This window comes from Salmo trutta, chromosome 6, assembly GCF_901001165.1.
Source record: "Salmo trutta chromosome 6, fSalTru1.1, whole genome shotgun sequence".
Classification (NCBI taxonomy): domain Eukaryota; kingdom Metazoa; phylum Chordata; class Actinopteri; order Salmoniformes; family Salmonidae; genus Salmo; species Salmo trutta.
This window is the reverse complement of record NC_042962.1, coordinates 17,446-157,402: the sequence shown is the minus strand read 5'-3', so window position 1 is coordinate 157,402 and position 139,957 is coordinate 17,446. Positions and strand designations below refer to the sequence as shown.

Here is a 139,957-nt window from a genome sequence, read left to right as displayed (position 1 = left end):
TTGTCCACCGTGATGGCGAGATCATGGAAAGGGCAGTCCTTCCCCGGGAGGAAGAGCAGCTCCGTCTTGCCGAGGTTCAGCTTGAGGTGGTGATCCGTCATCCACACTGATATGTCTGCCAGACATGCAGAGATGCGATTCGCCACCTGGTTATCAGAAGGGGGAAAGACTACACCTAACCCTATCATCTACAGACATCTATACCAGACTACACCTAACCCTAACCCTATCATCTACAGACATCTATACCAGACTACACTTAACCCTATCATCTACAGACATCTATACCAGACTACACCTAACCCTATCAGCTACAGACATCTATACCAGACTACACCTAACCCTATCATCTACAGACATCTATACCAGACTACACCTAACCCTATCATCTACAGACATCTATACCAGACTACACCTAACCCTATTATCTACAGACATCTATACCAGACTACATCTAACCCTAACCCTATCTACAGACATCTATACCAGACTACACCTAACCCTATCATCTACATACATCTATACCAGACTACACCTAACCCTATCATCTACAGACATCTATACCAGACTACACCTAACCCTAACCCTAGCATCTACAGACAACTATACCAGACTACACCTAACCCTAACCCTATCATCTACAGACAACTATACCAGACTACACCTAACCCTGTCATCTACAGACATCTATACCAGATTACACCTAACCCTAACCCTAACCCTATCATCTACAGACATCTATACCAGACTACACCTAACCCTATCATCTAAAGACATCTATACCAGACTACACCTAACCCTATCATCTACATACATCTATACCAGACTACACCTAACCCTATCATCTACAGACATCTATACCAGACTACACCTAACCCGATCATCTACAGACATCTATACCAGACTACACCTAACCCTATCAGCTACAGACATCTATACCAGACTACACCTAACCCTAACCCTATCATCTTCAGACAACTATACCAGACTACACCTAACCCTATCATCTACAGACATCTATACCAGACTACACCTACACCTAACCCTATCAGCTACAGACATCTATACCAGACTACACCTAACCCTATCATCTACAGACAACTATACCAGACTACACCTAACCCTGTCATCTACAGACATCTATACCAGATTACACCTAACCCTAACCATAACCCTATCATCTACAGACATCTATACCAGACTACACCTAACCGTAACCCTATCAGCTACAGACATCTATACCAAACTACACCTAATCCTATCATCTACAGACAACTATACCAGACTACACCTAACCCTAACCCTATCATCTACAGACAACTATACCAGACTACACCTAACCCTAACCCTATCAGCTACAGACATCTATACCAGACTACACCTAACCCTATCATCTACAGACAACTATACCAGACTACACCTAACCCTATCATCTACAGACATCTATACCAGACTAACCCTAACCCTATCATCTACAGACAACTGTACCAGACTACACCTAACCCTATCATCTACAGACATCTATACCAGACTACACCTAACCCTAACCCTATCATCTACAGACAACTATACCAGACTACACCTAACCCTAACCCTATCAGCTACAGACATCTATACCAGACTACACCTAACCCATTCATCTACAGAAATCTATACCAGACTACACCTAACCCTAACCCTATCATCTACAGACATCTATACCAGACTACACCTAACCCTATCATCTACAGAAATCTATACCTGACTACACCTAACTCTAACCCTATCAGCTACAGACAACTATACCAGACTACACCTAACCCTAACCCTATCATCTACAGACATCTAAACCAGACTACACCTAACCCTAACCTTATCATCTACAGACAACTATACCAGACTACACCTAACCCTGTCATCTACAGACATCTATACCAGATTACACCTAACCCTAACCCTATCATCTACAGACAACTATACCAGACTACACCTAACCCTATCATCTACAGACATCTATACCAGACTAACCCTAACCCTATCATCAACAGACATCTATACCAGACTACACCTAACCCTAACCCTATCAGCTACAGACATCTATACCAGACTACACCTAACCCTATCATCTACAGACATCTATACCAGACTACACCTAACCCTATCATCTACATACATCTATACCAGACTACACCTAACCCTATCATCTACATACATCTATACCAGACTACACCTAACCCTATCATCTACAGACATCTATACCAGACTACACCTAACCCTAACCCTATCAGCTACAGACATATATACCAGACTACACCTAACCCTATCATCTACAGACATCTATACCAGACTACACCTAACCCTAACCCTATCATCTACAGACATCTATACCAGACTACACCTAACCCTAACCCTATCAGCTACAGACAACTATACCAGACTACACCTAACCCTAACCCTATCATCTACAGACATCTATACCAGACTACACCTAACCCTATCATCTACAGACATCTATACCAGACTACACCTAACCCTAACCCTATCATCTACAGACAACTATACCAGACTACACCTAACCCTATCAGCTACAGACATCTATACCAGACTACACCTAACCCTATCATCTACAGACAACTGTACCAGACTACACCTAACCCTATCATCTACAGACATCTATACCAGACTACACCTAACCCTAACCCTATCATCTACAGACATCTATACCAGACTACACCTAACCCTATCATCTACAGATATCTATACCAGACTACACCTAATCCTAACCCTATCATCTACAGACTACTATACCAGACTACACCTAACCCTAACCCTATCATCTACAGACAACTATACCAGACTACACCTAACCCTATCATCTACAGACAACTATACCAGACTACACCTAACCCTAACCCTATCATCTACAGACAACTATACCAGACTACACCTAACCCTAACCCTATCATCTACAGACAACTATAACAGACTACACCTAACCCTATCATCTACAGACAACTATACCAGACTACACCTAACCCTAACCCTATCAGCTACAGACAACTATAACAGACTACACCTAACCCTATCAGCTACAGACAACTATACCAGACTACACCTAACCCTAACCCTATCATCTACAGACAACTATACCAGACTACACCTAACCCTAACCCTATCATCTACAGACATCTATACCAGACTACACCTAACCCTATCATCTACAGACATCTATACCAGACTACACCTAACCCTAACCCTATCATCTACAGACAACTATACCAGACTACACCTAACCCTATCATCTACAGACAACTATACCAGACTACACCTAACCCTTACCCTATCATCTACAGACAACTATAACAGACTACACCTAACCCTATCATCTAAAGACATCTATACCAGACTACACCTACACCTAACCCTATCAGCTACAGACATCTATACCAGACTACACCTAACCCTAACCCTATCAGCTACAGACATCTATACCAGACTACACCTAACCCTATCATCTACAGACAACTATACCAGACTACACCTAACCCTATCATCTACAGACATCTATACCAGACTAACCCTAACCCTATCATCTACAGACATCTATACCAGACTACACCTAACCCTAACAGCTACAGACATCTATACCAGACTACACTTAACCCTATCATCTACAGACATCTATACCAGACTACACCTAACCCTATCATCTACAGACATCTATACCAGACTACACCTAACCCTAACCCTATCATCTACAGACATCTACACCAGACTACACCTAACCCTATCATCTACAGACATCTATACCAGACTACACCTAACCCTAACCCTATCATCTACAGACAACTATACCAGACTACACCTAACCCTATCATCTACAGACAACTATACCAGACTACACCTAACCCTAACCCTATCATCTACAGACAACTATAACAGACTACACCTAACCCTATCATCTACAGACATCTATACCAGACTACACCTACACCTAACCCTATCAGCTACAGACATCTATACCAGACTACACCTAACCCTAACCCTATCAGCTATAGACATCTATACCAGACTACACCTAACCCTATCATCTACAGACAACTATACCAGACTACACCTAACCCTATCATCTACAGACATCTATACCAGACTAACCCTAACCCTATCATCTACAGACATCTATACCAGACTACACCTAACCCTAACAGCTACAGACATCTATACCAGACTACACCTAACCCTATCATCTACAGACATCTATACCAGACTACACCTAACCCTATCATCTACAGACATCTATACCAGACTACACCTAACCCTAACCCTATCATCTACAGACATCTATACCAGACTACACCTAACCCTAACCCTATCAGCTACAGACAACTATACCAGACTACACCTAACCCTAACCCTATCAGCTACAGACATCTATACCAGACTACACCTAACCCTATCATCTACAGACAACTATACCAGACTACACCTAACCCTATCATCTACAGACATCTATACCAGACTAACCCTAACCCTATCATCTACAGACATCTATACCAGACTACACCTAACCCTAACAGCTACAGACATCTATACCAGACTACACTTAACCCTATCATCTACAGACATCTATACCAGACTACACCTAACCCTATCATCTACAGACATCTATACCAGACTACACCTAACCCTAACCCTATCATCTACAGACATCTACACCAGACTACACCTAACCCTATCATCTACAGACATCTATACCAGACTACACCTAACCCTAACCCTATCATCTACAGACAACTATACCAGACTACACCTAACCCTAACCCTATCATCTACAAACAACTATAACAGACTACACCTAACCCTATCATCTACAGACATCTATACCAGACTACACCTACACCTAACCCTATCAGCTACAGACATCTATACCAGACTACACCTAACCCTAACCCTATCAGCTACAGACATCTATACCAGACTACACCTAACCCTATCATCTACAGACAACTATACCAGACTACACCTAACCCTATCATCTACAGACATCTATACCAGACTAACCCTAACCCTATCATCTACAGACATCTATACCAGACTACACCTAACCCTATCATCTACAGACATCTATACCAGACTACACCTAACCCTAACCCTATCATCTACAGACATCTATACCAGACTACACCTAACCCTAACCCTATCAGCTACAGACAACTATACCAGACTACACCTAACCCTAACCCTATCATCTACAGACAGCTATACCAGACTACACCTAACCCTATCATCTACAGACATCTATACCAGACTACACCTAACCCTATCAGATACAGACATCTATACCAGACTACACCTAACCCTATCATCTACAGACATCTATACCAGACTACACCTAACACTAACCCTATCAGCTACAGACATCTATACCAGACTACACCTACCCCTATCATCTACAGAAATCTATACCAGACTACACCTAACCCTAACCCTATCATCTACAGACATCTATACCAGACTACACCTAACCCTATCATCTACAGAAATCTATACCAGACTACACCTAACCCTAACCATATCATCTACAGACAACTATACCAGACTACACCTAACCCTGTCATCTACAGACATCTATACCAGATTACACCTAACCCTAACCCTATCATCTACAGACAACTATACCAGACTACACCTAACCCTATCATCTACAGACATCTATACCAGACTAACCCTAACCCTATCATCAACAGACATCTATACCAGACTACACCTAACCCTAACCCTATCAGCTACAGACATCTATACCAGACTACACCTAACCCTATCATCTACAGACATCTATACCAGACTACACCTAACCCTATCATCTACATACATCTATACCAGACTACACCTAACCCTATCATCTACATACATCTATACCAGACTACACCTAACCCTATCATCTACAGACATCTATACCAGACTACACCTAACCCTAACCCTATCAGCTACAGACATATATACCAGACTACACCTAACCCTATCATCTACAGACATCCATACCAGACTACACCTAACCCTAACCCTATCATCTACAGACATCTATACCAGACTACACCTAACCCTATCATCTACAGACATCTATACCAGACTACACCTAACCCTAACCCTATCATCTACAGACAACTATACCAGACTACACCTAACCCTATCAGCTACAGACATCTATACCAGACTACACCTAACCCTATCATCTACAGACAACTGTACCAGACTACACCTAACCCTATCATCTACAGACATCTATACCAGACTACACCTAACCCTAACCCTATCATCTACAGACATCTATACCAGACTACACCTAACCCTATCATCTACAGATATCTATACCAGACTACACCTAATCCTAACCCTATCATCTACAGACTACTATACCAGACTACACCTAACCCTAACCCTATCATCTACAGACAACTATACCAGACTACACCTAACCCTATCATCTACAGACAACTATACCAGACTACACCTAACCCTAACCCTATCATCTACAGACAACTATACCAGACTACACCTAACCCTAACCCTATCATCTACAGACAACTATACCAGACTACACCTAACCCTATCATCTACAGACATCTATACCAGACTACACCTAACCCTAACCCTATCATCTACAGACATCTATACCAGACTACACCTAACCCTAACCCTATCAGCTACAGACAACTATACCAGACTACACCTAACCCTAACCCTATCAGCTACAGACATCTATACCAGACTACACATAACCCTATCATCTACAGACAACTATACCAGACTACACCTAACCCTATCATCTACAGACATCTATACCAGACTAACCCTAACCCTATCATCTACAGACATCTATACCAGACTACACCTAACCCTAACAGCTACAGACATCTATACCAGACTACACTTAACCCTATCATCTACAGACATCTATACCAGACTACACCTAACCCTATCATCTACAGACATCTATACCAGACTACACCTAACCCTAACCCTATCATCTACAGACATCTACACCAGACTACACCTAACCCTATCATCTACAGACATCTATACCAGACTACACCTAACCCTAACCCTATCATCTACAGACAACTATACCAGACTACACCTAACCCTAACCCTATCATCTACAAACAACTATAACAGACTACACCTAACCCTATCATCTACAGACATCTATACCAGACTACACCTACACCTAACCCTATCAGCTACAGACATCTATACCAGACTACACCTAACCCTAACCCTATCAGCTACAGACATCTATACCAGACTACACCTAACCCTATCATCTACAGACAACTATACCAGACTACACCTAACCCTATCATCTACAGACATCTATACCAGACTAACCCTAACCCTATCATCTACAGACATCTATACCAGACTACACCTAACCCTATCATCTACAGACATCTATACCAGACTACACCTAACCCTAACCCTATCATCTACAGACATCTATACCAGACTACACCTAACCCTAACCCTATCAGCTACAGACAACTATACCAGACTACACCTAACCCTAACCCTATCATCTACAGACAGCTATACCAGACTACACCTAACCCTATCATCTACAGACATCTATACCAGACTACACCTAACCCTATCAGATACAGACATCTATACCAGACTACACCTAACCCTATCATCTACAGACATCTATACCAGACTACACCTAACACTAACCCTATCAGCTACAGACATCTATACCAGACTACACCTAACCCTATCATCTACAGAAATCTATACCAGACTACACCTAACCCTAACCCTATCATCTACAGACATCTATACCAGACTACACCTAACCCTATCATCTACAGAAATCTATACCAGACTACACCTAACCCTAACCATATCATCTACAGACAACTATACCAGACTACAGCTAACCCTGTCATCTACAGACATCTATACCAGATTACACCTAACCCTAACCCTATCATCTACAGACAACTATACCAGACTACACCTAACCCTATCATCTACAGACATCTATACCAGACTAACCCTAACCCTATCATCAACAGACATCTATACCAGACTACACCTAACCCTAACCCTATCAGCTACAGACATCTATACCAGACTACACCTAACCCTATCATCTACAGACATCTATACCAGACTACACCTAACCCTATCATCTACATACATCTATACCAGACTACACCTAACCCTATCATCTACATACATCTATACCAGACTACACCTAACCCTATCATCTACAGACATCTATACCAGACTACACCTAACCCTAACCCTATGAGCTACAGACATATATACCAGACTACACCTAACCCTATCATCTACAGACATCTATACCAGACTACACCTAACCCTAACCCTATCATCTACAGACATCTATACCAGACTACACCTAACCCTAACCCTATCAGCTACAGACAACTATACCAGACTACACCTAACCCTAACCCTATCATCTACAGACATCTATACCAGACTACACCTAACCCTATCATCTACAGACATCTATACCAGACTACACCTAACCCTAACCCTATCATCTACAGACAACTATACCAGACTACACCTAACCCTATCAGCTACAGACATCTATACCAGACTACACCTAACCCTATCATCTACAGACAACTGTACCAGACTACACCTAACCCTATCATCTACAGACATCTATACCAGACTACACCTAACCCTAACCCTATCATCTACAGACATCTATAACAGACTACACCTAACCCTATCATCTACAGATATCTATACCAGACTACACCTAATCCTAACCCTATCATCTACAGACTACTATACCAGACTACACCTAACCCTAACCCTATCATCTACAGACAACTATACCAGACTACACCTAACCCTATCATCTACAGACAACTATACCAGACTACACCTAACCCTAACCCTATCATCTACAGACAACTATACCAGACTACACCTAACCCTAACCCTATCATCTACAGACAACTATAACAGACTACACCTAACCCTATCATCTACAGACAACTATACCAGACTACACCTAACCCTAACCCTATCAGCTACAGACAACTATAACAGACTACACCTAACCCTATCAGCTACAGACAACTATACCAGACTACACCTAACCCTAACCCTATCATCTACAGACAACTATACCAGACTACACCTAACCCTAACCCTATCATCTACAGACATCTATACCAGACTACACCTAACCCTATCATCTACAGACATCTATACCAGACTACACCTAACCCTAACCCTATCATCTACAGACAACTATACCAGACTACACCTAACCCTATCATCTACAGACAACTATACCAGACTACACCTAACCCTTACCCTATCATCTACAGACAACTATAACAGACTACACCTAACCCTATCATCTAAAGACATCTATACCAGACTACACCTACACCTAACCCTATCAGCTACAGACATCTATACCAGACTACACCTAACCCTAACCCTATCAGCTACAGACATCTATACCAGACTACACCTAACCCTATCATCTACAGACAACTATACCAGACTACACCTAACCCTATCATCTACAGACATCTATACCAGACTAACCCTAACCCTATCATCTACAGACATCTATACCAGACTACACCTAACCCTAACAGCTACAGACATCTATACCAGACTACACTTAACCCTATCATCTACAGACATCTATACCAGACTACACCTAACCCTATCATCTACAGACATCTATACCAGACTACACCTAACCCTAACCCTATCATCTACAGACATCTACACCAGACTACACCTAACCCTATCATCTACAGACATCTATACCAGACTACACCTAACCCTAACCCTATCATCTACAGACAACTATACCAGACTACACCTAACCCTATCATCTACAGACAACTATACCAGACTACACCTAACCCTAACCCTATCATCTACAGACAACTATAACAGACTACACCTAACCCTATCATCTACATACATCTATACCAGACTACACCTAACCCTAACCCTATCAGCTACAGACAACTATACCAGACTACACCTAACCCTAACCCTATCAGCTACAGACATCTATACCAGACTACACCTAACCCTATCATCTACAGACAACTATACCAGACTACACCTAACCCTATCATCTACAGACATCTATACCAGACTAACCCTAACCCTATCATCTACAGACATCTATACCAGACTACACCTAACCCTAACAGCTACAGACATCTATACCAGACTACACTTAACCCTATCATCTACAGACATCTATACCAGACTACACCTAACCCTATCATCTACAGACATCTATACCAGACTACACCTAACCCTAACCCTATCATCTACAGACATCTACACCAGACTACACCTAACCCTATCATCTACAGACATCTATACCAGACTACACCTAACCCTAACCCTATCATCTACAGACAACTATACCAGACTACACCTAACCCTAACCCTATCATCTACAAACAACTATAACAGACTACACCTAACCCTATCATCTACAGACATCTATACCAGACTACACCTACACCTAACCCTATCAGCTACAGACATCTATACCAGACTACACCTAACCCTAACCCTATCAGCTACAGACATCTATACCAGACTACACCTAACCCTATCATCTACAGACAACTATACCAGACTACACCTAACCCTATCATCTACAGACATCTATACCAGACTAACCCTAACCCTATCATCTACAGACATCTATACCAGACTACACCTAACCCTATCATCTACAGACATCTATACCAGACTACACCTAACCCTAACCCTATCATCTACAGACATCTATACCAGACTACACCTAACCCTAACCCTATCAGCTACAGACAACTATACCAGACTACACCTAACCCTAACCCTATCATCTACAGACAGCTATACCAGACTACACCTAACCCTATCATCTACAGACATCTATACCAGACTACACCTAACCCTATCAGATACAGACATCTATACCAGACTACACCTAACCCTATCATCTACAGACATCTATACCAGACTACACCTAACACTAACCCTATCAGCTACAGACATCTATACCAGACTACACCTAACCCTATCATCTACAGAAATCTATACCAGACTACACCTAACCCTAACCCTATCATCTACAGACATCTATACCAGACTACACCTAACCCTATCATCTACAGAAATCTATACCAGACTACACCTAACCCTAACCATATCATCTACAGACAACTATACCAGACTACACCTAACCCTGTCTTCTACAGACATCTATACCAGATTACACCTAACCCTAACCCTATCATCTACAGACAACTATACCAGACTACACCTAACCCTATCATCTACAGACATCTATACCAGACTAACCCTAACCCTATCATCAACAGACATCTATACCAGACTACACCTAACCCTAACCCTATCAGCTACAGACATCTATACCAGACTACACCTAACCCTATCATCTACAGACATCTATACCAGACTACACCTAACCCTATCATCTACATACATCTATACCAGACTACACCTAACCCTATCATCTACAGAAATCTATACCAGACTACACCTAACCCTAACCCTATCATCTACAGACATCTATACCAGACTACACCTAACCCTATCATCTACAGAAATCTATACCAGACTACACCTAACCCTAACCATATCATCTACAGACAACTATACCAGACTACACCTAACCCTGTCTTCTACAGACATCTATACCAGATTACACCTAACCCTAACCCTATCATCTACAGACAACTATACCAGACTACACCTAACCCTATCATCTACAGACATCTATACCAGACTAACCCTAACCCTATCATCAACAGACATCTATACCAGACTACACCTAACCCTAACCCTATCAGCTACAGACATCTATACCAGACTACACCTAACCCTATCATCTACAGACATCTATACCAGACTACACCTAACCCTATCATCTACATACATCTATACCAGACTACACCTAACCCTATCATCTACAGACATCTATACCAGACTACACCTAACCCTATCATCTACAGACATCTATACCAGACTACACCTAACCCTATCATCTACAGACATCTATACCAGACTACACCTAACCCTATCATCTACAGACATCTATACCAGACTACACCTAACACTAACCCTATCAGCGACAGACATCTATACCAGACTACACCTAACCCTATCATCTACAGAAATCTATACCAGACTACACCTAACCCTAACCCTATCATCTACAGACATCTATACCAGACTACACCTAACCCTATCATCTACAGAAATCTATACCAGACTACACCTAACCCTAACCATATCAGCTACAGACAACTATACCAGACTACACCTAACCCTAACCCTATCATCTACAGACATCTAAACCAGACTACACCTAACCCTAACCTTATCATCTACAGACAACTATACCAGACTACACCTAACCCTGTCATCTACAGACATCTATACCAGATTACACCTAACCCTAACCCTATCATCTACAGACAACTATACCAGACTACACCTAACCCTATCATCTACAGACATCTATACCAGACTAACCCTAACCCTATCATCAACAGACATCTATACCAGACTACACCTAACCCTAACCCTATCAGCTACAGACATCTATACCAGACTACACCTAACCCTATCATCTACAGACATCTATACCAGACTACACCTAACCCTATCATCTACATACATCTATACCAGACTACACCTAACCCTATCATCTACAGACATCTATACCAGACTACACCTAACCCTAACCCTATCAGCTACAGACATCTATACCAGACTACACCTAACCCTATCATCTACAGACATCTATACCAGACTACACCTAACCCTAACCCTATCATCTACAGACATCTATACCAGACTACACCTAACCCTAACCCTATCAGCTACAGACAACTATACCAGACTACACCTAACCCTATCATCTACAGACATCTATACCAGACTACACCTAACCCTATCATCTACAGACATCTATACCAGACTACACCAAACCCTAACCCTATCATCTACAGACAACTATACCAGACTACACCTAACCCTATCAGCTACAGACATCTATACCAGACTACACCTAACCCTATCATCTACAGACAACTGTACCAGACTACACCTAACCCTATCATCTACAGACATCTATACCAGACTACACCTAACCCTAACACTATCATCTACAGACATCTATACCAGACTACACCTAACCCTATCATCTACAGATATCTATACCAGACTACACCTAATCCTAACCCTATCATCTACAGACATCTATACCAGACTACACCTAACCCTATCATCTACAGACTACTATACCAGACTACACCTAACCCTAACCCTATCATCTACAGACAACTATACCAGACTACACCTAACCCTATCATCTACAGACAACTATACCAGACTACACCTAACCCTAACCCTATCATCTACAGACAACTATACCAGACTACACCTAACCCTAACCCTATCATCTACAGACAACTATAACAGACTACACCTAACCATATCATCTACAGACAACTATACCAGACTACACCTAACCCTAACCCTATCAGCTACAGACAACTATAACAGACTACACCTAACCCTATCAGCTACAGACAACTATACCAGACTACACCTAACCCTAACCCTATCATCTACAGACAACTATACCAGACTACACCTAACCCTAACCCTATCATCTACAGACATCTATACCAGACTACACCTAACCCTATCATCTACAGACATCTATACCAGACTACACCTAACCCTAACCCTATCATCTACAGACAACTATACCAGACTACACCTAACCCTATCATCTACAGACAACTATACCAGACTACACCTAACCCTAACCCTATCATCTACAGACAACTATAACAGACTACACCTAACCCTATCATCTACAGACATCTATACCAGACTACACCTAACCCTAACCCTATCATCTACAGACATCTATACCAGACTACACCTAACCCTAACCCTATCAGCTACAGACAACTATACCAGACTACACCTAACCCTAACCCTATCATCTACAGACAGCTATACCAGACTACACCTAACCCTATCATCTACAGACATCTATACCAGACTACACCTAACCCTATCAGATACAGACATCTATACCAGACTACACCTAACCCTATCATCTACAGACATCTATACCAGACTACACCTAACCCTATCATCTACAGACATCTATACCAGACTACACCTAACCCTATCATCTACAGACATCTATACCAGACTACACCTAACCCTATCATCTACAGACATCTATACCAGACTACACCTAACACTAACCCTATCAGCTACAGACATCTATACCAGACTACACCTAACCCTATCATCTACAGAAATCTATACCAGACTACACCTAACCCTAACCCTATCATCTACAGACATCTATACCAGACTACACCTAACCCTATCATCTACAGAAATCTATACCAGACTACACCTAACCCTAACCCTATCAGCTACAGACAACTATACCAGACTACACCTAACCCTAACCCTATCATCTACAGACATCTATACCAGATTACACCTAACCCTAACCCTATCATCTACAGACAACTATACCAGACTACACCTAACCCTATCATCTACAGACATCTATACCAGACTAACCCTAACCCTATCATCAACAGACATCTATACCAGACTACACCTAACCCTAACCCTATCAGCTACAGACATCTATACCAGACTACACCTAACCCTATCATCTACAGACATCTATACCAGACTACACCTAACCCTATCATCTACATACATCTATACCAGACTACACCTAACCCTATCATCTACAGACATCTATACCAGACTACACCTAACCCTAACCCTATCAGCTACAGACATCTATACCAGACTACACCTAACCCTATCATCTACAGACATCTATACCAGACTACACCTAACCCTAACCCTATCATCTACAGACATCTATACCAGACTACACCTAACCCTAACCCTATCAGCTACAGACAACTATACCAGACTACACCTAACCCTAACCCTATCATCTACAGACATCTATACCAGACTACACCTAACCCTATCATCTACAGACATCTATACCAGACTACACCTAACCCTAACCCTATCATCTACAGACAACTATACCAGACTACACCTAACCCTATCAGCTACAGACATCTATACCAGACTACACCTAACCCTATCATCTACAGACAACTGTACCAGACTACACCTAACCCTATCATCTACAGACATCTATACCAGACTACACCTAACCCTAACCCTATCATCTACAGACATCTATACCAGACTACACCTAACCCTATCATCTACAGATATCTATACCAGACTACACCTAATCCTAACCCTATCATCTACAGACATCTATACCAGACTACACCTAACCCTATCATCTACAGACTACTATACCAGACTACACCTAACCCTAACCCTATCATCTACAGACAACTATACCAGACTACACCTAACCCTATCATCTACAGACAACTATACCAGACTACACCTAACCCTAACCCAATCATCTACAGACAACTATAACAGACTACACCTAACCCTATCATCTACAGACATCTATACCAGACTACACCTACACCTAACCCTATCAGCTACAGACATCTATACCAGACTACACCTAACCCTAACCCTATCAGCTACAGACATCTATACCAGACTACACCTAACCCTATCATCTACAGACAACTATACCAGACTACACCTAACCCTATCATCTACAGACATCTATACCAGACTAACCCTAACCCTATCATCTACAGACATCTATACCAGACTACACCTAACCCTAACAGCTACAGACATCTATACCAGACTACACCTAACCCTATCATCTACAGACATCTATACCAGACTACACCTAACCCTATCATCTACAGACATCTATACCAGACTACACCTAACCCTAACCCTATCATCTACAGACATCTACACCAGACTACACCTAACCCTATCATCTACAGACATCTATACCAGATTACACCTAACCCTAACCCTATCATCTACAGACAACTATACCAGACTACACCTAACCCTATCATCTACAGACAACTATACCAGACTACACCTAACCCTAACCCTATCATCTACAGACAACTATAACAGACTACACCTAACCCTATCATCTACAGACATCTATACCAGACTACACCTACACCTAACCCTATCAGCTACAGACATCTATACCAGACTACACCTAACCCTAACCCTATCAGCTACAGACATCTATACCAGACTACACCTAACCCTATCATCTACAGACAACTATACCAGACTACACCTAACCCTATCATCTACAGACATCTATACCAGACTAACCCTAACCCTATCATCTACAGACATCTATACCAGACTACACCTAACCCTAACAGCTACAGACATCTATACCAGACTACACCTAACCCTATCATCTACAGACATCTATACCAGACTACACCTAACCCTATCATCTACAGACATCTATACCAGACTACACCTAACCCTAACCCTATCATCTACAGACATCTATACCAGACTACACCTAACCCTAACCCTATCAGCTACAGACAACTATACCAGACTACACCTAACCCTAACCCTATCATCTACAGACAGCTATACCAGACTACACCTAACCCTATCATCTACAGACATCTATACCAGACTACACCTAACCCTATCAGATACAGACATCTATACCAGACTACACCTAACCCTATCATCTACAGACATCTATACCAGACTACACCTAACCCTATCATCTACAGACATCTATACCAGACTACACCTAACCCTAACCCTATCATCTACAGACATCTATACCAGACTACACCTAACCCTATCAGATACAGACATCTATACCAGACTACACCTAACCCTATCATCTACAGACATCTATACCAGACTAAACCTAACCCTATCAGCTACAGACAACTATACCAGACTTCACCTAACCCTAACCTAACCCTAACCTTAACCTCAACCATTCATTAGCCCTAACATTATCCTAAACCCCAACCTTAACCCTTTCCTTCCACCAACTAACGAATGGATCGGCCCACTCTCAAGAGGACTCTACCTAAAACCTGCTCAAGGAACCACTCAGGCAGCAATGGGTGGAACAACCGCTATTTACAAGGAATCCAATCACCACAATTACTCATAAAAAAAACTTGGCATTTTGTGCATGCACCCCCCGATGCTCATGTCCTGCAAGCATTGTGCCCTACCTGGTCTCCATTCTGCCACATGTTCTAGTAACGTTTTGATCGACCCTGTGGATTAAGAAAGCAAAACCTAACCCTAAACCTAACCCTAAACCTAACCCTAAACCTAACCCTAAACCTAACCCTAAACCTAACCCTATTCCGCAACACTCGACCTGCTTGACCCTCACCATCACGCCGTTATTGCACCGAACCACCTCTATCAATCTAGGCCTGTCCGTCGCTCACTGGGCTCACCCTACAGCATTGAAGGTAGTATCCAGCTGCCTGTGGGACACAAATGGATGCTCTCCCCCTCTCTCCCCATCTTTGGGACCGTGGAACGCGAGCCTGCCCCTCGCTGTCTGTAGGAGCTAGAGGCAGAGTGCACCTCTGAATGATGCCCAGGATAAGACTCCTTTAAAAAGGAGATGGTGCCCTACGCAATCAGATTTTTTTTTTTTACAGACTCTCTCACCTCAGCGTGTTGCAGCCTGGCCAACGACACACCTTCACTCCCAGCAAGCCTCCTCACAACTGTCTGCCTGCCCCTTAGTCAAGAATAGCCACTGCGGGTTTAGCCAAGAATGACTTGGAGGAACCTGGTGGCTACAATGGAGTGTTGGTGAAATGGGCTTGTGGTGGTTCGGTGTGGCGGCTCACAGCTAGGGTTAGGGTTAGGGTTAGGGTCAGACCGTGGGACAGCCCTGCGTGTGGGTGGGCAGCCACATGGGCCCGACACGCCCAAACTTATGGGGTTCGCGCCCTTGGCCCTGTTCCATTCACGCTGGGCTCCCCTAAATTCACTTGGCAGGATTGACTCTGCTATAGGGAGCCTCGGACCAGAACCTTGGAAGCCATTACACATACCCAAGATGGAACGACAGTACCAAACAGGAGTCGCCCCCTCTTGAGGATTGCCTCTTCCGGTAATTCTGGTCTAACCTTAACCCCAAACCCTAACTTCATTAAAATGGTACCCGCAAAACACCAGTCTCAACATCAACAGTGAAGAGGCGACTCCGGGATGCTGGCCTTCTAGGCAGATTTGCAAAGAAAAAAACATATCTCAGACTGGCCAATAAAAAGAAAAGATTAAGATGGGCAAAAGAACACAAACACTGGACAGAGGAACTCTGCCTAGAAGGCCAGCCTCTTCACTGTTGACGTTGAGACTGTTTTTTTGTGGGTACTATTTAATAAATCTGCCATTTCAGAACTTGTGAGGCGTCTGTTTCTCAAACTAGACACTCTAATGTACTTCTCCTCTTGCTCCGTTGTGCACCGGGGCCTCCCACTCCTCTTTCTATTCTGGTTAGAGCCAGTTTGCACTGTTCTGTGAAGGGAGTAGTACACAGCGTTTTATGAGATCTTCAGTTTCTTTGCAATTTCTCGCATGGAATAGCCTTCATTTCTCAGAACAAGAATAGACTGATGAGTTTCAGAAGAAAGTCCTTTGTTTCTGGACATTTTGATCCTGTAATCAAACCCACAAATGCTGACGCTCCAGATACTCAACTAGTCTATAGAAGGCCAGTTTTATTGCTTCTTTAATCAGGACAACAGTTTTCAGCTGTGCTAACATAATTGCAAAAGGGCTTTCTCCTAATGATCAACTAGTCTTTTAAAATGACAAACTTGGATTAGCTAACACAACGTGCCATTGGAACACAGGAGTGATGGTTGCTGATAATGGGCCTCGGTACGCCTATGTAGATATTCCATAAAAAATCTGCCGTTTCCAGCTACAATAGTCATTTACAACGTTAACAATGTCTACACTGTATTTCTGATCAATTTGATGTTATTTTAATGGACAAAAAAAATACTTTTATTTCAAAAACAAGGAAAATTCTAAGTGACTCCAAACTTTGAACTGTAGTGTATACAGTGCCTTGTAAAAGTATTCACCCCCTTGGTGTTTTTCCTATTTTGTTGCATTACAACCTGTAATTTAAATAGATTTTTATTTGGATGTCATGTAATGGACATACACAAAATATTCCAAATTGCTGAAGTGAAAAGAAAGAAAGAACTTGTTTAAAAAAATTCTAAACAGTAAAAAAACGGAAAAGTGGTGCGTATGTATTCACCCCTTTGCTATGAAGCCCCTAAATAAGATCTGACACAACCAATTACCTTCAGAAGTCACATAATTAATTAAATAAAGTCCACCTGTGTGCAATCTAAGTGTCACATGATCTGTCACACGATCTTAGTATATATACACCTGTCTGAAAGGCCCCAGAGTCTGCAACACCACTAAGCAAGGGGCACCACCAAGCAAGCGGCACTATGAAGTTCAATGAGCTCTCCAAACAGGTCAGGGACAAAGTTGTGGAGAAGTACAGATCAGGGTTGAGTTATAAAAAATATATCAGAAACATTGAACATCCCAAGGAGCACCATTAAATCCATTATTAAAAAATGGAAAGAATATGGCACCACAACAAACCTGCCAAAAGAGGGCCGCCCACCACAACTCATGGAAAGAGGGCATTAATCAGAGAGGCAACAAAGAGACCAAAGATAACCCTGAAGGAGCTGCAAAACTCCACAGCAGAGATTGGATTATCTGTCCATAGGACCACTATAAGTCGTATACTCCACAGAGCTGGGCTTTATGGAAGAGTGTCCAGAAAAAAATAAGCAAACATGTTTGGTGTTCGCCAAAAGGCATGTGAGAGACTCCCCAAACATATGGAAGAAGGTACACTGGTCAGATGAGGCTAAAATTGAGCTTTTTGGCCATCAAGGAAAACTCTATGTCTGGTGCAAACCCAACACCTCTCATAGGCAGGGACTGGGAAACTGGTCAGAATTGAAGGAATGATGGATGGCACTAAATACAAGGAAATTATTGAGGGAAACCTGTTTCAGTCTTCCAGAGATTTGAGACTAGGACAGAAACTCACCTTCCAGCAGGACAATGACCCTAAACATACTGCTAAAGCAACACTTGATTGGTGTTAAGGCTCGACCATAGAGTGCCCTTGGTTCTCTATGGTGTTTAGGTCAGAGCATGACTAGGGGTGTGTTCTAGTCACTGTATGTCTATGTTGGTGTTTTGTGTGGTTCCCAATTAGAGGCAGCTGGTAGCCTCTAATTGGGGATCATATTTAGGTAGCCTTTTTCCCACCTGTGTTTTGTGGGATATTGTTTGTGTTAGTGTGTTTGAGCACTACGTCGTCACGGTCATTGTAAGTTTTGTTATTTTGTTTCTAGTTTCACTTTATAATTAAAGTTGTGGAACTCAATTCACGCTGCGCCTTGGTCTGCTCATTTCCAAGATCGTGACAGAATATCCCACCAAAAGAGGACCAAGCAGCGTGTGTGCGAGGTATATGAGTTTTGGACATGGGAGGAAGTCATGGGAAGACACGAGACCCTTCCTTGGCAGGAGTCGCAAAGGAGCATGGAAGGACAGCAACGACGCCGGGGAGCGCGGCCACAGAAACCCCAAGATTGTTTTGGGGGGGCACATGGAGCTGGCGGCTGAGCAGAGGGAAGAGCCAGAGACCGTCAGGGAGGCGATAGAGAAGTGGTTGGTCGACCCAAGGAGAGAGCCAGAGCCCGCCTGGGAGTCGATGGAGCAGTGTACAGAGGGATATCGGAGAATGATGTTGGCGAAGAGTAGGCTGCAGCGCAGGCGGGCTGAAGATCGGGTCATCAGCACGGTGCCATCTGTGCCGGCTCCACGCACCAGATCTCCAGTGCGCCTCTCCAGCCCGGTATGTCCTGTGCCGGTTCCCTGCATTCGCCCTAAAGACCCAGAGACCGTCAGGGAGGCAATGAAGAAGTTGGGAGAGAGAGATGAGAGAGATGTTGTGTAAGTCTGTTCTGCTCAACATTCGACCAGAAGATCCGGTTAGCAGTCTGGTGAAACTTGTGCCGGCTCCACACATCTGGACTCCAGTGTGCCTCCCCAGTCCGTAACGTCCTGTGCCTCCTCCCCGCACTCGCCCTGAGGTGCGTGTCACCAGTCCGGTGCCACCTGTACCGGCTCCACGCACTAGGCCTCCAGTGCACATTCACAGTCCAGAGCTTCCGGCGACGGTTCATAGTCCAGAGCTTCCGGCGATGTTTCCCAGTCCAGAGCTTCCGGCGATGGTTCCCAGTCCAGAGCTTCCGGCGACGGTTCCCAGTCCAGAGCTTCCGGCGACGGTTCCCAGTCCGGAGCTTCCGGCGACGGTTCCCAGTCCGGAGCTTCCGGCGACGGTCCACAGTCCGGAACCTCCCGTGACCGTCCACAGTCCGTCCGAACCTCCAACAACAGTCCACAGTCCGGAACCTCCCGTGACCGTCCACAGTCCGTCCGGAACCTCCAGCGACGGTCCACGGTCTGGAACCTCCTTTAACGGTCAACGTTGCGGAACCTCCAGCGATGGTCAATGGTCTGGAGCTTCCAGGCAAGGCGTCCAGTCCTGCTCCAAGGCCAGAGCCTTCCTCTGCGCCGGTGCCCAGTCCAGGCACGGTGTCCAGTCCCGCTCCAAGGCCGTAGTCTTCTTCTGCGCCGATGTCCAGTCTAAGCACGGCGTTCAGCCTGGCACCATGGCCGGATCTGGGGTCTGGGCGGGGGCTATGACCCGCACCAGAGCCGCCACCGACACTAGGCACCCCATTTGTTTTCAGGTTTTGCAGCCGGAGTCCTCACCTTTGGCGGGGGTACTGTCACGCCCTGACCATGGAGAGCCCTTGGTTCTCTATGGTGTGTAGGTCAGAGCGTGACTAGGGGGGTGTTCTAGTCATTGTATGTCTATGTTGGTGTTTTGTGTGGTTCCCAATTAGAGGCAGCTGGTAATCGTTGCCTCTAATTGGGGATCATATTTAGGTTGCCTTTTTCCCACCTGTGTTTTGTGGGATATTGTTTGTGTTAGTGTGTTTGAGCACTACGTCGTCACAGTCTTTAAGTTTTGTTATTTTGTTTCTAGTTTCACTTTGTAATTAAAGATGTGGAACTCAATTCACGCTGCGCCTTGGTCTGCTCATTTCCAAGATCGTTACAGTTGGTTTATGGGGAAACATTTAAATGTCTTGGAATGGCCTAGTCAAAACCCAGACCTCAATCCAATTGAGAATCTGTGGTATGACTTAAAGATTGCCGTACACCAGCGGAACCCATCCAACTTGAAGGAGCAGGAGCAGTTTTGCCTTGAAGAATGGGCAAAAATCCCAGTGGCTAGATGTGCCAAGCTTATATAGACATACCCCAAGAGACTTGCAGCTGTAATTGCTGCAAAAGGTGGCTCTACGAAGTATTGACTTCGGGGGGGTGAATAGTTATGCATGCTCAAATGTTCTGTTTTTTAAACTGTTGCTTTAACTGTGAATGTACTTTATTGCACACAATCCTCAAATAAAATGGAGCATACATACAATAAACAATGTATTTATACTCGGTCTAATGTGTGTGTGTGTGAGGGAGGCATGTTTTTCAACTCAGAAAAAAGCACACAGCATTCTCAAACTGTACACATGTAACGGCTGTCTGAAGAGAGAGTAGACCAAGGTGCAGCGGAGTTAGTGTTCATCTTCAGGAATTTATTAATGATGAAAGAACACTATACAAAAAGACAAGAAAACCGACAGCCAAACAGTACTGTCAGGTGCAACCACGAACGAGACAGAAAACAATCCCCCACAAAACCCAAAGGAAAAACAGGCTCCTTATGTGTGACTCCCAATCAGCAACAACAAACTACAGCTGTGCCTGATTGGGAGCCACACACGGCCCAAAACAAAGAAATACAAAAACATAGAAAAATTTACATAGAACGCCCACCCAATGTAACACCCTGGCCTAACCAGAATAAAGAACAAAAACCCCTCTCTATGGCCAGGGCGTTACAACACATTAAGCAATATTCTTCTACAATATTATCAATCACACTTTGATTTGATAGATAGTTAGAGTAATTACGTAGATATAGATAATGGATATGAAGGAGCAGATATCTCTAATCCTAAAATAAAATGGAGCATACATGAAATAAACAAGTAATTACAATGTATTTACATTGGTGATAATGTGTGTGTGACAGAGAGAGTGTGTGTGCATGATGTGTTTTATTTTTCCTTGTCAGCCACTCATCTCTGCTTTGTCAGTCTTGATAGGCCCAATCAGTAAGTAGCTGCTCTTAATCATTGTCATGAAGCCACACCCGTACTACTCTGGTCAGGATGCTCTCGATGGTGCAGCTGTACACATAGCTAGAAGTATCAGAACACTTAGAAAGGTAGTTCTAACCTTAAATATGACTGGGAGAAGTGTCAAGAATAAGAAAACAATATATTCCATAGTGCACTAGAACACAGGCAAACATGAACAACAACAGTCTAAACATAGCTGATGGCAATAGAGCAAAATGTCCACTAGATGACAGCAAATGGACCTACCACAACCCTACAGGAAGGGTGAGAAATCCATATCTTAATTTAAACCAGGGTTCTTAGTGGCCTGTAGTTTGTAAATCCATATCTTCATTTAACCTCTATGGGCTAGGTGGCACCAAATCGTCCCACCTACGTAACAGCCAGTGTAATCCTGTGGCGCGATTTTCAAAACCTTTGAAATGCTATTACTTCAATTTCTCAAACATATGACTATTTTACAGCTATTTAAAGACAAGACTCTCGTTAATCTAACCACACTGTCCGATTTCAAAAAGGCTTTACAACGAAAGCAAAACATTAGATTATGTCAGCAGAGTACCCAGCCAGAAATAATCAGACACCCATTTTTCAAGCTAGCATATAATGTCACAAAAACCCAAATCACAGCTAAATGCAGCACTAACCTTTGATGATCTTCATCAGATGACACACCTAGGACATTATGTTATACAATACATGCATGTCTGTTCAATCAAGTTCATATTTATATAAAAAAACTGCTTTTTTACATTAACATGTGACGTTCAGAAAAAGCATACCCCCGCAAACTTCCGGGGAATTTACTAACAATTTACTAAATTACTCACGATAAACGTTCACAAAAAGCATAACAATTATTTTAAGAATTATAGATACAGAACTCCTCTATGCACTCGATATGTCCGATTTTAAAATAGCTTTTCGGATGAAGCACATTTTGCAATATTCTAAGTACATAGCCCAGCCATCACGGGCTAGCTATTTAGACACCCGGCAAGTTTAGCCTTCACCAAAATCATATTTCCTGTAAGAAAAATGGTCTTACCTTTGCTGTTCTTCGTCAGAATGCACTCCCAGGACTTCTACTTCAATAACAAATGTAGGTTTGGTCCCAAATAATCCATCGTTATGTTCCATCAGCGACGTTTTGTTCGTGAGTTCTAGAAACTATCAGAATGGTAAATCACGGTCGTTCGCATGGCGCACAACGTGACAAAAATCTTCTAAATATTCCATTACCGTACTTCGAAGCATGTCAACTGCTGTTTAAAATCAATTTTTATGCAATTTATCTCGTAGAAAAGCGATAATATTCCGACTGGGATTTTGCCTGTCTGTAAATAGAGGGAACAACAGAAAGGCGGGGGCGGGCAGTGCACGCGCCTAAGCCTTTTGTGTGCTGATAGACCACTTAGCAAAAGCGCTCCTGTGTTTCAGCCAGGGCTTTGAATTACGTCATTCAGGTTTTTCCCGGGCTCTGAGAGCCCATTGGAGACGTGGGAAGTGTCACGTAACAGCAGAGATCCTCAGTTTTTGGAAGAGATGTCAAAGAAAGCAAATAAATGCTCAGACAGGCCATCTCTCAGGTTTTTGCCTGCCAAATGAGTTATGTTATACTCACAGACACCATTCAAACAGTTTTATAAACTTTAGGGTGTTTTCTATCCATATATAATAAGTATATGCATATTCTAGTTACTGGGTAGGATTAGTAACCAGATTAAATCGGGTACGTTTTTTATCCGGCCGTGTAAATACTGCCCCCTAGCCCCAACAGGTTAAACCAGGGTACTTAGTGGCCTGTAGTTTGTAAATCCATATCTTCATTTAAACCAGGGTACTTAGTGGCCTATAGTTTGTAAATCCATATCTTTATTTAAACCAGGGTACTAAGTGGCCTGTAGTTTGTGAATCCATATCTTAATTTAAACCACGGTTCTTAGTGGCCTGTAGTTTGTAAATCCATATCTTCATTTAAACCAGGGTACTTAGTGGCCTGTAGTTTGTAAATCCAAAAACTTTCTGATTCTTCTAGCTTGGAGTTGTATTTTTATGATAACATAGCGACAGTATTTCACTTTTTAATGTGTATAGTATTGCTTACTAGGTGTGTTGTGGTGGCTAATTTCTGCATTACCAAATGAGGAGAGTTACAAACTTCACACACCAGTCAGAGTTATACGTAAACTTCATCTTTAATAATTACGATGCTTTTGCAAAAGCACTTGACCTTCAATGATGCGCTATCTCTAATGAACCATTGAAAAAGTGATTACACAAAAGTACAAAGATCTTTTATACCCAAGATCCACCCCTCTCAACGTACATGACGAACAACAGATCTTAGAAACTGTTCACAAAGGGACCTTATACTTTAGAAAGGAGTATCCCTTAGCCAGATAACATTCGCTATAAATGATCGTTCAGTTTGGTCGCTAATGACGAGGTTCTAATCTCGTTCCTGGTACTTCATAGTACAAAAACACCATCTCATCCAATCGCATATATCAATTGACAACTCTAGATATTCCCATCTCAAGTAAACCCCTCTTGATCCCACTCCTGGACAAGCTCACTGAGGGGAGTGACTTGCGCACAGACATTGTGGAGACAAATAATTGGTTTAATTGATTTGCAAGGGCTGCGGCTTTTGTGGGGCGATGGGTAACGATGCTTCATGGGTGTCAGTTGTTGATGTGTGCAGAAGGTCCCTGGTTTGAGCCCAGGTAGGGGCGAGGAGAAGGACGGAAGCTACACTGTTACATATATAGCCATATTATTTTCTACTTCCTGTATATAACTGTTGTCTTCCACTCCATATATATAGCAATGTTATTTTCTACTACCTGTATATAGCCATGTTATTTTCTACTCCCTATAAATATCCATGTTATTTTCTACTCCCTATATATAGCCATGCTATTTTCTACTCCCTGTATAAAGCCATGTTATTTTCTACTCCCTGTATATAGCCATGTTATTTTCTATTCCCTCTATATAGTCCTGTTAGTTTCTACTTCCTGTATATATCAATGTTATTTTCCACTCCCTGTATATAGCCATGTTATTTTCTGCTTCCTGTATTTAGCCATATTATTTTCTACTCCCTGTATATTGCCATGTTATTTTCTGCTTCCTGTATTTAGCCATATTATTTTCTACTCCCTGTATATACAGTGGTTCTTCCTTAAATATGCCGTGACTGTTAGTGGTAGTTGGTGGCATTCTGTCATTGTACCACACTGTCACAAGGGGGAGTTAGAACGCTGATCTATTAGTAGTCTAAACTGTGGCAATTAATGGAGGCATTTTCAGTCTGAGAGTCTCTTCTCTGGCACTAGAGTCCTGCATCAGGCAACAACAACAAAAACTTTTGGTGGTTATGGAGTTATTAACGAAAAATGCTTTGACTGTTTTGACCAAGTTAATCTGCTCATGTTGTGTGTGTTACATTTTTTGTGACATTGTGGTTAAAATAAAGAATGTAAACAAGTATTATGTGATTTTTTTTAAGATGCTGTGTTTTTATTTACAGTGGTGATGGACAGCTGGAGGCATTTTGAAAAAATGTTTACAAACACTTGTTTTTCACAAGCTTACTGTAGCAGGTGTAGCCCATCATGCAAACAATGTTTCCATGATGGGCTATTAGCAGTACAATAGATTCCTCATACATCAATTTATTTACAAAATCAATTTAAGGCAAATCTGGTCTGTGAGAATATCTAAGGGGCTTTTATATAATTAGAATGCAGGGTTAATTATAATAATAATAATAATCATTAGATAACAGATCAGCTCTCAGAACTCATTAAGACAATTTAATTAAGGGTTTCAGTTAGGAAAATATGCCGCTGTACAAAATAATCCTAACATTTCCAAATAAAAATCAGATTGATTTGCTCTGTCATTCAGTAATAATAGTAATATTAATAATCGTTGGATAACATATCGGCTCTCGGAACTCATTAAGAGGCGGCATCTAGACCACCCCTGGCCTACTAACTGCTAGCTTATTAGCATCGGCCTGCTAACTGTCTGAATCGTCGTGTCCCCAGTTAGCCCAACCAATCACTGGACCCATATGTTCACTTGGCTACGCATGCCTTTCTCTAATATCAATATGCCTCATCCATTACTGTCCTGGTTAGTGATTACTGTCTTATTTCACTGTAGAGCCTCTAGCCCTGCTCAATATGCCTTAACCAACCATGTTATTCCACCTCCTACATATGCGATGAAATCACCTGGTTTAAGTCTCTAGAGACTATATCTCTCTCATCATTACTCAATGCCTAGGTTTACCTCCAATGTACTCACATCCTACCTTACCTTTGTCTGTACACTATGCCTTGAATCTATGCTATCATGCCCAGAAACCTGCTCCTTTTACTCTCTGTTCCAAACGTGCTAGACGGCCAGTTCGTATAGCCTTTAGCTGTACCATTATCCTACTTCTATCCTACTTGCCAAGATAGAACTGCCAAAGGGGGCGGTGTTGCAATCTACTGCAAAGATAGCCTGCAGAGTTCTGTATTACTATCCAAGTCTGTACCCAAACAATTGGAGCCTCTACTTCTAAAAATTCACCTTTCCAGAAACAAGTCTCTCACTGTTGCCGCTTGCTATAGACCTCCCTCTGCCCCCAGCTGTGCCCTCGATACCATATGTGAATTGATTGCCCCCCATCTATCTTCTGAGCTCGTGCTACTAGGTGACCTAAACTGGGACATGCTTAACACCCCGGTCATCCTACAATCTAAGCTTGATGCCCTCAATCTCACACAAATTGTCAATGAACCTACTAGGTACAACCCCAAATCCGTAAACACGGGCACCCTCATAGATGTCATCCTAACTAACTCGCCCTCCAAATACACCTCTGCTGTTTTCAATCAAGATCTCAGTGATCACTGCCTCATTGCCTGCATCCGTAATGGGTCTGCAACCAAACAACCACCCCTCGTCACTGTCAAACGCTCCCCAAAACACTTCTGCGAGCAGGCCTTTCTAATCGACCTGGCTGGGGTATCCTGGAATGACATTGACCTCAACCCGTTAGTAGATGATGCCTGGCTATTCTTTAAAAGTGCCTTCCTCGCCATCTTAAATAAGCATGCCCCACTCAAAAAATGTAGAACTAGGAATAGATATAGTCCTTGGTTCACTCCGGACCTGTCTGCCCTTGACCAGCACAAAAACATCCTGTGGCGTTCTGCATTAGCATCGAATAGCCCCCGTGATATGCAACTTTTCAGGGAAGTTAGGAACAAATATACACAGGCAGTTCAAAAAGCTAAGGCTAGCTTTTTCAAACAGAAATTTGCATCCTGTAGAACTAACTCAAAAATGTTCTGGGAGACTGTAAAGTCCATTGAGAATAAGAGCACCTCCTCCCAGCTGCCCACTGCTCTGAGGCTAGGAAACACTGTTACCACCGATAAATCCATAAATAATTGAGAATTTCAATAAGCATTTCTCTACAGCTGGCCATGCTTTCCACCTGGCTACCCCTACCCCGGTCAACTGCCCGGCACCCTCCACAGCAACCCGCCAAAGCCCCCACCATTTCTCCTTCACCCAAATCCAGCTGATGTTCTGAAAGAGCTGCAAAATCTGGATCCATACAAGTCAGCCTGGCTAGACAATCTGGACCCTCTCTTTCTAAAATTATCTGCCAAAATTGTTGCAACCCCTATTACTAGCCTGGTCAACCTCTCTTTTGTATCGTCTGAGATTCCCAAAGATTGGAAAGCTGCCGCGGTCATCCCCCTCTTCAAAGGGGGAGACACTCTAGACCCAAACTGCTACAGACCTAAATCTATCTGCTGGTGATTCTCTGATCCACCTCAACGCAGACGACACCATTCTGTATACTTCTGGCCCCTCTTTGGACACTGTGTTAACTAACCTCCAGACGAGCTTCAATGCCATACAACTCTCCTTCCGTGGCCTCCAACTGCTCTTAACCTCTCTCGGGTATGTGGGACGATTTCGTCCCACCTACGTAACAGCTACTGAAATTCCAGTGGCGCGATTTTTGAATCGTTAGAAATACTATTACTTCAATTTCTCAAACATATGACTATTTTACAGCTATTTAAAGACAAGAATCTCGTTAATCTAACCCCACTGTCCGATTTCAAAAAGGCTTTACAACGAAAGCAAAACATTAGATTATGTCAGCAGAGTGCCCAGCCAGAAAAAATCAGACAGCCATTTTTCAAGCTAGCATATAATGTCACAAAAACCCAAACCACAGCTAAATGCAGCACTAACCTTTGATGATCTTCATCAGATGACACACCTAGGACATTGTGTTATACAATACATGCATGTCTGTTCAATCAAGTTCATATTTATATCAAAAAACAGCTTTTTGCATTAGCATGTGACGTTCAGAAAACGCATAACCCCTGGCAAACTTCCGTTGAATTTACTAACAGTTTGCTAAATTACTCACGATAAACGTTCACAAAAAGCATAACAATTATTTTAAGAATTATAGATACATTACTCCTCTATGCACTCGATATGTCCGATTTGAAGCACATTTTGCAATAATCTAAGTACATAGCCCGGCATTACAGGGCTAGCTATTTAGATACCCACCCAGGTCAGCATCCACCAAAATCACATTTCCTATAAGAAAAATGTTCTTACCTTGCTTGTTCTTCATCAGAATACACTGCCAGGACTTCTACTTCAATAACAAATGTTGGTTTGGTCCCAAATAATCCATCGTTATATCCAAACAGCGACGTTTTGTTCGTGAGTTCTAGAATGCTTCTTCACGGTCTCGCGCATGGCGCATTGGCTTGTCAAAAATGTCTAAATATTCCATTACCGTACTTCGAAGCATGTCAACCGCTGTTTAAAACCAATTTTTATGCCATTTATGTCGTAGAGAAGTGATAATATTCCGACCGGGAGTATGCATTGAGCCTAAACAGCCGAATAAAATTTCTCCTCGGGAGCGACTCATGCACGCGCATCATTCAAAGGTCCTCTGAGCATCCACTTACAAAAGGCGATAATCTGTTTCAACCTGAGGCTCCCTCGTAAACCTTCAGGTTTTTCGCGGGCTCTGAGAGCCTATTGGAGCCCTGGGAATTGTCACGTTACAGCTAAGATCCTTACTTTTCAATAAAAAGATGCAAGACGCACGACTCCTTGTCAGACAGGGTACTTCCTGCTTGAAACCTTGTCAGGTTTTTGCCTGCCATAGGAGTTCTGTTATACTCACAGACACCATTCAAACAGTTTTAGAAAATTCAGAGTGTTTTCTATCCAAACCTGAACAATAATTTGCATATTCTAGCTTCTGAGTTGGTGTAGGAGGCAGTTAAAAATGGGAACATATTTTTTCCAAAATTCTCAATACTGCCCCCTACCCCAAACAGGTTAAACGCAGGTAAAACAAAATGCATGCTATTCAATCGATCACTGCCCGCACCTGCACGCCCGTCCAGCATCGCTACTCTGGACGGCTCTGACTTAGAATACGTGGACAACTACAAATACCTGGGTGTCTGGTTAGACTGTAAACTCTCCTTCCAGACTCACATTAAGCATCTCCAATCCAAAATTAAATCTAGAATCGGCTTCCTATATCGCAACAAAGCATCCTTCACTCATGCTGCCAAACACACCCTCGTAAAACTGACCATTCTACCGATCCTCGACTTCGGTGATGTCATCTATAAAATAGCCTCCAACACTCTACTCAACAAACTGGATGCAGTCTATCACAGTGCCATCCGTTTTGTCACCAAAGCCCCATACACTACCCACCATTGCGACCTGTACGCTCTCGTTGGTTGGCCCTCGCTTCATACTCGTCGCCAAACCCACTGGCTACAGGTTATCTACAAGACTCTGCTAGGTAAAGCCCCGCCTTATCTCAGCTCACTGGTCACCATAGCAGCACCCACTACTATTATGCGCTCCAGCAGGTACTGTATATCTCACTGGTCAGCCCCAAAGCCAATTCTTCCTTTGGTCGCCTTTCCTTCCAGTTCTCTGCTGCCAATGACTGGAATGAACTGCAAAAACCTCTGAAGCTGGAGACTCATATCTCCCTCACTAGCTTTAAGCACCAGCTGTCAGAGCAGCTCACAGATCACTGCACCTGTACATAGCCCATCTGTAAACAACCCATCTATCTACCTACCTCATCCCCATACTGTATTTATTTATTTATCTTGCTCCTTTGCACCCCAGTATCTCTACTTGCACATTCATCTTCTGCACATCTACCATTCCAGTGCTTAATTGCTATATTGTAATTTCTTCAACACCATGGCCTATTTATTGCCTTAACTTACCTCATTTGCACTCACTGTATATAGACTTTTTGTTTTCTTTTGTTCTACTGTATTATTGACTGTATGTTTTGTTTATTCCATGTGTAACTCAGTGTTGTTGTATGTGTCGAATTGCTACGCTTTATCCTGGCCAGGTCGCAGTTGCAAATGAGAACTTGTTCTCAACTAGCCTACCTGGTTAAATAAAGGTGAAATAAAATAAATAAATACATTATCTTCAATATAATCATTAATTCAGAAGGTTAAATACATAGATTTTAGGCTTGCAGTAGGTTAAAAACAAACAGACAATTGCGTGTCAATTTTGCAATCTATATGGCACAGCTGTCAATTTTTTGGTCCTTAAATGAAACTGGTATATATTTTTATTCATCACAATTTTATTTAACCAATTTTGGTCTTTAATGCAGGGCCGACAGACAAGTTCCTTACTTTTCCCCCTTCCACTTGATAAAGGTTCCAATCAAGTTTTTTAATCAATTAGTATATTTGAATTTAACCACAATATTTGTCATATTATTTGTTCTGTCTTTTCTGTTAGATTAAACTGAAATTGCAACCAACTTTCTATGGCTTGTTTAAAAAATAACGATGTTTTGGAGATGATTTCGTTTTCAAATAACCGAAAGGGAGCGGTTGTAATCTGAATAAAGGGGAAAAAGCCAGGTGAGACATTCTAACTAATTTGTAAATAAAGCCAGTTTGTTATTTAGAATAATTTATTTCTGTTTTTAGAGGGAGAGAAACCAAAAGCCTATTTTTCAAAAATCGCCAGTCCACATGTCAAGTGAAATTCCCGCATTTGTATTTACCCAAGTTCTCTCTTAATAGCCTGGCTACTGTAGGTGTGAAAATCCTCCCAACTTGCAATGTATTCTGTCACGCCCTGATCTGTTTCACCTGTCTTTGTGATTGTCTCCACCCACCTCCAGGTGTCACCCGTTTTACCCATTAATCCTAGTGTATTTATTCCTGTGTTCCCTGTTTCTCTGTTGCCAGTTCGTCTTGTCTTGTAAAGTCAACCAGCGTGTTTTCTGTGCTCCTGCATTTTCTTATCTCTTTTTTGCTATTCCTCCCGGTTTTGACCCTTGCTTGCCTTGACTCTGAACCTGCCTGCCTGACCATACTGCCTGCCCTGACCTCGAGCCAGCCTGCCACTCTGTACCTCCTAGACTGTGACCTTGTTTATGATCTTTTGCCTGTCCACAACCATGCTCTTGCCTGCTCCTTGGATTATAATAAATATCAGTGACTCAAACCATCTGCCTCCCGTGTCTGCATCTGGGTATCGCCCTGTGCCCTTATAGTATGAACTGGCCATGACAGACCCAGCAGACTTGGGCCAGCTCCACCACGCTGTCTCCCTGCAGGGAGCCACTATTGGGACGCATGAGGAGCTAATGCTGGACCTTTTGGAAGGGCTTCGTTCCCTGATGGAATGCCACTACCTAGGGTTCAAGGCTTTGATGGAGCAAATCAGGGAGTTAGCTCATAGGCAGCCCGCCACAACTGAGACCCCCCAACCACCCAAAACCTTTTTGCTATTAGTGGTGGGTTTGTACTGCCTACCCCGGCTCCCCGAGAACCCAGCAAATCAGGGAGTTAGCTCATAGGCAGCCCGCCACAACTGAGACCCCCCAACCACCCAAAACCTTTTTGCTATTAGTGGTGGGTTTGTACTGCCTACCCCGGCTCCCCGAGAACCCAGCTTACCTCTTCCGGAGCAATATTCTGGGGATCCTGGAACCTGCCGGGGTTTTCTTTGTCAGTGCCGCCCTCATTTTTGAACTGCAACCATCTTCGTTCCGCTCAGACCGGTCGAAGATAGCGTACATTATTACAGCAATGTCGGGAAGGGTGCTCTCCTGTGCTACGGAAGTTTGGGAGAAACAATCCGCTATTTCTCATGATCTAGAAGACTTCATGGCAGAGTTGAGGAAGGTTTTCGATTCTCCGGTATCCGGGAGAGAGGCGGCCCGAAAACTACTTGAATTACGTCAAGACTCCTGTAGTGTGGCAGCCTACGCTGTAGACTTTTGCATGTTGACCGCCGAGAGTGCCAGGAACCGGAGTCCCTATTCAATACCTTCATGGATTATCAGAGTTGATAAAAGATGAGCTAGCTGCTCGGGAGTTACCTGTGGACCTTGATTCCCTCATCGCTCTCACCATTAGGATTGATGGACGTCTACGGGAAAGCAGGAGTGAGAAGAGGTCTGGCCTAGGTCACACTCGTCCATCCGCTATGGCTCGTTCACCTCCGAAGGAATCCGGAAGTCCCTCAACGACGGGTAAGTCGGATACACCGGAACCTATGCAACTGGGAAGAGCTAGATTATCACCTAGGGAATGTTCATGCAGGCTAAGCTCCAATAGTTGTCTGTATTGTGGTGCTGTAGGGCATTACATAGCCACCTGCCCAGTGAAGAGACCTGAATCATTAGCAGGTACAAATAAACTGGTGAGCCTGACTGGGAAACCTCTAATTCCCATTACCCAAACTCTTTTTTTATGTGATCTTGCTGTGGGGAGACCAGTCTAAGTCTCTCCTGGTGCTCATTGACTCTTGGGCAGGTGAGAGTTTCATGGACGCTACCCTGGTATCGGAACTAAGTATCCTTACTCAACTCCTCTCCATTCCCATGGATGCCAGGGCACTGGACGTACGCTCCATTGGAAGAGTCATGCACAGCACAGTTTCCATTGATATGCGGGTATCTGGAAACCACATTGAGTCAAATACAGCTACTCCTTAATGAGTCTCCCCACATCCCTATTGTTTTGGGATTTTTTTAGCTCCAGAAGCATAACCCTGATATTGACTGGACCACGGGTCCAATCCTGGGTTGGAACCCGTTCTGCCATTCACGTTGCCTGAAGGCGGCGCAGCCTTCCCCGGAATGTCTGCCTCCAGGGTTGAGTATGGCCTTGGCTCTCTCTGCCATTCCCGCAGAGTACCATGACCTCCTGGAGGTTTTTAGCAAAGCTCATGCTACCTCCCTTCCTCCACATTGTCCTTACAATAGTGCTTTTGACCTCCTCCCGGGCACCACACCGCCTTGAGGCCGGCTATATTCCCTGTCTGGTCCTGAGACCAAGGCCATGGTGGAGTACATCGGACTCTCTGGCTGTTGGGAGCGTTCGTCCTTCTGCCTCTCCTACTGGCACAGGATTCTTCTTTGTGGGGAAGAAGGACAAGACCCTGTGTCCATGCATTGATTACCGGGGCCTCAATGACATTACAATCAAAAATCGGCCAGTCTGTCCTCCGGGTTTCAACCCCAATCCAACGGCCAGTCGGAGCGAGCCAATCAAGACATGGAGATGACACGTCGGTGTCTCGTTGCTAGTAACCCCACCACCTGGAGCCAGCAACTGGTCTGGGTGGAATATGCTAGGAACACTCTTCCCTGCTCGGCTACTGGACTCTCCATCTTCGAATGCTCCATGGGGTATCAGCCTCCGCTCTTCCAAGAGCAAGAAGTTGAGGTCAGCATACCCTCAGCCCAGATGTTCGTCCACCGCTATTGGCGTACCTGGAAAAGTGCTCTTCTCAAGACCACCTCCAGGTATCGTCGACAAGCGGACCGCCACCGGACTCTTGCTCCCTGCAATTGGGTCGGGCAGAGGGTACGGCTGTCCACACAGGACCTGCCCTTCTGGGTGTAATCCCGCATACTTTCCCCATGTTTCAGTGGTCCTTTCCCCATTTCTAGAGTCCTTAATCCCACTGCTGTTCGCCTGCTGTTACCCCGCACCCTCCGTGTTCACCCTACTTTTCATGTGTTCAAGATTAAGCCCTTGTCTGAGTCCTTTATCTTCTGTTTCTAGGCCCATCACTCCCCCCCGTGTCAGCGATGGTCAGCCAGCATACATGGTAAGACGCCTCCTGAGGGATCGATCACAGGGCAGGGGTTTCCAGTACCTGGTTGACTGGGAGGGTTATGGCCCGGAGGAGAGGTGCTGGGTTCCCACTAAAGACATCCTGGACCCCGCCTTCATCACCGACTTTCACCGCCGGCACCCCGGTCCGCCAGGTATGCGCCCAGGTAGGATGCCAGGTGGTGCCCCTAGAGGGGGGGGTGCTGTCACGCCCCGATCTGTTTCACCTGTCTTTGTGATTGTCTCCACACACCTCCAGGTGTCACCCGTTTACCCCATTAGTCCCTGGGTATTTATTCCAGTGTTCCCTGTTTGTCTGTTGCCAGTTCGTCTTGTCAACCAGCGTGTTTTCCATGCTCCTGCTTTTTCTTATCTCTCTTTTGCTAGTCCTCCTGGTTTTGACCCTTGCCTGCATTGACTGAACCCACCTGCCTGACCATACTGCCTGCCCTGACCTCGAGCCTGCCTGCCACTCTGTACCTCCTGGACTGTGACCTTGTTTATGGCCATTCTCTTGCCTGCCCCTTGGATTATAATAAATATCAGAGACTCTAACCATCTGCCTCCCATGTCTGCATCTGGGTCTCGCCCTGTGCCCTTATAGTATTCAATGTTTACTTCAACTACATTTTAGTTGCACTTCCCCCATCTCCACAACCACATGTAAAAATCGATGTAACACAGGCATCTGATGATAGTGTTTGCAAATAGCACCGTACGTGACCATAATCCCCAAGTTTAACAGTTTTTGTGAAATGTCTCCAGTAGATGTTCCGTTTCTCCTGAAAGCCCTAATCTGCTCACTTAAATGAGTAGAGATCCTGGTCATGGTGCTACAGTATGTTGTTACAGCATAATCAAAGTGAGGACAATTGGTGATCTGCTGTATACTTATTATACCTATTGTAACCTGAAAATCACACTTTTCCGGTACTCCTCACCTCGCCCCAAACATTACCCTTAATTTATCTAAACAAATTACATTGAGACCAAAGAGAACATACAAAATAAACAGTTTATCAAGCCAGCTTCTTTCTATGGTGCTACCCATTCCAGGGTTAGGACTGTAACCACCAGAGGACTTGAAAATGAGCCAGAGTTGAGAGGATCACCAAAACTTAATGTATTTTGGTTTCAGTGCATTTTCGTTTAAAAAATGTATATAGCCTATCAATATGTAGGCATACTGTGTAATAAAATCAATAATTGTGTACTAAAAACACACATGTGTTTTTGCAGAGCATACAACCATGCGGACATCCATCCGTGGAGATCAGTGGACAACGGGCTGGACAACGGGCTGGACAACGGGCTGGACAACGGGCTGGACAACGGGCTGGACAACGGGCTGGACAACGGGCTGGACAACGGGCTGGACAACGGGCTGGACAACGGGCTGGACAACGGGCTGGACAACGGGCTGGACAAAGGGTTACACCGAAAAAAAAGCATTGTTCCGAAGAAAGCGGATAGTTTTGATAGATTCTTAAAATGTGTTTCTGTATGGAGCATTTGCGTGTTGGAGTCACTTTTAATTCTTAATTCATCTACCGTTTCTATCATTTGAAGCAACTATTTCAGCATTTCAGCCACTGTAATCGATGGGGGCTCAGGACGGTACCATTCTGGTCATTTGATGAAGGTGCACATGCATCAGATTCAAACTTTGAAGACCGAGATCGAGTCATTGAAGGCAGACCAGCAGAAAGATGAACATTATCTGAGTGCAAGAGATACAGGCGACCGCTTTTGCATTGGTCCAGAGCCAGGCGGCATTGGCGGAGAGTCACTCAACATTGGCGGAAAGTCAGGCGGAGAATGACACGTTGAAGAGGGCGAGGAACGGGATGGAGTCACAATACATGCCAGGCACACCTGTGAGCTCTGGAACTCCACCTCCGACAGGTAGAGTCAATGTACGTGGCGGGTTCGTCAGGTCGTCGGTTCACCCTGACATTTCCATTCCTCTTCTGACAACAGAACTTGACGAACTGTTCACCAGGCACAGCAAGGACCGTTCGAACCGTTATGCTGTTCTGCTATTCCAAGGATGTGTAACCGATGAGAGATACCATGAGTGGACACAGAATATCAACTGGGATGGATCCTGAGGCAAATGTGGCTTACCAGTGAACCTCCGGGTGTTTATCATTAATAATGTGTCTCAGAAGATTCTGTCCATGACTGATGCAACCCGAAAAAGCATTTAAGACAGAGTTTATGAGTACTTGAGGTCACCGAGAAAGTCTGGACATGGCCTGCTCTCCCTTAAGTAAGGAATTAGGCATATTACCATGTTTACTATGTACTGTAGGCTATGTTTACTTGTCAGACTGCACAGTAACCTCAAACATATTCATTTTAAAATAGTAAAAAATATATATTGAATTCAATAACATATTTCTACCACGGAGTGTTTTTAGTTGATGGCCAATATTAAAAACAGTCAAATGCATTTGTGAATTCAATCGCTTTATTGTTTAATTATTAAAGGCTTTTTTCTTTTCTCTGTGTTGAGTTCTTTAAGAATAAAGTAGGCTAATGAAGGCAACAAATTGTTGCTTACTGAAACTGATAGGATTTGAAGCAACTATTTCAGCACCATTTCACGCTGTTCTGAGACAAGCAAGATTACTTAACTTCTTACATATAGGCGTTCCGCTAGCGGAAACCCTAGCCAACAGCCAATGGGATCGCATGGCGCAAAATACAAAAACAACTAAAATACCACAATTGAATTTTCTCAAACATACGTCTATTTTACACCATTTGAAAGATAAACCTCTCCTGAATCCAACCTCGTTGTCCGATTCCAAAAAGGCTTTACAGCGAAAGCAAATCATTATATTATGTTAGGATACAACCACAGCAAAAAACAACAACACAGCCATTTTCTTAGCAAGGACGGCCACTTTCAAAGCAAGGTTAGCCGTCCAAAAGCAAAAAAACTGCTAAAATTATGCACTAACCTTTGACGATCTTCATCAGATGACACTCCTAGGACATTATGTTAGACAATACATGCATTTTTTGTTCCCATCAAGTTCATATTTATATAAAAAAAAATGATTTTACATTGGCGCGTGACGTTCAGAAAATGTATTCACCCCAAAATTGCCGGTGAATTTACAAAGATACTCATCATAAACGTTGACAAAACACATAACAATTATTTTAAGAATTATAGATACAGTACTCTTGTATGCACCCCCTGTGTCAGATTTCAAAATAACTTTACGTAGAAAGCACATTGTTCAATATTCTGAGTACTGAGCACCATGCTATTCAGTTAGCCGTCCAGCCACGGCATCCCCAAAATGCTGAAATATGTTAAAAATATTATCTTACCTTTGCTGATCTTCGGCTGAATGCACTCGGAAGGTCTCCCACTTCCACAAGAAATGTTCATTTGTTCGATAAAGTCCATCATTTATGTTGAAATAAATCCGTTTTGATGGCGCGTCCAGATCCCCATTCCAAAATGCATCTTTCCACCGTCGACGAAAAGTTATAAAGTTCCCTCAGCGTTTGTAGTAACATGTCAAACCATGTTCACAATCAATCTTTAGGGTGTTATAATTGTAGAATTGCGATAATATTCCAACCGGACAATAGCAGATTCATTACAAAAGAAAAAGAAAAATGGCTAATCCTTCGTGAGCGCGCGCAAGGTAAGTCAATGACCCCAGCCCGACCACATACTGTTCCGGGTATTATTCAATCAAATTGTATTCTAGAAGCCTCAAATGAGATTCTAATAACTGTTGACATCTAGTGGAAGCCTTAGGAAGTGCAATATGACATCACAGACACTGTAGTTTAGATAGAACTTCATTTGAAATGACTACAACCATCTGAGGTCAAACTTCCTGTTCGGATTTTTCTCAGGTTTTTGCCTGCCATATGAGTTCTGTTATACTCACAGACATTATTCAAACAGTTTTAGAAACTTCAGAGTGTTTTCTATCCAAATCTACTAATAATATACATCTTCTAGTTCCTGGGGCCCGAGTAGTAGGCCGTTTAATATGGGTACGTTTTTCATCCGGCTGTGAAAATACTGCCCCCTATAGTGAAGAGGTTTAAACGTAAACATTTTAAACGTTTTTTTTCAATCAGAGTTGAGTCCTATTGTAAAGAGTAGCCTAAAGGACAAAATGGGCAAACTTGCAATTTATGCAATGCTTAAATACTCTAAAACCAGATTTGCCCTAACAACAAAAAATGCATCAACCCCTACAAGTATATTAATGTATTATTAACCCTGCATTATAAGTGTATAAAAGCCCCTTAGATATTAATTTATAATCCTCTAAATTTAATTAGATCTACTACTGTACAAGGATATTTTATTGATCTGCCAGTATTTTCATTTAGGGATTCCGGTAAACTCTTTGATGTTTCCTTTTATGTGTCCTATCAATTGTCATTGGATTATTCACCATGGCAATCAACAAAATGTATTTTTTAGTTAGGTTGGCTTGTTTGCAGAATTCACAGCCTGCAACGCTTGTGAAAAACAAAATGCGTCCAGTTGTCCATCACTACTGTAAATAAAAACCCAGAATATCTAAGGTGCTTTTATATAATTATAATGTAGGGTTACTAATAATAATAATAATAATCATCGTTGGATAACAGATCTGCTCTCAGAACTCATTAAGCAGAAATATTGAAATAAAGATCAAACAGAACAGTACTGATGGATGCCTTTGTAGGATTTGTGCAATGAAGAGTATTATAACGGTCAGCCCTTCCAATTATAATAAATGCAGTAAAGATCAATGGAACGCAGACCGTGGGGATTGGCGCACATTGAACAAATCTGATATAACAAAGTGGATGGTTGTCAAACAAACATTGCAGAATAAAATATCTCCACCAATAAATAAGCACACAAACTGTAGCAAATGTAACAAAACACAAATGTAGGGGAAGTTAGAACGCTGATCTATCGGACTGACGTTTTCTAAAATTAGGCACAGTGGGCTTTTGGATTCTCACCCTCTAAAAACAGAAATAAATCATTCTAAACGGCTTTATTTACCACAGTGTGAAAGAGTGATACTGTAGCTGTAACGGCCATCGTAGGAAGTGAACCAAGGCGCAGCGGGTTGAGTGCTCATTTTCAACATTTATTGAACACTTAAACAAGAAAACGAACAGACGACAAACAGTAATGGATGCTGACACACAGCAATGCAAAATCAACCTCCCACAATACCCATAACAAACACACCCCTAAATATAGGACCTTCAATCAGAGGCAACGAGAAACAGCTGCCTCCAATTGAAGGCCAAATCCCAATTAACTAAACATAGAACTAAACACCCTAGATCAGACATAGAAATACACTAACATAGAACATAGACCAAAACCCCGGAAACTCTAAACAAACACCCCTCTACATAAACACACACCCCAAACCACATAAAACAAATACCCCCCTGCCACGTCCTGACCAAACTACAATAACAAATTACCCCTTTACTGGTCAGAATGTGACAGTAGCCCCTCTATATAAAGTGAGTTTCTGAAACATAGAGTCCTTCTTCGCTGATGTGAAGAAGAAACGGAATGAAAGAGTCCAGCGATGATTTGTCTGCATTATTTGTGACATTGTGGCATTTAAAGCATATTGAAGATACAAACCACCTCTTAATGAGTTCTGAGGGCCGATCTGTTATCCAACGATTATTCATATTATTAACCCTGCATTGTAATTATTTAAAAGCCCCTTAGATATTCTCACAGACCAGATTTGCCCTAACAAAAAACACCCTTTAGATATTCATTTAGAATTAATTGATCTGCAAGTATTTTCATATAGAAGCTGCCTCTTAATGAGTTCCGAGAGCCATGCAATACCAATTATTATTGGATTATTCACTCGCAAATGGTTTTGGATCAAAACAAATAAGTACCAACATTCTTTCTGACAGTCTTTAATAAATAAATATTTTGACCAAGTTCATCTGCTCATGTTGGGTGTGTTCCATTATTTGTGACATTTAAAGCACATTGAAGAAAGAAGCCGCCTTGTCACGGCTGTCGTAGGAAGGAGGAGCGGACCAAAGTGCAGTGTGTGTGTCATTCCACATTTTATTTACACTGTGAAACTATGCAAAACATAAACTAAAGAACAAAAACAACAAACCTTGACGCAGAGGTGAAACATACACTACTCAAAAACAATCTCCCACAAACCCAGGTGGAAAATACCCCTACTTAAGTATGATCTCCAATTAGAGACAACGAGGACCAGCTGCCTCTAATTGGAGATCATCCCAAACAAAACCCAACATAGAAATACAAAACTAGAACCTGACAACATAGAAATAGAAAACATAGAATAGAACAAAGAACTACAAATCTCGAATGCCCACCCAAATCACACCTTGACCTAACCAAAATAGAAAAACAAAACGTCTCTCTCAGGTCAGGGCGTGACACGCCTCTTAATGAGTTCCGAGAGCCGATCTGTTATCCAACGATTAGTTTAATAGCCCGGCTACTGTAGGTGTGAAAATCCACCCAACTTGCAATGTATTCGATGCTTAAGTACTCTAAAGTTTTACACAGTATATGTTCATCAACATCTTTATGCTTTCGTTAATAAAATAATGATAAAAAAGACTTTCAAAATGCAGATGTTTATTTCCACTACTGTACAGTACATCTCAGCTACATTTTAGTTGCACTTCCCCCCCAGATCCACGACCACTGGCAAAACCTTGCTGAGATGATCAATGTATTTGTTGCATTGTTGTATCATCAGTTTCTCGAGCCAAAACGTCTTGATGGCCTTCACCAGTTCATCTTTGCTTATAGGCTTGGCAGAGTTACAGATGAATTTTTCAGAATAAAGTAGTCTAATGAAGGCAACAAATAGTTCCTTACTGGAACACCCAAAGTCATCCAATTGTTATGATAGGATTTGAAGCAATAGCCTACCCGCGTGTGGTCAACTATTTCAACAGCGTTTCGTGCTGCTCTGAGCATGGGGACTGGTCTTGGTAAATCAATGAGATTTTAATTTTCACTGAATCTCTGTTTGGGTATTGGTTGGCCTACAATTAGGGTGTGGAAATGTTAGGATTATTTTCCTCTTCACTTGCAGTCACTTAGTACAGTGCCATATTTTTCTAATGGAAACCCTGAGGGCGTAATTTTTCATTTTTCTTGGAATAGAAACACCATAATATTAATCAAATGAATTAAGCTAAATCAATCACATATACCATGTTCTTACAAAAAAAACATTTTTTTTAGTCCAGCCAATATTAATACAGTCAAATGCTTCTCAAAGATTCCCTCTGGTGGTCAAACTAGTACTAACTAGCATTAATGGCAACAATGGCTGACAATTAAATAACGTGCAATAATATTCTGCAGCAGCCCTCAAGCTGTGCTGCAGTACAACGCAACTTTTAAAGGAAGAACCACTGTAGCCATGTTATTTTCTACTCCCTATAAATAGCCATGTTATTTTCTACTTCCTGTCTATAGCCATGTTATTTACTACTCCCTGTATATATCCATGTTATTTTCTACTCCCTGTATATAGCCATGTTATTTTCTACTCCCTGTATATAGCCATGTTATTTTATACTCCCTGTATATAGGCATGTTATTTTTCTACTCCCTATAAATAGCCATATTATTTACTACTTGTATATAGCCATGTTATTTACTACTCCCTGTATATAGCCATGTTATTTTCTACTCCCTGTATATAGCCATGTTATTTTCTACTCCCTGTATATAGCCATGTTATTTTCTACTCCCTGTATATATCCATGTTGTTTACTACTCCCTATATATAGCCATGTTATTTTCTACTCCCTGTATATTGTGTTCCAGTCAGAGGAGTGTTAGTCTAACAGAGCCATCACAACACATTGTGTTCCAGTCAGAGGACTGTGTAGCTGACAGATCTCGGCCCAACTGTCTCTCTCTGTGTCATATTCTAGAACACTTGCTACGCTCACTTCCTGTCCATCCCGCCATTTCCTGCCTCCGAACAGCAGCAGCCTCCCATTTGCTGTTGTCACCAGTCCGTAGTCGAACGAGCCAATGAGTACTGGGCGTAGGCGTGTCCACTGGTCAGCGAGTGAGTCATATCGCTCAATATCGCAGTAGTGCTCGTACATTCCTAGTAACGCGTAGACACATCCGGCAACAGTTGCCATGCGGTGACCGAAACGGCCAATGGACATCGGTGCTCGCTTCTCCCAAACTCCACCCCTAGCAACCATATCTAGGAAGAGGACCTCACAGTTGCCCTGATTACCCTCGTGGCTACTGACCTGTGTACGGTCTTGGTTGCCATGGCTACCACCAGACATTAGGATTCCAGTTCCCAGGGTGACCGAGGCGTGGCCATAAAGGGGGCGGGGCAGAGAAATTCCTCTCCTCCAATGACCTGCTGACATGTCATAGAACTCCACTGAGGCCAGGCAGGAGTGTGTGTCTGAGTGTGTGTGTGTTCCCCCTATAGTGTAGATGACATGGTCTACAACACAGCAGCTGAACTGGGATCTCCTCTCCAGCATGGGGTCCGCTTCCTCCCAGCATGCAAAGCGAGGATCGTACCGCCACACACAATTAGTTGTCGTCATAGTAACAGACTTCCCTTCACCCCCCTCTGCTCCGCCCTTCACCTCTTCTCCTCCAATCACAAACAGGAACCCCCCGACGCAGCACACACAGTGGTTCTTCAGTCGTCGTGGGAGACCAGCGTTCAATGATGACCACTTCCTGTCTCTAAGGTCGAAGGTGAGCACCTGCTGCTGCGGCCAATCAGTGCTGAGCCCGCCCCCCACCAGGAGCACGTGGTTGGCTGCTGCTCTGAGGGAGGAGTGTCGGCTCTGTCTTATTGGTCTAGCTGAGCCCAGCCAATGATACTCCAGCGCCTGCGTCACCTTACTCCTCATCAGGGGCGTGTTCATGTTGGTGTGGGCAGGGCTTAGTGTTGTGATGTCAGAGGGAGTAACCAATCCAAAACGGAGTCGGCTGAGCAGCAGGTTACAGCGGACCAATGGGAGAGGCTGGTTAGCATCCAGCCAATCCAGCACAAGTTTCAGTAGCTCCACCTCCTTGACACCGGGTAGTTCCTCCCTGTCCAGCACATCCGTTAGTGATTGGACGTTCAGCCCCAGAAGCCCCTCCCTGTCCTCCTGTAGCAAAGTGGCCATCTCCATGGCGATGATTTGATTGGCAGCTGCCAGCGCGTCAGGCAGGAAGTGGTGCTCAGCCAGGTTGGCATAGAAACATGAGGTCCTCAGCGACAGCCCGTCACTAAGGAAACGCTCGCATAGCGACACAGCTGTGTCCACCTGAAGGTACCTGGCGGTCTCCAGAACGACAGGCAGTGAGGCAGCTGATAGGCTGAGCCATCCAGAGTACAGGAAGTCCAGAACTGTCTCTAGTCCTGCAGGAGTTAGCGCCGGGAGTCTAATGCTAGCAGCTATCCTCTCCTCCGTCTTCTCACCAAACAAACACCAGAAATACTGGCTGGAACTGGCCAATAGGACGCGGTGACACGGGAAGGACACGCCTCCCGTCTCCAAGACAACATCACACAACCTCCTGTCAGAGCGCAGCTTCCTGAAGCCAGAGAAAAGCACAGAACTCTGGTAAGAACTGTGGAGGAGAGAATAACTCTCCATAAAGAAAGTAGAGAGAGAGAGATAGAGAGATTGAGTGCGAGATTGAGAGAGAAGAGTGTGAGAGAGAGGAGAAAGAGATTGAGAGAGAGTTGAGAGAAAACAGAGAGAGAAGATTGCGAGAGAGAGAGATTGAGAGAGAAGTGAAAGAGAGATTGAGAGAGAGAGTTGAGAGAAAAGAGAGAGAAAAGAGCGAGAGAGAGAGAAGACAAGAGAGAGGTGAGAGAGAGAGGACAAGAGAGAGGTGAGAGAGAGAAGACAAGAGAAAGGTGAGAGAGAGAAGACAAGAGAGAGGTGAGAGAGAGAGGACAAGAGAGATGAGTGTCTGTCGTTGGTTTCTCCGTGTTTCTCTGTCTGCACCCGCTGGCATTTGACACGTTATCACGATGATAGGAGTTTTAACCACCACCCCTAAACTCACACACACCCACACACAGCCACCAATATGACACCCAGTATGTGGGTGTCAGCATGTGTGTGTATGTGTGTGTGGGTGTCAGTGTGTGTGTTTGTATGTATGTGTGTGCCAGTGTGTGTGTTTGCATGTGTGTGTGTTTGTATGTGTGCATCAGTGTGTGTGTTTGTATGTGTGTGTGTGCGTCAGTGTGTGTTAGCATGTGTGTGTGTGTGTGTGTGTGTGTGTGGGTCAGTGTGTGTGTTTGCATGTGTGTGTGTGTGCGTCAGTGTGTGTTTATGCATCAGTGTGCGTCAGTGTGTGTTTGTATGTGTGTGTGTGTGTGTGTGGGTCAGTGTGTGTGTTTGCATGTGTGTGTGGGTCAGTGTGTGTGTTTGTATGTATGTGTGTGTCAGTGTGTGTGTTTGCATGTGTGTGTGTGTGCGTCAGTGTGTGTTTATGCATCAGTGTGCGTCAGTGTGTGTTTGTATGTGTGTGTGTGTGTGTGTGTGTGTGTGTGGGTCAATGTGTGTGTTTGTATGTATGTGTGTGTGGGTCAGTGTGTGTGTTTGTATGTGTGTGTGTGTGCGTGTTCACGCACGCTGCCCTTTCCTCTATATTCAAGATAGGGTCAAAATCTGCACAAACACACACATATATACACACACACACTTATACACACACACACACATATACGCTAGATGACCTCAGAGGTAAATAGAGCTATTAGTCAGCACTGAAGAGTCCAAAGTGTCCACAGGAGCTATCTACCAACATCACCGTGACTACAGCATTGCTACAGGAATAGAAACATGACTTGGATGTTCCATTTCTACAAATTAATTAACTCTATATGAACTGGACCCCATTGGAACTGGACCCCATCTGAACTGGAACCCATCTGAACTGGACAGTAACCGAACTGGACCCCATCTGAACTGGACCCCATCTAAACTGGACCCCATCTGAACTGGACAGTAACCAAACTGGACCCCATCTGAACTGGACAGTAACCAAACTGGACCCTATCTGAACTGGACCCCATCTGAACTGGATCCTTTCTGAACTGGACCCCATCTGAACTGGACCCTATCTGAACTGGACAGTAACCAAACTGGACCCCATCTGAACTGGACCCCATCTGAACTGGACCCTATTTGAACTGGATAGTAACCGACCTGGACTCCATCTGAACTGGACAGTATCTGAAATGGACCCCATCTGAACTGGACCCCATCTGAACTGGACCCCATCTGAACTGGACCCATGATATATCCCATGTCAACTGGACCCTAACCGAACTGGACCCCATCTGAACCGGACAGTAACCGAACTGGACCCCATCTGAACTGGACAGTAATCGAACTGGACCCCATCTGAACTGGACCCCATCTGAACTGGACCCCATCTGAACTGGACCCATGATATATCCCATGTCAACTGGACCCTAACCGAACTGGACCCCATCTGAACCGGACAGTAACCGAACTGGACTCCATCTGAACTGGACAGTAACCAAACTGGACCCCATCTGAACTGGACCCCATCTGAACTGGATCCTTTCTGAACTGGACCCCATCTGAACTGGACCCCATCTGGACTGGGGAGTAACCCAACTGGACCCCATCTGAACTGGACCCCATCTGAACTGGACCCCATCTGAACTGGACCCTATCTGAACTGGACCGCATCTGAACTGGACAATATCTGAACTGGACAATATCTGAACTGGACAGTAACCGAACTGGACCCCATCTGAACTGGACCCCATCTGGACTGGGGAGTAACCCAACTGGACCCCATCTGAACTGGACCCCATCTGAACTGGACAGTAACCAAACTGGACCCCATCTGAACTGGACAGTAACCAAACTGGACCCCATCTGAACTGGACCCCATCTGAACTGGACAGTAACCAATCTGGACCCCATCTGAACTGGATCCTTTCTGAACTGGACCCCATATGAACTGAACCCCATCTGAACTGGACCCTACCTGAACTGGACCCCATCTGAACTGGATCCTTTCTCAACTGGACCCCATCTGAACAAGACCCTACCTGAACTGGGTTAGGGGTAAGAGTTAGTGGTTAGGGTTAGGTTTTGAATAGGATTGTGTTTTAGGTCAGCAGGTTTGCTTTAGGGTTACGTTAGGGTTAAGGGTTAAGATATTTTAAGGAATCCACAAGGTCGATCTGATGCCTTCAAGATAATGCAGAGACTGGGGGGGAGGGTTGCACTGAATGGGGGAGTGGGGGAGTCGAGGGGTCCGGGCACAGATCCGCTCAGGTTGTAGAGCCCTGTAGTTGCCCACTAGAGTAGAGTTGGTTTCGGGGTGCATTGGTTTCAGGTGTCTACATCCTTTTTTTTAGTCCAGGTAGGGGATAGGGTTAGGGTGGAGGTTAGGGTTAGGATAAGAGTGAGGTTAGGGTTAGGGTTAGGTTAAGGGTGGGGTTAGGGTTAGTATTATGGTGGGGTTAGGATAGGGATAAGGTTAGGGTTAGGTTTAGGGGAGTCCTTCTATTGGTCAAGGTGTCAACGGTTGTGAAAAAGGGCCACCAGAGAGGAAATCACACATGGAACTGTCCTTCACTGCTGGTTGGCCAAGTGTCACTCAGTCATTTGGTCCTGGATGTTTTTCTTCATCAATACATTGAAGAGTAATTCCCTTCCAGGATGCTTGGTGTAGGATCAGGCAACGCGGTTGAGTTGCGTACCCTGTGTGAGTCCGGGGTCTCAGTTGCTTGCCATGTGTCCATACCAATACGGTCTGTCATTGAGTTCTTGTGGTTTGAGCAGACAAAAACCCAGAAGGTGAACCTTCTCTACAGTTGTCATGCATCCACCCTTTGAGCTTCGTCCATCATCCTTGTAGATACATACTTGATTTAGGGTCAGGCAAAAACCATAGAGGGCTGCTCCCTTCCAGGAACCCAGCTTCTCAGTCGGTTGCCATGTGTCCATCCCAAGCATGTCAGTCAGTCAGCCTTGAGAGTTTGAGCAGACAAAAACCCAGGAAGTATAACCTCCTCTACGGTTGTCATGCATCCACACCAAGTGTCAGTCCTTCGCACTCAGTGGTTTAGATGGCAAGAACTAGTGAGGCCCCTCCCTTCCAGGATCGTGGGTCGGGTGTCTGCAGACTGTCCGAAGCTGGTTTTTATATCAACCCTGTCAAACTGCACCTGGTCTCCCTTCCAGGTTCCGAGGCCCCAACCAGGTTCCGGCGCGCCGAGCGATCCCAAGCCTATTTCACCAACACTCCATCGGAGACATCGAGGGCCACCAGCCGGTCAATGGCTGAACTTCCCGACTCATTCTGTCAAGGTACTGATTCAGCAGGCCAGTGGCTTACAGGTAGCTCTGCCAGGAGCGAAGGCATTTCGTTGGCCACTAGTCAAGGCCTGTATACTCTTCAGTGAGTGTCTGGCATTTATTTTTAAAGAGATATGGAACAGATATGCATAAGGCAGCATGGCTTTGTTAGAGCGTTAACGGCTGAATCAAGATAGGTAAAATTAACATTTTCCTCTAATAGGATAAGCAACACTCAGACAGTACACCGGCACATGCTCTCTAATTACCTAGCTCCTCAGGATACATCTTTATGAAGCTAGGGTCAGGGTTAGGGTTAAGGATAAGGTTAGGGTCAGGTTAGAATGGTTAAGGTTAGGGTTAAGGTTAGGATGGTTAAGGTTAGTGTTAAGGTCAGGGTTAGAGTTAGAATGGTTAAGGTTCTCTAATACTATTAATTCAGGCCTGTAGGATCACTAGTACCCAATTTTTTAATCCAAAGGGTTAGGATTAGGGTTAGGGTAAGGGTTAGGATAGGGGTTAAATTTAGGGTTAAGGTTAGGGTTAGGATTAGGATTAGGGTTATTATTAGGGCTAGGGTTAGGATGGTTAAGGTTAGTGTTAAGGTCAGGGTTAGAATTACAATGGTTAACCTGTTAGGGTATAGGGGGCAGTATTTTCACGGCTGGATAAAAAAATGTACCCGATTTAATCTGGTTACTAATCCTACCCAGTAACTAGAATATGCATATACTTATTATATATGGATAGAAAACACCCTAAAGTTTCTAAAACTGTTTGAATGGTGTCTGTGAGTATAACAGAACTCATTTGGCAGGCAAAACCCTGAGACAGATTCTGACAGGAAGTGGATACCTGATGTGTTGAATTGAATTTAAGCCTATGCCATTGAAAAACAAAGGGGCTGAGGAATATTTTGGCACTTCCTATGGCTTCCACTAGATGTCAACAGCCTTTACAAAGTGTTTTGAGTCTTATACTGTGAGATCTGACCGAATAAGAGACTTGGAACGGTGATGGCCGATTAGACCCCTGGCGCGCGAGTTGATGGTGGGTACTCTCGTTCCGAAACGTTTTAAAAGAGATCCCAATGGTCCGCCTTGAATTTTATTCATGTTCTGGTTAAAAAAGGCACTAATGATTTAAGCTATACAACGTTTGACATGTTTGAACGAACGTAAATATATTTTTTCCGTTCGTGAAGTGAAGTGAAGTCCGGCTGGCTTAGATCATGTGCTAACAACATGGAGCTTTTTGGACATAAATGATGAGCTTTTTTGAACAAAACTACATTCGTTATGGACCTGGGATTCCTTGGAAGTGTCGTGTCTTTGGCTATGCCGGATTAAGTGATACGACATGCTAACTTATAAAATTATTTCTCTGTAATTAATATTACCTGATTAAGCTAATCATGTAAATGTAATTAACTAGAAAGTCGGGGCACCACAGAAGAACGTTTATAGAGCTGTTATCTTCTGAATAAACTCTTACAATACTTGGTAATATTTTACATCGATAGCAGTCAATCTTATCTTATTTTCAGTCTCATCATGAAAGTTGTAAATTCTTGGTTATCTTCACGAACCCTGGCTAACAAGTTGAATCAGCAATACAAAATTGGGTTTAATTATTTATTTACTAAATACCTAACTAATCACACAGAATTACAAATACACAGAATACACTTGATGTCATACAGAAAACGTCCTGGTGGACTGAGCCTGTATCATGGCTGGTTACACAAAGAAAAAGGGGGTTGGGCTTGAATGAAAGAGCGGGAAGGTTTAGGAACAAAGAAACAGCAGCTATGCTATCGTAAATACATTATCTTATGCATTCTAAATTACCGCCCATTTGGAAAAGGAAAATGCAATAAATATTTACTCTGAGCTGCGCTTCGGTAGATTGGTCGTAGATGCTGGCCGTGGTTGGCCAACAGATTTTCCTGTAGTGGTAATGGAAGAATGTCAATGGTGGAGGTATCTTCGTCTGGTTGTTAGACTGGATCCGTCGTCCGTCCTTTCCTAGCCCACGTTAGCAGCGCTAACTCAACGGCTAGGAAGTATCACTTCGGTAGTGAATAAGCTCAAAGTTCATACCAGTTCATACCATAGCTCACGCCGAGGTTGGCTTAGTTCTGTTCTTGATATATGTCTGTCCTTATAACGTAGAGGCTGCAGTCCTCACGTACTGGAACACGTGAATGTCTTTTCGTCAAAGACTTATATAGTGGAGAGGGGGAAAGGAGGGGTTTCATCGTTTATAACCCCATGTCTCTTCACAGGGTTGGCCACTGATCGGCAGGGCACTTTCCCTATGAAAACCCAATTCTCTCATTTGGAAGCTAAAATTACATTTAATCTCCTAACAAACAATTTCAATATCAAACATTTCAATTGCATAACAATTCCATGTGACTCTGATAACTAGAGGGTGTATACTTTCTCCGGTACAGTTTATGTCGTCCTGCCATCAATCATAATGTCTCAGATAACAATGAACTGACATACATACTCATTACGTTATCAAGCATATTTCCAACTGGTTTTATTAACAAAAGATGGTTCCTTTCCCTATTTGTTTGATGTTCCCAGACTCTATATTTAACACAGGCTATTCCAGTCCTTCAGTAGGGTCAGAGAGAGAGGGGAAGGGAGAAGGTATTTATGGGGGGGTCATAAACCTTACCCACAGGCCAACGTCATGACAGTCCCCCCATGTTGGGTTCAATCTTGCGATTAACCTGCATGTTGTAAACCAACATAAAAATGAACGTGGGTTGTCCTGGTTGTGGATCATCGTTGTGGTCCCCATCTGGCGGTCGACCCGGGTAGGGTGTCTGCAAATGAAGAAGTCCGCTCCAAGGCTGGGCAGCAGATGTCCAGTTGATGGTTGCTATTGCAGTCCCCCCTCTGGTGGTCGACCCGGGTAGGGTCTCTGCAAATGAAGATGTCCGTTCCATGACTCGGCAGCGGATGTCCGGATTGGGATCGCCGTTCCGGGCCCGTCGTCTGGTCGTCCAGACTGGAATATCTGGGCAGTAACTTAGGCAGAGGTTAACAACGCACACACACTCATGAAATATATCATTACATTTCCTCCCAAATGAGCGGCGTTGTGGCACTAACTGATGGTTGTATGGGGGAGTTGTTTATGGCTCTATCACTTTCTATGTGCCAAAGAAAATGAAACAAAATTAATGAAAGCATAAACAAAACAAAATAGTTATGCCACCTTAATCATCTAATTGGACTGTATTCTATCTACGTCCATGGTCTTGGCAAAATGACCCTATCATGGCATTGTCTAATGTCATATCTAGGGCTTTCCTAATTTGCGGGGTGGCGCTTAGGGTACTATCCTAAGTTGACAACTATATGATAAGTCTACAGCTGTGAGGCACTAGTTTTGGGCAGTCTACAGGATGACCTATGGACTTCTGGTTAGAAAACTGGTGAGTGCTGTAGAGTCAAAGGCCTAGAAGTAAATGTTCAACTTTACTAAGGCTGGTATTTTGTTTGGACCCTTAAGTGATCCTAGCATAAATCCTAATTGGATGTTCCGTTGTGCATGTGCGTTTATGCTTACACAATCGCGCATGTCAAGGGAAGATAACCAAGTATCCTGGCAGATTACAACTTGTTCAGAATGAGTCTGACGTAGTCAGGTAATTTTCAGGTCAATGCCTGGAGGTCAGTCAGAATTGGTGTCAAGGGAGTCTGTAGTAGTTTTCTACAAGTCACGGTGTCTTCCACTATTGTAGTGGCGGTAGGTATGAAGTCTATTTCATAGCTATGTTATCCACGGAGGAGCTAACCTCACGACGGAAGTACTCTAAGTATTGGACCAGTCGTACGTGGTGTGATCATGGTTCATGACTTCTAATAACTTTTCTCCTGAACGGAGGGTTCTATTTATTAGTGGCATGTGTTAACCATTGGAGGAGTGCAATGGAGATTCCCTTCCCCGTGTTGCACTCTGAGTGACTCCTATGTCGCTATTATCAATAGCAATTTAACTTGTGAGGTTACTAATCCTCTTACTGAGTGTTGCTGGACTGACTGTGGTATTGGTACTGGTATTCAAGGGGTCCAGTTGTCCTACCGATTTATTCTGAAATATTATCTACCGGAACACATGATTGGAGCATATTACTAGTTGTATTGTAGTTGAACCTACACATGGCAAGGAATGATTATTGTTGCCATTTGTTTTGGAGGTGGACAAGTCCACTGGACTTCCTTTACGACCAGTGTGGTACACCTCAGTACTATCTTAGATGTGTTCTAAGATAATCCCCGTCTAGGGGCCTGTCTGCTCCTCACTGTTCTCATAGGGGAGTTTACAACTAGATTTGATTTATGCTCTGGCGGCCTCGTACGGTGTTGTCCGTAGTCTCGACCCCCCCACCGGCCTCGATGAGGCTCATCATGGGTCTGGGCTACTATTCCCCCCTTTGTGTCTCGGGAACCCCCCACCAGCGGGTGGTGTTGGTGTCCGAGGCGCAAACGAGAAGGTCGGACCCTATGTACGAGTTGTCAGTGGCCGCGTTATTATGAGAATGACTGTAACCTTTCAACCAAATCTCCTGGTGTTTGTGCTTCAACACCCTCAGTGGCTGTCGAGGTCTGTCAGTCACCACCGCTTCCGCGTGTGGCAACCTCTTCAGTACCTGCAAACTGAGACGAGGATATCGGTCTGTGATATCGCAAAGTGTTTCACCAGTGGGAGTCATCGGGTCAGTTGCTGGACTGACGCCATTAGTGTCATTGTAAGGGGTGACAGTCCCCAACAAAGCAGAAGGTGTATCATCGGAAGCAGAGTGTACTCTGCACATCAATGTTTTTCTTGCTGAGACGGCCGCAGTGCTTGCGGAAGTGTCCGAAGGGCCAGAGAAGTTCATCTCAACTACCGTATTGCACGACTGCAAGAAGGAGGGAAGTTGCTCATTCACAGAGACAGCTGGCTCGAAATCATGAAAAGAATGGTCAATCAGATTGGCTGATGGAATGTGTCGAGATATCGTAATATCTCCTTGGATCGGATTCTACACCAAGAGGTTTCTACACGTCTTTTTCCCAAGGGGTGCTTTTGACAGATACCCCTCGTGAAGGACTGCGTTGCAGCTAGCGTTAGGGGAAGACAGTGTGGTCAGTGGAGAAGGCACTGTGGCCTGTGACCATACCTGGTTGGTTTTCCAATCCATCAATGGGAGTAACCGATCCATCAAGTCTGCTCCAAGTAGCAGGGTTACAGTTTCGAGGCTGGTAACATACACAGGATGAACGAGCGATACGTCCTGGAAGTGTAGTTTCAGCATGACTCTCAATGTGAGAGGCGAGGTAGTCTGAGTGACCCCTCGAAGTGTAGTGTCGCATCGTTCCACTTTTAACCTCTTTGGCATAGGGGGCAGTATTGAGAATTTTTGGAAAAAATATGTTCCCATTTTTAACTGCCTCCTACACCAACTCAGAAGCTAGAATATGCATATTATTGTTCAGGTTTGGATAGAAAACACTCTGAATTTTCTAAAACTGTTTGAATGGTGTCTGTGAGTATAACAGAACTCCTATGGCAGGCAAAAACCTGACAAGGCTTCAAGCAGGAAGTACCCTGTCTGACAAGGAGTCGTGCGTCTTACCTCTTTTTATTGAAAAGTAAGGATCTTAGCTGTAACGTGACAATTCCCAGGGCTCCAATAGGCTCTCAGAGCCCGCGAAATAACTGAAGGTTTACGAGGGAACCTCAGGTTGAAATATATTATCGCCTTTTGTAAGTGGATGCTCGGAGGACCTTTCAATGATGCGCGTGCATGAGTCGCTTCTGAGGAGAAATTTTATTCGGCTGTTTAGGCTCAATGCATACTCCCGGTCGGAATATTAACACTTCTCTATGACATAAATGGCATAAAAATTGGTTTTAAACAGCGGTTGACATGCTTCGAAGTACGGTAATGGAATATTTAGACATTTTTGACACGCCAATGCGCCATGCGCGACACCGCGAAGAAGCATTCTAGAACTCACGAACAAAACGTCGCTGTTGGAACATAACGATGGATTATTTGGGACCAAACCAACATTTGTTATTGAAGTAGAAGACCTGGCAGTGTATTCTGATGAAGAACAAGCAAGGTAAGAACATTTTTCTTATAGGAAATGTGATTTTGGTGGATGCTGACCTGGGTGGGTATCTAAATAGCTAGCCCTGTAATGCCGGGCTATGTACTTAGATTATTGCAAAATGTGCTTCATCCGAAAAGCTATTTTAAAATCGGACATATCGAGTGCATAGAGGAGTAATGTATCTATAATTCTTAAAATAATTGTTATGCTTTTTGTGAACGTTTATCGTGAGTAATTTAGCAAACTGTTAGTAAATTCAACGGAAGTTTGCGGGGGTTATGCGTTTTCTGAACGTCACATGCTAATGCAAAAAGCTGTTTTTTGATATAAATATGAACTTGATTGAACAGACATGCATGTATTGTATAACACAATGTCCTAGGTGTGTCATCTGATGAAGATCATCAAAGGTTAGTGCTGCATTTAGATATGGTTTGGGTTTATGTGACATGATATGCTAGCTTGAAAAATGGCTGTGTGATTATTTCTGGCTGGGTACTCTGCTGACATAATCTAATGTTTTGCTTTTGTTGTAAAGCCTTTTTGAAATCGGACAGTGGGGTTAGATTAACGAGATTCTTGTCTTTAAATAGCTGTGAAATAGTCATATGTTTGAGAAATTGAAGTTATAGCATTTCTAACGATTCAAAAATCGCGCCACTGGATTGAAGTGGCTGTTACGTAGGTGGGACGAAATCGTCCCACATAGCCCAGAGAGGTTAACCAACGTTTAGTTGGCTTCAAAGCCTTTTTGAGATCATCAAACAATGTTTGAGAGATGAGTGATATTGTCGCACGCGAATCAATTAGCGCATGACAAGCTAAGCAGTCCTCCAGGACTGTTTCCAGGTATGGCCGTTTAGATTCGTGGTTAGTGGACATATTCCCGACAAAGTGGAGTGGTCGTTCGCAACGACGTGATGTGCCATGTCTGTTCAAGATGGAAGCAGATTGACTTTTCCGATTTTGAGTGGGCTTGGCTTTAACTAAGCGTTTGACCTTTACCTTCGCAACTTTTGTATCGGAGTCTATAGACCGAGCCCGGGGGCTTGTTTCTTGATCAAGCGGGCCCTGGATAGGGTCTTGAATGAGAGCGGGAGAAATTTGAACTTTAACGTCCTTGCTATGGGTGTTAATTCCTGCGGACCTGGTGTCCGGTAATTCCCCGTCTAGTCCTTGTGACTTATCTTTTACCCTTTTCTCAAATTGTTCTCGCTTAACCTCTCTCGGGTATGTGGGACGATTTCGTCCCACCTACGTAACAGCTACTGAAATTCCAGTGGAGCGATTTTTGAATCTTTAGAAATACTATTACTTCAATTTCTCAAACATATGACTATTTTACAGCTATTTAAAGACAAGAATCTCGTTAATCTAACCCCACTGTCCGATTTCAAAAAGGCTTTACAACGAAAGCAAAACATTAGATTATGTCAGCAGAGTGCCCAGCCAGAAAAAATCAGACAGCCATTTTTCAAGCTAGCATATAATGTCACAAAAACCCAAACCACAGCTAAATGCAGCACTAACCTTTGATGATCTTCATCAGATGACACACCTAGGACATTGTGTTATACAATACATGCATGTCTGTTCAATCAAGTTCATATTTATATCAAAAAACAGCTTTTTGCATTAGCATGTGACGTTCAGAAAACGCATAACCCCCGGCAAACTTCCGTTGAATTTACTAACAGTTTGCTAAATTACTCACGATAAACGTTCACAAAAAGCATAACAATTATTTTAAGAATTATAGATACATTACTCCTCTATGCACTCGATATGTCCGATTTTAAAATAGCTTTTCGGATGAAGCACATTTTGCAATAATCTAAGTACATAGCCCGGCATTACAGGGCTAGCTATTTAGATACCCACCCAGGTCAGCATCCACCAAAATCACATTTCCTATAAGAAAAATGTTCTTACCTTGCTTGTTCTTCATCAGAATACACTGCCAGGACTTCTACTTCAATAACAACTGTTGGTTTGGTCCCAAATAATCCATCGTTATATCCAAACAGCGACGTTTTGTTCGTGAGTTCTAGAATGCTTCTTCACGGTCTCGCGCATGGCGCATTGGCGTGTCAAAAATGTCTAAATATTCCATTACCGTACTTCGAAGCATGTCAACCGCTGTTTAAAACCAATTTTTATGCCATTCAACTCGTAGATTAGTGATAATATTCCGACCGGGAGTATGCATTGAGCCTAAACAGCCGAATAAAATTTCTCCTCAGAAGCGACTCATGCACGCGCATCATTCAAAGGTCCTCGGAGCAGCCACTTACAAAAGGTGATAATGTGTTTCAGCCTGAGGCTCCCTCGTAAACCTTCAGTTATTTCGCGGGCTCTGAGAGCCTATTGGAGCCCTGGGAATTGTCACGTTACAGCTAAGATCCTTACTTTTCAATAAAAAGATGCAAGACGCACGACTCCTTGTCAGACAGGGTACTTCCTGCTTGAAACCTTGTCAGGTTTTTGCCTGCCATAGGAGTTCTGTTATACTCACAGACACCATTCAAACAGTTTTAGAAAATTCAGAGTGTTTTCTATCCAAACCTGAACAATAATATGCATATTCTAGCTTCTGAGTTGGTGTAGGAGGCAGTTAAAAATGGGAACATATTTTTTCCAAAATTCTCAATACTGCCCCCTACCCCAAACAGGTTAAGTTCTTCCCGTAGTTGGACTTCTGGAGAACATTGGTCTACGTTTTGATCGTCCTTCAACCCTTTGTTACCCTTGTGCTCTGACACTTTTTGTGGGTTGGGTGCAGGAACGTAGCGAACGGGTCGATTGTAGCGGTAGTCATGTTGATGGCTACGTACTTTACAGTTATTTCGACCGCAGAGGTTATTGGAATCATGGTTTCGTGGTAGAAACTGTTGTTGTGCGTCATCTCTCGACGCTCCAATACCTGATAATGCACCCTCTAACTGGAGTGAGTGCTCCTGGTTAAGCTTCAAAACCGAGTGGTCAGGGCTCTTAGCGTTGTGAACTTTTGATGCCTCAAAAGCTGTGCTTGCAAGCTCTCTGAGTTGTAAGATAGGCAAGCCAACGTGGGCTGCAGGGCCCAAGTAGGTAATGAAGGTGGGATACATGTTCGACAGGAACATTTGTTTGAATGGTAACAGCTCTTCCATTCCTGTTTCCGTGAGTAGGCCAAAGTAAGCTGAACGAAGCCTATGATAGAAAGCTTGTGGGTGTTCGTTTCGAGCTTGTTTGACCGTGTTAGCCAGTGAGCTATCGTGTTTGCGAGTCGCAGAACCACTGAATTCTAATTTCAAAGCTGTGGCAAGTTTAGCGTAGTCATTTAGCACGTGTTGCTGTTGTAGGCGAATGAACCTCGTCACGTGTCTATTCGACGTTCGCTTCAACAGGTAAACCCTGTCAGAACCCGTAGCGTTCGGGTAGCCACCCAACGCGTCCTCTATGTCAGCTAGGAACGTCTCAGTATCGTTTGGCTGACCTGGAACGGGGTCAAAGGTGGGGAAATTCTTGACGAGTTTGTCAAGGTATTCCGCGCCAAGCGGGCGGAGAGGATTGGCTTCATCCTGTGGAGAAATTGGGGCCGAAAGGCCAAGAGGAGAAGCCAAGCTTTGGCTTTGTTGGCCAAGAGGCTCCATATTACTCAGTGCCGAATGGCCAAGAGGAGAAGACTGAGGGACACATGATGGATGCAATGTCTGAAACCTATCGTCTTCACTCCTTTGAGTACCGGACTCCGGTTGCTTGGATGGGTAGTCATGATGTAGAGCGTGACCATTCTGCATTTCCTCCAGATGGTACCTAAGGGTGGTCTTCTGCTGCATTGCAGAGTCCACTTGAGCGCTTAGAGTACCAATTTTGGACACGTGAGTGTCACACCTGCACCTTTCGGTCTCAAACTTATCTGTCATGGTTTGCAGATAGAGGTCTCGAGTACGGAGCGAGAGATTCAGTGATGAGATTTCCTCTGCTTGCTTAGAAATCAATATTTCCATCCTCATCACCTGAGTTCTCTCATCATTCAATTGGTCAGCAACTTCAATAAGTTCTGCTGATTTATCATCCAACTTTGTCACTGTGTTCATTAACTGATCGTCTTTGGTCTGCAGCGCTTTGAGGAGCACCGTGTTATTTTGAGTAACATTCAACAAAACAGCATGCATGTTGTCAAGTTGAGCGCTCCTGTTTGTAGATAACTCTTCAGATTTATCTAGTTTGGCGTGGACATCATCGTATTTAGTTTTAGCTAAATCGAGTTGTTCCTGTAGCATATGATTTTGTTCCTGTAGCCTATGATTTTGTTGAAGAGCTTGTGCTTGTTCGTCGTCATAAGTATTTGCAATTACTTTTAATTGTTCCGATTTCAAATGCAGTTCCTCGACTAGCAGAATGTTTTCATTTCCTGCTTTTGTCAATAGTTGCTCAGTTCTCTCCACCTGTGCCCTCATGTTAGCCATGTCTTGCACGTGCTTCAGCTGTGCACTGTGGTATTGGATCGATGCCAACCTTTGATGGCGATACATAAGTGCTAAAGTGGAGAGAACCGTCACAAAGCCTGTGTTTGATGGTTGATTTTGGACAGCGTTCGCAATTTCGGCTGATTTTTCACTAATGGCATAATTAGGGTTGGTATCGCTGCTTAGGTCAGAGATCAATCCTTTTATGGGTGGAGGTTCACTAATTAGTGGAGGAGTGGTAACCACCTCCTTTGGTAGCTTGCACATTATTAGAAAAATTTAGAGGAAAGATTTTCCTATTTTTTTTTCAATGTTTGGGTTTGGAATTCATTGGAAGCTGCAAAGACAAGTTTAATCTATTTATAGATGTTGACGAACCATCAGTACTGTACCAGTAATGTGGAAGTTGGATGTGAATGAATTTGCAAAAGCAAATTGAATGAATTAATCAATGCCAATGATTACTCATACCTGGGTAGGCTATCTGGGTATTAAACTTGAATTAACCTGAGATTGCTTCATCCAGGTTAACTTCTTGGGGCTATGTGTGACGTTAGCGTGCCACCCGTGGCGCACCCTATCAACAGCAGGTGCATTTCAAGAGCGGCAAATTTGAAACCAAATAAATGTCAAAATTCAAATTTCTCAAACATACAACTAACTTACAGCCTTTGAAAGATAAACATCTCCTTAATCTAACCACGTTTTCCGATTTCAAAAAGGTTTTACGGGGAAAGCATAAAGTTAGGTTATGTTAGGAGAGTACATTGACAATAGCTGTGTGTAGTGTATTGTCGATTCAAAGACAGGCGTCACCAAAACCATAAAATCAGCTAAAATTATGCACTAACCTTTTACAATCTCCATCAGATGACACTCCTAGGACATTATGTTAGACAATGCATGCATTTTTAGTTCTATCAAGTTCATATTTATATCTAAAAACAGCGTTTTACTATGGCGTTGATGTTCAGGAAATCGTTTCCCTCCAATACCGGCAGTCAAGTCATGACAACAAAATAATTAATTAATATTAGAAAACATTGGTCAAATATTATATTGTCATTCAAAGAATTATAGATTTACATCTCTTGAACGCAATGGACTTGCCAGATTTAAAATTAACCTTACTGGGAAATCACACTTTGCAATAATCTGAGCACTGCGCCAGAAAAATACGCATTGCGATACAGACTAACCGCCATGTTGGAGAGATCTAAAATCGAAAATACTATGTAAATAATCCATTACCTTTGATTCTCTTCATCAGATGTCACTTCCAAAGAATCCCAGGTCCATAACGAATGTAGTTTTGTTCAAAAAAGCTCATAATTTATGTCCAAAAACCTCCGTGTTGTAGAACATGATCTAAGCCAGCCGGACTTCACTTCACTTCAAGAACGGAAAAAATATATTTACGTTCGTTCAAACATGTCAAACGTTGTATCGCATAAATCATTAGGGCCTTTTTTAACCAGAACATGAATAAAATTCAAGGCGGACCATTGGGTTCTCTTTTAAAACGTTTCGGAATGAGAGTACCCACCATCAACTCGCGCGCCAGGTGTCTAATGGGCCATCACGTTCCAAGGCTCTTCTTCACTCAGATCTCACTGTAGAAGACTCAAAACACTTTGTAAAGGCTGGGGACATCTTGTGGAAGCAATAGGAAGTGCCAAAATATTCCTCAGCCCCTTTGTTTTTCAATGGTATAGGCTTAAAGTCAATTCAACACATCAGGTATCCACTTCCTGTCAGAATCTGTCTCAGGGTTTTGCCTGCCAAATGAGTTCTGTTATACTCACAGACACCATTCAAACAGTTTTTGAAACTTTAGGGTGTTTTCTATCCATATATAATAAGTATATGCATATTGTAGTTACTGGGTAGGATTAGTAACCAGATTAAATCGGGTACATTTTTTTATCCAGCCGTGAAAATACTGCCCCCTATACCCTAACAGTTTAATATGGGAAGTTTAAAAGTGTCTCATTTGATTGCAAGAACATTAAGGTATGTTAAACAATTTAATTTATTAAATTGAATGAGATGATAATCCATACAATCTCCAGTGATTGGATATCATAAGTGTAAACAGTAGATCAAATGTTGGGAACACTCCCCCCTATGGTACACCTTGGGCCGAAGCCACATGGGATTCCCGCTGGGGCGGGACTTCTGTCAGTACTGGGTTACTGAATGGGTTTTGCAAAAACCAAATTTTACTGTTTGATCAATTTTAATGATAAATCAAACCTGTATAGGCTATTTGGGATTTAAACTTTAATTAACCTGAGAGGTTTATTCATCTAGGTTAATGTGGAAAAAAGATTACAATGTCTCATTTAGAAAACTCATCAATTTGGATAATTTTTTTTTTTTTTTAAAGATCCACTTGAGAATGTAAATCTGGCAATTTCACTTATTAGTTCAATTGAATAAGACATCGATATCCATCTGGATATCACGAGTAACGACTTGAGTGTCACCTGACTAATTATTTGAAGAAAAGTACTGGTGACTCTCATAGGGGAGTCTGCTGGCACACGTTGTAATCAACGGAAGTACCCAGGGCAGGACTTTCGTTCCGCAAGTCGGATGAATTACAATGTGGCACAAACAAAATGGCTGTTTTCCCTTTTGTTAGCTTAGCATCTCGAGCAAGCTAATGCTACTTGATGCCTGAAAAATGCTCACATAGGATTCCCTTGGCAAGGGAAAGGTTTTACTTATAACGTATTATGTTCAAACCCTTTTCGGCGATATTTGACGATGTTTTAACCGGAACTCGCGGTAAACAACAAAATGCACCGTGGTCTCCTCGCATCGAAACGCGAGAGACAGACAAAGAGATACTTATAAACTGGTCAAGCTAATCTCTCCTAAATTTCAATCGGCTGGGTCTTTGTCCTCGCTCGAGAAATTAATAATGACCTAGCCAACACGCGTCTGAAACGCGCGAGGCAGAAATAGCCCTGCGTTTGGCCAAACGCGCTATTTATCAGATAGCTTTATCAGTCCTCATACAGAACTGTATAGGGTATGCTACCCACTGACTACCTCAGAGCACAACACTGAGGCGATTCTCCAGAACACACACGCACCAATAATTCCGATCTACAATTCCCATAATGTATATAATCAACTTGGTATATTATGTAATCTGCTTTTCAATTTTATATAGGCTGAATCAAAATGAAAGCTTCATCCTATTTTAGATTCCTCGCACGGGGGCTCCATTATGTCGTGTCTTTGGCTATGCCGGATTAAGTGATATGACATGCTAACTTATAAAATTATTTCTCTGTAATTAATATTACCTGATTAAGCTAATCATGTAAATGTAATTAACTAGAAAGTCGGGGCACCACAGAAGAACGTTTATAGAGCTGTTATCTTCTGAATAAACTCTTAAAATACTTAGTAATATTTTACATCGATAGCAGTCAATCTTATCTTATTTTCAGTCTCATCATGAAAGTTGTAAATTCTTGGTTATCTTCACGAACCCTGGCTAACAAGTTGAATCAGCAATACAAAATTGGGTTTAATTATTTATTTACTAAATACCTAACTAATCACACAGAATTACAAATACACAGAATACACTTGATGTCATACAGAAAACGTCCTGGTGGACTGAGCCTGTATCATGGCTGGTTACACAAAGAAAAAGGGGGTTGGGCTTGAATGAAAGAGCGGGAAGGTTTAGGAACAAAGAAACAGCAGCTATGCTATCGTAAATACATTATCTTATGCATTCTAAATTACCGCCCATTTGGAAAAGGAAAATGCAATAAATATTTACTCTGAGCTGCGCTTCGGTAGATTGGTCGTAGATGCTGGCCGTGGTTGGCCAACAGATCTTCCTGTAGTGGTAATGGAAGAATGTCAATGGTGGTGGTATCTTCGTCTGGTTGTTAGACTGGATCCGTCGTCCGTCCTTTCCTAGCCCACGTTAACAGCTCTAACTCAACGGCTAGGAAGTATCACTTCGGTAGTGAATAAGCTCAAAGTTCATACCAGTTCATACTATAGCTCACGCCGAGGTTGGCTTAGTTCTGTTCTTGATATGTGTCTGTCCTTATAACGTAGAGGCTGCAGTCCTCACGTACTGGAACACGTGAATGTCTTTTCGTCAAAGACTTATATAGTGGCGAGGGGGAAAGGAGGGGTTTCATCGTTTATAACCCCATGTCTCTTCACAGGGTTGGCCACTGATCGGCAGGGCACTTTCCCTATGAAAACCCAATTCTCTCATTTGGAAGCTAAAATTACATTTAATCTCCTAACAAACAATTTCAATATCAAACATTTCAATTGCATAACAATTCCATGTGACTCTGATAACTAGAGGGTGTATACTTTCTCCGGTACAGTTTATGTCGTCCGGCCATCAATCATAATGTCTCAGATAACAATGAACTGACATACATACTCATTACGTTATCAAGCATATTTCCAACTGGTTTTATTAACAAAAGATGGTTCCTTTCCCTATTTGTTTGATGTTCCCAGACTCTATATTTATCACAGGCTATTCCAGTCCTTCAGTAGGGTCAGAGAGAGAGGGGAAGGGAGAAGGTATTTATGGGGGGGTCATAAACCTTACCCACAGGCCAACGTCATGACAGAAGTGACATCTGATGAAGAGAATCAAAGGTAATGGATTATTTACATAGTATTGCAGTGCTCAGATTATTGCAAAGTGTGATTTCCCAGTAAGGTTAATTTTAAATCTGGCAAGTCGATTGCGTTCAAGAGATGTAAATCTATAATTCTTTGAATGACAATATAATATTTGACCAATGTTTTCTAATATTAATTAATTATTTTGTTGTCATGACTTGACTGCCGGTTATTGGAGGGAAACGATTTCCTGAACATCAACGCCATAGTAAAACGCTGTTTTTAGATATAAATATGAACTTGATAGAACTAAAAATGCATGCATTGTCTAACATAATGTCCTAGGAGTGTCATCTGATGGAGATTGTAAAAGGTTAGTGCATAATTTTAGCTGATTTTATGGTTTTGGTGACGCCTGTCTTTGAATCGACAATACATTACACACAGCTATTGTCAATGTACTCTCCTAACATAACCTAACTTTATGCTTTCGCCGTAAAACCTTTTTGAAATCGGACAATGTGGTTAGATTAAGGAGATGTTTATCTTTCAAAGGGTGTAAGTTAGTTGTATGTTTGAGAAATTTGAATTTAACAACCACCCTTGGTTAGATTCCAACCCTGCTATTCTTAATTGAACTACTGGATGAGATCTAAAGTGGGTGTATAGTGTGGTTTTAACCGACTCTTTACTTATATGATATAGATGTTGTTTGAGTCTGGCTTCCAAGGAGTTCCTGGTTTCTCCAATATACAGTTTTCTACATTGTAGACATTCAATGCCATATACAATGTTGGTGGTCTTCATTGTAAGGGAATACCCCCCTGATTTGGACAAAATAACATGGGAACATATTGGCACAGCACGAATCATACACACGATTGCAAAAACCACCCAAAGCGGCCCATCTCCGGGCCAATCATATGGCAATTTTCCGATGGCAATTGCCAATTGTAACACCCCAAATTTCCTTTAGATGGCGAGCGCGCTCCACCTTGGATTTTCATACAGCAAATGATACCCAATTCTTACCCAAGTCTAAGATTTTGATAAAATTAAACATTTTTTGAAAACTTATCACCTTATAAAAAAGTGGTTTCTGGACCGTTTTTCGATTTTTTTTCGATTGTTATGTCAATTACACATGTATAAGAGCTGTATGAACATGCTTCTGACGTTTTTTATTGACGTCGTTTTTTGGGTTGCTTTTGCTTGTGCACAAGGCATATGTTTTGTGCATTTTGAATATGATTTCATAGGAAAAAAGTGACTTTTTTTTTTCTTTTTTTGCAAAATGACATATCCAATGCTTTTTTTTGTCAATTGTGAAAGTATTGCATGTGCCAAATCACAGCAAATATCCAATAGATGGCTAGAGCTCTCCGCAGTGAATTTTCATATTGCAAATGTAACACAATTCAAGTCCCAAGAGTCAAATTTTGAAAAAATTACATATTTTTTGAAAACTTTTCTACCCCTTAAAAAGTGGTTTCTGGACTGTTTTTCGAAAATGTTTCGATTTTTATGTCAATTAAACATGTATAAGAGCTGTATGGACATACTGTTGACATATTTTATTGACATAATTTTTTGGGTTGTTTTTGCTTGTGCATAAGGCATATGTTTTGTGCATTTGGAATATGATTTCATAGGAAAAAAGTGACATTTTTTTTTCTTTTTTTGCAAAATGACATGTCCAATGCTTTTTTTTGTCAATTGTGAAAGTATTGCATGTGCGAAATCACAGCAAATATCCAATAGATAGCTAGAGCTCTCCGCAGTGAATTTTCATATTGCAAATGTAACACAATTCAAGTCCCAAGAGTCAAATTTAGAAAAAATGACTTATTTTTAGAAAAATTTTCAACCCTTAAAAAGTGGTTTCTGGACCGTTTTTTGAATTTTTTTCGATTTTTATGTCAATTACACATGTATAAGAGCTGTATGGACATACTTTTGACATATTTTATTGACATAATTTTTTGGGTTGTTTTTGCTTGTGCATAAGGCATATGTTTTGTGCATTTGGAATATGATTTCATAGGAAGTCAAAAGTGACATATTTATATTTTTTGCCAAATGCCATTAGAAATGTGCAAATGAAATGTCCAATTCTTTTTTTTGTCAATTATACATGTATGAAAGTATTGAATGTGCCAAATCAGTATGTTTGTCCGTTTGCCATGTACGATCATAGGAAGTCGGTTTCCAAACCCAAAAGTCAGTGAACCATGGTCCAAATGGCATTTATACTGCCCAAATGATATATAGCCCTATGTTAAGCCATGAATCAACGCAGATGGTCTACTTGTCATGTATGATGAGGGAGAAGTGGGACTCTGTTGCTTTTAACATTTTTAACGAATTTGACATGCTCAGAATGCATAATTGACTGGCCCGATGATCTCGGGATGGCCGTGCAGTGACTGTGGTTCCTCTCCATCGCTCGTTGTGTTGATTTCATCATGTCAACTTGTGATATTTTTTGCTGTTGAATCATATTGCAAATGCGCGTTACATTTGCAATATTGCGCGTTACGTTTGCAATATGATTCAATGGGCATTTAGGCATGCTCAAAAATACTGCAGAAATGCATTATTGACTGGCTCAATGAACTCGGGATGGCCGGGCAGTGACTGTGGTTCCTCTCCATTGCTCGTCACCCAGCAGTCAGCGTCCATCAGTCAATTAGATATCATTTTGACACCAAACTGATACCATCTGACACCAAATCCACTTTTTCCAACTCGTATAGAAGCCAACTATCACATATGTCAGAGAAGGCCCATAATTCACAGTGCTTTCAATTTTAACCATATAAAAACATAAAACACATAGTTACGTTATAGCTGCGGGTCCAGCTCTGACATTACGTGTAGGCCTATGTGAGGCGACCCTGAATCCCAAGTTTCGGCTTGATAGGTCATTCGGTGCCCGAGCAATGGCCTTAATTGGTGCTGAAAATCCACTTTTTCAGGGCGTTACTACGGCGTCCCTGAATGAGCTATCGGACAGAAACATTGGGGTCCGTCTCTATGGGCCGAGCCGGTTTCAATGCACCTAGTCTTGTGACTCTGGGACATTTCTACATGTCGCCATGTCCGTGATATTCAAAATGAATTGAAAATATTGCAAATGCACGAGGCGGTTTCTCGGTCTGAGAACCTTCTAGAGCCCCATAAATACCCGTGCACTATCGACTTGAGCTCTAGAACAGGTTTCAAAAATTTCAGAGCTCTAGGTCTGACGGTTCTTGAATCGTTTGAACGAAATTAACTATGGAAGGCGGTATAAGCCTCTAAGCCCCACACTATGTCCCTATGGCCAAATTGTGTGTGTGTGTTTTAGTTTTTTTTGCAAAAAGAATAGACACACGTTGTCTTTGGGGTAGGCATATACAGAATCCTGAATATGAAGTCTCTACCTTAAGAATTGACTGAATGACACATGGTTGAGTTGCGTGATTTTCACTATCTGCAGGTGACAACATGACAATAGCTCTTGGCTGTTTTTAACCACTTCCGGTTGTCACAGGAAGCTCTTGCTCCACACACGTTGTCCTTGGGTTAGACATAAACAGAATCCTGAATATGAAGTCTCTACCTTAAGAATTGACTGAATAACAGATGGTTGAGTTGCGTGATTTTCACTATATGCAGGTTGACCATATGACAATAGCTCTTGGCTGTTTTTAACAACTTCCGGTTGTCACAGGAAGCTCTTGCTTCACACACGTTTTCTTTGGGTTAGACAAACAGAATCCTGAATATGAAGTCTCTACCTTAAGAATTGACTGAATAACAGATGGTTGAGTAGCGTGATTTTCACAATCTGCATGTTGCTTATATGACAATAGCTCTAGGGTGATTTTAACATTTTCCGGTTGCTCCAGGAACCTTAGAATCGACACAGGTAGACCTCACAGTAGCCTGATGGATTGTTATAGAAGACAGGTTCATAAGGCATTCATAACCCACATAGACTTCAGGTTGAATTTAGGAGAATTGTCAATGTATTCCTATGGGGAGAGAAGTCATTGCACACAGTTTGATCTAAACACCTTCTTTTCACTGTGAAGGGTTAATGCCACAGGGTCAAGGTTAGGCTTGCACAGATCGGGAGGACCTCAGGAACGCTCCTGAGGTTGAATTGTGCTTCTAACCCTAATGGTTGTCTCACTGTCACCCATAAGCACTTGACATATTGGTGCAGGCATCATTTTGGGCCTAGTTTTCTCACGGTCACTGCGCTCATACCGAGCAAGCTACGGTCAAGCGGGGCATCTCATTGAACTCGTCTCAGCCTAGAGATAATGGTAATGCCATTGCAGGCTCTTTGTGTCTTTAAGCACCGCACTGTGTCACTCCGTCCTTGCTGTGTGTGTGTTTGAGAGAGCTTTTCTTTGACATCTGATGGGATAAATGACTGATTTACAGTTCATGAGGGTTGCCTAGTCACACATATGAAGTTGTGGAAAGATCTGACCTTTTTAACCCTTCAAAACAGCCCCTATGACACCATTTTAAGGCATTTCTGGTTGACACAGGAATCTGAACGTTAGGCTCTTATAGAATATTGAGTTTTAAGTGTTTCTGTTAAGAACTGACTTATTTACAGAGGGTTGAACAAGTGTGTGTTGTTTCAGAAAATCACAGAAAATCACAGAAATCTCGCAGAGCTCCGAAACCTGCCTTAAAGGACTCATCTGAACACGCTGCAACTGGATATGTAACTTTTTTGGGAAAAAAAACTCTTGTTGTTGAATATCACCAATGTGTCATTGCACAATTTCTCTGAAATGAACATTGGTAAATGCATGGTTCCTTTTCTCCTGACATCGTAGGCTCATGTAGTTTGATGTGAAGCGGTCAAATCAGCACTCTATTTTCCGGTTTTACTTTCAATCCCAGAAAAATAGCCTTAACTCGAAAAGCGTCGAGGCCTCGACTCCATCCTGTTCGGGGCCCACTGCCCATTATGCCAAACCCACGCAGACCGAGTTTCGTCTTCGAATTATTTTCCGTTTAGGAGAAAAAGCCGTGTCGTGATTGGTGATATATGTTACATTTGCAATATGATTCCATTCGCCCTCTCGTGGAATAATCCGGGACTGCAAGGAAATTACCAACATTTGAAAATTTTATTAAACGGAAATGGAAGGTCCGAGAGACTCCGTTCGATGACTTCCTGGAAGATCCGGCCCCTGTGAGCGGCCCGACGCCGTCCGCGGATTTATCGGACGTAGTCGGACGTCTAGTAAGGGAGCGTACATTTGCAATATGGACTTTCTCATTAACCATACGGATGGCGCACGTGACGTCCCTTCATGTATGAAAAACCTCCCATACTGGAGCCCCTAGACCCGACCATTTATTCTGAATGTATTTTACTTATCTAAAATGTGATCCACTCCGCCCCGGCTTCTCCCTGAAACCAGAGTGTACCAGCACATCTTTCAAATGTTTATTTCACCGATATGCTGATATTACTATGAATTGTTTGAGAACCTCCACATCCTCCCTTGTCTGCTGGAAATTATCCTTCACTACAGAATTAAACTTCATAGAAAACTGTGAATATGTGGTGACAAATGGGATAACACTTCCATCGTTACTAGTCCACCCATATATAGGTTCAGTTCAAACAGTGTTCACCTCTGATCTTATAGTGCGGAGGAAACGTTTAGAATAACCTCTGGGCCTAAGAGCCTTAAAAATAATTCCTATAGCCTCCATCACATGTTTTCTCTGAGTACAATTCCTGTGAAATCTGATAAACTGAGACTTTATCGGTCCTCTGTAGGTGTGTTTTGGATGAAAACGAGATTTGTGTAAGAGGGAATGAGTGTCCGTAGGTTTGAAATAAACCTTTGTTGCTAATTGCTTCATGTTACACTACCCTCTACAAAAAATACCTCAGTGTCCATAAATTCTATTTCTTCCTTCTGAACATTATGTTTAATCGTGATTGACGGATGAGGTGTATTCAAAATCTGCACAAATATCCTAAATTCTGAGAGGGAATGTGTCCATAACCCAAATATGTCATCTAAATACCGTAGATTCAAGATTGGAAGCTTTACGCATTTGGGGAAGACTGATTGTTCCCATTCAGCCATATAAATATTGGCATATGACGGGGCAAACTTCTTCCCCATAGCTGTACCATGGATTTGAAGAAAACGATTAGATTTGTATTCAAAGTCATTTCTTGTTAGGCTGAGTTCTAGTAATTGTAATAATGCCTAATTAGGTCTATCTATGTCCGGATATCTATGGAAAATGTCTTACATTTCTCTAAGACACAAGTTGGTGTCAATGTTGGTATACAAAGAGTCAATATCAATACGTGTCTTTAACCTGTTGGGGATAAGGGGCAGTATTTACACGGCCGGATAAAAAACGTACCCGATTTAATCTGGTTACTACTCCTGCCCAGTAACTAGAATATGCATATAATTATTGGTTTTGGATAGAAAACACCCTAAAGTTTCTAAAACTGTTTGAATGGTGTCTGTGAGTTTAACAGAACTCATATGGCAGGCAAAAACCTGAGAAGATTCCATACAGGAAGTGACCTGTCTGACAAGTTCTTGTTCATCTTGGCTCTTTTTATTGAAGACTGAGGATCTTTGCTGTAACGTGACACTTCCTACGGCTCCCATAGGCTCTCAGAACCCGGGAAAAAGCTGAATGATATCGAAGCAGCCTCTGGCTGAAATACATTATCGCCTTTGGTAAGTGGCCGATCAGAGGACAATGGGCTTAGGCGCGTGCACGAGTTGACCCTATGCTTTATTTTCTTTCGTCTTTTTACCTAAACGCAGATTCCCGGTCGGAATATTATCACTTTTTTTACGAGAAAAATGGCATAAAAACTGATTTTAAACAGCGGTTGACATGCTTCGAAGTACGGTAATGAAATATTTAGAAATCTTTTGTCACGAAATGCGCCATGCTCGTAACCCTTATTTACCATTCGGATAGTGTCTTGAACGCACGAACAAAACGCCGCTGTTTGAACATAACTATGGATTATTTGGGACCAAACCAACATTTGTTATTGAAGTAGAAGTCCTGGGAGTGCATTCTGACGAAGAACACCAAAGGTAATCAAACTTTTCTAATAGTAAATCGGAGTTTGGTGAAGGCTAAACTTGCTGGGTGTCTAAATAGCTAGCCCTGTGATGCCGGGCTATCTACTTAGAATATTGCAAAATGTGCTTTCACCAAAAAGCTATTTTAAAATCGGATATATCGAGTGCATAGAGGAGTTCTGTATCTATAATTCTTAAAATAATTGTTATGCTTTTTGTGAACGTTTATCGTTAGTAATTTAGTAAATTGTTAGTAAATTCGCCGGAAGTTTGCGGGGGGTATGCTAGTTCTGAACGTCACATGCTAATGTAAAAAGCTGGTTTTTGATATAAATATGAACTTGATTGAACAAAACATGCATGTATTGTATAACATAATGTCCTAGGTGTGTCATCTGATGAAGATCATCAAAGGTTAGTGCTGCATTTAGCTGTCTTCTGGGTTTTTGTGACATTATATGCTAGCTTGAAAAATGGGTGTCTGATTATTTCTGGCTGGGTACTCTGCTGACATAATCTAATGTTTTGCTTTCGTTGTAAAGCCTTTTTGAAATCGGACAGTGTGGTTAGATTAACGAGAGTCTTGTCTTTAAAATGCTGTAAAATAGTCATATGTTTGAGAAATTGAAGTAACATCATTTCAAAGGTATTTGAATAACGCGCCACAGGATTCCACTGGCTGTTACGTAGGTGGGACAATTTGGTGCCACCTACCCTAGAGAGGTTAAAAGGTTTTATTAAACTCTCAGCAAAAAACGTAAGCATAACAAAACAAACCATCACCATAATCACAAATACTCAAAATAAATGAAAACCCAAAATTATAACTGAGGGGAGCACCGTCCCTCCCATGGGGCAGAACCTTCCTTAAGCGGCCCACTAGGACACGGGCTACCACCTTGTAGTCTGCGCGCAATAGCGTAATGGGCCTGTAGTTCCCCAGGTTATCCCTTTCCCCTTTCTTGAAAAGCAGCGTCGACACCCCCTCCCTCATTGAAGACCCCAGAAGCCCTGACTCATACACTGCTTTAATTACCAAAAGGTAACATAAAACTCTCAAGGATGCCCATCGTAACCTGGCACCTTGTTGGTTGGTAAAACCCACAAAGCAGCCTCAACCTCCACAAGCTCGAAAGGGTGGTCAAGATCAGAGGGTGCCTCCGGGGGAACCTTTTCCCTCAAAACCCCCAAGAAGACACGTTCTTTCGAACCAGCTACGTCCTTCTCCCTAAAAGATTCTTGGTAGGAGGACGCTGCTTCCACCATCCCCTTTGGGTCAGAAACCATTCCCCCCCATCTGTTTGCAGCTGAGCAATAACTGCGTTGGCACGGTCAGCTTTAACCTGTTTAAAAAAAATGAGCTGCTAGCCTCCCCAAACTCGAACTTGTCTCTTTGACACCTAAAGAGAAAGTCCCTGGCCTTCCCCTGAAAATACAGCCCCAACTAACTTTTTAAAACCTCCATCCTCTCCACATCCCTCCCCTCACCCTTGTTCTCAGCTGACACCAAGTCAGTCAGCGCCCCCCCCCCTGAAGCCGCTGAAAAACCTCCCTATCTGCACGGGCCTTTGCGACAGTGTGAAATGGCCAGGGTGCGCACATTGCGCTTTACGCACTCCCACCATTCGACTAGGGAACCAAAAAAGGGCTTGAGGTCACCCCACATCTCATAATGGGATTTAAAAGCCTCCCTAAAAGAAAGATCCGACAAAATTTAGTTTAATTTCCAAAAACCGATAACACTACCTGGGCTGGAGAAACAGTGACTCGCGAGACTGACACAGATACAGGTAAAAAAAAAGAAATCTATACGACTATGGGAACCCCTTGAGTTTTCCCATGTCATACCCTCCCCATTGGGGTCGCTGACTCTGAAAGAGTCCCTAAAATAAAAACATTTAACCACAGAAACCAAATAGGGTAGGCTAAAGTCCCCAGTGCCTTCGAAGGAGACATTGAAATCCCCTCCCACAGTTCATTTAGTAACGCAAACATCTGGTAGGGACAAAAATATATACATTTTCTACCTCGAGGTTCAGCAGGTGCATAAATGTTAAAACCAAACTTCACCCCCCCCTCCAGTCTGCATCAACCACTAAAACCCTCCCCTGTATGACAGAAGAAACGGCATGAAAGCATAAAACACAGCATTTGAAAATGACATTTAAATTTGTTAAAAATCACATGTTGTTAAAACCAATAAAAACAACCATGAATAAAAATACTATTCATTGTAAAAAACGTCAAATCTGTAGAAGCCATTTAAAATGTGTATAAATGATTCAACAAATTAAAACATTTTTAAGACAAGAAAAACATGTTAAAAAGTCACTTTGTTAACCTCCCTGGGCAAGGTGGGACGCTTGCCCAGAGAGGTTAACAAATCGCGTGGCGCGAAATAAAAATACGTCATAAATGCTATAACTTCAATTTCTCAAACATATAACTATTTTACACCATTTTAAAGACAAGACTCTCGTTAATCTAAACACACTGTCCGATTTCAAAAAGGCTTTACAGCGAAAGTAAAACATTAGATTATGTCAGGAGAGTACCCTGCCAAAAATAATCACAGTCATTTTCAAAGCATGCATATATGTCACAAAACCTAAACCACAGCTAAATGCAGCACTAACCTTTGATGATCTTCATCAGATGGCACTCCTAGGACATTATGTTATACAATACATGCATACTTTGTTCAATCAAGTTCATATTTATATCAAAAACTAGCTTTTTACATTAGCATGTGATGTTCAGAACTAGCATTCCCACCGAACACTTCCGGTGAATTTACTAAATTACTCACGATAAGCGTTCACAAAAAACATAATTATTTTAAGAATTATAGATACAGAACTCCTTTATGCAATCGCGGTGTCCGATTTTAAAATAGCTTTTCGGTGAAAGCACATTTTGCAATATTCTGAGTAGATAGCTCGCCATCACGGGCTAGCTAATTTGACACCCACCAAGTTTGGTACTCACCAAACTCAGATTACCTATAAGAAAAATTGGATTACCTTTGCTGTTCTTCATCAGAATGCACTCCCAGGACTTCTACTTCAACAACAAATGTTGGTTTGGTTCCAAATAATCCATAGTTATATCCAAATAGCGGCGTTTTGTTCGTGCGTTCAAGACACTATCCGAAGGGTAACGAAGGGTGACGCGCGGACGCGTATCGTGACAAAACATTTCAAAATATTCCATTACCGTACTTCGAAGCATGTCAAACGCTGTTAAAAATCTATTTTTATGCGATTTTTCTCGTAAAAGAGCAATAATTTTCCGACCGGGAGTTGTTGTTTTCGTTCAAAGACTGAAAAAGTAAAATGGACTCTTCATGCGCATGCGCGCGCCCGTCTCATTGTTCTCAGATCGACCACTTACCAAATGCGCTACTGTTTTTCAGCCAGTAACTGCAGAGTCATCATTCAACGTTCTGGTTCCTTCTGAGAGCCTATGGGAGCCTTAGAAAGTGTCACGTTACAGCAGAGATCTTCTGTTTTGGATAGAGATGACAAAGAAGGCCAAGAAATGGTCAGACAGGGTACTTCCTGTACAGAATCTTCTCAGGTTTTGGCCTGCCATTTGAGTTCTGTTATACTCACAGACACCATTCAAACAGTTTTAGAAACGTTGGAGTGTTCTATCCAAAGCTACTAATTATATGCATATTGTAGTTTCTGGGCAGGAGTAATAACCAGATTAAATCGAGTACGTTTTTTATCCGGCCGTGAAAATACTGCCCCCTATCCATAACAAGTTAATCCTGTTGTGCAAGCTCAAGAATTGTCCAAACCTTTTAGTACTGATTATTCGCCGTTTGTCACAGAGGGTTATGTTTCACTATTGGGAAGTGATGTGCCAGTAAAGATTCTGTGAGACACTGGTGCCTCTGAATTGTTTGTTTTGGTGTCTGTTCTTCCTTTTTCTTTGTAGACAGATACAGGAACCAGTGTCCTGATTCAAGGGATAGGTTTGAATACATTGTCTGTACCATTGCACAAAGTCAAACTTATATTTGATCTAGTGCAAGGTGAAGTTTCCCTTGGTGTGTGTCCCTTTCTGCCCATTAATGGTGTTCATGTGATTTTGGTAACAACTTTGCCTGTAGTGATGTACCTCTGGTGGTTTCTCATACCCCATCCCATGTAGGGATTATCGATGAAAACGTACAGCGAATCCTGGAGGTATTCTCTACATGCGGTGCTGACACTACGGTCAAAACGGAATTTACACAACACATAACCGAACAGTTAGGCAAAGGTTAATAATTTTATGGACTATCTATGTCCTGTAGTGATCTTGTGATGGAGCTGATCCTACCTTAAGGTTTATTTGATCAAGTACTTCCAGTTGAGGTAAGGAGTGCTGCTCAGGGTTACAACGTTCAAGATCAGTTGTTGATGAGGAAATGGACGCCTCACAGCAAAAGTTGTGGGTGATGCTATTGTTCAGATCGCGGTTCCATCTAAGCTTTGATCTAGTTTTGAAAACATCTCATGACGTTTCTGATCACTTAGGGGTTAGTAAAACCTATGATCGAATTTTACATCATTTTTATTGGCTTCGTTTAAAGACATTTCCGCTTACATCAAAACATGCCATGTTTGTCAGCTGACTGGGAAGCCTAATCAGATGTTAAGGCCCGTCCCACTCCAACCTATTACTGTTACAGGCCAGTCATTTTAGCATTTGCTGATTGATTGTGTTGGACCCCTACCCCATTCTAAAGCTGGTAGCACCTACATGTTAACTGTGATGTGTCAGGCTATGAGATTCTGCAGCCTATCCACTTCGCAACATTACCACTAAATCGGTTGTAAAGGCTTTGTCACCGTTCATCTACATTTTTGGAATACCTCAGTTGATTCAGAGCCATCAGGGTTCCAACTTCACTTAGCACATATTTTTACAAGTCTTGTGACAATTGTTTTTAAAACATAATCTGGCCAGTCCTTATCCTGTGCAGAGTCAAGGGGCCCTTGAGCGTTTATCAGACTTTGAAGTCACTGTTACGTGTGTACTGCACTGAATTAAAACGTGACTGGGAAGAGGGGTTACGCTGGTTGCTACTCGCTGTTAAAGAAGTATCACGAGAGCACTGGTTCCAGTCCTAATGACCTTGTTTTTGGTCATACTATGCATGGCCCTGTTGCTGTATTAAAGAAGGATTGGAAGGTGGTTGAGGCTCCCCAAAATTTGTTGTCATATGTTAGTATTTCTGACACCAGTTGTATGTAGCTTGTGAAATGGCCAAAGAAAAACTAGCTTCCTCTCAGGTGAGGATGAAAAGGTTTTGACCGGCGAGCTGAGCCGCGACAATTTAGTCCAGTTAGTCCAGGGGACCAGGTTCTGGCTCTGCTGCCCATTGTTGGTTCTCCTTTTCAGGCCAAATTCAGCGGCCCATACACTGTGGTTCGCCAATTGTCCGATCTGATTGCTACCCCTGAGCGCAGAAAGGCGTATCAGCTCTGCTATGTCAATTTGTTGAAGCCCTATAATGCTCATTTGTCTTCTGAATTGACTAAAGCAGAACTATGTGCTAAAACTGATGTGGTTAGTCCTGTTCTTTTGGTGGAATCCGTTGATCTGAGGTCAGCCACTTCACCTTCACATGCAGTGTGATGAACAGGGGGTGCCGGGCCCTGGTGGTGGTATTTTGAATTCAGAGTCCCTTGCAAACTTGGAGAGTTTGTTGGGTCACCCGTCTGATTGTCAAGCAGAGTTAACTAATTTTCAGTATTGTTTTGCTGACACATAGAATGGTAGGAGAAAATCCAAAGAAAAACCAACCTGAATATTTTTTTTGTTGAGAACCCATGCTCTTACAATGGAAAACATAGGGGCATATCCAATTCCAGCTCCCGTATGGCTTCCGCTAGGTGTCAACAGTCTTTGTTCAAGGCTTCAGGCTTGTAACTTGAATAACGAGTAATAAATACGAGTTTTAGTACCACTACACTAGTTTGGAAATCCTTGTTTACACGTGCTTTGAAGAGCACCCGAACATACTTCTTTCCGTATGAAAAATTATAGTTTAGTTACATTTTATGGTACCTGAGAAATAAATGTATACGTGTTGAACGAGTGGATTAGTCAAATCGATGGCGCCAACTAAATCGACTTTTTGTGATATGAAGAAGGATTTTATCTAACAGAATGACAGTACATGTTATAGCTGGGATCCTTTGGATGTCAAATCAGAGGAAGATTTTCAAAAAGTGAATATTTAAATCGCTATTTGTGATTTTATGAAACCTGTTATGGTGGAAAAATGTTGTGGGTGTTGTCCTCAAACAATCGCATGGCATGCTTTCGCTGTGAAGCCTACTGTAAATCAGACAGTGCAGTTAGATTAACAATAATTTAAGCTTTCAACCAATATAAGACACTTGTATGTACCTAAATGTTTAATATCCATAATTTAAGATTATTTGAATTGTGAGCCCTTCAGTTTCAGCGGATGTTGTCCCGCTAGCAGGACGCCAAGCTTGAAGTTTTAAGTACATGCTGGTTAATGATATCGGTGTACCATCATTCTCCAGTTGGGCCTCCCCATGTCTCTTGGTGAGCAAGCCAGATGGTTCTCTTAGATTTTGCACTGACAACCGAAGGTTAGTGTGACACAACCGGACTGTTATCCACTCCCACGGATGGAAGATTGTGTTTACCAGGTTGGCTTCCCGGTTTTTCAGCAAGTTTGATTTGCTGAAGGGTTACTGGCAGGTGCCTTTGTCATCAAGAGCTCGTGAAATATCTGCTTTTATTATTCCTTCAGGTCTTTTCTCCTATACGGTCAGGAGTGTAGGCCTACGCAACGCTCCTGCTACGTTTCAGCGTCTTATGAATAGGGTGATCTCTGGCCTTGAAGGCTGTGCTGTTTATCTAGATGATGTGGTTGTTTTATGGTGACACTTGGGAGTGTGATCTGGTGCAGATACGGACTCTGTTTGAACGTTTGACTGAGGCCTGTCTCACTATGAACTTAGCCAAATGTGAGTTTGCCCAGGCAACAGTGACCTACCACGGCAGAGTGATCGGGCAGGGTCGTGTTCTCCCAGGTGGGGCTAAAGTGGCCGCTATCGATCTGTTTCCACCACCCACCACCAAGAAGGAGCTGCAACGCTTCCTAGGTATAGTTGGGTATTATCGGGGGTTTTGCTTCAACTTCTCCTCAGTTGTAGCACCTCTGATTGATCTGTTGAAGAAGAGGGATGATTTAATCTGGTCTTCCTGCTGTCAGAGTGCTTTTGAAAATGTGAAACTGCTTCTTAGCTCTGACCCTGTGTTGGCTGCCCCATGATTGGAACTGCCTTCAGCCTATATGTGGATGCCAGTAACTTAGGGGCAGGTGTAGTGTTGCTTCAAGCAGATGGGGGTGTTGAACATCCTGTTAGTCATTTCTCTCGAAAGTTTAACAGCTATCAGTTGAATTATTCAGTGGGGGAGAAGGAGGCCCTTGCTTTAATCTGGGCGTTGCAGCATATGTGTGGTCCCTATTGTGGTTTACACTGACCACAACCCTCTTACTTTCCTGCACACCATGCTTTGCCCAAATCGCAGGATTATGCGCTGGTGTTTGTTCCTGCAGGCATTTCATTTGGATGTACGTCGTAAAAAGTGTGGATAATGTGGTGGCTGATGCGCTTTCCCGTGCACCGATTTAGTCGCTCTTCGGACGCCTTCGCTGTTTGTTTTCATTTTTAGTTGGTGGTCTGTAGAGGGTTTATTTTGTCCTTCCTGTTGCTCTGGCTTCTGCTCTCCTGTCACTTGGTCTCCATTTCTTTCTCTTCAATTGTTTTAAATTGCTTCCAGGTACCGTGGTTGCTGAGGATGAATGGGGTCAGGTGATTTGGTTGGGTTGGTACCATGGGCATCCGGTGGGCCTCTTACCTTTATGGTTTGTATAGTATTTTTTGTCTGAACCTTTATAAGTTATGGTTTTTGACCAGTTGTATTGGCGTATGTGTGGTTGTGGGTTTTGTTTTCAGGGCTTTGTTAGTTCCTGATTTTCATAGGATGGGGTTTTACATCCCCTCGGTTTCCCTGCCTCCTCTGTGTTTATATTTGCAGATTGGGGACAGGTGGAGCTGATTGGGTCGTTAAGGTGACAAGTTGCACCTGGGTTTGGGATCAACTAGGTGATAAAAGGTCCTGATGCCCAGTCCTGCCCCTCTCTCTCTCTCGCTCCACAAGCACCATTTTGTTTTGTGTTCTGGTTGATTGTTTTTGATTAGGTGCACCTTTAACACTTACACACATTGTACCTTCATCCATGTTTTCCATTACATCCCTCACGTGCCTACTTTCACAAGTTAGTTTTCTTGTTCAAATCTAGGCCAAGAACTATGCCTCCCTCAACAGTCATATGTCGAACAACATCCCTTATTGTACAAGTAATATCCCTCCCAGAAACACTGCTCATCTGACTCAGATATGATAATCCCCATCGCTTTATTAACCTGTTACATCTAGGGGGCAGTAATTTCACGGCTGGATAAAAAACGTACCCGATTTAATCTGATTATTAGTCCTGCCCAGAAACTGGAATATGCATATAATTATTAGCTTTGGAGAGAAAACACTCCAAAGTTTCTGAAACTGTTTGAATGGTGTCTGTGAGTATAACAGAACTCCTATGGCAGGCAAAAACCTGAGATGCTTCTGTTCAGGAAGTACCCTGTCTGAACATTTCTTGCCCTTCTTTATTATCTCTGTCGTTTACAAAGGATCTCTGCTCTTACGTGACACTTCTCACGTCAACAATGGAGTCTCACAGCCCGGGAAAAACAGGAATGATGTCATTCAAAGCCCTGGCTGAAGCACACGAGAGCAAATGCTGAGTGGTCAGTCAATGGACTAAGCCTTAGGCGCGTGACACGCCCCGCCCCCGGCTTTTGTTTTTTTCCTCAGTTTACAGACAGGCAGATTCCCGGTCGGAATATTATCGCTTCTCTACGAGATAAATTGCATAAATATTGGTTTTAAACAGCGGTTGACATGCTTCGAAGTACGGTAATGGAATATTTCGAAATTTTTTGTCATATTTTGCGTCATGCTCGTGGCCGAGATTTAGCGTTGGGATAGTGTCTAGAACGCACGAACAAAACGTCGCTGTTTGGATATAACGATGGATTATTTGGGACCAAACCTACATTTGTTATTGAAGTAGAAGTCCTGGCAGTGTATTCTGATGAAGAACAAGCAAGGTAAGAACATTTTTCTTATAGGAAATGTGATTTTGGTGAAGGCTACACTGGGTGGGTGTCTAAATAGCTAGCCCTGTAACGCCGGGCTATGTACTTACATTATTGCAAAATGTGCTTCATCCGAAAAGCTATTTTAAAATCGGACATATCGAGTGCATAGAGGAGTTCTGTATCTATAATTCTTAAAATAATTGTTATGCTTTTTGTGAACGTTTATCGTGAGTAATTTAGTAAAATCACCGGAAGTGTTCGGTGGGAATGCTAGTTCTGAACGTCACATGCTAATGTAAAAAGCTGGTTTTTGATATAAATATGAACTTGATTGAACAGACATGCATGTATTGTATAACACAATGTCCTAGGTGTGTCATCTGATGAAGATCATCAAAGGTTAGTGCTGCATTTAGATATGGTTTGGGTTTATGTGACATGATATGCTAGCTTGAAAAATGGCTGTGTGATTATTCCTGGCTGGGTACTCTGCTGACATAATCTAATGTTTTGCTTTCGCTGTAAAGCCTTTTTGAAATCGGACAGTTTGGTTAGATAAAGGAGAGTCTTGTCTTTAAATAGCTGTAACATAGTCATATGTTTGAAAAGTGTAAGTTTTCGGATTTAGAGGAGTTTGAATTTCGCGCCCCGCCCATCATTGGATATTGGAGCAGACGTTCCGCTAGCGGAACGTGTAGATGTAAGAAGTTAACACGGTTAGTGAAAACCCTTGCCAAAATCTTATCAGTATTCAGTAAACTTAACGGCCTAAAATTTTCCAGCTTCTCCATTTATTTTATAATATTTAACAATCTTGTGGACAATGATTCTGGAACTACCTGTGCCTGTTCCATGTACACATACACGTCCAACAATACAGATGATAAAACTCACTTTTCAGCCCATCTGATCCAACTTTTTTCCCCTATTACTGGCCAAGACAGCCTCCTGTATCTCCTTCACTATTATCTTTGTCATACATTTTTCGTTCAGCATCAGATAATTTAGCATCAATAAAACCTAAAACCTCCTCACTACAGCCTTGATCGCCACCCCCCCTCCCCCATTGCCCCCATACATGGGGATGAAGCACATTTTACAATATTCTAAGGCCAAGAAATGGTCAGAGAGGGCACTTCCTGTATTTAATCTTCTCAGGTTTTGACCTGCCATATGAGTTCTGTTATACTCAGACACCATTCAAACAGTTTTAGAAACTTTAGGGTATTTTCTATCCAAATCAAACAATTATATGCATATTCTAGTTTCTGGGCAGGAGTAATAACCAGATTAAATCGTGTATGTTTTTTATCCGGCCGTGAAAATACTGCCCCTTATCCTAAACAGGTTAAGCCTAGTGCGACTATTTGTTCAAAGCCCGGCAAATATGCCAGTCGTCGTCGGGCTTGAACTCAATTGCCCGAGCGACTACTTTGAGTGGAAAAATACGCCGGTCAGCCATCTTCAAGTCAAACAACTGAGCAAAAAGTCTTGGTGTCATCTCTGTTAATTTCTCTTGAAACAAGATACCGGGCTCTGCCAGAAGCAAAGCCCTTCCAAAAACACGTTGAACTCGTAAGTGTTCCTCTCCACGAAAGGCTTGCACGTAATGAAGACAAACCAGAGTCGGGGTTGGGGCCCGGAACACACACTGTGCACTATAGACCGGGTTCCCGCGGGTGGTCTCCGAACCCACTCTTCCAAGTCACAGACAGACAGACAGACAGACAATCCTGGTGAAGTGATTGTATTTTTTGGGGGGTCAAAAACACAGAGACACACACACAATCCTGGCCAATGTTTTTTATTATTTTTTTTAAAGTAAAATGGAGGGAAAACAGGGGACCCCATGAAGGGCGCTTCGCACATCTTTCAGTTTGGATGTTTCTTCTTTTTTCTTTCCTTCTCTTCTTCTTCTAGCTGTTTACATACCTTTGTGTATTTTTTTCCCTTGACAATGGGAGAAAAGTGTTGCACCGTTCCCGGAGGTACTGTAATACCGGGTCGATGCGTGGAGGACGGAGCAAGCCCCATTTCCGACTCCCTGTTCGAAAAATCCATTTAATATTTAGTCCCCCGATGGGGGACGTATCAGATATTAAACTGATAAGAACAGATGATGATTCAAAGCTTTTATTCTAACTTTTCAAACATTTACACAGTGAACAATTCACATGTCTTTTAACCTTTTAGATGCCCATATCCAAACAAAACTTGTAACAAAAAACAACCCATCGATTTTTCAAAAACCCTGAAACCCTTTATCTCTGGGAAGAGATGGGCAACCAACACCCTCCCCCAATCTTTTCCAGGGGGCTGCAGCAAAAAAATTAATTAAAATAAAATATAAACACAAGCCATAAATAAACATATGCAATCCAAAAACCTGCCAACCTACATTCTAAACCTTAACTACCTGACCAGCCCCAACCCCCCTTTCCACCGCTCTAAGGCAGCATGGTGACCCCACTTCCTCTCCTGCCTTCTTATCCTCCCCCTCAAATCTCCCTCCACTCTCCTCACTATTCCCTCCACCCCCCCCCCCCCAGTCTGCCCCCGACTTAACCAGCCCCTGCCTGGCGTCCCACAGCCCTTTCTTAAAAAGACTGATAAGCAGCCACAACAGAAAACGATCCCAACCTACCCCCCTGCTCTCCCTACCCCTCTCTCCACCCTCGCCCATGTTAACCTCTTATGGCTAGGGGGCAGTATTTTCACGGCTGGATAAAAAACGTACCCGATTTAATCTGATTATTAGTCCTGCCCAGAAACTAGAATATGCATATACTTATTAGCTTTGGATAGAAAACACTCCAAAGTTTCTAAAACTGTTTGAATGGTGTCTGTGAGTATAACAGAACTCATTTGGCAGGCCAAAACGTGAGAAGATTCTGTACAGGAAGTAACCTGTCTGACCATTTCTTGCCCTTCTTTGTCATCTCTATTCATTACAAAGGATTTCTGCTGTTACGTGACACTTCCTACGGCTCCAATGGGCTCTCAGAGCCCGGGAAAAACCTGAATGACGTAATTCAAAGCCCTGGCTGAAACACACGAGCGCTTTTGCTAAGTGGTCTATCAGAGGACAAAGGGCTTAGGCGCGGGCACTGGCCGCCCCCGCCTTTCTGTTTTTCCCTCTATTTACAGACAGGCAGATTCCCGGTCGGAATATTATCGCTTTTCTACGAGATAAATTGCATAAAAATTGATTTTAAACAGCGGTTGACATGCTTCGAAGTACGGTAATGGAATATTTAGAATTTTTTTGTCACGTTATGCGCCATGCGCACGACCGTGATTTACCATTCTGATAGTGTCTAGAACTCACGAACAAAACGTCGCTGATGGAACATAACTATGGATTATTTGGGACCAAACCTACATTTGTTATTGAAGTAGAAGTCCTGGGAGTGCATTCTGATGAAGAACAGGAAAGGTAAGACCATTTTTCTTATAGTAAATCTGATTTTGGTGAAGGCTAAACTTGCCGGGTGTCTAAATAGCTAGCCCGTGATGGCTGGGCTATGTACTTAGAATATTGCAAAATGTGCTTCATCCGAAAAGCTATTTTAAAATCGGACATATCGAGTGCATAGAGGAGTTCTGCCACAAGTTGATCTCGGGCACTGGGGGGACCGTGCCAAGCTATGCCGGTACATGATGGATCTTACCGGCAAGCACTTGTGGAGGCTTAACCAATTTAGATCCTTAAGACGATTGTCTAGGCCCCGCGCCTGTATGGGGTACCCACCACAGGGGGTGCACAAATGGTCCGTCTGACCTCCTCGTACAGGCGTCTGTGGTCCAAACCTACTCGGGCAACTTCGACCTCGGGATGCGCACGTAGCCACTTCGCCGCAAGGCTGAAGTGCCACGGCAGCTGTTCAGCCCGAGGACCCGTGTTGGACCACACCATCATGCTTCTTGCCTGGTACGAGAAAAACACCCGCAGGAAATAACCGGAGGGATGAATCACTAGATTAGCGAGCTCATTCAACAAAAACAAAACAAAAATCGAGTCCAGCTTGAGTGGGAAGTGTGGAACTCCCCTCCCTCCCTCCCCGATGGTTGAGAGCATGCGAGCCCTGGCGACATACTCATATCTGCCCCCCCCACATGAACTGAAACACGAGCCTTACTAGCCCCCTCCTCATGCTCGCTGGCAAAGGATAGATGTATGCCAAGTACAGAAGGGAAGGCAGTACATCCACCTTCAGGACCAGGACATTGCCCAAGAAAGACAAGGATCTGGCCTTCCACATTGCCAGCTTCCTCTGTACCACAGCAACTCTCGTGTTCCAGTTCAGTGTCGCGGAGCCGGAGGTCTCAAAATGGACCCCAGGAATCCTCAGGGCCCCATTACAGAGTCCCCCGGGCACGTCCGTCCTGCCCCGCCATCTGCCAAAATACTTATCCTCGCCAAGTCGTCTGTTAAGGACCGCTCCCGACGCGCGGGTAAATTCTCCAATTATGGCCAGAGACCTTAGCAGGCACGAGTCCTTGCACAAAAGCAAGGTGGTGTCATCGGCATACTGTGTCACCTTAACACGCAAACCGCCGCTCCCAGGGACCAGCAAGCCCTCCACCCCTGCGTCAGCCCTAATGGCAGACTTCAGGGGCTCAATACAGAGCATGAAAAGGAGTGCCGAGAGCGGGAATCCTGCCTGACCCCTGAGGAGAGGCCAAACACGTCACCCAGATGGCTGTTTATGCTCACCCGGCACCCCGCTCCCACATGCAAAATCTTGATCCACTTTATAAAGCGATCACTAAACTCTAACACTCTGAAAAGAAAAGCCCTACTGACGAGATCAAAAGCCCTGGCCTGATCAAGCGCCGCTACCATCAGAGGTAGCCTTCTATCCTCAACCCAGGCGATGGAGTCCCTGATCAGTTGGAGGTTCCACCTAATGGAACAGCCTTCCACCCCACACATTTGATCCTCATGGACAATGTAGGGAAGGGCTGTGCGCAAACGGTCTGCCATGACCTTAGCTAGTATCTTATAATCTACGCACAGCATGGTCAACGGCCGCCAGTTTCTAAGGTCGGCGGCGTCCCCTTTCTTGTAGAGGAGGGACAGCATGCCTACAGACATCGACCTGCCCGGGACTCCAGTCTCGAGAACTGCCGTCAGGACTTGAAGACCACCGGTCCAAGCATACCCCAAAACCTGAGGTAAAACTCAGCCGGCAGCCCATCATACATGAAGGGACATCACGTGCGCAAGCAGTATGGTTAGTGAGAAAGTCCATATTGCAAATGTACGCTCCCTTACTAGACGTCCGACTACGTCCGATAAATCCGCGGATGGCGTCGGGCCGCTCACAGGGGCCGGATATTCCAGGAAGTCATCGAACGGAGTCTCTCGGACCTTCCGTTTCCGTTTAATAACATTTTAAATTTTGGTCATTTCTTTGCAGTCCCGGATTATTCCACGAGAGGGCGAATGGAATCATATTGCAAATGTAACATATATCACCAATCACGACACGGCTTTTTCTCCTAAACGGAAAATAATTCGAAGACAACTCGGTCTGCATGGGTTTGGCATAATGGGCAGTTGGCCCCGAACAGGATGGAGTCGAGGCCTCAACGCTTTTCGAGTTAAGGCTATTTTTCTGGGATTGAAAGTCAAACTGGAAAATAGAGTGCTGATTTGACCGCTTCACATCAAACTACATGAGCCTACGGTGTCAGGAGAAAAGGAACCATGCATTTACCAATGTTCATTTCAGAGAAATTGTACAATGACACATTGGTGATGTTCAACAACAGGAGGGTTTTTTTTCAAAAAAGTTACATATCCAGTTGCAGCGTGTTCAGATGAGTCCTTTAACCTCTATGGGACCGGCGGGACGAATTCGTCCCACCTACGTAACAGCCAGTGTAATAATGTGGCGCGATTTTCAAAACGTTTGAAATGCTATTACTTCAATTTCTCAAACATATGACTATTTTACAGCTATTTAAAGACAAGACTCTCGTTAATCTAACCACACTGTCCGATTTCAAAAAGGCTTTACAACGAAAGCAAAACATTAGATTATGTCAGCAGAGTACCCAGCCAGAAATAATCAGACACCCATTTTTCAAGCTAGCATATATTGTTACAAAAACCCAGAAGACAGCTAAATGCAGCACTAACCTTTGATGATCTTCATCAGATGACACACCTAGGACATTATGTTATACAATACATGCATGTCTGTTCAATCAAGTTCATATTTATATCAAAAAACAGCTTTTTACATTAGCATGTGACGTTCAGAAAAAGCATACCCCCCGCAAACTTCCGGGGAATTTACCAACAATTTACTAAATTACTCACGATAAATGTTCACAAAAAGCATAACAATTATTTTAAGAATTATAGATACATTACTCCTCTATGCACTCGATATGTCCGATTTTAAAATAGCTTTTCGGATTAAGCACATTTTGCAATATTCTGAGTAGATAGCCCGGCATCACGGGCTAGCTATTTAGACACCCACCCAGTTTAGCCTTCACCAAAATCACATTTCCTATAAGAAAAATGGTCTTACCTTTCCTGTTCTTCGTCAGAATGCACTCCCAGGACTTCTACTTCAATAACAAATGTAGGTTTGGTCCCAAATAATCCATAGTTATGTTCCATCAGCAACGTTTTGTTCGTGCGTTCTAGACACTATCAGAATGGTAAATCACGGTCGTGCGCATGGCGCATAACGTGACAAAAAAATTCTAAATATTCCATTACCGTACTTCGAAGCATGTCAACCGCTGTTTAAAATAAATTTTTATGCCATTATTCTCGTAAAAAAGCGATAATATTCCGACCGGGAATCTGAAATTAGATAAACAGCCGAAGGAAAATACTGCACGGGGTCGAATCGGGCACGCGCCTAATTCCATTGTCCTCTGATGGGCCACTTGGAAAAGGCGATAATGTGTTTCAGCCTGAGGCTGCCTCGTCATCGTTCAGGTTTTTCCCGGGCTCTGAGAGCCTATTGGAGATGTAGGAATTGTCACGTTACAGCTAAGATCCTGACTCTTCAATAAACAGAAGCAAGAACAACAACACCTTGTCAGACAGGTCACTTCCTGCATGAAACCTTCAGGTTTTTGCCTGCCATAGGAGTTCTGTTATACTCACAGACACCATTCAAACAGTTTTAGAAACTTTAGGGTGTTTTCTATCCATATATAATACGTATATGCATATTCTAGTTACTGGGTAGGATTAGTAACCAGATTAAATTGGGTACGTTTTTTATCCGGCCGTGTAAATACTGCCCCCTAGCCCCAACAAGTTAAGGCAGGTTTCGGAGCTCTGCGAGATTTCTGTGGTTGTCTGTGATTTTCTGAATCAACACACACTTGTTCAACCTTCTGTAAATAAGTCAGTTCTTAACAGAAAGACTTAAAACTCATTATTCTATAAGAGCCTAACGTTCAGATTCCTGTGTCAACCAGAAGTGCCTTCAAATGGTGTCATAGGGGCTGTTTTGAAGGGTTAAAAAAGTCAGATCTTTCCACAACTTCATATGTGTGACTAGGCAACCCTCATGAACTGTAAATCAGTCATTTATCCCATCAGATGTCAAAGAAAAGCTCTCTCACACACACACACACACAGCAAGTATGGAGTGACACAGTGCGGTGCTTAAAACCTCTTGGGGCTATGTGGGACGCAAGCGTGCCACCCGTGGTGCACCCTATCAACAACAGGTGCATTTCAAGAGCGGCAAATTTGAAACCAAATAAATGTCAAAATTCAAATTTTTCAAATATACAACTATCTTACACCCTTTGAAAGATAAACATCTCCTTAATCTAACCACGTTGTCCGATTTCAAAAAGGCTTTACGGCGAAATCATAAAGTTAGATTATGTTAGGAGAGTACATTGACAATAGCTGTGTAATGTTTTGTCAATTCAAAGACAGGTGTCACCAAAACCAGAAAATCAGCTAAAATTATGCACTAACCTTTGACAATCTCCATCAGATGACACTCCTAGGACATTATGTTAGACAATACATGCATTTTTAGTTCTATCAAGTTCATATTTATATCCAAAAACAGCGTTTTACTATGGCGTTGATGTTCAGGAAATCGTTTCCCTCCAATAACCGGCAGTCAAGTCAGCACAACAAATTAAATAATTACTATTCGAAAACATTGGTAAAATATTATATTGTCATTCATAGAATTATAGATTTACATCTATTGAACCCAACCGCATTGCCAGATTTAAAAATAACCTTACTGGGAAATCACACTTTGCAATAATCTGAGCACTGCGCCCAGAAAAATACGCTTTGCGATACAGACTAACCGCCATGTTGGAGAGATCGAAAATACTATGTAAATAATCCATTACCTTTGATTCTCTTCATCAGATGTCACTTCCAGGAATCCAAGGTCCATAACGAATGTAGTTTTGTTCGAAAAAGCTCATCATTTATGTCCAAAAAGCTCCGTGTTGTTAGCACATGATCTAAGCCCGCCGGACTTCACTTCATGAACGAGGGGAAAAAAAATATTTACGTTCGTTCAAACATGTCAAACGTTGTGTAGCATAAATCATTAGTGCCTTTTTTAACCAGAACATGAATAATATTCAAGGCGGACGATTGCGTTCTCTTTTAAAACGTATTGGAACGAGAGTACCCAACATGAACTCGCGCGCCAGAGTCTAATCGGCCATCACCGTTCCATGGCTCTTGTTTGGTCAGATCTCACAGTAGAAGACTAAAAACACTTTGTAAAGGCTGGTGACATCTAGTGGAAGCAATAGGAAGTGCTCAAACATTAATAAGCCCCTGTGTGTTTCAATGGCATAGGCTTAAATGTAATTCAACACATCAGGTATCCACTTCCTGTCAGAATTTGTCTCAGGGTTTTGACTGCCATATGAGTTCTGTTATACTTACAGACACCATTCAAACAGTTCAAACAGTCCCCCACAAGTGTCAGGGGACTCGTCTGAAGTCGGAACCCTCTATGTGCCAACTTCTGTTTGTAGAATCCAAAATCTTTGGGCTACAAACTAATGTGACCCCACTTGTCACAATGTTCTCCGTTTTGCCCTACGTTCCCCACAAGTGTCACGGGACTAATCTGAAGGTAACAGGTACTGATTATGTGAGTGTGTGAAGCAAGAGCTTCCTGTGACAACCGGAAGTGGTAAAAATCACCCAAGAGCTATTGTCATATTACGTGCGCATAGTGAAAATCACGCAACTCAACCATCTGTTTCTCAGTCAATTCTTAAGGTAGAGACTTCTTATTCAGGATTCTGTATATGCCTACCCCAAAGACAACGTGTGTCTTTTCTTTTTGCAAAAAAAAACAAAAACACACACACACAATTTGGCCATAGGGACATAGTGTGGGGCTTAGAGGCTTATAACACCTTCAATAGTTACTTTCGTTCAAACGATTCAAGAACCGTCAGACCTAGAGCTCTGAAATTGTAGAAACGTGCAATATGTTCATTTCATTTTGAATATCACGGACATGGCGACATGTAGAAATGTCCCAGAGTCACAAGACTAGGTGCATTGAAACCGGCTCGGCCCATAGAGACGGACCCCAATGTCTCTGTCCGATAGCTCATTCAGGGACGCCGTAGTAACGCCCTGAAAAAGTGGATTTTCAGCACCAATTCAGGCCATTGCTCGGGCACCGAATGACCTATCAAGCCGAAACTTGGGATTTGGGGTCGCCTCACATAGGCCTACACATAATGTCAGAGCTGGACCCGCAGCTATAACATAACTATGTGTTTTATGTTTTTTTATGGTTAAAATTGAATGCACTGTGAATTATGGGCCTTCTCTGACATATCCCATTTGTAAGTCGCTCTGGATAAGAGCATCTGCTAAATGACGTAAATGTTATGTTAAATGTTATGTGATAGTTGGCTTCTATACGAGTTGGAAAAAGTGGATTTGGTGTCAGATGGTATCAGTTTGGTGTCAAAATGACATCTAATTGACTGATGGACGCTGACTGCTGGGTGACGAGCAATGGAGAGGAACCACAGTCACTGCCCGGCCATCCCGAGTTCATCGAGCCAGTCAATTATGCATTTCTGCAGTATTTTTGAGCATGCCTAAATTCGTGATGCTAAATGCCCATTGAATCATATTGCAAACGTAACGCGCAATATTGCAAATGTAACGCGCATTTGCAATATGATTCAACAGCAAAAAATATCACAAGTTGACATGATGAAATCAACACAACGAGCGATGGAGAGGAACCACAGTCACTGTACGGCCATCCCGAGATCATCGGGCCAGTCAATTATGCATTCTGAGCATGTCAAATTCGTTAAAAATGTTAAAAGCAACAGAGTCCCACTTCTCCCTCATCATACATGACAAGTAGACCATCTGCGTTGATTCATGGCTTAACATAGGGCTATATATCATTTGGGCAGTATAAATGCCATTTGGACCATGGTTCACTGACTTTTGGGTTTGGAAACCGACTTCCTATGATCGTACATGGCAAACGGACAAACATCCTGATTTGGCACATTCAATACTTTCATACATGTATAATTGACAAAAAAAGAATTGGACATTTCATTTGCACATTTCTAATGGCATTTGGCAAACAAAGTAAAAAAAGTCACTTTTGACTTCCTATGAAATCATATTCCAAATGCACAAAACATATGCCTTGCACAAGCAAAAACAACCCAAAAAATGATGTCAATAAAATATGTCAACAGTATGTCCATACAGCTCTTCTACATGTGTAATTGACATAAAAATCAAAAAAAAAAAATCGAAAAACGGTCCATAAACCAGTTTTTAAGGGGTTGAAAAGTTTTCCAAAAATATGTCATTTTTTCAAAATTTGACTCTTGGGACTTGAATTGTGTTACATTTGCAATATGAAAATTCACTGCGGAGAGCTCTAGCTATCTATTGGATATTTGCTGTGATTTGGCACATGCAATACTTTCACAATTGACAAAAAAAAGCATTGGACATGTCATTTTGCAAAAAAATGGAAAAAAACGTCATTTTTTCCTATGAAATCATATTCAAAATGCACAAAACATATGCCTTGTGCACAAGCAAAAGCAACCCAAAAAACGACGTCAATAAAAAACGTCATAAGCATGTTCATACAGCTCTTATACATATGTAATTGACATAACAATCAAAAAAAAAATCGAAAAACGGTCCAGAAACCACTTTTTTAAGAAGTGATAAGTTTTCAAAAAAAAATTCATTTTATCAAAATCTGACCCTTGGGTGTAGACTTGGGTAAGACTTGGGTATCATTTGCTGTATGAAAATCCACGGTGGAGCGCGCTCGCCATCTAAAGGAAATTTGGGGTGTTACAATTGGCAATTGCCATCGGAAAATTGCCATATGATTGGCCCGGAGATGGGCCGCTTTGGGTGGTTTTTGCAATCGTGTGTATGTTTTGTGCTATGCCAATATGTTCCCATGTTATTTTGTCCAAATTAGGGGGGTTTTCCCTTACAAGTTTAACCTCTACGGGCTAGGGGGCAGTATTGAGAATTTTGGAAAAAATATGTGCCCATTTTTAACTGCCTCCTACACCAACTCAGAAGCTAGAATATGCATATTATTGTTTAGGTTTGGATAGAAAACACCCTAAAGTTTCTAAAACTGTTTGAATGGTGTCTGTGAGTATAACAGAACTGCTATGGCAGGCAAAAATCTGAGAAGGTTTCATGCAGGAAGTGGCCTGTCTGACAAGGAGTCGTTCTTCTTGCCTCTGTTTATTGAAGAGTAAGGATCTTAGCTGTAACGTGACAATTCCTAGGGCTCCAATAGGCTCTCAGAGCCCGGGAAAAACAGGAACGATGACGAGGCGGCCTCAGGCTGAAACAGATTATCGCCTTTTCCAAGTGTCCCATTAGGTGACAATGCAATGAGGCGCGTGCGCGATTCGCCCCCGTGCAGTATTTTCCTTCGGCTGTTTAGCTAATTGCAGATTCCCGGTCGGAATATTATCGCTTTTTTACGAGAATAATGGCATAAAAATTGATTTTAAACAGCGGTTGACATGCTTCGAAGTACGGTAATGGAATATTTAGATTTTTCTTGTCACGTTCTGCGCCATGCGCACGACCGTGATTTACCATTCTGATAGTGTCTAGAACGCACAAACAAAACGTCGCTGATGGAACATAACGATGGATTATTTGGGACCAAACCTACATTTGTTATTGAAGTAGAAGTCCTGGGAGTGCATTCTGACGAAGAACAGGAAAGGTAAGACCATTTTTCTTATAGGAAATGTGATTTTGGTGAAGGCTAAACTGGGTGGGTGTCTAAATAGCTAGCCCGTGATGGCTGGGCTATGTACTTAGAATATTGCAAAATGTGCTTCATCCGAAAAGCTATTTTAAAATCGGACATATCGAGTGCATAGAGGAGTAATGTATCTATAATTCTTAAAATAATTGTTATGCTTTTTGTGAACGTTTATCGTGAGTAATTTAGTAAAATGTTAGTAAATTCCCCGGAAGTTTGCGGGGGGTATGCTTTTTCTGAACGTCACATGCTAATGTAAAAAGCTGGTTTTTGATATAAATATGAACTTGATTGAACAGACATGCATGTATTGTATAACATAATGTCCTAGGTGTGTCATCTGATGAAGATCATCAAAGGTTAGTGCTGTATTTAGCTGTGGTTTGGGTTTTTGTGACATTATATGCTAGCTTGAAAAATGGGTGTCTGATTATTTCTGGCTGGGTACACTGCTGACATAATCTAATGTTTTGCTTTCGTTGTAAAGCCTTTTTGAAATCGGACAGTGTGGTTAGATTAACGAGAGTTTTGTCTTTAAATAGCTGTAAAACAGTCATATGTTTGAAAAATTGAAGTAATAGCATTTCAAACTTTTTAAAAATTGCGCCACAGGATTCAACTGGCTGTTACGTAGGTGGGACGAATTCGTCCCGCCGGTCCCATAGAGGTTAAGGGTTGTGGGTAAAAAGTCAAGATTATCCTGGTGAAGTGATTTGTATTTTTTGGGGGGGGTCAAAAACAGACACATACACACACACATACACAATCCTGGCCAATGTTTTTAATTATTTTTTTTTAAGTAAAATGGAGGGAAAACAGAGGACCCCATGAAGGGCGCTTCGCCCTTCTTTCAGTTTGGATGTTTCTTTTTTCGTTCCTTCTCTTCTTCTGCTAGCTGTTTTACATAGCTTTGTGTATTTCTTTTCCTTGACAATGGGAGAAAAGTGTTGCACCGTTCCCGGAGGTACTGCAATACCGGGTCGATGTGTGGAGCGGACGGAGCAAGCCCCATTTCCGACTCCCTGTTCTAAAAATCTAAAATAACCCCAACCCTAAACCCCCCTTCCACCTCCCCCGAGCAGCATGCTGCACCCACTTCCTCTCTTCCCTCTTCATCCTCCCCCTCAAATCTCCTTCCACCCTCCTCACTATCCCTTCCACCCCCAATTTCTCCCTATCTTGACCATGTTCTGCCTAGCTTCCCACAGCCCCCGCTTAAAGAGGCTCATGAGAAGCCATAGCAGAAACCTATCCCTATCCGTCCCTCTTGCTCTCCCTACACCTCTCTCTAACTTTGCCCACGTCAACACAAAATCCCCTCTTACTCTTCCCAACAACACCCGTGCTCTAGCCCATACTACTCCGGCAAAGGCACAGTCCCAAAAGACATGGCGCACTGTCTCCTCCCCGCTACAAGATGGTCTTGGGCAGTTGGGAATCGCGCCAAGCTATGCCAAGCTATACCGGCAAACACTTGTGGAGGCTCAACCAATTCAGGTCCTTGAACCTGTTGTCCAGACCCTGCGCCTGCACTCCCTCCCAGACCACTGCCGGGATGCCCACCACTGGCACCGGACTCCCTGCCTGTCTGACCTCCTTGTACAGGTGCCTGTGGTCTAAACCTACTCGGGCAACTTCAACCCTTGGGTGCGCACGCAGCAACTTGGCCAAAGTGCCACGGCAGCTGTTCCGCCTGAGGACCCGTGTTAGACCACACCATTACGCTTCTCGCCTGGTATGAGAAGAACACCCGCAGGAGGTAACCGGAAGGGTGTATCACCGGATGAGCAAGCTCTGTTAACAAAAAAGAAACAAAAATTGCATCCAGCTTGAGGGGGAGATGTGGTACCCCCCTCCCCGATGGGACAGAGCATGCGTGCCCTGGCGACACACTCATACCTGCCACCCCACATGAACTGAAAGAGCAGCCTCACTAGAGGCCTCCTCAGACAAGCTGGCAATGGGTAGATGTACGCCAAGTACAATAGAGACGGCAATACATCCACCTTGAGAACCAGGACCTTGCCTAAAAAAGACAAAGACCTAGCCCTCCACATCACTAGCTTCCTCTGTACCACTGCGATACCCATGTTCCAGGTCAGCGTCGCTGAGCCGGAGGTCTCAAAATGGACCCCGAGAATCCTCAGGGCCCCATTACAGAGAGAACCCTCCGGGCACATCCGTCCTACCACTCCATCTTCCGAAAAACTTAACGGAAGACTTTGCGTGGTTAAGAACCACTCCCGACGCTCGGGTGAAGTCCCCAATAATGGCAAGGGAGCACAAAGCACACACAAGCTGCATTCAATAACAATATTCTTATTTCTCTTATAAATACAAGGCAGATGCTAACTGACAACACAAGGAACTTTGATCCTATTAAAAGGGCAGGAAAGACTAGCCCATAGAAGCTGCATTTAGTCAATTCATAATTAAATGCTTACTACAAGGCAGTGTTGCTGATGAAATAATGCAAGAGCACACCCTAGTGGACAAAATGCTTAAAGCACCTGGTATTCCCAGGCGATCTCCCATCCAAGTACTAACCAGGCCCGACCCTGCTTAGCTTCCGAGATCAGACGAGATCGGGCATACCTTTTTTTTTTTATCTTTAATTATGAAAAAAACAATATATACAACATTCAATCAATAATAAATGACGATTAACTATTCATCCTTTTACAAAATCAAAAAATCAAAGAAAATAAATACAATTAAAAACACAATCATACACTAAAAACAAGTTTTCCATTTAACATAATTTCAATTAAAGTAGTCCCCCACACAAACAGTTTCTCAATTTCCTCCACCATATTTATATATTACTTCTATATCTTTCTCTAAAATACTTCTAAATAAAACCTCCACACTAACAATTATTCCTTCTTAATCGTGTCGCATATCTAGCATGACTGAGTACAAAATTCACCAAATTAAAATTAAAAACGTTACTTTTCCCATTTAAACCAAAAAGAAACTACCTCCTCCACGCAACCCCATTAACAATATCTTCTCCCCAATGTTTTTCTAAAAGCCCCTTTAAAAACTCATGAAAACCTAGTAATCTACTGCATTCAACAAAAAAGTGCATAAAATGTTCCACCCCCTACCACAAATGTCAATTCTCTTTTAATATCCCTATTTATTTGATGTAAAACACCGTTTGTAAAAATCCTATTATGTTTCAATTTAAAATCATTATTTTCACATTCTATAGAATTTTATTTTACATTTACATTTTTCCATATTGATTTCACATTTATATTTACAAACACCCTAGACCACACTTGTTCCGAAGCAGGAGCTTTTATCTCTCTTAAAATACATTTTTCATAAACCTTTTTAACTTTTAAACCTGACAAATCATATTTCTTCCCATTACTTTCATAATACAAAACCGGTAAACCCCTAGCTCTTTTAGCCACCTCTTTATTTATTAAAACACCCCACTCCCCAGGAAGATATCCTAATTTTCTCTTATACATATTCTCCACAGTAGTTCTACTTATTTCATCATTTTGTTCAACCATATTATCAAATATTGCCTGACATGGAAGGAACCCAGGAATTACTTCATATACACTGCTCAAAAAATAAAGGGAACACTAAAATAACACATCCTAGATCTGAATGAATGAAATAATCTTATTAAATACTTTTTATACTTTTTAATACTTACTTTTTTCTTTACATTGTTGAATGTGCTGACAACAAAATCACACAAAAAGAATCAATGGAAATCCAATTTATCAACCCATGGAGGTCTGGATTTGGAGTCACACTCAAAATTAAAGTGGAAAACCACACTACAGACTGATCCAACTTTGATGTAATGTCCTTAAAACAAGTCAAAATGAGTCTCAGTAGTGTGTGTGGCCTCCACGTGCGTGTATGACCTCCCTACAATGCCTGGGCATGCTCCTGATGAGGTGGCGGATGGTCTAATGAGGTATCTCCTCCCAGACCTGGACTAAAGCATCCGCCAACTCCTGGACAGTCTGTGGTGCAATGTGGCGTTGGTGGATGGAGCGAGACATGATGTCCCAGATGTGCTCAATTGGATTCAGGTCTGGGGAACGGGCTGGCCAGTCCATAGCATCAATGCCTTCCTCTTGCAGGAACTGCTGACACACTCCAGCCACATGAGGTCTAGCATTGTCTTGCATTAGGAGGAACCCAGGGCCAACCGCACCAGCATATGGTCTCACAAGGGGTCTGAGGATCTCATCTCGGTACCTAATGGCAGTCAGGCTAAATCTGGCGAGCACATGGATGGCTGTGCGGGCCCCAAAGAAATGCCACCCCACACCATGACTGACCCACCGCCAAACCGGTCATGCTGGAGGATGTTGCAGGTAGCAGAACGTTCTCCACGGCGTCTCCAGACTCTGTCATCTCTGTCATGTGCTCAGTGTGAACCTGCTTTCATCTGTGAAGAGCACAGGGCACCAGTGGCGAATTTGCCAATCTTGGTGTTCTCTGGCAAATGCCAAACGTCCTGCACGGTGTTGGGCTGTAAGCACAACCCCCACCTGTGGACGTCGGGCCCTCATACCACCCTCATGGAGTCTGTTTCTGACCATTTGAGCAGACACATGCACATTTGTGGCCTGCTGGAGGTCATTTTGCAGGGCTCTGGCAGAGCTCCACCTGCTTCTCCTTGCACAAAGGCGGAGGTAGCGGTCCTGCTGCTCGGTTGTTGCCCTCCTACAGCCTCCTCCACGTCTCCTGATGTACTGGCCTGTCTCCTGGTAGCGCCTCCATGCTCTGGACACTACGCTGACAGACACAGCAAACCTTCTTGCCACAGCTCGCATTGATGTGCCATCCTGGATGAGCTGCACTACCTGAGCCACTTGTGTGGGTTGTAGACTCTGTCTCATGCTCCCACTAGATTGAAAGCACCGCCAGCATTCAAAAGTGACCAAAACATCAGCCAGGACGCATAGGAACTGAGAAGTGGTCTGTGGTCACCACCTGCAGAACCATTCCTTTATTGGGGGTGTCTTGCTAATTGCCTATAATTTCCACCTGTTGTCTATTCCATTTGTACAACAGCATGTGAAATTTATTGTCAATCAGTGTTGCTTCCTAAGTGGACAGTTTGATTTCACAGAAGTGTGATTGACTTGGAGTTACATTGTGTTGTTTAAGTGTTCCCTTTATTTTTTGAGCAGTATATTATGTCACCTATCTGCCTCATCCCAGCCCTCATAAAATATTTACAAAACAACATCTTATTATTATACTTTATCTTTGGATTTAAAAAAATTGCCTGATTTAAAATATTTTCTAAAATGCTACAGTCATAATAAATATTTGGTAAAAACTCCCCCCAAGCCTCAAACACTTCTCTATTAAACAAAGGTATATTACCTAACATTTCCGTTTTTATACACATCAATAAACCATTGTCCCCATCCTCCTGCAAATACTCCTTAAAAAATATTTTCCATCCATAATCTAATTCACCATATAAATATTTCCATACCATTTTGACTCTAATTGCTGTTTTCCTCACATTTAAATCCACCAACTTCAAACCCCCCTCCTCATAACCTGCAATCAAAGTTCTAAAAGCTCTTTTCGCACCTTTCCCATCCCATAAAAAATTAAGGACAATCTTATTCATTTCATATAAAACCCATTCTGGCATATCTAAAACATTCATTACTTAAATAAAAATTGACATCAACAATGAATTAACTACAATTACTTTCCCTTTTAATTTCAAAGCCCTCCCCCTCCACATATTTACCACCTTCCTAACTTTGTTTAATACTCCACTCCATGTCAGATCCCTAGCTTCCATTTCCTTCACCCCTAAAAACACTCCTAACACCTTAAAATAATCATTTACCACCATAAAAGGAAAATTCCCCTCATTAATCTTCCCAACATACATTACTACTGACTTCTCCATATTAACCATTGCGCCTGAGGCTTGCTCATATACTTTAAAACACTCCATCACCCTTTTAACACTTACCTCATCTCTAACTGTTATGTTGGTATCGTCTGCGTATTGATGAATTAAACTAAAACCTCCTTGCGGAGTCTCTACACAATTTATAAAATGATATTTTTTAAGGTATGCTGCTAAGGGTTCTACCAATAAAACAAACAATAACGCTGATAAAGGGCACCCCTGTCTCACAGATCTCTCAAGAATAAAATAATCTGTTAAAACCCCATTACATTTTACCCTACTTTTTGCATTTCTATATAATAATTGTATCCATCCTATTATTCTATTAACAAACCCATATTTTTACATTACCCTAAACATAAAATCATGTTGCACCCCATCAAAAGCTTTATTTAAATCTATGTTTAAAACAATTCCCCCTATCTTATCGCTATTCATTTTATTTATCACATCTCTAATTGTAGTAATGGTATCAGCTATATCTCTACCAGGCACACTATAATTCTGTGTAGGTGCTATAATATCATTTAAAACCATCTTCATCCTATTTGCCAGTATCTTAGCTAAAATCTTATAATCCGAGTTTAATAAACTTATTGGCCTATAATTTTCCAGTTTCAATTTGCTCCCCTTATTTTTATATAAAATCGTTATCAACCCTGTCACCATAGATTCTGAAACAGTATTATTATCTTCCATATATTGATACACTTCCAATAAAATAGGTGCTAAAAAACTTTCATACGTTTTATAAAACTCTGCAATTATTCCATCTACTCCAGGTCTTTTATTTATTTTTAAACCCTTAACCTCTCTAGGGTAGGTGGCACCAAATCGTCCCACCTACTCAACAGCCAGTTGAATCCTGTGGCGCGATATTCAAATACCTTAGAAATGCTATTACTTCAATTTCTCAAACATATGAATATTTTACAGCATTTTAAAGACAAGACTCTCGTTAATCTAACCACACTGTCCGATTTCAAAAAGGCTTTACAACGAAAGCAAAACATTAGATTATGTCAGCAGAGTACCCAGCCAGAAATAATCAGACACCCATTTTTCAAGCTAGCATATAATGTCACAAAAACCCAGAAGACAGCTAAATGCAGCACTAACCTTTGATGATCTTCATCAGATGACAACCCTAGGACATTATGTTATACAATACATGCATGTTTTGTTCAATCAAGTTCATATTTATATCAAAAACCAGCTTTTTACATTAGCATGTGACGTTCAGAACTAGCATACCCCCCGCAAACTTACGGCGAATTTACTAACTATTTACTAAATTACTCACGATAAACGTTCACAAAAAGCATAACAATTATTTTAAGAATTATAGATACAGAACTCCTCTATGCACACGATATGTCCGATTTTAAAATAGCTTTTCGGTGAAAGCACATTTTGCAATATTCTAAGTAGATAGCCCGGCATCACAGGGCTAGCTATTTAGACACCCAGCAAGTTTAGCCTTCACCAAACTCCGATTTACTATTAGAAAAGTTTGATTACCTTTGGTGTTCTTTGTCAGAATGCACTCCCAGGACTTCTACTTCAATAACAAATGTTGGTTTGGTCCCAAATAATCCATAGTTATGTTCAAACAGCAGCGTTTTGTTCGTGCGTTCAAGACACTATCCGAATGGTAAATAAAGGTCATGCGCACGGCGCATTTCATGACAAAAGATTTCTAAATATTTCATTACCGTACTTCGAAGCATGTCAACCGCTGTGTAAAATCAATTTTTATGCCATTTTTCTCGTAAAAAAGCGATAATATTCCGACCGGGAATCTGCAATTAGGTAAACAGACTAAAGAAAATAAAGCACAGGCTCGACTCGGGCACGCGCCTAAGCCCTTTGTCCTCTGATCGGCCACTTGTCAAAGGCGATAATGTGTTTCAGCCAGAGGCTGCCTCGATATCGTTTAGCTTTTTCCCGGGCTCTGAGAGCCTATGGGAGCCGTAGGAAGTGTCACGTTACAGCTAAGATCCTCAGTCTTCAATAAACAGAGGCAAGAACAACAACACCTTGTCAGACAGGCCACTTCCTGCATGAAATCTTCTCAGGTTTCTGCCTGCCATATGAGTTCTGTTATACTCACAGACACCATTCAAACAGTTTTAGAAACTTTAGGGTGTTTTCTATCCAATGCCAATAATTATATGCATATTCTAGTTACTGGGCAGGAGTAGTAACCAGATTAAATCGGGTACGTTTTTTATCCGGCCGTGTAAATACTGCCCCCTAGCCCTAACAGGTTAATTGCATCTTTCACTTCATCCACTGTTATCTTACTATCACATATTTGCTTATCCTCAACACCAATTTGCACATCCACACTATTTAAAATCTCCTTTACACACCCCTCATCCACCGCCCCTTTCTTAAATAAATCCTTATAAAAAATTCTGTACTGTTTCTAATATCTCAACATAATCATTTACCACTTCACCCTTTACATTTTCAATCTCACTAATATATGATTTCGTCTGTTTAGTTTTCTCTTAACCAAGAAAAAATGACGTACATTTCTCCCCTTCCAAAACATACTTTGCCCTACTTCTAATAATTGCACCCTTACACTTATCTATTTCACATTTGCTCAATTGTGCCTTTAAATCTAAAACCTTTCAATATTATAATTAGGCTCAATATCACATTTCCTCATTTCTTCATTCAATTTTGCTCTTAAATAATTTTCTTCTCTTGTCATCCTACTCCTCTTCTTCCTTGCATATCTAATACTAAAAGCTTTTATTTTTTCCTTAACATTTTCCCACCACTGGCACTTATCATTCCCTTTTTGCTTATCCTCCATTTCATGTTCTATCAAAGATTTAAGTTGTTCTCCATATTCCTCATCGCCTAGATACCCTGCATTCATACACCATATTCCCCCTCCTTTCCTTTCCTTATCTAAACCCACCGATAATGTTAACCCAGCATGATCACTAAAAGTTGTAGAAATATACTTAATATCCTTCATAAAATTCCTTAACCCTTCATTTACTAAAACCAGATCTATCCGTGTCTGTTTCAACTCCCCTAAAACCACCTGCCTTCTAGAAAATTCTCTCTTGTTCGGATTCTCGTCCCTCCATATATCAATCAAACTGTTTTCAAACATCATCTTCCTTAAAACCCCCCTAGATACATCACTTCTAAAAATAGCTCCCCTTGTCATATCTAGTCTATCCATTTTAACATTAAAATCCCCAACTAAAATACAATTACCCTTGCACCATTTCCCTAATTCTAAAAATAAATTCCTTCTCTCTATTTCATTATTCGGCGCATAAATATTTATAATCCTAAAAACCCTATTCATATATTCAAAATGCAAAATTAAAATCCTCCCATTATTATCATTATATATCTTCACATTTTCTACTACATCCTTCCTTAATAAAATTGCAACCCCTCTTGAATTCCCCCTGCCATTGTTTACATAAATAAAATCCCTCCATATTTTTTGTACTTCTAAAACACACACATTATCCCAGTGCGTCTCTTGAATACATAAAATATCAGAATTCTTCATTTGTACTATTCTATTAAATTTTCCCATTGTTCTCAAACCATTTGCATTTATTGACATTATAGGGACAATTCTAATAAATAATAAAATTATAAAATATAATTTCATTATCCTCTACCTGTTATCCAGTTTCTTTCCTCTTCCACCCTTTCTCTCCCCCTCCTCCCACCGCTTTCCTCTTCCTGTATCCTCCCCTCGTTCTTTCAATCTTTTCCCCATCATCCGTGTCTGATATTTCCTCCAAGTCCATTTCATCCAGCCAACTCAACTTCTTGACACCCACATCCGTTGTGCTCCCCGTGTTCATCTCCGTCTCATGTATAGTCGTCATTGTGCTCCCCGTGTTCATCTCCGTTTCTGTTATTGTCATTAAACTCATAACCCTCTCCATTTCTTCACCCCCTGAGGTACTTGTTAGTGCTGTGCTTTCCCCAAAACCTGTGAGTCCCCCGTGCTTCCCCCCAGTCCACACCCCCCCTCCTCCTGAAAACTCAATTTTCTTATTTCGGAATCCATACTTCTCCCAATTTCATTCATCTTCTGGTCCTTCTTCTCCCTTCTTCCTTCCTCCGTCTCTCCACCCTCCACCACGTCCTCTCCTCCATCTTCTTCTCCTTCTTGCGACAATACAACTGCTTCCTCGAATAGTACTTGACTCCCCTCTTCAGCCATAACTTCTCCACAGTTGCACTCCGCCAATCTCTTTCTGCATCCACCACAAAAAGTAATTTCCTTCTCTCCGACACATTCTCTCGCAGAATGGCCTTGATTGCCGCACTTGAAACACTTAAATTCAGGGCAGTCTTTAACTTCTTGGGGCTATGTGGGACGTTAGTGTGCCACCCGTGGCGCACCCTATCAACAGCAGGTGCATTTCAAGAGCGGCAAATTTGAAACCAAATAAATGTCAAAATTCAAGTTTTTCAAACATAAAACTATCTGGCACCCTTTGAAAGATAAACATCTTCTTAATCTAACCACGTTTACCGATTTCAAAAAGTTTTTACGGGGAAAGCATAAAGTTAGGTTATGTTAGGAGAGTACATTGACAATAGCTGTGTGTATTGTCGATTCAAAGACAGGCGTCACCAAAACCATAAAATCAGCTAAAATTATGCACTAACCTTTTACAATCTCCATCAGATGACACTCCTAGGACATTATGTTAGACAATGCATGCATTTTTAGTTCTATCAAGTTCATATTTATATCTAAAAACAGCGTGTTACTATGGCGTTGATGTTCAGGAAATCGTTTCCCTCCAATACCGGCAGTCAAGTCATGACAACAAAATAATTAATTAATATTAGAAAACATTGGTAAAATATTATATTGTCATTCAAAGAATTATAGATTTACATCTCTTGAACGCAATGGACTTGCCAGATTTAAAATTAACCTTACTGCGAAATCACACTTTGCAATAATCTGAGCACTGCGCCAGAAAAATACGCATTGCGATACAGACTAACCGCCATGTTGGAGAGATCTAAAATCGAAAATACTATGTAAATAATCCATTACCTTTGATTCTCTTCATCAGATGTCACTTCCAAAGAATCCCAGGTCCATAACGAATGTAGTTTTGTTCAAAAAAGCTCATCATTTATGTCCAAAAACCTCCGTGTTGTAGCACATGATCTAAGCCAGCCGGACATCACTTCACTTCAAGAACGGAAAAAATATATTTTCGTTCGTTCAAACATGTCAAACGTTGTATCGCATAAATCATTAGGGCCTTTTTTAACCAGAACATGAATAAAATTCAAGGCGGACCATTGGGTTCTCTTTTAAAACGTTTCGGAATGAGAGTACCCACCATCAAATCGAGCGCCAGGTGTCTAATGGGCCATCGCCGTTCCAACGCTCTTCTTCAGTCAGATCTCACTGTAGAAGACTCAAAACACTTTGTAAAGGCTGGGGACATCTTGTGGAAGCAATAGGAAGTGCCAAAATATTCCTCCTTCACTTTGTTTTTCAATGGTATAGGCTTAAAGTCAATTCAACACATCAGGTATCCACTTCCTGTCAGAATCTGTCTCAGGGTTTTGCCTGCCAAATGAGTTCTGTTATACTCACAGACACCATTCAAACAGTTTTGAAACTTTAGGGTGTTTTCTATCCATATATAATAAGTATATGCATATTGTAGTTACTGGGTAGGATTAGTAACCAGATTAAATCGGGTACATTTTTTTATCCAGCCGTGAAAATACTGCCCCCTATACCCTAACAGGTTAACTATGTGCCCGGGTTGAATACACAATCGACAAACTCTGACCTGTTTGTCATGAATTACCCTAAAGTATTCTGCTCCGTCCAGCGTCTCAATTTTTGTGGAATATGGCAATGATTTAACTTTTTCTGTGAATTTTACTTTGCAAAATCGTGTCCTGTCTACCACCTCCGTTCCAGGCCAAACTCTCCTCCTTATCTCCGAGACGGCCGTTACTCCCCAGCTACTCAGCTTGCCCAGTATCACACTATCTTCTATGTATACTGGGAGATTCATGAAAGACACCACCAATTCATTCACATTCATATCTCTCGCCAGAATCCTGGTGTCCTTTATCTGTAATCCATCCATTAGACGTTCTTTACCTTTTCCGTTTCTCATCGTAATTTCATACTTCTTATCCCCTTTCATTCGGCATCCCACCACTTCACCACACACCTCCTTAATTGCTCGTAGTAGTTCCATTGTTGTCACCTTTTCTTCTCCCACCAACTCAATTGCCACCGTGTATTCTTTGGCAAATTTCATTCCTCCTTTATCTTCATTTTCTTTCCGTTGCACATTTTCGTTGTCCTTGTCCATTCCGGACCTGGGATTCCTGGAAGTGCTTTCTGATGAAGATAATCAAAGGTAAGGGATTATTGACAATAGTATACAAGAGTAGATTTGATATGCGATTGTTCCAAGATGGCGCTGACCTGTAACGGTAGCCTATTTTTCTGAGTATCGCATCCCCTTTTATCGCAAAGTGTGATTACCCAGTAAAGTTATTTTTAAATCTGGCATTACAGGTGCTTTCAAGAGATATTCATCTATAAATCTTAGAATGACAATATTACATTTTAAAAATGTTTTCGAATAGTAATTTAGTCAATTGTAGCGCTGTGTCACCGGATGCATTTGAGGGAAAATAGTTAGTCAACGTCACGCGCCAATGTAAAATGCTGTTTTTATATATAAATATGAACTTTATCGAACAAAATAATGCATGTATTGTGTAACATGATGTCCTAGGAGTGTCATCTGATGAAGATTGTCAAAGGTTAGTGCTGCATTTAGCTGTTTTTTGGTTATTTGTGATGCATGTGGTTGGTCAGAAAATGGCTATGTGGCTACTTTTACGATATACTCCTCTAACATAATCTAATGTTTTGCTTTTGCTGTAAAGCCTTTTTGAAATCAGACAACGTGGTTCGATTCAGGAGAGGTGTATCTATAAAACGATATAACATAGTCCTATATTTGAAAAATAAAAAATAAAAAATGTTGTTATGCTAATGGCGCTAGGATTTTTCGCTGGATGTCAGGCTCCGTCCCATATGCCCAGAGGTTAATTTAAATTTGGTGAATTTTGTACTCAGTCATGCTAGTTATGCGATACGATTAAGAAGGAATGTAGGACATTATGAAGGGAAAATTGTGAGTGTGGAGGTTTTATTTAGAAGTATTTTAGAGAAAGATATAAAGATAAAATATATAAATATGGTGGAGGAAATTTTGAGAAACTGTTTGTGTGAGGGAGTACTTTTATTGGAATTATGTTAAATGGAAAACTTGTATTTAATTATTAATTGGTTTTAGTGGATGATTGTGTTTGGTTTAATTTAAAAAAATATATATATATTTTAAAAAACAATGAAATGTTTTCCTTTTTTATTATTGATTGAATGTTGTAAATATTGTGTGTTTTTCATAATAAAAGATTAAAAAAAAGGTACGCCCGATCTCGTCTGATCTCGGAACCTAAGCATGGTCGGGCCTGGTTAGTTCTTCGATGGGAGATCGCCTGGGAATACCAGGTGCTGTAAGCATTTTGTCCACGAGGGTGTGCTCTTGCACTATTTCATCAGCAACACTGCCTTGTAGTAAGCATTTAATGATGAATTGACTAAATGCAGCTTCTATGGTCTAGTCTTTCCTGCCTTTTTAATAGGATCAAAGTTCCTTGTGTTGTCAGTTAGCATCTGGCTTGTATTTATAAGACAAATAAGGATATTGTTGCTGAATGCAGCTTGCGTGTGCTTTGTGCTCCCTTGCCCTGTTCAAATGATGAATGGAAAAAAAGCTGGTGAGTGGAACTGGACTGGTGTCTGATGGCCGTGTGTTTTCCATGGTGGAATTAAAACCCTTTGTCCGTTTTTTTGCCACAAGGCTGAAATATTTGCCCTCGCTTTAAAATGTAAGCAAGGCTTGTTTGTATTTTATCCAACTACCTGTGCTAAAAAGTGATGGCTACAGTGTTTGTAATTTCTTCTACTTTTTCAGTGACACAAAGTTCAAGCTGCTTATCTAATTGGTGAAAATGCAATGTCTGTTTATCAGACTCACTTTGACTATATATGTTGTACCAAGAGATTGTTTCTCGCTTACGGCCATACCAGCCTGGGTACGCCATCTTGTGGATACAGGAAGTTTGTGTTTCAGGTTGAAAAGTTCTGGAGAGAGGAGTGTTTGTAGAGGTTGTGTTTTTCTAGTTATTAAGATAAGGAAAATGAGTGCATTTATACATTTTTTTCTGTTTGTTTCTTTACTTTACAATTTTATAATGGCATCGACTACTGGAATGGAAAAGAGATACGAGAGGCATCTGACATTGGCGGTGGAGATTGTGGGTGAGGAGAAAATCACTATGATGGAATTGTTACGTGGAATTAAGGAAGTGTGCGGATCTGTGGTGGGCTGCCACTTTAAAGCAAACCAGAAATATGAAATAACGATGAACCATGCGAAGGGAAAAGAGAGACTAATGGATGGGTTTAAAATAAAAAATTCACGGATCATGGCGAAGGACTTGGTGAATGATGAACTGGTGGTGTCATTTCTGAACTTGCCAGCGTATATTTCGGATGATGAAATCCATGCGAAGCTGAACAACTGGGGTGTGGCTGCGGTCTCCAAGATTAAGCGGAGAGTTTGGCCAGGGACTGATATCGTTGATGGCACACGGTTTTGCAAGGTAAAGTTTACGGACACTGTTCAGTCGTTGCCTTATTCAGCAAAATTTGAGACTTTGGAGGGGACGGAGTACTTTAGAATAATCCATGATAAACAGGTCAAGGTGTGTAGACTGTGTATTCAGCCTGGGCATGTACTGAGAGAGTGCCAGGAGTTTACATGCAGGAGATGTGGGGAACAGGGACATTATGCACGAGAATGTAACTTGCGTGACAGAAAGTGTAGAGAGTGTGGAAAGGAGACATGTATTTGCACCCTTCATTTGGTGGATGACAGAGAGCCTGATAAGTTTTCCGAAGAGGAGGGGGTGAGTGAGAGGGTGGAGGAAGAGATGGAGGATAGTAAGGTAGAATTGAGCCTAGATGTAGTTGAGCCCACACTGAGATCATGGGCAGATGAAGTGGCATGTGAGACTCCTTTGGGGCCAAGCCTGGATGATGTGGATATAGACCTGGCTCAGTTGCCTAAAGAGAGTGTTACTATTGTGGGAGAGGAAGAGGCCCAGACAGCCTCACAGCTGTCGAAGCCTGTTCTTAATTCTTGCAAAAGAAACCCTGGTAGTGGGAGACCTCTTGAGGCTGAGAAGTGGGCAGTGGACTGTGAATCAGTGACTGGGCTAACTCAAACTCCCCCCTCAAGTCAAAGGACGTCTGATGAAGGTATAGACATGGGTGAATTGGAGATTTTACGCTCTAAGCGGTTGTCCACTAAATTAGGGGGAAAAAAGTGTGTTAAGAAGATGAGGAATGCAGATATTAGATGAAAGGCGCAATGTGGGTAAGGTCTTTGTTCCCTATATTTATGCTGAGTGTACTCTCTTTGAACGCACAGGGGTTTGGGTGTGATGTCAAAGTTTGAGAAGGTGCTGGCTTTAACTAATGCAGATATTATTTGTCTACAAGAAACTAAATGGTCTGATAAGAAAATGAGTAATGTTAGTAAATATTGGAGAGAGCGGGGAAAGAGATGCATGTGGGGTGGGTATCTTACTAAGGAGGGACAGGGTAGATAATGTTAGGGAAATTAAAACGGGTTATAATGGACGTCTGATTGTAATTGAATTTAGTTATTGTGAAGTGGTGTATAGATTAATTAATGTTTATGCGCCAAATGTTGAGTCTGATAGGGCTATGTTCTTTAAAATGCTCAGTCAATTGTGTGTGGGAAATTGTATAATTGTAGGAGATTTAAATGTGTGCCTAACAAAATTAAATGTTTCTAAAAGTACAAAGTTTCCGTTCGGACACTTCAAGGAGAGTCTTGCTAAATGTTATGTATGAACAAAAACTAAGGGATGTGTGGTGTGAACAGTACCCTTTTAGGAGAGGGTTCTCCAGAAGGCAGATTGTACTGAATGAGATCAAGCAGAGTAGGCTGGATTTTTGTTTGGCTGCTGAGGATGTTGTACAATATATACATGATTTTGGGTATAAGATTAATTCTTTGAGTGATCATGCTTCACTAAGATTTATGTTGGGTCCTAGGGTGACTGGTAGGGGTGGTGGGATTTGGTGTTTAAATGCTAGCTTGCTTAATAGGATCAAATTTCCTTGTGTTGTCAGTTAGCATCTGCTTTGTATTAAACAAAGGACTTGTGAGATGTATAGAGTAGAGAGGTCTCTCGGGCAGCAACATCATCAATGGCAAGTGAGAACCCAAACATCGACTACCTCGATTGCTTCTAGATCGTTCATTCTAAGGGTATGGCATATAGTGAACGCACACTTTGAATCCCTACTGACAAGAGCGGAAGGGTCTACCTACAAGAGCAGGGCTGAGATCAACATACAGTGTCAAGTGAAGGAGCTTCGAGACCTAATGGGAACGTGTAGCAGCCGCCTGAAGACTATAGAGTCATACATATCGGAACTACAGAAACAGGACACTGGTGCCCAGAACAACTGCCAGCTGCGTCAAAGGTCGTCCTCAGACCTGACAGGAGAATGGCATTTTCTGTACATGGAAGACAATAGTGTCTTCGGCTACATGCAGTTGGTTCCAGAAACGGTCTCGGTCACCAGCGACCCCGGTCACGGAAAAGGATCTACCTTTGTGAAGCGGGCCGAATTCACTATCCCAGCTGCAGTGATGAGAGAGGCGAATGAGACCCTGTGTCATGAGGATGCCAGTCAAGCTGACCGCAGTTGCGAGTATGCACTGTGTCCCTGTTGTCAGTTAACTTTCAAGTCTTCTGAATTCTGGAAGCATGCCTTGTTTGAGATAGCAGAGAGAGGTAACAGAGTGCCAGCCTGGCAATCCTTGGATAGATCAGATACACCTAGGTGGATAGTGGACCGAGGTGCTGGTTGGAGCAACCCTATTTACAGACCCAGAGGTTTACATAGTACTTGCGAGATTGGACAGAGTTTCGCTGAGCTAAACCTGAACCACTTCCTCTCCGATTCAGATTTCTCTCGAGCGCTCAACAGCACATTTGACTTTATGGCTTTACAGTTGAGAACCTGAAACATGTTATCCTACTCGTATTATCCTAGCGCTATGCTCTTCCCCGCACCTGCTCCTCCTCAACCTCACATGCCTCAGCCTCAGCAGCAGCAGACCGTTCACGATTCCGATGGTAGATTTCTGGAAACCATACGAGAAGACTTGGTGACCCTAGACTACCTGATTGGAGTTGCGTTGCTAGACAAAGAGTATGCTTTTGTGCAATACAGGCCCACAGAGAAACACTAACAGTGTGCAGGGCTAAGGATCGACCCTGTTCAGCAAATCAACATGTTCATTCAGGTGCTGCGAGACAGGTCCTCACCGATAGAGACATTGCTATCTACGCTCATTTCGTCAGCTAAAAAGTATTTCTGGATACGTGTGTCACTAGCAGACCTGACCGAGCTCAGCTTGGAACCTCTCTGGATGATAAAGGGGAAAGTTCAGCTGTGCCCGAAACAGCAGTGAGTCACGATTACAATTGACGACCAGTCGCTCCAGCCCTGCGTCCTTAACCCTCTCTGGGCTAGGTGGGACGCTTGTGTCCCACCCACTCAACAGCCAGTTGAATCCTGTGGCGGGTTATTCAAAAACCTTCGAATTGCTATTACTTCAATTTCTGAAACATATGACTATTTTACAGCTATTTAAAGACAAGACTCTCGTTAATTTAACCACACTGTCCGATTTCAAAAAGGCTTTGCGGTGAAAACATAGATTATAATAATCTGAGGACAACGTCCCGCAAACACAAACATTATTAGCATTTCCCAGCCAAGCATTAGCGTCACTAAAGTCAGAAATAGCAATAAAATAATCAATTACCTTTGAAGATCTTCTTCTTTTGGTGATACAAAAGGCCCAATCTTCACAATAAATGGTCGTTTGTTCTATGAAATCCATTTTTATAGCATAGCACGAAACATTTCCTAACTGGCTAGTGTCATGAATTCTGATTCCTTCAACTTTCGACGAAGCATTCGATGTAATTACTCCCGCTAAACTGACGTTTATCCAGTCATGGTTGGCTTTGTTGCAATCTCCTGTTTGCTAGTAACACAACCATACTTGATTGTTCTTTTTGCGGGACGTATTGACCGAAAATACCTGATTGGAACACACCTAAGACTGACTTCATTGCGCGCCAATGATATGACCAGTGCTTCTTTGATTGACTGTATTTCGGACCAATCACCACTGATTGTCTTGAAATCTAGCTTGGCAGATAGCCAATGAGCTAAGGTAAACGGCAGTATGAAATGGTAATACACGGAATGACCAGCTCTTGAACGAAAGCCGAGCGTAACACAGCCATTCGCCATTGAAATTTACAGCCACAGGAGCCACATCTGTTTGCGCGCAGCAGTTTTGAGTCTAGATATTTTCCAGTTGTTTTATCGTTAAAATTATGGCTAGTAAATCTGTAAAATCAAAGGCTAAGTCCAGGTATACAGATGTACATGACATAATTGATGAAATTGATAGAGATAGTGAAACCGAGTTAGTTGAAGAAGAATCAGATTCTGAGTCAACTGTCGACTCCGAATTTGAGGAATTGTTTCTGCATGGAAAGGACGCGATTTTGGACGGGTTAGTACCTCTCATGCAGTTGTTTGAAATTAATAATATCAAATGTTATTCTTTTGAGTTGTTTGGAGATATATATATATATATATATTATTTTGTATTTATTTATTTGCCATATATATGTAATGAACTGTGTGAAGTACACATGGCTAAACATTATGAGTGCGTGTCTGTGTCTGTATATATTAGATACATGTAAAAAAATATCTATATGTTTTACATGTCTTTTATGGGCTTTCCAACTCTGTATATCATCTCTCTTTATATCTAAAATATTTTTTACATGTCTTTTATCTAGTCATGCGCTTTCCAACTCTGTATATCATCTCTCTTTATATCTAAAATATTTTTTACATGTTTTTTATCTAGTCATGCGCTTTCCAACTCTGTATATCATCTCTCTTTATATCTAAAATATTTTTTACATGTCTTTTATCTAGTCATGCGCTTTCCAACTCTGTATATCATCTCTCTTTATATCTAAAATATTTTTTACATGTCTTTTATCTAGTCATGCGCTTTCCAACTCTGTATATCATCTCTCTTTATATCTAAAATATTTTTTACATGTCTTTTATCTAGTCATGCGCTTTCCAACTCTGTATATCATCTCTCTTTATAGCTAAAATATTTTTTACATGTCTTTTATCTAGTCATGCGCTTTCCAACACTGTATATCATCTCTCTTTATATCTAAAATATTTTTTACATGACTTTTATCTAGACATGCGCTTTCCAACTCTGTATATAATCTGTTTCTGTGTCTTCACAGTCCTTCTGATTCTGACTGGGAGCCCCCACTGCCAAGGTGCCCACCCCCCACAGGAGCTGAATCAACTAGCCAGACCCCTGCTGTCTCCGGCTCCACACCTACCCCCACCCGGCCAGGTGTGAAGTCTGTAACAAAGAAACGTCGATGGGGCAAAGCTAAACCAGCAATCAGAGAGGAGGAGGGTTGTTGGCACTCTGTGCTGGAGGAGGATGTGGGCCCACCACCTCCAGTATTCAGACCTAAAAGGCCACCAGGACCTCAGCTGGACATGACCTCCAACTACAGCCCCATGCAACTCTTTCAACTGTTTTTTACAACTTCAGTGATTGATTCCCTTGTCATGAACACTAATAAATATGGTGCTAAGAAGCAGGCAGGGAAAAAAGAGGCATGGAGGCCTATTTCCATGGCAGACATTTTTTGTTATTTATCTATGGTCATGTACATGGGTCTAGTCAAGCTGAAAACCCTGAAACACTATTGGAAAACTGCACCCCTCTATCAACTGCCTTTCCCCTCCACTGTCATGTCGTGTAAAAGGTTTCTGACAATCTCATGGGCGCTTCATATCAGTGACCCAGAAGTTGACGGGGACAACGACAAGAAGCGAGGCACAGCGGGGTATGACAGGCTCTGCAAAATTAAACCTCTCTACCACAGTATAGTTGAGGCCTGCAAGATCTATTTTCAGCCCGCCCAGAACCTTGCAATCGATGAGAGGATGGTAGCCTCAAAGGCCAGAATCAGCCTAAAACAGTACATGCGTAACAAGCCGACCAAGTGGGGTTACAAACTGTTTGTTTTGGCTGATTCTGCGTGTGCCTACACGTGCAATTTTTTTGTTTATGAGGGGAAGAGCAGTTTTGCGACCGGTAAGGGACTCAGCTATGATTCTGTCATGGCATTATTGGATTTTCAACTGCTGGGGAAGGGTTACAAACTGTTTGTGGACAATTTCTACACAAGCCCTACCCTGTTCACAGACCTGAAGAAGCTGGATATGTGGGCTTGTGGCACCATTCGGCCCAACAGAGTGGGCTTTCCCAAAACCAAGCAGAACGACATGCCTAAGCGGGCTGAGCGGGGTACCATGCGGTGGATCCGTGAAGATGGCCTTCTCTTTGTCAAGTGGATGGATACCAGGGAGGTGGTCATGTGCTCCACTATCCACAAGTCCTTCAGTGGAGATCACGTCGTCAGGCGTGTGAAGGACGGTAGCGGGGCATGGAACACCAAAAATGTCCCCATTCCAGCAGCTATCAAGGACTACAACAAGAGCATGGGGGGGTGTAGACCTATCAGATGCACTGATAGGCTACTATAATGTGTTACACAAGACCATGAAATGGTACAATACTTTTTTTTATCATTTTATCGACATTGCTGTTGTCAATTCATTTATTATACAGAAGGAAATGGCCAAGAGCTGTGGAAAGCCCCCCATCTCCCGGCTAGCTTTCCGAGAGCTGCTGATCCAGGAGCTTGCTGGCTACAACAAGTCCACTGCAGCACCTCCTGTCCCCTCTACCTCTTCTGCTCCTTCAACCAGTGGTGTTCACCTGCCTAAATTCATCTCTGCAGGCATGAATGTGCCTCAGGGCAAAAAGGGCATAGTGGGGAGGCGACGCTGTGCCCTTTGTCACAGGAAGTGCCCCATCACCTGCACCAACTGTTCAGTAACCCTCTGCTTTACAGCAGAAAGAGACTGCTATGGGCCATGGCACAAGCAGCACAATTTTGTGTAGAGGACTGAGGGTCCTCACAATACTGTACATTGAATGTATGTAAATGGTTACCTTTGTTATTAAAAAAAAAATTCAACATTTTATATTTGTATTATTTTTTGTACTTTATTTGAGTGGTGTGTTAGAATATCATTTTTGTATTTTGTATATAGTTTTTACATAAATGTATCACTGTACCAATTTGGCCACTTGGGTACATTTGGGTACATTTGTGTGGGACACCTGGGTGACCTCATGCTCAATGTCATGTAGCTCGCTCATTCCTGAAGATATGTTTCTGAAACTTTTCTCAGATACTGTTGCCCTCTTACATTCTGCATAGAAATTATCCCCAGCATCCTATCTGAATGTTTGGCTGTTCCTTTTCAGTTGAAAGATGGTGCAACAACAATAGAAACCAGAAAACGTATGTTTGTTTCCTTGTATTTTCTTCTACCAGATCTATTGTGTTATATTCTCCTACATTCAATTCACATTTCCACAAACGTCAGAGTGTTCCCTTTCAAATGAAACCAAGAAAATGCATATCCTTGCTACTGGGCAAGAGCTACAGACAGTTAGATTTGGGTATGAATTTAGGCGGAAATTAAGAGAAGTGGGGGGGGGGGGTGGCCCTAACAGGTTTTAACCCTCAGTCCAAGCTGCTCTTGTCACACCACAACAGAAATGGAACGGAGCAATTACTAAGATTGGCCAATGAAGGTCTAACAGGTCAGCATCAGGATGAGAGCACGGATGAAGAGTATGATGACCACATCTCTCATAGTGAGCAACAAGAAACATGTGGCAAGTGCAAGGAGGACAGGGCTCCAGTTAGACTAAAGTGCAAAGTGTGTAAAGTCAGAGGCCCCCGTGACTGGCACCGTGATGTTACATAAGAGACGCAAAGTCCTTGTGGGTGGTTATAAAGTGAGCCCAGGCTCTGAACCCGATGTACGAGACAAAAGACAAAGAACTATGCAGTACAACACATGTGGGACACACAACCTTTAATCATGGCATGCAAACCAGAATGAAATAAAGACAACATCAACAGGTGAAAAGAGGAATGAACACTATGTACAATAGAACAATGAGATCTCGTTTCCTCTACAAAAATCCAAAAACCCAGTCACCCTGAACCAGGGCTCCCGATATCAATCGCCTCAATGTCCTTCGTCTGTCCCTGAAGCGCCGCACACGGAACAACAAGCCTCGGTGGCTAGCGGTGGTATCACCCCGCACCACAGCACGTTGTATGTTGCAGCTTCCTCCCCTGATCACCTAGGGCAGAAGAGTCCTGAGGGGTCTATGAGTCATTGTGTCTCTGCTGCAGTGGAGCAGCGTCTCGGTGACCCTGACTCAGCTTCTGTAGTGATCCCTTCTGTGGACATCTTGCCAGTTGTAAACCAAAGGTCTCCTTTGCGATCTCAGCCGCTGGACCCTCAAAGGAACCCGGTTGCTCAGCTACGTGGTCCTTTTCATCTTCACATTTAACATTGGAAGGCCTGAGACCCAGCTTGTTTGCCAAAAGTAACCCATACGCGGTCGGGTGCAGCGAGTCCCGGGTGAGCATAATGTCATTGACTGTGAGGGAAGAGTCTGGCTTTCTCCCAGATAGGCTGTCTGTGAAGGTTACACCGGACGTGTTCAGGAGTGTCACCAGCATACAGTGGAGAACATGCACCGGTGACCCGGATTGTAGCTCTCTCACTGTATCCCTGTTGTTGTACTGGATTGTATTGTGTCTCCTGTTGAACTGGCTGAATCCGGACAGAGCGCTCCTCCAGAAAGTGGTCGACATGCTCAAGGTCTCTTCCAGATGGGACACGCTGACAGAAGAGGGGTAGTTGCATACGAGTTTAACGTCCGAGCCGAGCTCTGTGACGGGCTCATTGGATTAAGTCTCATTGCCCTGGCCGATGGCATGTTTCAGCTGCCTTGTGACCCTCTCAGCCATCTGCAGCAAACCTGGGTCCTTACAATCACGCTTGAGCCGTTCCAATGCCAGTGCCTGGTCACTTCACCCAGAAACTGCCTCACCAACAGAACCTCTTTGCCTTCTGAGACCATTGACGCCATCATTTTACTGAGGCTGTGCGAGACGCTTGCGGACTTGTGCTCTGAAACAGTAGTCCCGACCCCGGATCTCAGAAACACATCTGGTAGATCGGCCGTGTTCAGGCCAAACTTGTCGAGCTGCTGGTCGCTGGCCAGGAAGCGGCACAGGTTGTCAAGTAACGGTTTGCCAAATGAGTTGCCCGCTGCCAAAATCCCTACACGCTGCTGCTCCCCGCGGGACGAAAGCATCACATCAGCCAGATGTGTCAAGGAGGACCGGTCTACGCTTGTGCTGGTATACATGTGTCTGCTAGAGGCCATTGTCAGCCCCTGTATGATCTTGCGAAAGAGAGTAGCCCAGCTCTTCACCGTTTGATGAGTGCGCTTGGCCAAAGAGGACAGATTGGAACCCCCTGACCAGCAACTATCCCACATTGAGATGTGTCTGTACAGGACCCCATCCACTGTGGTCATAACGAGGTCCGTCTCAGTGTCGTAGAAGGCCAGACAAGTTGAGGCATTGCACTCTGGTATGACTGGGCACCGACCGTGTTCGAAGGTCTTCATCACACCCCACAGGGCCACGGTTGCCATTTTTAACTCTGTTTCCTTGATCGGATCTCGCTTGAGCGTGATGTCCCGTTTGACCCAATCTCTGATGATCTTACAAACCACGGAGACCTGTGTCTCAGGGACGGAATAGCTCATCAGTAGTTTCAGAGTGTCAGCAAGGTGGTCGAGCGGCACATCCAACAACGAAGGCAAAGCCCTCTCGTGAGCCTCTCGTTCCTGTACGGCTTCAGCAGCGGCATCGGGGGGGCTGAGACCATCCTTTACAGTCCTGAAGCAAGGTGCTCGTGGCTTGCGTCTACCCTTGCCCATGTACTCGCCTATGGCTACGCTACCAGGTCTACACTCATTCTCGGTTCTCCTCTGTTTACGTCGGGTATAGTCATCATCATCATCATCATCATCATCATCATCATCATCATCATCATCATCATGCTTCCTGTACTTCTCCCTGTGGACTGTGGGGTTTGACGACACTAAGCTGATTACAGTAGCTTTACCCGATAACCCCAGGCCAAGAGCTCTGAGTTTCTTCCAGGGCAGGAACATGCAGGGCACAAAGCCAGCCAATACAGTCCAGCGAATCATGTTCCTCAGGGTGGTCTTGATATGTTCACACACGTGGTTGGAGGAGTAGAGGTTGATGAGGTATCGCACCAAACAAGTAGAGCTCTCGCTGTTGCTGCCCAATACGTTGTAAAGCAGCAGCTCCATGGAGAGAGCCGGGCTGAACGTGCTGACAATCTCCTCTATTGCTATGGCCAGCTGTGGATCCTCACTTACGTAGACCCAGGAGTCGACGTCCCAGTGGATAGGGATCAACCCGTAACGCTCGTAGTCTACGTTGTCAGACTGACCCCTTTCACGATGACTAAGCTCACGTGTTCTAAAGATATCTAATCCGTAGGAGCTCCCTCTGTCTTTCAAAGCAGCTTCCGCAAGCTCCTTCTCGCAACGGAACATACGTTCTCTGGACACGCTGGCAGTGGCTCTCGTCATGTCCCTTCTCGGTCCTATCAGGTAGGGCATAGGTTCTGTACTATCAAGCGTTTGATGTCTGGTTAACGATACCAACGTGCTTTCTCGTATACTTACAAAGTCCGTAGCTTATGAACCGAGCCTCCAGCATATTCTGGATGCTGTTTAGAGCCTTATGATGTCTGTGTAGCAACAGGCAGAACCTGGGTAACCTAAACTGAAGTCAGGGTTATTACCACTACTACCAGGATGATGACAGCAACGACAGTGACGATGTCGTCAGTGACGAGGACAGTGATACCAAGGTCCAGGCACGTGTGGTTAAGCTCGCCAATTTGAAACACAAAGCCATCGACGTCACTACAGACGTGATTGTTGCTGAAAAACTTCTGAGACGACACGGTGACGATTCAAGTTTACTAATGTACCACGACAAGTGCACCGAAGAGATATATAGAGCTCTCAGTAAGCTCCCAGGCACGTCAATCGGAGCTCAGGTTAAGAGGCCTTATAAGTCGCAACGCAAAGGTGTGCGTTTCACTCGAGACATTGTCTAACCACAAAATAAACATCTTAAACCGTATTGGAACGAGAGTACCCAACATGAACTCGCACGCCAGGTGTCTAATGGGCCATCACCATTCCAAGGCTCTTGTTCGGTCAGATCTCACAGTATAAGACTCAAAAAACTTTGTAAAGGCTGGTGACATCTAGTGGAAGCAATAGGAAGTGCCAAAACATTCCTCAGCCCCTTTGTTTTTCAATGGCATAGGCTTAAAGTCAATTCAACACATCAGGTATCCACTTCCTGTCAGAATCTGTCTCAGGGTTTTGCCTGCCAAATGAGTTCTGTTATACTCAGACACCATTCAAACAGTTTTAGAAACTTTAGGGTGTTTTCTATCCATATATAATAAGTATATGCATATTCTAGTTACTGGGTAGGATTAGTAACCAGATTAAATCGGGTACATTTTTTTATCCAGCCGTGAAAATACTGCCCCCTATACCATAACAGGTTAACCCGTGTATTACTTCAATGTTAACCTGTTGGGGATAGGGGGCAGTATTTTCACGGCCGGATAAAAAACGTACCCGATTTAATCTGATTATTACTCCTGCCCAGAAACTAGAATATGCATCTAATTATTAGCTTTGGATAGAAAACACTCCAAACTTTCTAAAAGTGTTTGAATGGTGTCTGTGAGTATAACAGAACTCATTTGGCAGGCAAAAACCTGAGAAGATTCCTTACAGGAAGTGGCCTGTCTGACAATTTCTTGGGCTTCTTCACTCTCTTTATTGAAAACTGAGGATCTCTGCTGTAACGTGACACTTCCTATGGCTCCCATAGGCTCTCAGAAGGCGGGAAAAAGCTGAATGATGTCTTTGGAGCCCCTGGCTGAAAAACATTAGCGCCTTTGGTAAGTGGTCGATCAGAGGACAATGAGACTGAGGCGCGTGCACGAGACGACCCCATGTTTTTATTTTCTCTGTCTTTGAACTAAAACAGGGTTTCCCGGTCGGAATATTATCGCTTTTTTACGAGAAAAATTGCATAAAAATTGATTTTAAACAGCGGTTGACATGCTTCGAAGTACGGTAATGTAATATTTAGAATTTTTTTGTCACGAAACGCGTCGGGCGCGTCACCCTTCTTTACCCTTCGGATAGTGTCTTGAACGCACGAACAAAACAGAGGATATTTGAACATAACTATGGATTATTTTGAACCAAACCAACATTTGTTATTGAAGTAGAAGTCCTGGGAGTGCATTCTGACGAAGAACAGCAAAGGTAATTCTTATAGTAAATCTGACTTTGGTGAGGGCTAAACTTGGTGGGTGTCTAAATAGCTAGCCCGTGATGGCTGGGCTATCTACTCAGATAATTGCAAAATGTGCTTTCACCGAAAAGCTATTTTAAAATCGGACATAGCGATTGCATAAATGAGTTCTGTATCTATAATTCTTAAAATAATTGTTATGTTTTTTGTGAACGTTTATCGTGAGTAATTTAGTAAATTCACCGGAAGTTTGCGGTGGGTATGCTAGTTCTGAACGTCACATGCTAATGTAAAAAGCTGTTTTTTGATATAAATATGAACTTGATTGAACAAAACATGCATGTATTGTATAACATAATGTCCTAGGAGTGTCATCTGATGAAGATCATCAAAGGTTAGTGCTGCATTTAGCTGTGGTTTTGTTTTTTGTGACATTATATGCTAGCTTGAAAAATGGGTGTCTGATTATTTCTGGCTGGGTACTCTGCTGACATAATCTAATGTTTTGCTTTCGCTGTAAAGCCTTTTTGAAATCGGACAGTGTGGTTAGATAAAGGAGAGTCTTGTCTTTAAAATGGTGTAAAATAGTCATATGTTTGAAAAATTGAAGTTTTCGGATTTTCGAGGAGTTTGTATTTCGCGCCACGCCCTATCATTGGATATTGGAGTGGTGCTCCGCTAGCGGAACGTCTAGATGTAAGTTAAGTCAACACCATAAGTACATGTAAGACAGTCAGACATACTAATGACAGAAGGACACAGGAAGGATAATGGTGGTAAAATGACCAACAGGTGAAATTTATATCCTATGTACCGAGACCAACTATGTAGTTGTTCAACTGGTATGCAAGGCTGTTCTGTTTGGCTTCCCGCAGTGTTTTGTAAGTGGTATCCAGGTAACTGACCATGTCATGGTGCAAATGTTCCTTGGGCACTTTTGCAAGGTCAGTTGCGTTTCTGATAATCTCAGCCTTTCTCTTTGGTAGGTTCAATGTCCATACAAATCTTTTCAATTTTCATCTGTCTAGGTCAGACAGTATATTCAACACCTTCTCCATCACAGCACCTTTATGGGTATTGATAACCTTGCCATATGCAGCGAAGATCTCGGTTTGTAGTTGACTTGAGGGGTGAGTGTAGTCACTGCCTTTGAAGGGGTTCACCAGGTCATTGTGATGGATTTTTCTGAGCACGATGTTTAACACGGCCCGGGCTTCCGCTCCATAACGCAATGCGATACCTTCTGCTAACAGGGTATCCTGTTAGCTATCCGTCACATAATCCAGGTCCACAGCACTGCTGGTTTGTTGATGAGTGATATCTATCTCGTTCATAAGAAACTTAATTGTCTCAATGTCATCACGGGTTAACTTGTCCAAAATGTTGCGTATCTCCTTAGGTAACATACCATTAGCATCATCGTCTGAGGATGACTCAGGGTGATTGTCCCATGTTGTCATGAAGATATTACTAGTAATATCTCCCTTCATTCTGGCAGTATCAATCAAGGTCCGGGCTTTATCATGTGTGCCCCTTATAGACTGAATACTTTCCAACTCTTCATTGTTTATCATTCTTTAGGTAAAGAGAACATCTGCAATATGGTCCAACAACTTCATCTTGCCAGTGGCATCCTCTATGTAGCTTCGTCTTTTTCGGGTTAGGATATTCATGGTGTCGGGGTAGTCCTTATGTGACACAGGAACAGCTTGTTGAACTAGGCAACTGAGCTTTGGCTCTGCTATGCCTCAGCTTCTGTTAACCTGTTACATCTAGGGGGCAGTAATTTCACGGCTGGATAAAAAACGTACCCGATTTAATCTGATTATTAGTCCTGCCCAGAAACTGGAATATGCATATAATTATTAGCTTTGGAGAGAAAACACTCCAAAGTTTCTGAAACTGTTTGAATGGTGTCTGTGAGTATAACAGAACTCCTATGGCAGGCAAAAACCTGAGATGCTTCTGTTCAGGAAGTACCCTGTCTGAACATTTCTTGCCCTTCTTTATTATCTCTGTCGTTTACAAAGGATCTCTGCTCTCACGTGACACTTCTCACGTCAACAATGGAGTCTCACAGCCCGGGAAAAACAGGAATGATGTCATTCAAAGCCCTGGCTGAAGCACACGAGAGCAAATGCTGAGTGGTCAGTCAATGGACTAAGCCTTAGGCGCGTGACACGCCCCGCCCCCGGCTTTTGTTTTTTTCCTCAGTTTACAGACAGGCAGATTCCCGGTCGGAATATTATCGCTTCTCTACGAGATAAATTGCATAAATATTGGTTTTAAACAGCGGTTGACATGCTTCGAAGTACGGTAATGGAATATTTCGAAATTTTTTGTCATATTTTGCGTCATGCTCGTGGCCGAGATTTAGCGTTGGGATAGTGTCTAGAACGCACGAACAAAACGTCGCTGTTTGGATATAACGATGGATTATTTGGGACCAAACCTACATTTGTTATTGAAGTAGAAGTCCTGGCAGTGTATTCTGATGAAGAACAAGCAAGGTAAGAACATTTTTCTTATAGGAAATGTGATTTTGGTGAAGGCTACACTGGGTGGGTGTCTAAATAGCTAGCCCTGTAACGCCGGGCTATGTACTTACATTATTGCAAAATGTGCTTCATCCGAAAAGCTATTTTAAAATCGGACATATCGAGTGCATAGAGGAGTTCTGTATCTATAATTCTTAAAATAATTGTTATGCTTTTTGTGAACGTTTATCGTGAGTAATTTAGTAAAATCACCGGAAGTGTTCGGTGGGAATGCTAGTTCTGAACGTCACATGCTAATGTAAAAAGCTGGTTTTTGATATAAATATGAACTTGATTGAACAGACATGCATGTATTGTATAACACAATGTCCTAGGTGTGTCATCTGATGAAGATCATCAAAGGTTAGTGCTGCATTTAGATATGGTTTGGGTTTATGTGACATGATATGCTAGCTTGAAAAATGGCTGTGTGATTATTCCTGGCTGGGTACTCTGCTGACATAATCTAATGTTTTGCTTTCGCTGTAAAGCCTTTTTGAAATCGGACAGTTTGGTTAGATAAAGGAGAGTCTTGTCTTTAAATAGCTGTAACATAGTCATATGTTTGAAAAGTGTAAGTTTTCGGATTTAGAGGAGTTTGAATTTCGCGCCCCGCCCATCATTGGATATTGGAGCAGACGTTCCGCTAGCGGAACGTGTAGATGTAAGAAGTTAACCTGTTTGGGCTAGGGGGCAGTATTGAGAATTTTGGAAAAAATATGTGCCCATTTTTAACTGCCTCCTACACCAACTCAGAAGCTAGAATATGCATATTATTGTTCAGGTTTGGATAGAAAACACCCTAAAGTTTCTAAAACTGTTTGAATGGTGTCTGTGAGTATAACAGAACTGCTATGGCAGGCAAAAATCTGAGAAGGTTTCATGCAGGAAGTGGCCTGTCTGACAAGGAGTCGTTCTTCTTGCCTCTGTTTATTGAAGAGTAAGGATCTTAGCTGTAACGTAACAATTCCTAGGGCTCCAATAGGCTCTCAGAGCCCGGGAAAAACAGGAACGATGACAAGGCGGCCTCAGGCTGAAACAGATTATCGCCTTTTCCAAGTGTCCCATTAGGTGACAATGCAATGAGGCGCGTGCGCAATTCGCCCCCGTGGAGAAATTTCATTCGGCTGTTTAGCTTCTTGCAGATTCCCGGTCGGAATATTATCGCTTTTCTACGAGATAAATGGCATAAAAATTGATTTTAAACAGCGGTTGACATGCTTCGAAGTACGGTAATGGAGTATTTAGAATTTTTTTGTCACGCCATGCGCCATGCTCATGACAGTGATTTAGTATTCTGATAGTGTCTAGAACGCATGAACAAAACGTCGTTGATGGAACATAACGATGGATTATTTGGGACCAAACCTACGTTTGTTATTGAAGTAGAAGTCCTGGGAGTGCATTCTGACGAAGAACAGGAAAGGTAATAACATTTTTCTTATAGGAAATGTGATTTTGGTGAAGGCTAATCTTGCCGGGTGTCTAAATAGCTAGCCCGTGATGGCTGGGCTATGTACTTAGAATATTGCAAAATGTGCTTCATCCGAAAAGCTATTTTAAAATCGGACATATCGAGTGCATAGAGGAGTAATGTATCTATAATTCTTAAAATAATTGTTATGCTTTTTGTGAACGTTTATCGTGAGTAATTTAGCAAACTGTTAGTAAATTCCCCGGAAGTTTGCGGGGGGTATGCTTTTTCTGAACGTCACATGTTAATGTAAAAAGCTGGTTTTTGATATAAATATGAACTTGATTGAACAGACATGCATGTATTGTATAACATAATGTCCTAGGTGTGTCATCTGATGAAGATCATAAAAGGTTAGTGCTGCATTTAGCTGTGATTTGGGTTTTTGTGACATCATATGCTAGCTTGAAAAATGGGTGTCTGATTATTTCTGGCTGGGCACTCTCCTGACATAATCTAATGTTTTGCTTTCGTTGTAAAGCCTTTTTGAAATCGGACAGTGTGGTTAGATTAACGAGAGTCTTGTCTTTAAATAGCTGTAAAATAGTCATATGTTTGAGAAATTGAAGTAATAGTATTTCAAACGTTTCAAAAATCGCGCCACTGGATTTAAGTGGCTGTTACGCAGGTGGGATGAATTCGTCCCACCTGCGCCAGAGAGGTTAATAATATATCAAGTTTTCTTGTTTACAAGGCTGCCTCTGGTTGGATGAGGTTTGCCGTAATATACATTTTGGGTAGCTGCTTAGAGCTTGCTCTTAAGTGTACTTGGGTCAACACACTGATTATATACAAACTATCCTCTCATACCGTGATCCGAGATCTGTACCAGGTACACCGTATAGGACCCCAGAGCACTGGATTGTGTCACTGTATAGGTAAGAAGGTTATTTTACCAGTATTGTCTCTGTGTAACAACTTAAGCATTTCTCTCCAATTGTAGTAGAAGGTGGGCTTGTAACTACCCACCGAGCCTTGAAAGTTGACAAGGTAACCTGGATAGATATCGATGCGCACCTCTGGTATCCCAACATCAAGGGACAGTTTAACCTCTATGGGCTAGGTGGGACGCTTGTCCCACCTACTCAACAGCCAGTGTAATCCCGTAGCGCGATATTAAAATACCTTAGAAATGCTATTACTTCAATTTCTCAAACATATGACTATTTTACACCATTTTAAAGACAAGACTCTCGTTAATCTAACCACACTGTCCGATTTCAAAAAGGCTTTACAGCGAAAGCAAAACATTAGATTATGTCAGCAGAGTACCCAGCCAGAAATAATCAGACACCCATTTTTCAAGCTAGCATATAATGTCACAAAAAACAAAACCACAGCTAAATGCAGCACTAACCTTGGATGATCTTCATCAGATGACAACCCTAGGACATTATGTTATACAATGCATGCATGTTTTGTTCAATCAAGTTCATATTTATATCAAAAACCAGCTTTTTTACATTAGCATGTGACGTTCAGAACTAGCATACCCCCCGCAAACCTCCGGTGAATTTACTAAATTACTCACGATAAACGTTCACAAAAAACATAACAATTATTTTAAGAATTATAGATACAGAACTCCTCTATGCACTCGATATGTCCGATTTTAAAATAGCTTTTCGGTGAAAGCACATTTTGCAATATTCTCAGTAAATAGCCCGGCATCACAGGGCTAGCTATTTAGACACCCAGCAAGTTTAGCCTTCACCAAACTCCGATTTACTATTAGAAAAGTTTGATTACCTTTGGTGTTCTTCGTCAGAATGCACTGCCAGGACTTCTACTTCAATAACAAATGTTGGTTTGGTCCAAAATAATCCATAGTTATGTTCAAACAGCGGAGTTTTGTTCGTGCGTTCAAGACACTATCCGAAGTGTAAATAAGGGTCACGAGCATGGCGCATTTCGTGACAAAAGATTTCTAAATTTTCCATTACCGTACTTCGAAGCATGTCAACCGCTGTTTAAAATCAATTTTTATGCAATTTTTCTCGTAAAAAAAACGATAATATTCCAACCGGGAAAGCGTGTAAACGTACAAAGAGAGAGAAAATAAAAGCATGCTATCCTGTTGTGCACGAGCCTGAGTCTCATAGTACTGTTACTGGCCACTATCCAAACGCGCTAATGATTTTCAGCCAGAGCCTGCAAAGCCACGATTCAGCTTTTTGCCGCCTTCTGAGATCCCATGGGAGCCGTAGGAAGTGTCACGTAACAGCAGAGATCCTCTGTAATGGATAGAGATAATCAAGAAGGGCAAGAAATGGTCAGACAGGGTACTTCCAGTACAGAATCTTCTCAGGTTTTGGCCTGCCAAATGAGTTCTGTTATACTCACAGACGCCATTCAAACAGTTTTAGAAACTTTGGAGTGTTTTCTATCCAAAGCTAATAATTATATGCATATTCTAGTTTCTGGGCAGGAGTAATAATCAGATTAAATCAGGTACGTTTTTTATCCGGCCGTGAAAATACTGCCCCCTAGCCATAACAGGTTAACCAAGGAGACTAGGCAAACAAGACACTTAGCTCTGGACGCTTTGACATGCTTCTTATTGACTTTGCCAATGTTTCTATACTTTACTGTGGATAATCTCCTGTATAGGTTTGTGGCTTTTCGGACTGAGCTCACTAGTGTCTCTGCACGCTTCTTTCTGCAATCTCTCAGCAGGCCCTCTGGAACATCACCGGAGAATACGGGGTTGTCTTCGATGGAGCCGGCAGGTCTGTGCTGTCCACTGTACAAGGCGCTAACGCTGGATCCTGTCCCTGTGATAGGTGACATGATATATGTACCGGGAGCGGAAGGTGTACGTTTGAGTGATCTGACAGAAGACATGGTTAAGCCTTGCCAAGCTCACAAATACAACTTTAAAAACACAACGGAGCTGTTGCTTCGGTATGCGTCAACGGCCAGTCAGTGCTCTTGTGAGTCTTCCTCTTGTGTGTCTGTGGACCAGAGCAAGAACATATTGGAAGGAAGTAACGTCTCTCCGTTTGTACACAATGACCCAGCCAAGGCACTCAGTAAAAGACCAGGGGGTGGAGGGAGAGGCGGGAACAGGGGGGGGGGTCCAGGTACACCGCTAGAACCCTCTGGGGCTACGAAATTGAAAAGGAGTGACGGCGTACAGGTGGCTGATACAAAAATCGAAGTTAAAAGTACCCAAAGTGCTGTGACACGGTGATTGTGTATCAGCTGAGGAAGTCTCAAAGTCTCCCTTCGGGTCTGTACGTGTACAGGACGCACCCGCCTCACTTTGGCTGCACAGTGGAGAGGCCCTTGACTGTTGTGGAGCAGTTCAACTTTGTCAGTCAATCCGAGCAGTTCATAAGCCGGGAAGGCCTACCCAGTTCCATTACATACGAATCAATGTTCGTGGAAGTCAGATTTGCTCTTACTTTTTGCAGGTTTTCTAAATGAAGTGCGACATTGAGCCAACTAGTGAATATCACAATAGATGACCACTCCCTGGAAAGGGGAGACCTCACGAACACGGTGGTGTTCTCAAATTGTCTCTACGTCCCCCACAAGTGTCAGGGGACTCGTCTGAAGTCGGAACCCTCTATGTGCCAACTTCTGTTTGTAGAATCCAAAATCTTTGGGCTACAAACTAATGTGACCCCACTTGTCACAATGTTCTCCGTTTTGCCCTACGTTCCCCACAAGTGTCACGGGACTAATCTGAAGGTAACAGGTACTGATTAAAATGATAGATTTTTTAACCAGGGACCTCTCGCACCCTAAGCCATAATAGTACAATTATACCAACGATCCGTTTGTTCAAAGAATTTTCACTTTCCACAAAAATGACGGTCAGGATATGAATCGATGTCTCCATGTTGCTTGAGCGCTTCACATAGCATTGGTGGTATACATTTACATTTACATTTAAGTCATTTAGCAGACGCTCTTATCCAGAGCGACTTACAAATTGGTGCATTCACCTATAATATCCAGTAGAACAACCACTTTACAATAGTGCATCTAAATCTTTTAAAGGGGGGGGGGGGGTTAGAAGGATTACTTTATCCTATCCCAGGTATTCCTTAAAGAGGTGGGGTTTCAGGTGTCTCCGGAAGGTGGTGATTGACTCCGCTGTCCTGGCATCGTGAGGGAGCTTGTTCCACCATTGGGGTGCCAGAGCGGCGAACAGTTTTGACTGGGCTGAGCGGGAACTGTGCTTCCTCAGAGGTAGGGAGGCGAGCAGGCCAGAGGTGGATGAACGCAGTGCCCTTGTTTGGGTGTAGGGCCTGATCAGAGCCTGAAGGTACGGAGGTGCCGTTCCCCTCACAGCTCCGTAGGCAAGCACCATGGTCTTGTAGCGGATGCGAGCTTCAACTGGAAGCCAGTGGAGAGAGCGGAGGAGCGGGGTGACGTGAGAGAACTTGGGAAGGTTGAACACCAGACGGGCTGCGGCGTTCTGGATGAGTTGTAGGGGTTTGATGGCACAGGCAGGGAGCCCAGCCAGCAGCGAGTTGCAGTAATCCAGACGGGAGATGACAAGTGCCTGGATTAGGACCTGCGCCGCTTCCTGTGTGAGGCAGGGTCGTACTCTGCGAATGTTGTAGAGCATGAACCTACAGGATCGGGTCACCGCCTTGATGTTAGTGGAGAACGACAGGGTGTTGTCCAGGATCACGCCAAGGTTCTTAGCACTCTGGGAGGAGGACACAAGGGAGTTGTCAACCGTGATGGCGAGATCATGGAACGGGCAGTCCTTCCCCGGGAGGAAGAGCAGCTCCGTCTTGCCGAGGTTCAGCTTGAGGTGGTGATCCGTCATCCACACTGATATGTCTGCCAGACATGCAGAGATGCGATTCGCCACCTGGTTGTCAGAAGGGGGAAAGGAGAAGATTAATTGTGTGTCATCTGCATAGCAATGATAGGAGAGACCGTGTGAGGATATGACAGAGCCAAGTGACTTGGTGTATAGTGAGAATAGGAGAGGGCCTAGAACAGAGCCCTGGGGGACACCAGTGGTGAGAGCACGTGGTGCGGAGACAGATTCTCGCCACGCCACCTGGTAGGAGCGACCTGTCAGGTAGGACGCAATCCAAGCGTGGGCCGCGCCGGAGATGCCCAGCTCGGAGAGGGTGGAGAGGAGGATCTGATGGTTCACAGTATCAAAGGCAGCAGATAGGTCTAGAAGGATGAGAGCAGAGGAGAGAGAGTTAGCTTTAGCAGTGCGGAGAGCCTCCGTGACACAGAGAAGAGCAGTCTCAGTTGAATGCCCAGTCTTGAAACCTGACTGATTAGGATCAAGAAGGTCGTTCTGAGAGAGATAGCAGGAGAGCTGGCCAAGGACGGCACGTTCAAGAGTTTTGGAGAGAAAAGAAAGAAGGGATACTGGTCTGTAGTTGTTGACATCGGAGGGATCGAGTGTAGGTTTTTTCAGAAGGGGTGCAACTCTCGCTCTCTTGAAGACGGAAGGGACGTAGCCAGCGGTCAAGGATGAGTTGATGAGCGAGGTGAGGTAGGGGAGAAGGTCTCCGGAAATGGTCTGGAGAAGAGAGGAGGGGATAGGGTCAAGTGGGCAGGTTGTTGGGCGGCCGGCCGTCACAAGACGCGAGATTTCATCTGGAGAGAGAGGGGAGAAAGAGGTCAAAGCACAGGGTAGGGCAGTGTGAGCAGGACCAGCGGTGTCGCTTGACTTAGCAAACGAGGATCGGATGTCGTCAACCTTCTTTTCAAAATGGTTGACGAAGTCATCCGCAGTGAGGGAGGAGGGGGGGGGGAGGGGGAGGAGGATTCAGGAGGGAGGAGAAGGTAGCAAAAAGCTTCCTAGGGTTAGAGACAGATGCTTGGAATTTAGAGTGGTAGAAAGTGGCTTTAGCAGCAGATACAGAAGAGGAAAATGTAGAGAGGAGGGAGTGAAAGGATGCGAGGTCCGCAGGGAGGCGAGTTTTCCTCCATTTCCGCTCGGCTGCCCGGAGCCCTGTTCTGTGAGCTCGCAGTGAGTCGTCGAGCCACGGAGCAGGAGGGGAGGACCGAGCCGGCCTGGAGGATAGGGGACAGAGAAAATCAAAGGATGCAGAGAGGGAGGAGAGGAGGGTTGAGGAGGCAAAATCAGGAGATAGGTTGGAGAAGGTTTGAGCAGAGGGAAGAGATGATAGGATGGAAGAGGAGAGAGTAGCAGGAGAGAGAGAGCGAAGGTTGGGACGGCGCAATACCATCCGAGAAGGGGCAGAGTGAGAAGTTTTTGATGAGAGCGAGAGGGAAAAGGATACAAGGTAGTGGTCGGAGACTTGGAGAGGAGTTGCAATGAGATTAGTGGAAGAACAGCATCTAGTAAAGATGAGGTCAAGCGTATTGCCTGCCTTGTGAGTAGGGGGGGAAGGTGAGAGGGTGAGGTCAAAAGAGGAGAGGAGTGGAAAGAAGGAGGCAGAGAGGAATGAGTCGAAGGTAGACGTGGGGAGGTTAAAGTCACCCAGAACTGTGAGAGGTGAGCCATCCTCAGGGAAGGAACTTATCAAGGCGTCAAGCTCATTGATGAACTCTCCAAGGGAACCTGGAGGGCGATAAATGATGAGGATGTTAAGCTTGAAAGGGCTGGTAACTGTGACAGCATGGAATTCAAATGAGGAGATAGACAGATGGGTCAGGGGAGAAAGAGAGAATGTCCACTTGGGAGAGATGAGGATTCCAGTGCCACCACCCCGCTGGCTCGATGCTCTAGGGGTATGCGAGAACACGTGGGCAGACGAGGAGAGAGCAGTAGGAGTAGCAGTGTTATCTGTGGTGATCCATGTTTCCGTCAGCGCCAGGAAGTCTAGGGACTGGAGGGTAGCATAGGCTGAGATGAACTCAGCCTTGTTGGCCGCAGACCGGCAGTTCCAGAGGCTGCCGGAGACCTGGAACTCCACGTGGGTCGTGCGCGCTGGGACCACCAGGTTAGAGTGGCAGCGGCCACGCGGTGTGAAGCGTTTGTATGGCCTGTGCAGAGGGGAGAGAACAGGGATAGACAGACACATAGTTGACAAGCTACAGAAGAGGCTACGCTAATGCAAAGGAGATTGGAATGACAAGTGGACTACACGTCTCGAATGTTCAGAAAGTTAAGCTTACGTTGCAAAAAATCTTATTGACTAAGATGACGAAAATGATACAGTACTGCTGGCTGGTGGAGTAGGCTAGCTAGCAGTGGCTGCGTTGTTGACTTTGTTTGACCGTGTAGCTGGCTAGGTGTAGCTGGCTAGGTGACCTCGATAGTTTCAGTACTACACCTTGTCATGATACAAAAGCAACTTTGTAGCTAGCTAACATAACACTAATCAAGACGTTCCTTTGTAATGTATTTAGTTTCTACAGTGTTACTAGTTGGCTGGGTTTGGAAAAAATGGCGTCGCGGGGGACGCCAATAGCTGGCTAGCTAACCTCGGTAATTACTAAACTACACAATTATCAAGCTATGACAAAGACAACTATGTAGCTAGCTAGCCAACACTGCACTAGTCAAATCGTTCCGTTGTAAAGTATTGGTATCTACAGCGCTGCTAGTCGGTTACGGTTGGCTAGCTGTTTGCTAGCTAGCTAGCAGTGGGTTAATGATGACTAGGTGTGTTGACTACGTCTGGCGTCGCGGCTGGCTAGTTACTAATAATTACTCTAAACTACACAATTATCTTAGATGCAAAGACAGCAAAGACAGCTATGTAGCTGGCTCACTAACACTACACTAATCAAGTCGTTCCGTTGTAAAGTATTAGTGTCTAGAGCGCTGCTAGTCGGTAACGGTTGGCTAGCTGTTTGCTAGCTAGCTAGCAGTGGGTTAATGATGACTAGGTGTGTTGACTACGTCTGGCGTCGCGGCTGGCTAGTTACTAATAATTACTCTAAACTACACAATTATCTTAGATGCAAAGACAACTATGTAGCTGGCTCACTAACACTACACTAGTCAAGTCGTTCCGTTGTAATGTAATAGATTCTACAGTGCTGCTAGTCGGTGGAAGTTGGCTGGTTGGCTAGCTAGCAGTGTTGACTAGCTAGCTAGCAGTGATGACTATGTTAGGAGGACGAAGATAGCTAACTTCGATAATTACTCTAAGCTACACGATTATCTTTGATACAAAGACGGCTATGTAGCTAGCTAAGAAAAGAATTGCTCGGATCAAACAAATCAAACCGTTGTAATGTAGTGAAGTGTAATATTACCTGTGGAGTGAAGCGTAGTGCGACTGCTCGCTCCAAACCGGATGCAGTATAGTGGTGAGCATAGCTGCCTTCCAAGCAGTTGACCTGGGTTTGATTCCTGGCCAATGCAAAGAGTGAGATATTCACTAGTTTTAGGGGCTGGGTGTCATTTCAAGTGTATTACATTGGAATCAATGTCCTTGTTCGTGGAAGTCAGATTTGCTCTTACTTTTTGCAGGTTTTCTAAATGAAGTGCGATATTGAGCCAACTAGTGAATATCACAATAGATACGCAGTCCATCGCTTAAACCATTCAGCCACCTCGTCCTGCGCCCAAGAGGTGGCTGTTTGCAACCAGTAGCCAGAGATCTGCCTGTCTGAGCTTGTTAAAAGATCTGCAAAAGGGCTCATCCGGGATTTGAACCCGGGACCTCTCGCACCCGAAGCGAGAATCATACCCCTAGACCAACGAGCCTTACACAAGAATAAAATTGTTTTGCTTTCTGCGGAAATAACAATGAGGATATCAATTGTTCTTGTCCATGGTGCTTGGAAAGATTGAACCTCATGTGAGTGTTTGTGCTATACTTGTGAGCATAGCAGTCTTCCAAACTGTTGACCAGGCTTCAGTTCAAATCTTTTGTATTTCATCTGCTGTGTCTTTCACACTCTGTCTTCTTAAGCCGCGACAGCAAACTGATGATGAGTGTTGACAAATGAATATTGAGCAAAATGAGGTCCAATAAATATTTTAAAAGAGAAAATGAATAAATAAAACTTCAAAAAGAATGGAGCTCATTTATTTTGAGTCGATTGATGCATCAGTACGTGAATCAAAGTAAACGAATGTAAAAAATACCCATTCAAATCGATCAGTTTTCAACTAGAGAGATTGAAACGCGTCGTATCTGTCTCAAGCCTCCATAACTGTTTATGTTACACCCCCACATCTGCAATAAATGGTGGTGGAGCTAGAGCGGTGTTTGTCAAACCATGAGACATACCAATAATCGGTCTTCTCACAAAAACAATGCCCAATGCAAAGAGTGAGATATTCACTAGTTTTCGGGGCTGGGTGTCATTTCAAGTGTATTACATACATGAAGGGACATCACGTGCGCCATCCGTATGGTTAGTGAGAAAGTCCATGTTGCAAATGTACGCTCCCTTACTAGACGTCCGACCACGTCCGATAAATCCGCGGACGGCGTCGGGCCGCTCACAGGGGCCGGATCTTCCAGGAAGTCATCGAACGGAGTCTCTCGGACCTTCCGTTTCCGTTTAATTAAATTTTCAAATTTTGGTCATTTCCTTGCAGTCCCGGATTATTCCACGAGAGGGCGTATGGAATCATATTGCAAATGTAACATATATCACCAATCGCGACACGGCTTTTTCTCCTAAACGGAAGATAATTCGAAGACGAAACTCGGTCTGCGTGGGTTTGGCATAGTGGGCAGTTGGCCCCGAACAGGATGGAGTCGAGGCCTCGAAGCTTTTCGAGTTAAGGCTATTTTTCTGGGATTGAAAGTCAAACAGGAAAATAGAGTGCTGATTTGACCGCTTCACATCAAACTACATGAGCCTACGGTGTCAGGAGAAAAGGAACCATGCATTTACCAATGTTCATTTCAGAGAAATTGTACAATGACAAATTGGTGATATTCAACAACAATAGGTTTTTTTTCAAAAAAGTTGCATATCCAGTTGCAGCGTGTTCAGATGAGTCCGTTAAGGCAGGTTTCGGAGCTCTGCGAGATTTCTGTGATTTTCTGTGATTTTCTGAAACAACACACACTTGTTCAACCCTCTGTAAATAAGTCAGTTCTTAACCTGTTTGGTATAGGGGGCAGTATTGAGAATTTTGGAAAAAATATGTTCCCATTTTTAACTGCCTCCTACACCAACTCAGAAGCTAGAATATGCATATTATTGTTCAGGTTTGGATAGAAAACACTCTGAATTTTCTAAAACTGTTTGAATGGTGTCTGTGAGTATAACAGAACTCCTATGGCAGGCAAAAACCTGACAAGGCTTCAAGCAGGAAGTACCCTGTCTGACAAGGAGTCGTGCGTCTTACCTCTTTTTATTGAAAAGTAAGGATCTTAGCTGTAACGTGACAATTCCCAGGGCTCCAATAGGCTCTCAGAGCCCGCGAAATAACTGAAGGTTTACGAGGGAACCTCAGGTTGAAATATATTATCGCCTTTTGTAAGTGGATGCTCGGAGGACCTTTCAATGATGCGCGTGCATGAGTCGCTTCTGAGGAGAAATTTTATTCGGCTGTTTAGGCTCAATGCATACTCCCGGTCGGAATATTAACACTTCTCTACGACATAAATGGCATAAAAATTGGTTTTAAACAGCGGTTGACATGCTTCGAAGTACGGTAATGGAATATTTAGACATTTTTGACACGCCAATGCGCCATGCGCGACACCGCGAAGAAGCATTCTAGAACTCACGAACAAAACGTCGCTGTTGGAATATAACGATGGATTATTTGGGACCAAACCAACATTTGTTATTGAAGTAGAAGTCCTGGCAGTGTATTCTGATGAAGAACAAGCAAGGTAAGAACATTTTTCTTATAGGAAATGTGATTTTGGTGGAGGCTGAACTGGGTGGGTATCTAAATAGCTAGCCCTGTAATGCCGGGCTATGTACTTAGATTATTGCAAAATGTGCTTCATCCGAAAAGCTATTTTAAAATCGGACATATCGAGTGCATAGAGGGGTAATGTATCTATAATTCTTAAAATAATTGTTATGCTTTTTGTGAACGTTTATCGTGAGTAATTTAGTAAAATCACCGGAAGTGTTCGGTGGGAATGCTAGTTCTGAACGTCACATGCTAATGTAAAAAGCTGGTTTTTGATATAAATATGAACTTGATTGAACAGACATGCATGTATTGTATAACACAATGTCCTAGGTGTGTCATCTGATGAAGATCATCAAAGGTTAGTGCTGCATTTAGATATGGTTTGGGTTTATGTGACATGATATGCTAGCTTGAAAAATGGCTGTGTGATTATTTCTGGCTGGGTACTCTGCTGACATAATCTAATGTTTTGCTTTTGTTGTAAAGCCTTTTTGAAATCGGACAGTGGGGTTAGATTAACGAGATTCTTGTCTTTAAATAGCTGTGAAATAGTCATATGTTTGAGAAATTGAAGTTATAGCATTTCTAACGATTCAAAAATCGCGCCACTGGATTGAAGTGGCTGTTACGTAGGTGGGACGAAATCGTCCCACATAGCCCAGAGAGGTTAACAGAAACACTTAAAACTCAATATTCTATAAGAGCCTAACGTTCAGATTCCTGTGTCAACCAGAAATGCCTTATAATGGTGTCATAGGGGATGTTTTGAAGGGTTAAAAAGGTCAGATCTTTCAACAACTTCATATGTGTGACTAGGCAACCCTCATGAACTGTAAATCAGTCATTTATCCCATCAGATGTCAAAGAAAAGCTCTCTCAAACACACACACAGCAAGGACGGAGTGACACAGTGCGGTGCTTAAAGACACAAAGAGCCTGCAATGGCATTACCATTATCTCTAGGCTGAGACGAGTTCAATGAGACGCCCCGCTTGACCGTAGCTTGCTCGGTATGAGCGCAGCGACCGTGAGAAAACTAGGCCCAAAATGAGGCCTGCACCAATATGTCAAGTGCATATGGGTGACAGTGAGAGAACCATTAGGGTTAGAAGCACAATTCAACCTCAGGAGCGTTCCTGAGGTCCTCCCGATCTGTGCAAGCCTAACCTTGACCCTGTGGCATTAACCCTTCACAGTGAAAAGAAGGTGTTTAGATCAAACTGTGTGCAATGACTTCTCTCCCCATAGGAATACATTGACAATTCTCCTAAATTCAACCTGAAGTCTATGTGGGTTATGAATGCCTTATGAACCTGTCTTCTATAACAATCCATCAGGCTACTGTGAGGTCTACCTGTGTCGATTCTAAGGTTCCTGGAGCAACCGGAAAATGTTAAAATCACCCTAGAGCTATTGTCATATAAGCAACCTGCAGATAGTGAAAATCACGCAACTCAACCATCTGTCATTCAGTCAATTCTTAAGGTAGAGACTTCATATTCAGGATTCTGTTTATGTCTACCCCAAAGACAACGTGTGTGAAGCAAGAGCTTCCTGTGACAACCGGAAGTTGTTAAAAACAGCAAAGAGCTATTGTCATATGGTCAACCTGCATATAGTGAAAATCAAGCAACTCAACCCTATGTCATCCAGCCAATTCTTTAGGTAGAGACTTCATATTGAGGATTCTGTATATGCCTACCCCAAAGACAACGTGTGTCTATTCTTTTTGCAAAAAAAACAAAAACACACACACACAATTTGGCCATAGGGACATAGTGTGGGGCTTAGAGTCTTATACCGCCTTCAATAGTTACTTTCGTTCAAACGATTCAAGAACCGTCAGACCTAGAGCTCCGAAATTTTAGAAACCTGTTCTAGAGCTCAAGTCGATAGTGCACGGTGATTTATGGGGCTCTAGAAGGTTCTCTGACCGAGAAACCGCCTCGTACATTTGCAATATTTTCAATTCATTTTGAATATCACGGACATGGCGACATGTAGAAATGTCCCAGAGTCGCAAGACTAGGTGCATTGAAACCGCCTCGGCCCATAGAGACGGACCCCAATGCCTCTGTCCGATAGCTCATTCAGGGACCCCGTAGTAATGCCCTGAAAAAGTGGATTTTCAGCACCAATTAAGGCCATTGCTCGGGCACCGAATGACCTATCAAGCCGAAACTTGGGATTCGGGGTCGCCTCACATAGGCCTACACATAATGTCAGAGCTGGACCCGCAGCTATAACGTAACTATGTGTTTTATGTTTTTTTATGGTTAAAATTGAAAGCACTGTGAATTATGGGCCTTCTCTGACATATGTGATAGTTGGCTTCTTTACGAGTTGGAAAAAGTTGATTTTGTGTCAGATGCTATCAGTTTGGTGTCAGAATGACAGCTAATTGACTGATGGACGCTGACTGCTGTGTGACGAGCAATGGAGAGGAACCACAGTCACTGCCCGGCCATCCCGAGTTCATCGGGCCAGTCAATTATGCATTTCTGCAGTATTTTTGAGCATGCCTAAATTTGTGATGCTAAATGCCCATTAAATCATATTGCAAACGTAACGCGCTATATTGCAAACGTAACGTGCGTTTGCAATATGATTCAACAGCAGAAAATATCACCAAAGTTGACATGATGAAATCAACACAATGAGCGACAGAGAGGAACCACAGTCACTGCCCGGCCATCCCGAGTTCATCAGGCCAGTCAATTATGCATTTCTGCAGTATTTTTGAGCATGCCTAAATTTGTGATGCTAAATGCCCATTAAATCATATTGCAAACGTAACGCGCTATATTGCAAACGTAACGTGCGTTTGCAATATGACTCAACAGCAAAAAATATCACCAAAGTTGACATGATGAAATCAACACAATGAGCGATAGAGAGGAACCACAGTCACTGCGCGGCCATCCCCAGTTCATCGGGACAGTTAATTTTGAATTTCTGCAGTGTTTTTGAGCATGCCAAATTCGTGATGTTGAGGCCCATTGAATCATATTGCAAATGCGCATCCGTGGACATGGTGACCCGAAATGGGTTACCAGGAGTAATTTTTTAGAATGGTTTTAAATGCCTTTAGGGTGGTGCAAGGGGTGCACAGTTGGGTAGGGAGCACCTTCCATCAGTGCCCATCCAGTATAAGGCGCCCCTAGTCATTTTGGACATTTTTCAAAAAATCGCTAAAAATTGACAGTCCCACTTCTCTCATGTCACCATCAAGTCATGGAGAGGAACCACAGTCACTGCCCGGCCATCCCCAGTTCATCGGGACAGTCAATTTTGCATATCTTTAGTGTTTTTGAGCATGCCAAATTCGTGATGTTGAGGCCCATTGAATCATATTGCAAATGCGCATCCGTGGACATGGTGACCCGAAATGGGTTACCAGGAGTAATTTTTAGAATGGTTTTAAATGCCTTTAGGGTGGTGCAAGGGGTGCACGGTTGGGTAGGGAGCACCTTCCATCAGTGCCCAAAATATCACCAAAGTTGACATGATGAAATCAACACAACGAGCGATGGAGAGGAACCACAGTCACTGCACGACCATCCCCAGTTCATCGGGACAGTCAATTATGCATTTCTGCAGTGGTTTTGAGCATGCCAAAGTTGTGATGCTAAATGCCCATTGAATCATATTGCAAATGCGCATCCGTGTATTTGTAATATGATTCAACAGCAAAAAATGTCACCAAAGTTGACATGATGAAATCAACACAACGAGCGATGGAGAGGAACCACAGTCACTGCACGGCCATCCCCAGTTCATCGGGACAGTCAATTATGCATTTCTGCAGTGGTTTTGAGCATGCCAAAGTTGTGATGCTAAATGCCAATTGAATCATATTGCAAATGCGCATCCGTGTATTTGCAATATGATTCAACAGCAAAAAATATCACCAAAGGTGACATGATGAAATCAACACAACGAGCGATGGAGAGGAACCAGGAGCGTTCCTGAGGTCCTCCCGATCTGTGCAAGCCAACCTTGACCCTGTGGCATTAACCCTTCACAGTGAAAAGAAGGTGTTTAGATCAAACTGTGTGCAATGACTTCTCTCCCCATAGGAACACATAGACTATTCTCCAAAATTCAACCTGAAGCCTATGTGGGTTATGAATGCCTTATGAACCTGTCTTCTACAACAATCCATCAGGCTACTGTGAGGTCTACCTGTGTCGATTCTAAGGTTCCTGTGACAACTGGAAGTGGTTAAAAACACCCAAGAGCTATCGTCATATAACCTGCACATAGTGAAAATCACGCAACTCAACCATCTGTTACTCAGTCAATTCTTAAGGTAGAGACTTCTTATTCAGGATTCTGTTTATGTCTACCCCAAAGACAACGTGTGTGAAGCAAGAGCTTCCTGTGACAACCGGAAGTGGTTAAAATCACCCAAGAGCTATTGTCATATTAAGTGCGCATAGTGAAAATCACGCAACTCAACCATCTGTTTCTCAGTCAATTCTTAAGGTAGAGACTTCTTATTCAGGATTCTGTTTATGTCTACCCCAAAGACAACGTGTGTGAAGCAAGAGGTTCCTGTGACAACCGGAAGTGGTTAAAAACACCCAAGAGCTATTGTCATATTGCCACCTGCAGATAGTGAAAATCACGCAACTCAACCATCTGTTACTCAGTCAATTCTTAAGGTAGAGACTTCTTATTCAGGATTCTTCTTATGTCTACCCCAAAGACAACGTGTGTGAAGCAAGAGCTTCCTGTGACAACCGGAAGTGGTAAAAATCACCCAAGAGCTATTGTCATATTACGTGAGCATAGTGAAAATCACGCAACTCAACCATCTGTTTCTCAGTCAATTCTTAAGGTAGAGACTTCTTATTCAGGATTCTGTTTATGTCTACCCCAAAGACAACGTGTGTTGAGTAAGAACTTCCTGTGACAACGGGAAGTGGTTAAAACAGCCTAGAGCTATTGTCATATGGTCAACCTGCATATAGTGAAAATCACGCAACTGAACCATCTGTTACTCAGTCAATTCTTAAGGTAGAGACTTCTTATTCAGGATTCTGTTTATGTCTACCCCAAAGACAACGCGTGTGAAGCAAGAGCTTCCTGTGACAACCGGAAGTGGTTAAAATCACCCAAGAGCTATTGTCATATTACGTGCGCATAGTGAAAATCACGCAACTCAACCATCTGTTTCTCAGTCAATTCTTAAGGTAGAGACTTCTTATTCAGGATTCTGTTTATGTCTACCCCAAAGACAACGTGTGTGAAGCAAGAGGTTCCTGTGACAACCGGAAGTGGTTAAAAACACCCAAGAGCTATTGTCATATTGCCACCTGCAGATAGTGAAAATCACGTAACGCAACCATCTGTTACTCAGTCAATTCTTAAGGTAGAGACTTCTTATTCAGGATTCTGTTTATGTCTACCCCAAAGACAACGTGTGTGAAGCAAGAGCTTCCTGTGACAACCGGAAGTTGTTAAAATCACCCAAGAGCTATTGTCATATTACGTGCGCATAGTGAAAATCACGCAACTCAACCATCTGTTTCTCAGTCAATTCTTAAGGTAGAGACTTCTTATTCAGGATTCTGTTTATGTCTACCCCAAAGACAACGTGTGTTGAGTAAGAACTTCCTGTGACAACGGGAAGTGGTTAAAACAGCCTAGAGCTATTGTCATATGGTCAACCTGCATATAGTGAAAATCACGCAACTCAACCATCTGTTACTCAGTCAATTCTTAAGGTAGAGACTTCTTATTCAGGATTCTGTTTATGTCTACCCCAAAGACAACGTGTGTGAAGCAAGAGATTCCTGTGACAACCGGAAGTGGTTAAAAATACCCAAG

The 139,957-nt window shown here is 42.7% G+C and overlaps 2 protein-coding genes, 1 non-coding gene and 2 pseudogenes across 3 annotated transcripts; 1 reads left to right on the top strand and 4 right to left on the bottom strand.

The window, feature by feature from the left end:
- Window positions 1-43,363: 43,363 nt before the first annotated feature.
- On the bottom strand, window positions 43,364-45,323 carry klhl34 (kelch-like family member 34). The gene has a single exon (XM_029755052.1). The coding sequence runs from the start codon at window positions 45,248-45,250 to the stop codon at window positions 43,454-43,456; it is 1,797 nt and encodes a 598-aa protein (XP_029610912.1). The 5' UTR covers window positions 45,251-45,323; the 3' UTR covers window positions 43,364-43,453.
- A 1,078-nt stretch (window positions 45,324-46,401) lies between these two features.
- On the top strand, window positions 46,402-114,542 carry LOC115195284 (piggyBac transposable element-derived protein 4-like). The gene is made up of 3 exons (XM_029755051.1): window positions 46,402-47,716; window positions 48,842-48,967; window positions 112,246-114,542. Exon 3 carries the CDS (start codon window positions 112,514-112,516, stop codon window positions 113,567-113,569), a length of 1,056 nt encoding a protein of 351 aa, XP_029610911.1. The 5' UTR covers window positions 46,402-47,716; window positions 48,842-48,967; window positions 112,246-112,513; the 3' UTR covers window positions 113,570-114,542.
- LOC115196493 (uncharacterized) lies at window positions 82,436-82,603 on the bottom strand (annotated as a pseudogene).
- On the bottom strand, window positions 93,711-93,851 carry LOC115196495 (uncharacterized; annotated as a pseudogene).
- A 17,378-nt stretch (window positions 114,543-131,920) lies between the features above and the next one.
- Window positions 131,921-131,992, bottom strand: trnap-cgg (transfer RNA proline (anticodon CGG)). Its single transcript has one exon. It is a non-coding gene; the product is annotated as a tRNA-Pro (tRNA).
- Between the last annotated feature and the right edge of the window lie 7,965 nt (window positions 131,993-139,957).

Bases quoted from the DNA above. Each gene is read 5' to 3' on its own strand.
- klhl34 (XM_029755052.1), bottom strand. From the start codon at position 45,250: ATGGAGAGTTATTCTCTCCTCCACAGTTCTTACCAGAGTTCTGTGCTT.
- LOC115195284 (XM_029755051.1), top strand. From the start codon at position 112,514: ATGACCTCCAACTACAGCCCCATGCAACTCTTTCAACTGTTTTTTACA.